This window comes from Lithobates pipiens, unplaced genomic scaffold (assembly GCF_037356315.1).
Source record: "Lithobates pipiens isolate NorthernLeopardFrog02 unplaced genomic scaffold, aLitPip1_a1.2 Scaffold_8, whole genome shotgun sequence".
NCBI lineage: Eukaryota > Metazoa > Chordata > Amphibia > Anura > Ranidae > Lithobates > Lithobates pipiens.
In genome coordinates, this window is record NW_027507903.1 from 621,001,818 (window position 1) to 621,145,996 (window position 144,179).

The following is a 144,179-nucleotide window of genomic DNA, read 5'->3' on the forward strand; positions in this document are numbered from 1 at the left end:
ATTTTAAGGGTGGGCACTTTAGCGGGTGTGTCAGACATGAACCAGAGGTGGGTGATCTACACAATTGATCAGAGACTCACCGCTCCTACGAAGAGGATGTCGTCGATTCAGGAGCCACCAAGAAGTCTCACAAAAGTTCGGGAGTGCAGGCCGGAAGCCACGGCTGTAGTCTCGATGTCTGCAATATACATGTGAAGAAAGAAGAAGGAAAGAGATGAACATGAAGAGAGATGAAGAATCATAGAGAGAAAGGACAGAACCATAAGAAGAACCATGTCGCATTACCATTATGTGGCCAAACAAGTACATACAGGGGACCCCAGACCACTTCCACCGCCCAGAGTGGTCAGAACCCCTCCAACCGACCCTCATCCGATAAGAGTCGGGGTAACCTTAGGTAAGGGTACCCTGTATGTGGCTCAGAAGCGCCGCAAGTGCCTCTGAACCCGGGGGAGCACACTGAAACCACCACCGCCCCGCCACCTTTGACTATATAAACTATTGAGCCGGCAAGGGCCCATATCAAACTGCTAACCGAGCGCCCATAACAAACTGTAACAGGGGGACTGTAATTTTAGACCTGTAGCAAAGGGGACAACCCCAGTAGCCCGCTCCAGTCCCACCACCCCCTGCCCCCCCCAAAATAGGGAAGGTGGTGGAAGGACCTATCCCCTACCGAACCACTACCTATAACCCGTACTGAATACTGTAAGAAAAAATAATTAAAAAAAAAACCCAGGTCCCCTGGAGCCCCCCTTTCTGCCGCTGGCAGTAGTCCCAATATTATCACCGACAAGAGAGTCATGTGTCTGGCCTTCCCGCGGTGGATTTATTCCATTGTGCTTACTGCTTAAGTCATGAGAAACAAGGCCTGACACCTTGGTCCGAATTCGAATGAAGCCAACCAGGACCAATGGCAAAAAACAAAAAGAGTTGTTGCAAATAGAAAAATAAAGAGCATACAAACAGTCCAAAAAAAAAGGAGAAAAAGAGACAACCCTCTGCAGGGAGAACAATGGGCCAAACTTGACTGGCACACTGTGACCAGACTGAAGCTGAGCAAGAAAAAAAAAAAAAAACAAGTGAGGGCCCAACCATACAGCTCAGGATGCAGGGATTCCTTCCTCTCGCTTCCCCCTATAAGAAAGAGGGGGCAAGGGGAGCCCCTAGAGTCCCCTGTATTCCGGAACCTGAGGGACAATCAGGGGATTTAAAAAAGAGAGAAGGTTCATCCCTATAAGGGGAAACAAAAGCAGTCTCATGGTGGTAGATTTTCTTTTGAGCGTTTGGAGCTTTGTGTCATCCAGATCTGTTGCAGCTGGCTCGCTGGGGATGGTCTCTTGGCCGACGCAGGGGTACCCCTGTTAGAGTGTTCCATTGTGGGTTCCAACTGTATCAGCCCAATTTTAGTTAAACGTTTTTCGCCTTCCGGGAACGAGGAGAAACCAAAGCTTTTGTTCTTTTATGAAAAGTTAAGCCGCAAAGGGAACGACCATCTGTAAGCGATTTCCTTGTCCAATAAAACTTGTAGCAAAGGTTTGAACGATCGTCTCTTCTGTACAGTATATGGGGAGAGGTCAGCGAATATTTGGATCTTGTGACCCTGAAACGAGAGATTCTCCGCATATCTGGATTTACGCATGACCTCTTCCTTCACCGAGTAATAATGGGGTTTGACAATAATGTCCCTGAGTAAACCGTCAGAACGGGGAGCCTGGAGTGCCCTATGGGCTCTATCCAATTCCAAATGGCGATCCGGAATGTCCGGGATTAAATTCTTTATGAGAGATCTCACCACCTTATGGACCTCCTTTTCAGATTCTGGGATCCCCCGAACCCTGAAATTGTATCTTCTCGACCTATTTTCGAGGTCATCGATTTTTGCAAACGCAGTCTCTAATTGGTCCTGAACCTCCTCTAATCTAGCAGAATTTTGATTGATCCCGGATACTGCCTGGTCAGTTTTCGTTCCACAGTGTCCAACCTCAGACCTATTTGCTGTAGATCTGCTTGTAAAGAAGTAGTGATCTGTGTTGCCTGTAAAGCTAGGCTTTTGGATAACGTGTGAGAAAGCAGTCATCATGGAAGGAAAGTCCGTGGGGGGAGGGAAATCTTCTTGTGCCTCACTGACTGTCAGCAGCAGGCCTGTATGGGGATCCCTCATAGGGGTGGAGGGATATCCTGTGCTCAATCCGCCCAGTAGAGACTCAGTGGAAGAGGGAGAGTTAACTGTCTGTAAAGGAGCACAGTCTGTACTTTGAAATGGCAGCTGATCTTGGTCCTGGTCCGCAATGGATGTGACCTGTGGCGCTGTGACCGGGAGGCCTCGTGAAGCCGCCGCCATCTTGGCATAGCTGACTGGCCCATTTTCAGCCTTCATACGGCCAGATAGATCTCTCCTGGCGTTCGGGGACGCAATCCGCCGGGTCCCGGTGTGTTCCCCTGCTCGAATCTGCAGGTAAGCTGCGTGTTAGGGCGCTCTATGTGCTCCGGTGGTCACTGCAGGGCTGTGGTGGAGCGGAGCTCTAGAAGCCGGCGGCCATCTTGGGAGACTCCGCGCATGCGCCACAATAAAGCATTTTTTAATGTCGGATCTTTCGGTTTTCGGATTCTGCACATTCGTTATCGTTTGTTAAAACGATAACAAAAATACCCGAAATTCAGATGAAAATGCATGCGGACGAAAACTAATGCACATGTCTAATCTTCTCTTTGTGTGCCTTGCTGACAACGAGTGTCAGAGGAGAGAGTTAAGGAAGGTGGGGTCGCAGTGACCATTTTTCAAGCACAGATACCAAAACGCATTTTTTGATTGGCAGTAGTGACTTTTTTCTCCTGGGTCATACAGTGCCTTGAAAAAGTATTCATACCCCTTGAAATTTTCCACATTTTGTCATGTTACAACCACAAATGTAAATGTATTTTTTGGGGATTTTATGTGATAGACCAGCATAAAATGGCACATAACTGTAAAGTGGAAGGAAAATGATAAATGGTTTTCAATTTTTTTTACAAATAAATATCTTAAAAGTGTGGTGTGCTTTTGTATTCAGCCCCCTTTGCTCTGATACCCCTAACTAAAATCTAGTGGAAACAATTGCCTTCAGAAGTCACCTAATTAGTAAATAAAGTCCACCTGTATGTAATTTAATCTCAGTATAAATACAGCTATTCTGTGAAGTCCTTGTAGGTTTGTTAGAGAGCCTTAGTGAACAAACAGCATCATGAAGGCCAAGGAACACACCAGACAGGTCAGGGATAAAGTTGTGGAGAAGTTTAAAGCAGGGTTAGGTTATAAAAAAAATATCCCAAGCTTTGAACATCTCACGGAGCACTGTTCAATCCATCATCCAAAAATGCAAAGAGTATGGCACAACTGCAAACCTACCAAGCCATGGCCATCCACCTAAACTGACAGGGCAAGGAGAGCTTTAATCAGAGAAGCAGCCAAGAGGCCCATGGTAATTCTGGAGGAGCTGCAGAGATCCACAGCTCAGGTGGGAGAATCTGTCCACAGGACAACTATTAGTTGTACACTCCACAAATCTGGTCTTTATGAAAGAGTAGCAAGAAGAAAGCCATAAGAAACCCCATTTACAGTTTGCGAGGAGCCATGTGGGGTACACGGGAAACACGTAGAAGAAGGTACTCTGGTCAGATGAGACCAAAACTAAACTTTTTGGCCTAAAAGAAAAATGCTATGTGTGGCAAAAAACTTACACTACACATCACCCTGAACTCACCATCCCCACCGTGAAACATGGTGGTGGCAGCATCATGAAGTGGGGATGTTTTCCTTCAGCAATGACAGGGAAGCTGGTCAGAGTTGATGGGAAGATGGATGGAGCCAAATACAGGGCAATCTTAGAAGAAAACCTGTTATGCCGCGTACACATGATCAGACTATCCGGCGGACTTTCCGAAGGAGTGGACCTGCCCACACATGCCCGGACTTTTCCGGCGGACTATGGCGGGACTTTTGAAATGAACGGACTTATCCACACACGGAGTAAAGTCCATTTATTTTAAACATGACTCCAGGTAGACGGAACTAGCGAAGGAAGTCAATGTCGCCGCCTCCATCGGCGAGATTGACACCTCGCTAGCCCCGTCACCTGGTAGGCACTTAAAGGGGAACCCCTACGCCATAAAAAGGCATGGGGTCCCCCCAAAGTCCATAGCAGACCCTTATCCGAGCATGTAGCCCGGCCGGTCAGGAAAGGGGGTGGGGACGAGCGAGCGCCCCCCCCCCCTTCCTGTCCGTTCATTTCAAAAGTCTGGCACACAAACAGGCGGATTGTCCACTGGACAATTTTGAGTCAATTTTGAATACATATGATATACAATAAAACTTTAGAAAGGAAGAACAGATATACAGGTTACAACAAGATAAACAGGTTACATATGAAAAATACATTAAAGTCATAAACCTACTGGGCAGTGGCGGTGCATCCATAAGGGTGTACGGGCACCTCCCCCTCTCTCCTGCCACCCCCCTCTAGCACCAATAGATAGATTCATGCATTCCATGAGTCTATCTATGGCAGCCGCTGCCACCCCTATTTAGGCGCCAGGCCCCTTTTTGCCATAGACTCTAATAGGTGTCAAAAAAGGAAACCAGCATGGCGCTCGCAGGTCACTCAGCTGTGTTAGAAAAGCGAATGAATATTCACTTTCCTAACACTAAAACACCTTTCCATCAGTCAGGTGCTCGAATCTGCTACCTGTCACCTGGCTGAAACGACAGGTGCTGTGATTGGACCCCAGGTGTCCAATCATAGCAGAGGACGGGAAGAGAGGACAGGAGAAGACATTGAGGAGCTGTCCCACCGAGACAGGTAAATGCAGAGGGTAAGCCGGCAGGGGTGCACACTGGCAGCATTTGATATGGCACAGTGGCTGCCTTTGATGGGGCACAGTGGGAGCAATTGATGGGCAAGGGGGCGACAATTGATGGGCACAGTCTCAGCAATTGATGGCCACAGTGGGAGCAATTGACGTTGATGTGACTTCAGACAACTAGTTCCAGCCTCCATTATTTGCATTGCTTTTTCCAGACCCCTTTTCCGTGTTTGGCACCATCCCACAGGAACATTCTTTCGCACATTTGGGTTAATTTGGACTATTTTCAATATAGGATACATTGGAGTCAACTCCTTTAGTGTGAACTACATTCACTAAGTTTTTTATTGTCCATTTTTTCGCTTTGCACTTCCATGTAAATCTTACTATATCGTGCATTGGTTTTTTATGTGTTTCATCACACTTGTTTGTATATAATATTTAGCGCTACACTAATTTTTTTATCACTTTGTTTAGCTTTGTTTGCTTGAGTGTTAGCTGCTTATTACCTTTGTTATAATGTAGCGCAGTGTTTTCCTTTTTCAGTTGATGGGCACAGTGGCGGCAATTGATGGGCACAGTGGCTGCCTTTGATGGCACAGTGGCTGCGTTTGATGGCACAGTGGCTGCATTTGATGGGGCATAGTGGGAGCAATTGATGGGCACAGTGGTGACAATTGATGGGCACAGTGGCGCAATTGATGGACACAGTGGCGCAATTGATGGGCACAGTGGCGGTAATTGATGGGCACAGTGGCGGTAATTGATGGGCACAGTGGATGCATTTGATGGCACAGTGGCTGCGTTTGATGGTACAGTGAGGCTGCAATTGATGGGTTTGTTTGCGCCCCCCCCCCCCCCCCCCCAAAAAAAATTTTTTGAGCACCAGCCGCCACTGCTACTGGGGAACATTTATCAACCAAAAAAGCAATACAATAACATGCAAATCAGACTGCCTTTTGTTTATCCATTGCTTTTTTTTTGCATATCTGTAACCCCTGCACCTGTATTGCCAACTGAGACAGATTTTTAAAGGTCTGAGACAGATTTTTCACTGAAGATGAGACAGATTTTTTATTTTAAACAGATGTAAAATGAATAATGAATTAAGGTCAGGTTTGATTCTGCCTCAGTACTAGGGCAGCAGAGGGAGGAATTTATAAATCAAGCTGCCTCCTTGTAGAAATTCTGTAGCTTAATCTGTCTCACTGCTCCTGTTTAGCATTGCTTTGCTATGCATAAGAATTGATAAATGTCAAATATGTTTTAGATAATAAAGCATAGAAAGTGTAGTGTTATTTTGAGTGACCTCTTAGCCTTTGTACACACGGTCGGACATTCCGACAACCAAATCCGTCGGATTTTGTCCAATGGATTTTGTCCGAAACTGTTGCATACACACAGTCGGACAAAGTTGTCAGAAAATCCGATGGTACTTAACGTGATGACATTATTTCGTTAGGACGGGGCTACGTTCAGGCTAGTAGCTAATAGCTTTGGTCTAGGAATTTGATCTGAGCATGCGTGGCACTTTGTCCGATCGGAATTCTCTACACATGATTGGACAAAGTCCGATCAGATCATGTTGTCGGAAAATTTTATAGCCCAGCTGGAAAACTTGGTCCGTCGGATACTCCGGCGGAAACAGTCCAATGGAGCCCACACACTGTCGGATTATCCGACAATATGGTCCTATCGGACATTGTCCATCGGAATGTCCGACCGTGTGTACAAGGGCTTACAGAAAGATAATGTAACATTGCAATCTAGTATCATGCTTAATACTTGAATTGAGATCTCTCATCCACCCTCGTCCTTCTCCTGCAATCTAGTATCATGTTAAACCCTTTCACTTCCACTGACATAAAGACTACAGCAGAACAGAACTGCCTGCAGCTGGCCTGTATTATCATCTATGATCCTTTATAACTCGTGATGCTCCATTGGCTACTTCACCAGCCACAGTGGCTGGAGAAAGAGACAACCAAACCCAGAAGTGATGTAACCCACGTTGCTTCTGGTTTCCTACTAGGTAGAGAAGATCAGCAAACCAATGTTTACTAGTCTCTCTCCCCTCTAGCCAGTGGCACTGACTATTTCCAGTGAAGTTAAGGAACCTGGGAAACATGACATTGGCGTGCATGCGGGCAAATGCTCAGGGGGTCCGTGGAAAACATTGGTGTCACCCTTTCTCCACCAACTATAGTCCCCCCTCAGTACAGAGCCCCCCACTAAGTACAGACCCCCTCCCTCAGTACAGACCCCCCTCCCACAGTATAGATCCCCCTCACTAAGAACAGACCCCCCTGAATGGGGAAAAATTGTACTATTTGTACCATTTTTACCATTATATTAAAAGGTGTGATTTTAACTGGATTTTCTGTCTCTGTCTGATTCATGCTTCCTGACACAGTGCCTGACCTCACAAATGCGCTTCTGGAAGATTGGTGAAACATTCCCATAGACACCCTCCTAAACCTTGTGGACGGCCTTCTCAGAAGAGTTGAAGCTGTTATAGCTGCAAAGGTTGGGCCAACTCAATATTGAACCCTATGGACTAAGACTGGGATGCAAAAAGTTCATATGCGTTTAAAGGCAGGCGTCTCAATACTTATGGTAATATAGGGTATGTTGAATTAATTTACATATTTTTGTATTTGGGTAAAAATATTTTTACATTTTGGCACATTAACTTTTTTATGTTAATCCTATATTATTTACTATAGCGCTGCACTTTTTGCACTATTATGACATATGTTGTTGGCAAGGGAAAGAATTTCTGTATATTGTGATGCAATAATTTTATTGAAAATCAAAGGAAACACAATGCAAGGGTCACCTATGCAGGGGGGGCAGGTATGATGACAAGTGAATGAGAATCATTTACACCTTCAAACAGTGATTATCAAGAAAAGGGTGGGTGCATGCATGACAGTATAATGAACAATGTTTTAACCACTTCCCGCCCAAGGTACGTCATATGACGTCCTTGACCTTGAGCGTCAAGGAGCTACAGGCATCATTCAGATATCATCTTTTAGTGCCGGCGATTCTCTACACCAGTGATTCTCAACCAGGGTTCCTCCAGAGGTTGCTAGGGTTTCTTTCAGCATTGGGCCATTTCTGCTTCTCGGATAAGTTCCCACCGACTCCATTGATCTTTTCAGCTATCTCTAAGGAGGTAATTCTTCCCTTACAAGTGTAAGGACCATTCTTCCCACTGACCATCACACTAATATATCATGAGTTGTAGATTTCTAATTTTTAGCAGGGGTTCCCCGAGACTGGAGAACTATTTCAAGGGATCCTCTGTGTTGAAAAGGTTGAGAAAGGCTGATCTACACCATAAGCCCTTGTACACACGGTCGGACATTCCGACAACCAAATCCGTCGGATTTTGTCCAACGGATTTTGTCTGAAACTGTTGCATACACACGGTCGGACAAAGTTGTCAGAAAATCCGATCGTTCAGAACGTGATGACGTTATTTCGTTACGACGGGACTATGTTCAGGCTAGTAACCAATAGCTTTGGTGTAGGAATTTGATCTGAGCATACGTGGCACTTTGTCCGATGGGAATTCTCTACACATGATCGGAGTATGTCCGATCGGAGCATTTTGTCTGAAAATTTTACCAATAAGTTGGAAAACTTGGTCCGTCGGATACTCCGACGGAAACAGTCCATTGGAGACCACACACAGTCGGAATATCCGACAAAACGGTCCGATCGGACACATTCCGTCGGAATCTCCGACTGTGTGTACAAGGGCTAAGAATAATCATAGGGGTTGATTTACTGAAGGCAAAAAGACTGTGCACTTTGCAACGTGCAGTTGCGTGCTGCAAGTGCAGTTGTTCCAGAGCTTGGTAAATGAGGTAACATTTCACTTTGCAAAGAGTACCCAATCAGGTGCAAGGAAAATAAAAGAAAAACAGCATTTCTGCTTGCACATGATTGGATCAGAACTTCTGCTCATTTACTAATCTGTGGAGCAACTGCTTTTGTAGAGTACAACTGCACTTTGCAACGTGCACAGTCTATTTGCCTTTAGTAAATCAACACCATAGTGTCTGTTCCGCTTGATAGTTCTTATGGGTGGCGAGAGGGGACGCCCTCCTCCCCCCACCCTCCGGTGCTTCTACCGACTCACTGCTTCCATTGGTGAGTTGGAGAATGGATCCGCCGGCCCCAGGGGGTGACCATAGAGATTTCCGGGGATCAGATGGTCGCTGGAGTCTCTATGATCGTCTGGAGGCCGGGCGTGATGTTATGGCGTCACACCCAGCCTCTGCATACAAACAAATGGCGCCGCCTCGACTGGTGATCATTTTTTTTATTTTTTTTATTTCAGGCTTCCCAGCCTAGGGCTGAGATGTGGGGTCTTATTGACCCCATATATCACTGTAAAGAGGACCGATCATGCCATATTCCTATTAAAAGGGATGTTTACATTCCTTGTAATAGGCATAAAAGGGATTAAAATGTTTAAATCTTCCTTAACAGTAGCCCCTTACATCTCATTTGCATGATACAGATCTACAAGTACACAATTTAAAGACCTGCTGAACACCAAATATATCATTGTTTAATAAAAACGTTATTGTTCATGAGACACAGACATCAAACCCCTGCCTCATGGAAGGGTGAGAGCCAGAAAAGAAGGAAAGAAGAAAAGGAAAGGGAGGGAAGAGGAAGGAAAGGGTACTTCTATTGTTAAAATTGTCAAACTAAAAAAGGAAAAGTAAAATTAACAATAAAAAAAAAAATTAAAGCAACCCTGTCCCCGTGTGCCTGCACGCAGAAGCAAACGCATACCTAAGTCCCGCCCACATATGAAAACGGTGTTCAAACCACACATGTGATGTATCACTGCAAACGTTAGAGTGAGAGCAATAATTCTAGTCCAAGACCTCCTCTGTAACTCAAAACATGTAACCAGTAAAAAAAAAATGTACAGAATCGCCTGTGGGGATGTAGCAGATGACATTTTGGATAATATGTCCCATGCATGTAAATTTAGTTTTTGCCTCAGAACAATAGGGGTTCTGAGGGTTAATTGTGTAGGTGGGCCTTAACACCAGTCTGGCCAGGTTGTGTTTGGAAGTTCTGCCTGGTCATGTGGGCAGTGAGGTGCACATGACAGGCCAGGACCAGGTCTGGTTGGATATTTAGGTATCAGCCTTCTCGGAGCCAATCAGTGGGAGTGCCGGGGCCCGCTGAGGAGTCTGGGAAGGGGTGCTTAAGGGGTGTGGGTCACGTGTTAGGGGAGAGGAGTTCGTGAGACCCGTGTGGTCTGTTCTGGTTCCAGGACTGGGGTAGCCCCGTGAGGGGTCCCAGCCATGGGGTGTTTGACATCCCGCAACATGTTCCTGTTGCTGGCCCCTGATAGACCTGCCTGGTCTGGGGTAGGGATCCATCTGCTCCCGAGTCTTGGACCTGACTGGTCCGAGGCACAGTAACTGATGGAGGATTCAAGGTGTCTGGGTGTGCTCTTGGCTTGGAGGGACACCACAGCTCATGGAAGTGACTATGGGGAGGACTCTTTGGAGGAGGGCCGGCAAGTGGCATCCTGGGAAGTGCCTGGTTACTGAGTTGGGAAGGACATTGACGAATTCACACTTTTCCAGTACCATTGAGGAGACGGGAAACATTCCAGGTACGGAGGAAAAAGGTTCCTGTTCACCCTTAGTTGATTGTTCAAGTTTTGAGTCAACGTGCTGACTGACATGATCTCTGGCTAGGGATCTGTTCAGCCTTGAAGTGCCGAGCTGCGAGTGGCTACTCTCTGGGTGGAAATAGAGATTTTGCTAGACCTGCAGTTCAAGGTGCCTGAGTTCTTCACCCGTGCCCTCTGTTCCCTAAGAGACTGTGTTATTGAAGCTGTTCCTGAAAAATAAAACCTTTTAAAGATGACTTCATCTGTGTCAGTGTTCAAGTCGTTGGGTATCAACCCTGGGAACCCCTAGACGTGGAAGAGCAGGCCGAGAGAAGGTAACTGGTAAGCCCAATAAGTCAAGGCCGCACAGCAAAGGTTCTGGCCGCTACAGGGATTTTTACGTACTGAAGTTTGGCGCCATTTCACGAGAGTGTTCAATTTTCAAGCGTGACATGTTAGGTATATATTTATTCGGTGCAACTTCATCTTTCACATTATGCAAAAAAATTGGGCTAGCTTTAATGAAATAGTTTTTTTTCAACAAAAAGAGTTCAAAAAATTGCTGCGCAATTACCATGTGAGATAAAAAGCTGCAACAACACCATTGTATTCTCTAGTGTCTTGCTAAAAAACATATATAATGTTTGGGGGTTCTATATAATTTTCTAGCAAAAAAAATGATGAATTTTACATGTAGGAGAGAAATGTCAGAATTGGCCTGGATGGGAAGTGGTTAAAGACTGCACAATACAACCGTTTGTCAGAACAACTGGCTGGGTCAAGAGACCCAGGCATAAGAGTGTATGAGGCTATTGTTAGGAAGGAGCCATAGAGGGAGATAGGAAAGAGAGATCAGAGTAAGAAAAGGAGTAGTGATGGACGAACTTCCGACGGGACGTTTCGCGAACGCGGACCGCAAACGCGGCCGATAGTTTGCGAACCGGAACGTTCGCGGTGGTCCCCATTGACTTCAATGGGAGGCGAACTTCGCAAACCTACAGGTCAAATTTGCAGCCACAAAATAATTAATATCTGTGCAAACATAGTCCCACCACATGGCCAATGACATAACACATGTATGAGGTGAATCTGGGATCGACAACTACAAGCATTCTTTTTTTATATGGGAAATTGTTGTGACAATTCAGGACTGTGGAGCGCATGAAGGCAATGGAGGAGAGAGAAGGTCAGGGACCAGGGTAGGCAAAGAAGAGGGTGCAGGAGATGATCACCAGCAGCGTGACATACAGCAATGACACCTGCACCGTGATAGAGTCATCTGACAGCAGCACCGTGATAGAGAGCACTGACATCAGCAGCGTGACATAAAGCAATGACACCTGCACCGTGATAGAGTGATCTGACAACAGCACCGTAATAGAGAGCACTGACATCAGCAGTGTGACATAAAGCACTAACACCAGCACCGTGATATACAACACGGACAGCAGCACCGTGATAGAGAGCACTGACATCAGCAGCGTAAAATAAAGCACTAACACCAGCACCGTGATATACAGCACTGACAGCAGCACCGTGATAGAGAGCACTGACATCAGCAGCGTGACGTAGAGCAATGACACCTGCACCGTGATAGAGTCATCTGACAACAGCACCGTGATAGAGAGCACTGGCATCAGTAGCATGACATAAAGCACTAACACCAGCACCGTGATATACAGCACTGACAGCAGCACCGTGATAGAGAGTACTGACATCAGCACCGCGATATACATCACTGACAGCTGCACCGTAAGCAGCCCCAGGAGGAAGTCAGCATAGCACAGGGATGGTGGGAGCACCTCATAAGGAGCATAGCACAGGGATGGTGGGAGCCCCTCATAATGAGCATAGCACAGGGATGGTGGGAGCCCTTCATAATGAGCATAGCACAGGGATGGTGTAAGCCCCTCATAATAAGCAGCCCCAGGAGGATGTCAGCATAGCACAGCGATTGTGTGAGCCCCTCATAATAAGCAGCCCCAGGAGGATGTCAGCATAGCACAGGGATGGTGGGAGCCCCTCATAATAAGCAGGCCCAGGTGGAAGTCAGCACAGCACAGGGATGGTGGGAGCCCCTCATAATAAGCAGCCCCAGTAGAAATATGACCCACCCCTGTATACCACCCCTGCGGAAGAGCCTGCCTCTTCCTCTGCCTTTCATTTTTTAAATGACCCTGTGACAAAACTCTCAGTCCCTATACCGATGAAGGACTGCTGCAGTATAGGGCAGCGGTCAGCAGTAGTGCACCTCAACCCTATGTATTGTGGACCTATACCAGTCCTTATAGAATGGCAGACTGTACCTCACACAACCCTATGTATTGTAGAACCCTAGACAGACCAAGTTACCAGTCCTTATAAGGACCTTTGTGGAACAAGTAGGTTGTGACTGATTAGCAGACTGTACGTCAGTCCCTATACCGATGAAGGACTGCTGCAGTATAGAACTCTAGACAGACCAAGTTAACAAGTAGGTAGTGACTGATTAGCAGACTGTACGTTAGTCCCTATACCGATGAAGGACTGCTGCAGTATAGGGCAGCGGTCAGCAGTAGTGCACCTCAACCCTATGTATTGTGGACCTATACCAGTCCTTATAGAATAGCAGACTGTACCTCACTCAACCCTATGTACTATAGCATCCTACACCAGGTTATTACCAGTCCTTATAAAGGACCTTTGTGGAACAAGTAGGTTGTGAATGATTAGCAGACTGCAGCAGAAGGGCAGCAGTCAAGTATAATATTCTTTCTATATTTGGAAGAAAGAATATTATACGTGTACAAGCCTATTACCATACCAGTGATACCAGTCCTGAAAAGAACCTTTGTGGACCTAATATAGTAACAGCTACTGATTAAACTGACCCTCACTGCCTCACACACTGCTTCCTGCCTGTCCCTATATAAACTGACAAAACAGAGGCTACTGGAACAATAACTGGAATAGCACTTTTGTGGACCTGATAGTAATAGCTAATGACTAAACTGACTGTCCCTACAGCAGACACACCGTCCTGTCCCTTTCTCTAAACTGACAAAAGACGCTCAGGCTGCTGCAACAATCAGTAGCACAGCAAACCTATATACACCTAACACCTATACCAGTCCTGAAAAGAACTTTTGTGTACCAAATAGCTAGCGATTTGGGTCACTGCAATCTCTCCCTGCTCCACACAGCAACCTCTCCCTATAATGACAGAAGAAAGAATGTAAAATGGCCGCCGGATCGGGTGTATTTATAAGTTAGGGGGAATGTCCAAGTGTCCGTGTGCTGTAATGTCTCAATTGGCTGTCCTGTACCCCATGATGGATGTGTCATCATAGGTCAAAGTTCTTTTACACAGTAAAAACACGGAAGTCTGCCGTGCGAACGGCGGCAATAGTCCGCCAATCGGGCGAATCGCGAACAGCCAAAATTCGCCGCGAAACGACCGCCAGGCGAACCGTTCAGCCATCACTAAAAAGGAGAAAGAAGATGAATAAAAAAAATGGGGGTGCTGGAGGGAAGGGGGAGATCCCTTAGGCAATGGTATTAGTCCGCTAGTGGGTTACAAGTAGGGATGAGCTTCGTGTTCGAGTCGAACGTACGTTCGACTCGAACATTGGCTGTTCGTCCGTTCGGCGAAATCCGAACATTTTGGTCCGTTCGCGTCAAATTCGTGTGCGATGGCGCAGTGCATTGCTGGCTCATGATTGGCCAAGCATGCACTGTGACCCCGCATGCTTGGCCAATCGCAGCGAGGAGAGCCATGATTGGCCACAGGCAGGATGCCTGTGGCCAATCATAGCTCAGGCTGTGTAGTGCACGCCCCACACTATATAAGGCCGCCATCGCGGCGGCCTCGTATAGTGTGTTGGCGTCTGAAGCAGTGGGTGTTCTGTGTACCTTCAACACAGTACACACCGATCGTTTTCGGACGATTTTCTATCTTGCTGTTGTGTAGTGGTTATTGTCTGTGCCCTGACCGCAGTATACACCGCTATATTCACCTCGCCTATATAGCTAGTGATCTATCTTTTATAATAGAGCTTGCAGTCAGTAGTGTTAGGAGATATTGCAAAATCCTACTCTAACTCAGCACGTACTATCAATCAATTGGATCGCTCTGCAAATGCTGTCTCATGTACCCCAAAGCCTACTTGATCTTTATGCGCAGCCACTGTGCCTATCAAGCGCAGCCACTGTGCCCATCAAACGCAAGTACTGTGCTCATTAAACGCAGCTACTGGTGCCACTAGCGGCTGGTGCTCAAAATTTTTGGGGAGGCACAAACAAACTGAAAAAAGAAAATCAATTGCGGCCATTGTGCCATCAAACTAAGCCACTGTGCCCATCAAGCCCAACCACTGTGTCTATCAAACGCAGCCACTGTGCCCATCAAGCGTAGCCCCTGTGCCCAGCAAGTTCAGCCACTGTGCCCATCAAATGCAACCACTGTGCCCATCAACCACAGCCACTGTGCCCATCAATTGCCACCACCGTGCCCATCAAATGCAACCACTGTGTCTATCAAACGCAGCCACTGTGCTCATCAAGCGCAGCCACTGTGCCCATCAAATGCAACCACTGTGCCCATCAAACGCCGCCACTGTGCCCATCAAATGCAGCCACTGTGCCATCAAACGCAAGCCACTGTGCCATCAAACGCAAGCCACTGTGCCCATCAAATGCTGCCATTATGCCCATGAAACGCAGCCACTGTGCCCATCAAAGGCAGCTACTGTGCCCATAAAGAGCAGCCATTGTGCCAACTACCATACCTATCAATTGCTGCCAGTATGCCCATCAATTTCTGCCAGTGTACCCATCAATTGCCGCTCCTGTGCCCCATCAAATGCTGCCAGTGTGCCCATCATTTGCCGCTGCAACTGTGCCCCATCAAATGCTGGCAGTGTGTATCACCCCGGCACTTGCCTGTCTCGCAGCGGGTCAGTGGCGGTGTCCTGCGTGCTCCTTGATGTCTTCTTCCGTCCTCTCTATCAGGCGTCCATTCACAGCGTCTGATGTTTCAGCCAATCAGGTGACAGATAACAGACCCGAGCACCTGATTGGCTGAGAGGTGGTTCAGTGTTAGCAAAGTGAATTCCTTCGCTTTGCTAACAAACAATTGAGTGAGCAGCAAACGCACAGCATTGCACCCGCTGTTCACCTTTTTGGGTGCCTATTAGAGTCTACGGCTCTAATCAGGTGCTTCAAAAAAAAAAAAAAACATCACTATAATTCAGGTGCCCAGCGCCAGAAAAGGGGCCAGACACCTGAATAGGGGGTGTCAGCGGGGACTATAAATAGATTCATGCAAGGCATGAATCTATCTATGGTGATAGAGCGGTGACAGAAGAGAGGGGGCAGCGCTCCTGTGCCCTTTACGGACGCACTGCCACTGTATGTTATACTTTTCATTTAAAGCCCCTCTCAGAGATAAAATCCACACCCCTGCCTGTTGTAGCCACTTCCTATTGGATGGGCTATGGTAAAGAAAAGGTGGACGTCAGCAGAGAGGATTGGAGGAGACTGGTGGTCCCCTGGGTCGGTGGTACTCCTAACAGTGGGGATGTGGGATCTAGTTTGGGGATTTACATGGGTATATCTGGCTTCACACAGTAAGGGGGAAAAGGCCTAATAGAAAAAGATAGTGGGTATTTAAGTCAAATAATGAAGAGGTAGAGAAAACATTTTGGGAGCCCAATGGATCCAGCAAATTATGCATTCTAATTATTTTCCTATTGCATTCTTCTTTCTTTTCTCCAGTACCACTACATTAAACTCCCACTTAAATTAATATTTTATTGCTTCATAGGCAGAACAAATGTCATTTGTAATTATATGGCAGAGGTTGCAGTGTGGTGGCAAGAGCACCAGTGCCTAAGGCCCAATTTTTCTGCCCCTGTTTAACAGGGGCGTTTAAGTACAATTTTTGATGCAATGCTTTGCAGCAGGGCTAATTCCTGCAATAAAACTAGAGTATATGGAAGAGGTTGCAGTGTGGTGGCACCAGCAGCAGTGCCTAAGGCCAAATTTTTCTGCCCCTGTTTAACAGGAGCATGTAATTACAATTCTTGATATAATATTTCACAGGAGGGCCCCTTCCTGTGCCCACCCAGAGTAACGGTGAGGACTTATAGTGTTGTGGCACCAGCACCACAACCACCAAAGGTCAATTTTTCTACCACTGTTCAACAATGGCATGTAATTACAATTCTTGATATAATCGTTCACAGCAGGGCACTCCAGCGCCCACCAAGAGTCACTTTGAGGGCTTACAATGTTGTGGCAAAACCAACACCTTCTTCCGCCATTTCTGCAGAGCATATAGGGCAGGCCCCTACTTTCAAACATCCAATTTACAAACATCTCCTACTTGCAAACGGAAGGAGACAACAGCAAGTGAGATGAAAAAAGATGGACGACAAAACAAATTATACAGGGGTGATAACCCTTCCCTATGTTTTCCAAAAAGCTTAAAAATAGTTTTTTTGACTGGAGCTACACTTTAAAAATGTACCAGTTGAAAATTACAAACAGATTCAACTTAACACAACAAACCTACACAGTCCCTGTCTTGTTTGCACCGCCTGTATACTGCTGTTCTGAGTATATAGGGCCTGGGGGCCACACGCATTTCCTTTTTTTAATATGGGTACAGGGTTCCCCTTAATATGCGTACAAGACCCAAATAGGCTGGTAATGGGCAGGGAGGGCTACCCATGGCATTTTTCTCAATGATTTTCAACCATATTGCAGGAACCAGATATAACATTAAAACCGCAAGCAGTTTTAAATCGTGTTATTTCCGTTTAATGTCATTTTGTGCAGGGACTGTTCTAAACACGGGAAACACGTGGCACTTCACAGGCATACTACAGACACCCCCCAGGCACGATATTTAAAAGAATATTTCACTTTTTTTTTTCACTTTAATCGTCATTAAAATCAGTGCTCCCGCCAAAACGGCCATTTTTAAAACTTTTTTTTGCATTGACCCATGTCCCCTGGGGCAGGTGTCAGGTCCCCAAACCCTTTTTAGGACAGTATCTTGCATATTAGCCGTTAAAATTAGCACTTTTCATTTCAAACGTTCGAGTCCCATAGACTTCAATGGGGTTCTAACGTTCGTTCGAATTTGGGGTCCGTTCGAAAGTTCTGGTGCGAACCGAACTGGGGGGTGTTCGGCTCATCCCTAGTTACAAGGTGCCATAACTGGCTGGATTTAGTGTGGAAAAAAAGTAAGATAGCCAGGGTTCCCAGAATTTCCGTATTTCCAATGTTGTATTAAAAGCCACATGACAAGCCCTCTCCCCGCTGTACATAACTTCCATGACAGTGCCCAGATTCTCATGCCTTGTTCACCTATTATGCCCCGTACACATGGTCGGAAATTCCGACGGGAAAAGTCAGATCGGATTATGTTGTCGGAAAATCCGATCGACAGAAAAAATTTGAGAGCAGGACCTATAATTTTCTGATAACAAAATCCGACTTTTTCCAATCGTGTGTATAGAATTCCGACACACAGAGTGCCACGCATGCTCAGAATAAATTTGTGGACGAAAGCTATTGGCTACTGGCCTCTACTTAGTCCCGCCGTACACGTTGTACGTCACCTCGTTCCAAACGATTGGATTTTCCGACAACTTTGTGCGACCGTGTGTATGCAAGACTAGTTTCGGCCAAAATGCGTCGGAAAAAATCCGATGGATTTTGTGGTCGGAATGTCCGACCATGTGTACAGGGCATAAGACCCAAAATTGCTAGAACTTACCAACAAAATCCACCTCCAATAGACTTCAAGTTTCGTAGAATTCATTTTTTTTGTTGAAAATGTATACTTTATTTTGCATTAAAATATACAAAAAACGAATACATCAACGGGGTACATTCCACCCTGTACTGCTACGCAGCGCATAAATACACTACATGACAATACCGTTTCAAGCATACAATAAATTACATTCATCCTGCAGTATGATGCCTAATGTGTTGTGCAGAGTAATAATACCTCGAAAAAAATCACATCATGCATGACGCCGCTTTACCCCGAAGGCATTTTACTAAAAACATGTTACTAAATACATATTACTTAAGCGAGCCATGCAAAGTTTCAAACAAATTACATTTCAACAAGCAATGAATATGATGGGGATAGGGGAGAGGGAAGAGGGATAGGGGAGGGGGAATTCACAGGCCCAAAGCTTTATTGAAAAGACAGAGGCACACAGGGGAGAAAGGGAAATCTGCAGGCTTCCTCCTTCTCCTAAAAGTCCATCAAGTTATAGTCTCTGAGTAGACTGTGAACCAGTCTGCGACAGTCCTCAATGGACATCCTCTCCCGCTGGTGGATGAGGTGCTTTCTGGCACACCATGAAGCGTCCTTAAAGCAACACAGCACCTGGCAGGCGCTGTCAATGTCCTCCTGGGAATAAGTTCCACAAAAGAGTCCATTCAACACACCGATGTGTGTATTGGCCTTAAGTTCAGGTTTCAAGACCCTTAAAAGGCCATGTTCAAAGGGGCACTCCCAGAAAACATGCTAAAACAGTTTCCTCATGGATGATGCAAAATGGGCAGTGCCTGTATCTGCACAGGTTTCTGGCATGTATGAATGTCTTGAGTGGCAACCCCCCTTGGATTGCCATCCATGCCAGATCGTTGTGCCTGTTGGTGAGTCCCTTTGAAGAAACATCCCTTGCAAGTGGCTGAAGGGAGGCATGGAACAGTCTCAACAATGTCCATAGCTCTGATCAACTTGTGGATAGTTTTTGGCTTCCACAAGTCGGGTTTAACTCCATGCAGCTTCAGCTCCTAGATAAACTTAAAAGTATCCAAGTAATGCCAAGGAGTGTCCCAGTTGTAGGGGATGGAACTGTCCCATTTGTCCCATCCATGGGACCTCCAAAGGGACAGGAGGAAAAATCAGGACACCACCAGAGTCCAAAGTTCTGTCTACAAGCAAAGAACACCCTCTGAAGTCAGGCATGCCCTGACCCACCTCGAGAATTTCCTTAAACATAACCACCCACTTTACTCTGTCGATTTTGGAGCCCCAGATTAAGTGAAACACCACCCTGGTGATGGCCTTTCAGGTGTTATCCCGGGGGGGGGGGGGGGGGGTTAGGGGGGGCCAGGCCTGGGCGAGGTACTGCAATACAGAGATAATCTCGCTGTGGAGTACCAGTGTTTTCTCTTCGATAGTGAGTTCTCTGATGCCGCGTACACACGGTCGAATTGTATGACGTACTTAGTCCGTCATACAATCCGGCGGACAATCCGGCCTACTTTCTACCGAACGGACTTGGCCACACACGGATACACAAACAGTCCGCCGAAAGCTTGCGCGATGACGTACAGCACGTACGACGGGACTAGAAATAGGAAGTCCAAGACACAGCAAAGCACCCTTTGGGCTCCTTCTGCTGACTTTGCGTTAGTGGAAGTTTGGTTAGAGACGATTCGCGCTTTTCAGACTTCAGCTTAATTCGTCCGTTTTTATTTTTTTAATTTATTCTCGAATTGGAAAATTAATCATAGGATGAGGATGAATAAAGACATTTGTGATAACTCTGTGTGAATATAAGCAGCAAAGCAACTTCACTTTTCTTGCATTATGAAGAAGAAAAGAATGTGCTATATTAAAAAATCACAAAATTAGCAGCATGACGAATATGCTAGCTTCAATACGAACACTAGTTTTACAAGACAGAGCGCTTCCGCCCTGTAAATCCTTTCTGGGCATGCGCCATTCTTAGTCCGTCAGACTAGCATACTGACGACCGTATTGTCCGCTGAAACCAAAGTACGACGGAAAGATTGGTGTGCAAACCGACCTTCTTAGTACTCCGGACTGCACGCTGAAAAAGTCCGCTGAAGCCCACACACGAGCGGATTGTCAGTTGAAATGTGTTTCAACGGACTAAGTACGTCATACAATTCAACCGTGTGTACGCGGCATGAGGCTCCATAGTCCAAAATTCTGTCTCTTCTTGGCCAGTGTCTCCTCCCAGGATTTCAGGGCTGTGCCCCCAGATCCAAACCAGACCCCAAGAATTTTAATGAAATCTGTTTTGATGCTGAAAGGAATGGGTGCAGAAGAAGCCAGGAACCACTTTCCGAAGAGCATGACCTCTGACTTCCCGCAGTTGACCTTTGTCGCCGAAAGCTTTGCCGAAGTCCTCACAGGTCTGGACGAGTATGTCGATGGAGTGCCGATACAAGACTTGTCAGACTCTTGGTGAACCAAACCCAAGCAGATTGGCTCATTCCTATTGCTAAACCATTTTACTTTGAAAAATGCATTTAGTTTATTGAGATTTTCATGGACATGGGTGCACTCAAAATATATTAGTGTTCTTCAACACCTGCCACCTGTGTTCTTTGGAGGCATCTCCAATTAAGATAAATACATAAATAAGAGACACACAGACACGGCACCATTGGGATTCCTCCTTAGCTTATAAACAACCTCCCTACCCAATTAGAATTCTATTTAATTACATGGGACAGATCTATAAATATGAGCAGAGCTAAGGATATAGCATTTGTATCTCATTGCGGTATTGTAAGATTCATGCATTATCTGAAATTTACTACATTGTTACCGGAAGGTGAGTTATCTTTGGTTAATAAGTGATGTAGACATGGAGAAGACCATTTAATGTGCATCTTTCTACCTGGTCCAAATACTTTCCTCCCGATCTTCCCTTTTCTGAACCCCCTCATATACAAGCAACATAAAGATTTGTAAAGTAATATTATATTTTATTTTGACTGGTATCATTGTAAATGGGAGAGAAAACAATTGACAAAGAGCAAGTTATTAACTTAGAAATATGTTAAATATCGATCTCTCTTCCTCTCCCATTGAATTTATAATTCAGCAGGATGTTGAATATAGACACTTTCATATGTGTGTGATGTGTCTCTTATACTTTTGTTTTTGAGGGTGATATTTGCTTATAATAATGTATTATTGACCAGTTGAGTTGACACATGCCCAAAAATCATCAATGTACACAGTTTTTGTGTAGCACATCAATTCCTTCTGCCCCCCCCCCCCCTCCCCAGCGCAACCATCACCACCACAACCATCACCACCACCACCACAACAACAACCACCACAACCATAACCACCACCACCACAACAACAACCACCACAACCATAACCACCACAACCATCAGCACCACCACCGCAACCATCACCACCACCACCACAACAACAACCACCACAACCATAACCACCACAACCATCAGCACCACCACCGCAACCATCACCACCACAACAATCACCACAAGCATCACCACCACCACCTCAACCATCACCACCACAACAACCACCACAACCATCACCACTGCAACCATCACCACCACAACAACCACCGCAACCATCACCACCACCACCACAACAACAACCACCACAACCATAACCACCACCACCACAACCATCAGCACCACCACCGCAACCATCACCACCACAACAATCACCACAAGCATCACCACCACCACCGCAACCATCACCACCACAACAACCACCACAACCATCACCACCACCACCACAACCATCACCACAAGCATCACCACCGCAACCATCACCACAACCATCACCACTGCAACCATCACCACCACAACAACCACCGCAACCATCACCACCACCACCACAACAACAACCACCACAACCATAACCACCACCACCACAACCATCAGCACCACCACCGCAACCATCACCACCACAACAATCACCACAAGCATCACCACCACCACCGCAACCATCACCACCACAACAACCACCACAACCATCACCACCACCACCACAACCATCACCACAAGCATCACCACCGCAACCATCACCACCACAACAACCACCGCAACCATCACCACCGCCACCACAATAATCACCACAAGCATCACCACCACCACCGCAACCATCACCACCACAACAACCATCACCACCGCAACCATCACCACCACAACAACCACCGCAACCATCACCACCACCACCACCACCACAACAACAACCACCACAACCATAACCACCACTACCACAACCATCAGCACCACCACCGCAACCATCACCACCACCACCACAACAATCACCACAAGCATCACCACCACCACCGCAACCATCACCACCACCACCACAACAACCACCACAACCATCACCACCGCAACCATCACCACCACAACAACCACTGCAACCATCACCACCACCACCACAACAACCACCATAACCATCGCAACCACCACCATCACCATCACAACAACCACCGCAACCATCGCCAACCCCACCACAACAACCACCACAACCACCATCACCACTTGCCGGCATAACTGTGCTCTCTGGAATGAAGCAGAGAGTTGCTGTGTACATACAGCAGCTCTAGGGCCTGCAGCTATCAAATAAAGAACTGTCTGATTCTGTCTTTATCAACGTAGCTCAGGCATGAAATTGAGATAAACCATAATATTGTTAGTTTTCTATCTGCCCTGTTTCATTCATCTGCAGACCAATGGATGAACTTTCATCTACAGACGCTGAAAAAAATCAAAAAACAAAAAAAAACCACACATCAGTCCCAACTATCCCCTTATTCCCCTTCTCCCCTTAAAAATTACTTTTCTGCAGTTTTTTTCTCTCTATTTCATTAACCATTAATATTTAAAAAAATTGCATTATTATTTGTTTTGTTTAGTAATTTTTTGTGTCACATCTAAAAAAGTGCAATATTAAAAAACAAAACAAAAAAAAACTTTTATTTTATTTATAAATAACTTTGCAATGCTTTGCACCACATTCATAATGGTGGTAATGTCTAGCCATTTCATCTAACTGTCCACACTTACTTCAACTATTGCTTTCCTGCTGTTTTTTATTTCTATTTTGTTAACCATTAATATTTAAACTTTTTTTTTTTTTAACTTTTTCTTTATTTGTTTTGTTTGTTATTTTTTTTGTGTCACATCTAAAAAAATAAAAAAAATATATTTTATATGTAGATAACTTTGCAATGCTTTGTACCACATTCATAATGGTGGAGATGTTACTATACATACTCCCTTCAACTATTGCTTTCCAGCTGTTTTTTTATCTCTATTTTTCATGTATTTGTGCCACATCTAAAAAAAAAAAGCACAAATTTAAGATATATAAATATATATATATTTGTAAATAACTTTGCAATGCTTTGTACTATGCTTTGTATGTAATTTTAAACAGGATATATAGACTGTTGTTTTTCTGCTGTTTTTGTGTCACATCTAAAAAGTAAAAAACAAAACAAAAAAACTTTTATTTTATGTGCAAATAACTTTGCAATGCTATTTACCACAATCATAATGGTGGTGATCTCTAGCCATTTAATCTAACTGTCTTCAACTATTGCTTTTCTGCTGTTTTTTATTTCTATTTTATTAACCATTAATATTTAAACTTTTTTTTTATTACTTTTTTATTTGTTTTGTTTGTTCATTGTTTTGTGTCACATCTAAAAAAGTGCAAAAAAAACAAAAAAACTTTTATTTTGTATGTAAATATCTTTGCAATGTTTTGCACAACATTTGTAATGGTGGTGATGTAACTGTCCACACTCCCTTCAACTATTGCTTTCCTGCTGTTTTTTTATTTCTATCTTATTTACCAACAATGTTTAAACTTATTTTTATGCATAAATAATGGTGGTGATATCCAGCCATTTCATATACAGTAACTGCCCGTACTCCCTTCAGCTATTGCTTACCTGCTGTTTTTATTTCTATTTTTTTAACCATTAATATTTTTTTTTTTTTAAATCATTTTATTTGTTTTGTCTATTTTTGTCTATTATTTTTATTTTGTTTATTTTTTGTGTCACATCTAAAAAAAGCGCAAAATTAAAAACAAAAATCACCTTTATTTAATTTGTAAATAACTTTACAATGCTTTGTACCAGATCTATTTTTAACAGGATAAATTATATACTAAAATATATACTTTTATTCTACAGTAACACTATTTTTTTTAAAATGAACACTGGTTAAAAAAGAAAAAAAAAAATTTCTTTCTGTTTTGTCTAAGGATTTCATAAAAAAAGTGATTTTTTACAGGACAATATGACAAAAGGAGAGCCTTGGTTGTATTACTTTGTTGTTTTAAGTAATGGCAAAGTTATTGCAGAATAAACAGGTCTATAGTAGAAATTTAGAAACTGCTCTGGTCCATAGAAGGATGTACGGGGGAGAGAGGGGAAGTGGTTATAATCAAAAGTGCTTCATTATGTCATTGCACAATGCGCCTCTTTGATTTTGATTTTGTATTTATTGAATTATTTATTACAAGTACTTTTATTACACGGTCAATTTGCTCAGCACTTTACATTCAAATAATTTTTAATTTTAATTTAAAGAGTATACACTCTTTGTATTAGTTTATTGCAGCCCCTGTACAACAGAGCTCAGCATATAATAGGGATGAACATTTACATTTCATATATGTTTAGTTATAGGGATTGTTATAGGGATAAGAAATGCTCTATATTTTCAAAAGTATTGGGACGCTCCCCTTTACACACACATTAACTTTAACGGCATCCCAGTCTTAGTCCGTAGGGTTCAATATTGAGTTGGCCCACCCTTTGCAGCTATAACAGCTTCAACTCTTCTGGGAAGGCTGTCCACCAGGTTTAGGAGTGTGTCTATGAGTATTTTTGAAGGCCTGGCTCGCAGTCTCCGCTCTAATTCACCCCAAAGGTGTTCTGTCGGGTTGAGGTCAGGATTCTGTTCAGGCCAGTCAAGTTCCTCCACCCCAAACTCACTCATCCATGTCTTTATGGACCTTGCTTTGTTGTTATAGCTGCAAAGGGTGGGCCATCACAATATTGATATGACACAATGTGCAGCACTAATAAAATAAACAAATACTAAATGCAAATGTATAAAAAACTATGTATAGCATCAATATATACAACGTGACATCCTAATATATACAATGTGACATCCTATATAAAAAATAATAAAATCGAAAGTGTTTGTGCTCCGTGAGTCACACTCAGTCCTTATTGAAGTATAAAATTATTCAGAAAAAGTCCAAATAACATTTGACATGTGATAATAGTGTCTTCACGTGGTGTGCACTCGCCCCCCACCAGATGTACCTTCACCTTAAGGGCTTAAATTATAAGCCTGTATTTTGATAACAATAGCCTGCAGCATCCTATATAAAAAATAATAAAATCTAAAGTGCTTGTGCTCCGTGAGTCACACTCAGTCCTTATTGAAGTATAAAATTATTCAGAAAAAGTCCAAATAACATTTGACATGTGATAATAGTGTCTTCACGTGGTGTGCACTCGCCCCCCACCAGATGTACCTTCACCTTAAGGGCTTAAATTATAAGCCTGTATTTTGATAACAATAGCTTGCAGCAATCCTCCCTTGTTTCCTTTATTCTACACAGATTTATGAAGTATTAGTATGGACCACAAGGCACCTTCTCCTCTTAGTGATAGCCCAGCACAAGAGCCGCTGTTTTCTCCTGGTGTGTTCCGGGACTCTCCTCATATATATATATATATATATATGCAAAAAATGACAGAGGCATGCAATAGCGTGATAACGTTTAAAAAAGATTTAATTCCAAACAAAACTCAACATACATACAGTACAACTCACATTTCCAATAAATAAAAAAGGCCTGGCTGAAGGGTGATAGAGTCACCTGCGGTCCGGTTCTGCAGCCCTGGTTTCATAGTGTTCCCCCTGTTCTGTGCCTGCTCTGTAACACTTCCTAGTGCCTCCTGTGTCAGCCGATCAAGTTCCTCTCGTCTCGTGAGGAAGTCACGAGAGTGACGAAACCGGTAGGAGGAGCTTGATTGGCGAGTCTTTAGATGCAGGCAGTGGGACTCAAGATTGTGCCCGCAAACTCTTTGACGCATGGGCGGGGGGAGGGGCCATGTACCACTGTCTGTGTCTACGGATGAAGGCAGCAGGGCTCGGGAGCAAGCCCTCATGAGTGCTCCCATAAGAAGCAGCTTCCTATGGGGGCAATGGATGAAGAGGAAGAGGAGCCAGAAGTGCCAGTGGGAAACCCGAGAAGAGTATCGGCACTGCTCAGTGCAAACACATTGCACAGAGAAGGCAAGTACGGCATATTTATTTCTTTAGTTTAAAAAAAAAATAAAGATTTACAAACATTTTTTTTTCTACAAACAGAATTGCTCTTTATTGAAAAAAATATATAAAACATAAACAGCAGGTATACAAGGTTATGCTAATCAAGATATAGTAGGAGACATCCCAACAAGTGATATAGAACAATACATTGCTTAGCAACCAAATGAAATCCATAATAAATGATTACCATCCCAAAAAAAAAGGAAAAGGAAAAAATGAAGTCGTCCCCTAGGGCAGTGGTCATCAACCCTCTCCTCAGGGCCAACTAACAGGCCAGGTTTGCAATATAACTGAAATACATCACAGGTGATATAATTTGCTGCTCAGTGATTGCAGCATTCTAGTCTGCATCTCCCCAAGGTAATACGTAAAACCTGGCCTGTTAGTGGGCCCTGAGGACAAGGATGATGACCACTGCCCTAGGAACAAGATTATGTAAAATCCACCCATGGCTGCCATATCCATATTTTGGCATATTTATGGGGGCAGTTTCTATTGATATATGTCAGTTTATGCATTGGTAGAACCCCGTTGATGGTCAATTCCCAGAAGGATAAAGTAGGAGAAGAGGGGGAAGCCCACTTAAAGTATTTATTTTTTAGCATAGTACAGCAGGTATGAGATCAGCAGTTTGGTATACCTAGGTGTCTGCTCATCAACATGTATACCCAGTAGTTCCAATTCAGGTGTACAAGGGAGGGACAGCTGCAGACGGGAATTAATCAAATCAAAAACTTCTGTCCAAAACGGTGCCACCCGTGGACAAGTGCAAAATACATAAAAAATATGAACCTTGACACCTCCTCACTCGCAATGCTCTAGCTCCCCGCCACCCCCCTCTCGCAGGATACGACTGAGAAGGCAGCCTTACCTTAGGAGATTATGAGTATTGAGGACGAGGGGTAGGGCTACTGCTCTTCACTTCAGCCGAGGGAGGAGCCGGGGCTTCTCCTACCGGTTATACAGATGTTGCTTCTCCTGCCGGCCAATCAGGAAGCGGGTCCTGAGACCCGATTGGCCGGGAGTCCTAAGACTCCCGGCAAATTGGGTCTCAGGACCCGCTTCCTGATTGGCAGAGAATTGGAAGACTGGATCAGTGCTCTGCGCACCGAACCCACCCTTTTTTGAAGTCAATTAGAGCCTCAAAAAAAACCATTGAAAAAAAAATACCTAAGATACTGTTCCTTAACGCATGAATAACAATAGCACAGTGCTTGTGCTGTGCATATCTTCTCTTCCTAAACTGTAATAAACCTGGTTGATCCTGCCAGTTGCTGGCCAGCTGACATCACAGGGCAATCCTGGCCCCTCCTGCTTCTCTCCATAGATCAGGGCCGGCCAGCACAGGGGGATCACGTGACCACATGAATGCGGTGTCAGAAAAGGAATTTCGCCTTTTAATTTCTAAAAAACATTTACACTTTTGTTAATGGCTTCATATCTGCATGGGATACATGTAACGTCACAAAAAAGTGACGTTGCAAACACTTTAAACAATTTCTGATTTCTATATTCACATTTCGTTATTTGAAATAGCGCACCATTAATATTTTTTATAGAATTTGTGTGGCCCAGTAATCAGGTACTATTTGATGCAGCAGTCTTGCTTCAGTTGAGGCCAAGTGCGAGCCTTAGAATTTTTGTTTTATAAATATTTATGCAACTTTTTTTTATTTTTTTTACAGAATCCTCTGAGGAACCCCAAACTTCCAATAATATCCCAACAGACGGCTCTGTAAATCCATATTTAATATAGAATGTTTGGTAACAAGACCATCACAGAAATTTCTCTACTTGGTTTTAGAAGTTGTGGACCTTGTAATCCCATATTTTTTGCTTTGTTTCTCATGGCATATTTAATAACTTTAACCGGTGATTTCCTCATTATTACACTTGTCTCTACAAGCCAGCGGCTACAATACCCCATGTTTTACTTTCTCAAACATCTTTCCATCTCTGAAATTTTGTTTACCACTAATATTACCCCAAACATGCTTCATGTCTTATTGAGAAATGGTAACATCATGTCTCTTGCAGGGTGCATTATTCAGTTCTATGTCTATATTGCCTCGGGCAGTGTAGAGTCTGTTCTTCTTACAATAATGTCTTATGATCGGTACATGGCCATCTGTAACCCTTTGAGATATGCAGATATAATGAACCTCCAGTTATGCAGAACTCTTGTTTCTGTCACATGGTTTCTTTGTTTTACAGTTGTCTTAACAACCGTAATTCTTCTATGCCAGCTGGAATTTTGTGGGCCCAACACCATTGACCATTTCTTTTGTGACTTTGATCCTCTTGTGGACCTTTCTTGTTCGGACACCTTCATGGTGAGAACAGAAGTTGTCATACTCTCCGTTCCTGTGGTAGCCTCCTCATTTTCGTTCATCATCTGGACGTACATGTATATTTTTATCACCATCTTCAAGATCTCCTCTTCTGCTGGAAGGCAAAAGGCCTTCTCCACTTGCAGCTCACACTTGGCTTCAGTATGTTCATATTATGGTCCTCTGATTGTAATATATTTGATACCTTACCAAAGAAACTCCATTAATAATAACAAGTTCTTATCAATTCTGTATACTGTACTGACCCCATTGTTTAATCCATTAATTTACAGCTTAAGAAATGAAGAACTTCGCCTTGTCTTATGGAAATGTTTGAGACTGAGCACAACAGTTTAGGTGTCTAGCAGTGCAACACTAAGCCCCTGTACACACTGTCGGAGATTTCGACAACCAAATCCATCAGATTTTGTCCGTCGGATTTTGTCCGTCGGTTCTTGTCCAAAAACTGTTGCATACACACGGTCGGACTAAGTTGTCGAAAAATCCGATCTTTCAGAACGTGATGACGTAATTTTGTTACGATGGGACTACATTCAGGCTATTAGCCAATAGCTTTGATGTAGGAATTTGAATGTGAGCATGCGTGGCACTTGGTCCGATCAAAATTCTCTACACATGATCAGAGTATGTCCGATCGAACCAGTTGGTCGGGAAATATTTCCAACAAGTTGGAAAATTGGGTCCGACGAATATTCAGACGGAATCAGTCCGATGCATACGACACACAGTCAGATTATCCGACAACACGGTCCGATAGGACACATTCTGACGGATTCTCTGACCGTGTATACAAGGGCTAAGGTCATAGGGTTCACATAACATCAGAACCAATGAATTTTTATGCTTTATCCCTATTTTAGGAGGTTTTTCTTGGTGTGCTTTCACAGGCCAAAGACCAACTGGTAGGCTAAGTAGTTTCTGTATGCATTGACCCAAGAGCTCTTGTGCTCAACCTGGGGCCTGGGAGCCCCATTTAGGTGTTTATTGTGCCATTCTCAGGTACATTTTCAAGTACTGGGAGTGGAATCATTGCTATGTAATGGTGGTGAACTCTAGCCACTTCATGTAACTGTCCACAGTCTCTGTTTCTTTCTTTTTTTAGTATGTCCACAGTCTCTGACAGTCTTCTGTATATTATTTGCAGCACAATGGGGATGTCAAAGGCCACAGTTAAACTGGACAATTCTTTTTTTTTTGGATAGCATTGAGAGGGATTAGAACACTTGTCAAGTTTTTTATGGCTATCTATGCCCCTATTAGGGAGACCCCCCCCTCTATTTGTCCTGTTTATTGTTATCACCATCTACTGAACTGCGCTGTGATGTCCCTTACATCCATGGTTGAGAATACAGGTCACACTGACGCATATTCTGGAGGTGTAATCTGCTCACTCAGTGGCAAAACAGTGGATGTGGTCAAACTTTACATTGGGAGAGGCTTAAGGGGCATGGTTAAATAAAATCCAGCTTTTTGATATGTGCTGGGGGTTACTTTGGGATGGGAGAGGACTTGTGCTAGAAGGTGGATTGGGGGGCTTGAATATGTGCAAGGGGGTGCTCGGACAGCACGGTGGTGTAGTGGTTAGCACTTTCACCTAGCAGCAATAGGGTCGCCGGTTCAAATCCTGACCATGACACCATCTGCCTGGAGTTTGCATGTTCTCCCTGTGCCTGCGTGGGTTTCCTCCGGGTACTCCGGTTTCCTCCCACACTCCAAAGACATGCTGGTAGGTTAACCACTTCAATACAGGGCACTTAAACACCTTCCTGCCCAGACCAATTTTGAGCTTTCAGCGCTGTCGCACTTTGAATGACAATTGCGCGGTCATGCTACACTGTACCCAAATGAAATTTTTATCATTTTTTTCCCACAAATAGAGCTTTCTTTTGGTGGTATTTGATCACCTCTACGGTTTTTATTTTTGCGCTACAAATAAAAAAATACCGAAAATGTTGAAAAAAAAAATGTTTTTTTTGTTTCAGTTTCAAAACTTTGTAAATAAGTACGTTTTCTCCTTCACTGATGGGGCTACACTGATGGGCACTGATAAGGCGGCACTGATGGGCACCAATGAAGTGGCACTGATGAGGTGGCATTGATGGACACTGATAGGCGGCACTGATAGGCGGCACGGATGGGCGACACGGATGGGCGACACGGATGGGCGACACGGATGGGCGACACGGATGGACACTGATAGGTGGCACAAATTGGCACTGCTAGCTGGCACGGATTGGCATGGATAGGCGGCACAGATGGGCATGGATAGGTGGCACAGATGGGCATGGATAGGCGGCACAGATGGGCATGGGTGGGCACTGATAGGCGGCACAGGTGGGCACTGATAGGCGGCACAGGTGGGCACTCATAGGCAGCACAGGTGGGCACTCATAACAGGTGGGCACTCATAGGTGGCACGGGTGGGCACTCATAGGTGGCATTGGTTTTATACTGTACTAATGGATGCCAATCAGTGCCAAACAATAATGCATGCCAATCAGTGATGCCCATTGTGGGCACTGATTGGCATCCATTATGGGCACTGATTGGCATCCATTGTGCTGACCATGGGCATCCCTGGTGGTCTAGGGAGGATTACCTTTTCCCTGGTGGTGTCCCTGGTGGTCCAGTGTGGGCATCCTCGGGGGGGCTGTGCTGATAATCGATCAGCACAGACCCCCCCCATCAGAGGAGCAGCCGATCGGCTCTCCTCTACTCGCGTCTGACAGACACGAGTGAGGAAAAGCCGATCACCGGCTCTTCCCATTTACACTGTGATCAGCCGTGATTGGACACGGCTGATCACGTGGTAAAGAGTCTCCGTCGGAGACTCTTTACCGAGATCGTATTTGCCGGGTGTCAGACTGACACCCCGCAACAACGATAGCCGCGATGCGCGCCCCCGGGGGCGCGCAGCGGCTCATAATCCTGAGGATGTCATATGACGTCCGGTCAGGATTATCAAACCACTTTGCCGCCGTCTATTTGTAATAGGGCGGGCGGCAAGTGGTTAATTAGACCTTGTCTAAAAAATTTGGCCTTAATATGTGTATGTGTATGTCAATGTTGTATGTGTTTGTAAGCATGTCAGGTACATTGGTAAAAGGACCACGCAAAGCCGCAGATGGCAAGAAAGCACCCTGAGGCGATTCAGTTCACATACGTAGCGCTATACAAGTCACTCACTCACTGTGGGAGGGGAGAGGGCTTGTGCTAGAAGGTGGCTTGGGGCTGTGGGGTCTCTGGGGGTGCTCTGGGAGGGGAGAGGACTTGTGTTACAAGGTGAGGTGGGGGAGCTGATATTTACTGAGGGGGGGGGTGCTTTGGGAAGTGAAAGGACTTGTAACAGAGGGTGGGTTGGAGGTAGGAGTCAGATATATGCTGGGGAATGCCCTGGGATTAGAGGACTTGTTTTAAAAGGTGGGGTGGTGGGATTTTAAATTCACTCCTTCTTCTAGCACAAGTCCTCTCCCCTCCAAAAGTACCTCTCCAGTTAATATATTCTTACCCTCGACCCCTTAAATCACTCCTCCATGTGTACACCCTTTTTTACCTGCCTCCCCCCTCCACCCGCCTTCCTGGTCACTGTCTCTCTCCCCTGTAGCTCTCCATTCATATTAAACTTACTGCAGTCCTCAGATCAGTGCAGCCCCCGCAGTGGTGTCCCTCATTTCTGTCTCCTCCACCTGTCTGTGTACAATAACTGATTAATAACCGGTTAACCATAGTTCTAAACTAGACTTGCATCTGAAGAGAATGAATGTGGCAACAAACCCACATTCACACAGATTCATTTGTCTGATTTGCATCTGATGTTTGTGTCGAGAATAAAAGTAATGCCTACTTGAAGAAAAAATAATTTGTATTTGATAAACGAATCTACCCTTTATACCAAAAATCGAATTATCCTGTTTGGGATGTTATTGTTACCACTCCAATAGCTTTGAGCGCTGTCACATTTTGAATGCCTATTGCCCGGTCATGCAAGACTGTACCCAAACTAAATTTTTATCATTTTGTTCACACAACTAAAACTTTCTTTTGATGGTATTTAATCAACACTGTTTTTTTTTTTTTTTTCTAAATAAATTTAAAAAAGACTAAACATTTAAAAAAAAAAAGTTTTTCTTTGTTTCTCTTATAAAGTTTTGCAAATAAATAAGCTTTCTTCATAAATTTAGGCAAAAATGTATTCTGCTCCATTTCTTTGGTGAAAATAACCCAATCAGTGTATATTACTTAGTCTGTAGGAAAGTTAGAGTCCACAAACTATGGTATATATGTGAAAATTGATCAGTCCTGATGTACTGACAGCCTATCTCATTTCTTAAAGGCCCTAGAGTGTCAGTACAGTATAAATATCCCCCAAATGACCCTTTTTTTAGAATGTAGACCATCCAAGGTATTTAGTAAGAGGCATCCAAGAAAAACAGGTGTATAGGCGCTGCAAGCTTCCCACATAAAAGCTCTGCCCGGTGCTCAGATCTTGAGGCTGCTGACACCTCCAACGTACAAGAATAAGGAAAGGGATGGTCGGCACTCAGGATGGCCATGACTAAGGACTAACGTCCGAAACGCGTAGGCTGTTTTACAACTTTGTACATGTATTTAATAAAGAAATACCCTTTTGGATGTCATCCTGAGTGCCGACCTTCCCTTTCCTCATTTACTAAGAGGCATGGTGGGTTTTTGAAGTTGTAATTTTTTGTGATAATTTTGGGGAAAATGAAGAAACAAAAAATTTTTTTTTCAAATGTACTGTCACCAGTGCAGTACAGCATCATCATATAACAGGAGTGTCAGGGATCAGAGACACTGACTGGTGACAGTACGAAAAAAAATAAAAATATATTTTTATAGTTTTTATTATATTTTTTCTCTTTTTTAAGATTTTTGTTTAGCACACTTTGACCAGAGCAATATAATGTTACCATAGTAGCATTGTACTACTCTGGGGAAGTGATCAGTATTTTTTTTTTTTACACATTTTGTTTTCTTATAGCAGTGAATTACATTGCTATATGTAAGCATTTTACTGAATGAAATCAATTCATTCAGTTTGTTTTGTTGCGATTATCTGTGATTGGCCACAGCTGATCACATGGCACAGATGGGCTGTGATTGCCCCAGTCTGTACCATGTGATCATAAAGTAGGTACTCCTGCGCTAAAAGGAATCTGTAAGTGCAATATAATATAATGGTGCTGTACACACCGTAAGGGCCAAACTTGTGCCCAAATGTATAAATATTCAAAATAATAAGTGGTGTTGCACTATATGTACCATGTGATCACTGTGGCCAATCACAGCTAGCAACAGAATTGAGCACAACGGATGGCTTTAAAGAAAGCCATCCATTGTTTACAACTGTGATTGGTTACCGCGGTCACATTGGTACTGAAAGCAAGTGGTACAGTGATCCAGTGGACACAGCCAGTGGCAGATGGCGCCACAGTGCAGCCATGAGGGTGCATGCGAGGTGCGTTCTGGATTGACGAGAGTCCCGCACAGCCATCAATTGACTAAAGGCTGGACAAGAAGTGGTTAAACATTAATTAATAACAATAATAATTCTTAGACTTTTATTTAATAATTCTCCCTGATGGGACTTTAAATAGGATGCTTCTTGAAATAATCTTTCTCTATGGAAATATGCTTCTATCACCCTATATAACTAAGCTCAGGTGCTCCACTGGGGGTAACAGAGTTAAAAAGATCTACTTACTGTATACTTATTACATTGATGGTGCATCAAGATGTTTACTTAATTTTAAAAACCTTTTTGAGTAAAATCTGAAAGTTTTTCCTCTGGTTTCCATATTTATTGCCCCGTATAATCCATGACAAGACTTGATAAAACAGCTTTTTAAAAGAGAAGTAAGGACCCTCCCCTCCTCATTTGTACTTACCTAGGTGGATACAGCATCGGTCAGATGCTGCATCTGTCCCCCGCCGCCTCTGAGAACCGAGTGATCAAACACCGCCAATGGCTCTGTTCCCACAGATACCCGAGCGGAGAGCTGCTGACTGTCAATTAGCAGCTCTCCTCTCTGCTCCTCCATGTTCACTGGAGTGCTGAGCTGTGGAGGGGCAGGGAGTGGCTGTCTTAGTGGCTCGCCCTCGAGGCTGAGACGGGCATCAGTCCAGGCACCTGGAGGATCCAGACTTTATTGTCACGATGACGCTGTGTCCGGACTGATTCCAGCGACATCAGAAGAGAGCGGACTTCAGACCACTCCCTGCTGAAAACGGGTCACAGGAGTGCAAAACAAATTGCACTCCTGTGACCCAGAGGAGAAGCCCAGCCAAACGAGCTCAAGCTGGACTTCTCCTTTAAACCTCTTTTCCTCCAGACGTAAAGTGTGCTCCCTTGTCCTCTGTGATGACCTGAAAGTGATTGTAAGGGTTTTTTTTTTTTTTAATAACAAACATGTCATACTTACCTCCACTGGGCAACTCGTTTTGCACAGAGTGGCCCTGATCCTCGTCTTCTGGGGTACCCCGGCAGCTCTCATGGCTCCACCCCACATCAGATAGCCCCCGAGGAGAAGCGCAATCCCGAGGGGGTTACCTTGTGGGTATGCTCCTGAGTACATCATCTGCGTCCATAGACATGAATGCAGGATTTGGCCCGGCCCCCCGGTGCCCGCGTCATTGGATTTAATTTACAGCAGTGGGAGCCAATGGCTGCGCTTCTATCAATCTATCCAATCAAGAGCCGAGAACCCCAGGCAGAGAGACTGTGTCCCTGCCGGGTCAAGTTCTAGGGCTCAGGTAAGTAAAATGGGAGGGGGGGGGGGGGGCTGGGTGGCTGGTCACTGCCAGATGTTTTTTCACCTTAATGCATTGGATGCATTAAGGTGAAAAAATACGAAAATTTACAACCCCTTAAACCACTTGCTGACCAGCCGCCACAGTTTTACAGTGGCAGAATTTTACATCTCTTTGCCCTGTGGTCACTAGAGCCCGCTGCTCACCCCTGGAGCTGATACGAGTGCCCGGCAGTCACAATCACTGCCGGGCTCCCCCGATCGCTGGTGACACACCGAGAACCGGGATATGTGTGTGTACACACAGTTTCCGGTTCTCTGAGGGGAGAAGAGACTGATCGTCTGTTCATACAAAGTATGAACAGCGATCTGTCATCTCCCCAATATAGTCCCATCCCCCCTTCAGTTAGAACACAAACTAGGGAACACAATTAACCCCTTGATCGCCCACAGTAATCAATGTATTTTTATAGCACTGATCGCTGTATAAATAACAATGGTCCCAAAAATGTGTCAAAACTGTCCAATCCAATCAATATACGCTTATTGAGTTTTTTTTTTTTACCAAACATATATAGAAGAATACATGTCAGCCTAAACTGAGGAAAAAAAAAGTTTTTTTATATATTTTTGGGGGATATTTATTATAGTAAAAAGTTAAAAATATTGCTTTTTTTTTAAATTGTCGTTTTTTTTTTGTTTATAGCGCAAAAAATTAATAAAATTTAAATTTAATTTAAATAAATATATGTGGGGAAAAAGAAACGTTAATTTTGTTTGGGTGCAATGTCACACGGCCGCGCAATTGACAGTTAAAGCGACACAGTGCCGAATCACAAAAAGTGTTCTGGTCAGCAGGAAGGTGTTAAATCCTCCCGGGGGGTAAACAGTTAATTAAGTGAATAACTCAACACCAAGTTCACTATATCGACCTCTTATGTATTCATACATGTTGATCATATCCTCCCTCAATCTCCTCTTCTTAAGGGAGAATACATTCAGTTCCTCTAATCTTTCCTCATAGCTGAGCTCCTCCATGCCTCTTATCAGTTTGGTTGCCCTTCTTTGCTCTTTCTCCAGTTCCCCGATATCCTTTTTATGAATTGGTGCCCAAAACAGAACTTCATATTCTAGATGAGGTCTTACTAATGATTTGTACAAGGGCAAAATGATATCTCTCTCTGGAGTCCATACCTCTCTTAACCACTTCAGACCCGGAAGGATTTACCCCCTTAATGACCAGGCCATTTTTGCAAAACGGTACTGCGTCTCTTTAACTGACAATTGCACGGTCATGCAATGTTTTACCCAAACAAAATTGATGTCCTTTTTTCCCCACAAATAGAGCTTTCTTTTGGTGGTATTTGATCACCTCTGCGTTTTTTATTTTTTTGTGCTATATACAAAAAATGAGCAACAAATTTGAAAAAAAAAAACACAATATTTTGTACCTTTTGCTATAATGCAGTTGGGCTTCACACATATCTCTGCAGACTAAAGGGCCTTTAGGAGGAGGGAGAGATTGTGCCTTTATTGTGGCCAGGCAGGTCAATTCCTGAATTCTTGTCCTACCTGTCTGGGAAATGCTTGCACCTGAGGTCCTGTAGGGAACAGACCTTAGGTGGTATGGTTATGTCCCCAGTTATCCAGAAGGATAAGCCTTTAGTTCCTGTTACCATTTCTTGGTCTGAGTGGTACATCGAGATACAGGCTCTAATTAACTCTGGGGCTGAAGGCCTGTTCATTGATAGTGCCTTTGTGTCTAAGCTGCTCCAGCTTCGTGCCACTCCACTTGCCATTGAGGCTATTGATGGGAGACCTCTACAGCCGGCCCATGTGACTCATAAGACTGCTCCATTGACTGTGGTCGTAGGGGCTCATCACCATGAGATAATCCAATTCAAATTCATTTTCTCACCTCATTTCCTGGTGGTTATTTGTTATCTTTGGTTGCAGAGGCACGACCCCTCTTTTTTTTTGTTTCATTCGTTTTTATTGGTTTTCATTGGGACATTAGCAAGAATGTAAATAGTAACTGAAGTATAACAACAGAAGCTTCAGTTGCACAATAACAATGGTAAAGCTTTGAAGCCTACGATAAACTGGGCAGTATTGAAAAAAGCATTACCGGTAACGGTGAGTCTGGCTGTACCTAGCTACTCTGACTGGCTCCCCTCGGGTACCCTACTGGGAACTTACTGTACCCGGGGAGATCCAGCAGCATCATTGTATATTATGAGTTAGCCATGCATCCTAGGGTAGGGACATTATTTCAGTTTCCAAGCACCAGGAGGACCAAGGCGCCTACTTGCATGACCCCTTTTTTTAAATGCTTTGTGCTGAGGTTCTTTCCTGGTCGCCACAATGCAGGAAGACTTGTTTTCAGAATGTGGCTAAGGTCACCGTCACTGTCTTTGACAAAGGGTCAAGCCGGTAGTTTGCCTTCACACCTGCCTTATGATTGGGAAATTGACCTTCAACCTGGTGCCATAACCCCTCATGGCCGGGTTTACCTTATGTCTGTCTTGGAGGACAAACCCATAGAGGAGTATGTTGCTGATACACTTTTTTGAGGATTCATCCATAAATCCTCGTCTTCTGCTGGTGAGATTGTATTTATAACAACTATAAGGCCTCCCTTATCGGAGTTATGAATGACGATGGAGTCATATTCTTCTAGATCTTATAAGGATTTCCTTTCCTCTCTAGTTAGGTTGTCACACCATTCTTTAGTGCCTCCCATTTCCTGCTGGGCTAGTGCCTATCAACAAATGTGGCTAAAAATTTCAATTTTTGCCACAATGGCAATGTTTTAGCCTGCCAACATGCATGTACAGGTCATTGAAAAAGTGAAGGCTCCCAGTAGAGGTGGTGATGTGTTTCGTTTGCTCTGCCAGAGGGAGGTGTTCTGGATTTTCCAGCTTCAGACTCGCATCCAGCAGGGGTTAAACTTCAAGTGGGATGTAAGCCATTTTTATGAGTGTACTTCCTCCCTTTGACAGCAATCGATACACATTAATATGGTGAGTTCTTTATTTGTGCAGAGGATGGTTAACGATACACTACACTCACATATTTATTATTGTCATTTTTATCAATATCCTTCATTCATTATGGTTGTACTAAATACTGTGATGTGTAACATAACCATCCGGTGTTTTCGTGTATGGAAGTTATGTCTAGGCATGCATCTCGATGCACATTCTTCTTCCATTCATTCTTGACCCATTCAGATATTCACCAGCCATTAGGTTGTAAATTAAGGGACAGTATGATGGGCGGTAATTTTGAGGTTTACTGTGTGTTTTACCCAAATTGTGCCACCCATCTCCATTGCCCCTTCTTTTGGCTGTTTATCCTACCCATTTCATTGTGTGTTATATGCAATGGTGCCCGGTCTGTTCCTTACAGATGTGGGCTGCATCTTATATAAATGGGTTTTGCAATATATAGTATACTTGTGTGTCAATTGTCTTTCTGTCTCTTTTTGTCTTTTGCTGTTCCAAGATTAGGAGATTCCCCCATCTATTGATATGTACAGTATTTCACAAAAGTGAGTACACCCCTCACATTTTATATCCTTTCATGTGACAACACTGAAGAAATTGCACTTTGCTACAATGTAAAGTAGTGAGTGTACAGCTTGTATAACAGTGTCAATTTGCTGTCCCCTCAAAATAACACAACACACAGCCATTATTGTCTAAACCGCTGGCAACAAAAGTGAGTACACCCCTAAGTGAAAATGTCCAAATTGGGCCCAATTAGCCATTTTCCCTTCCCGATGTCATGTGACTTGTTAGTGTTACAAGGTGTCAGGTGTGGTGTCAGGCAGGTGTGTTAAATTTGGTGTTATCACTCTCACTACTGGTCACAGGAAGTTCAACATGGCACCACATGGCAAAGAACACTCTAAAGATTAAAAAAATAAATAAATGTTGCTCTACATAAAGATGGCCTAGGCTATAAGAAGACCCTGAAACTGAGCTGCAGCAAAGTGGCCAAGACCATACAGCGTTTTAACAGGACAGGTTCCACTCAGAACAGGCCTTGCCATGGTCGACCAAAAAAGTTGATTGCATGTGCTCAGCGGCATATACAGAGGTTGTCTTTGGGAAATAGATGTATGAGTGCTACCAGCATTGCTGCAGAGGTTGAAAGGGTGGGGGGTCAGCCTGTCAGTGCTCAGACCATATGCCACACACTGCATCACATTGGTCTGCATGACCGTTGTCTCAGAAGGAAGCCTCTTCTAAAGATGATGCAAAAGAAAGCCTGCAAATGGTTTGCTGAAGACAAGCAGACTAAGAACATGGATTACTGGAACCATGTCCTGTGGTCTGATGAGGCCAAGATAAACTTATTTAGTTCAGATGGTGTCAAGCGTGTGCGGCGGCAACCAGGTGAGGAGTACAAAGACAAGTGTGTTTTGCCTACAGTCAAGCATGGTGGTGGGAGTGTCATGGTCTGGGGCTGCATGAGTGCTGCCGGCACAGAGGAGCTAAAGTTCATTGAGGGAACCATGAATGCCAACATGTACTGTGACATACTGAAGCAGAGCATGATCCCCTCCCTTCAGAGACTGGGCCACAGGGCAGTATTCCAACATGATAACAACCCCAAACACACCTCCAAGATGACCACTGCCTTGCTAAAGAAGCTGAGGGTAAAGGTGATGGACTGGCCAAGCATGTCTCCAGACCTAAACCCTATTGAGCATCTGTGGGACATCTTCAAACGGAAGGTGGAGGAGAGCAAGGTCTCTAACATCCACCAGCTCCGTGATGTCATCATGGAGGAGTGGAAGAGGACTCCAGTGCCAACCTGTGAAGTTCTGGTGAACTCCATGCCCAAGTGGGTTAAGGCAGTGCTGGAAAATAATGGTGGTCACACAAAATATTGACACTTTAGGCCCAATTTGGACATTTTCACTTAGGGGTATACTAACTTTTGTTGCCAGCGATTTAGACATTAATGGCTGTGTGTTGAGTTATTTTGAGGGGACACCAAATTTACACTGTTATACAAGCTGCACAATCACTACTTTACATTGTAGCAAAGTATAATTTCTTCAGTGTTGTCACATGAAAACATAGAATAAAATATTGACAAAAATGTGAGGGGTGTACTCACATTTGTGAGATACTGTATTTGTTTATATGTATAGATTTTTGTTTACATCAGGGTGTGGAGGGAAAACTGTTGTTTATTGGCTAATTGTTTTAGAGTAAAAGAATACGGGGTGACACAAGTCTACAAGGTGTTTTTTTTTTTTTTAACATTTCAAGTTTATTCGATCAAATGAAATACAAGCATAGTTGAACAAGTATAGTCAGAGATAATCTTAATATATAAGGTACATTCGAAAGACTGTCAGGATCATGTAAGAAAAATGGATTACAGGTAACAGAGGCATAAACTTCCTGAGAATAAGGTTATCTGACAAATAACTGCAATATTTCAACTTAGGCCTATTGATTTCTTCAAATATTGTTAACTATACATTTGGTAACAGTTTTCAAGTTTTTTTCTCCCCTCCCACCTAGAGAAGAAATAGATGTGGGAAGGTTTTAGAGAGAAGAGGAGAGAAAAGAGAAAGATCCAGAAAAGTGTGATCAGAGGATAGAAAAGTAGAGAAGTAATGTCGTAGTAGTATTATTATCACTATCGTTGTCTCCTAGTGGCTGTATCTTAGCAAACAAGGGAAGTAAATAAATCAGCCCTCAGGCGTTCCAGTGTAATTCCCAGCAAGCAAGTCTCTATAGGTTTGCGTGCTCCGAAAGGCGAACCACGGTGTCCACGTAGCGTGGTATTTCTCCACCGCGTCAGTGGACTGGGCCAATGTCTCCTCCATGTCACACACCTCCCTAATCTGAAAGATCCAGTCCCTGGTCGTGGGGACGCTTGTCGCTTTCCAATAGCGTGGTATCAAAACTTTGGCTGCATTCAATAAATGTCTAGTCAATGACTTCTTATAACGTCGTAAGGAGAAGGTGGTGACATGTAGGAGACAGCATGCCGCATCGAGTCTCATGGAAGTTTCAGTTATAGCTCTAATCATCCCCCGTATGGAATTCCAGAATTGCTTAATGGGGGGGCATTGCCACCATATGTGTAGGAGTGTACCAGTTTCCTTCTGACAGCGCCAGCAAACATCAGAAGTTTGAGGGAACCATTTGTGTAGTCTCGCTGGTGTGGCGTACCACTGGGTAAGCAATTTATAGGATGTTTCCTGTGTTCTGGTGCTCAATGAGCATTTATGTGCCAGGACACAGGCCTTCCCCCACTGACCGTCAGAGAGTTCAATCCCGAGAGCCTCGGACCATTGTTCTCTGAGTCTCTCCACTCGCCCACCCTTTGTATTCCTCAGCCAGGCGTACGAAAGAGATGTAGTGTTCGGAGTTTGCCTACCTTCCCGACACACTCTTTCTATTTCCGTAAGATCTCTCATAAAGTGTCCTCTGCAGGTTGATCTGTTGGTGTAACTCCTAATTTGGAGGTAATTCCAGTATGTCAAGTGAGGTAGTGAGTTTGCTAATTTGAAAGTTGTGAAGTCCATTATCTGAGCATTATGGAAGCAATGTTTCGTGAGGAGAGGAGTGAGGTGGTTGGAGGATCGGTATAGGTGCGCTCCCCTACCTGGTGGAAAGTCGGGGTTATCGCATAAAGGCGTGAGTGGGCTCAATGTGGAAGAAAATTTAGTGTTATGAAGGGCCAGCCGGTGGAAGATTGAAAGAGTGGTGTGAATTAAAGGATGTTGTTTCAATGCTCTCGGATATCCGGATTCTGGCACCCAAGGAAGAAATCTCAATGGAGCAGGGCTCAGCTCATCTTCTAGTGCCACCCAATCTTTAGCTTCACCGTGACAATGCCAATCAATAATTCTCGCTACGTGCGCCGCTTGATAGTATTGTTTGTAGTCAGGCAAACCCATCCCTCCACAATCCTTGGGCAAGGTCAGGAGAGAGTGTTTTATACGGTGTCTTTTATGCGCCCATACAAATTGTGTCTGAATCGTCTGCAATTTTTTGAAGAAATTTGCCGGGATCTTAATTGGAAGTGTTCTGAACAAGTAAAGAATTTTGGGTAAGATGTTCATTTTACATATGGCAGCCCTGCCAAACCAGGAAAAGTTCCTTGGGTGCCAATCCTTCAGGTCCTTCTCAACGACCTTGAGTAATGGTATAAAGTTTTTATCAAAAATCCGGGCAAGTGAAGGGGTCAGCCAAACACCCAAATACTGGAGTGCCTCAGTTACCCATCGAAAGGGGCTGTCGGTCCGAAGCATCTCCACTGAGCGGCTCGGTAAACTAATGTTTAAGGCTTCCGACTTGGTGAGATTGATTTTTAAGTTAGAGAGATAACCATAAATTGAGAATTCTCTCAATAAGTTGGGAATGGAGATACGGGGATTCGTTAAAAAAAACAGAAGGTCGTCCGCATATGCGGCAATCTTGTATTCCTTCCTGGCTGTTCGAAAGCCAGAGACATCAGGGTTCAACTTCAATAGTCTAATGAATGGTTCTAGGGAAATAATAAATAAGATGGGTGACAGGGGGCACCCCTGCCTCGTGCCATTGGATATGTGGACCGTGCCGGAGAAGGAGCCATTAATGCGGAGTTTGGCAGAAGGATTTCTGTATAAAGCAGATATCCAGGACATCATTTGTGGGCCCAGACCAATAAATTCGCAGGTATTCAGCATGAAATCCCAGGCTACTCTATCGAAGGCCTTCTCCGCGTCGGTAGAGAGGAGAAGGCCCTCGACATTTCGCTCATGGGCCATCTGTATAAGGTTAAGTGCCTTTGTCACATTGTCTTTGGCCTCCCTCCCCGGCATAAATCCGGCCTGTTCCGGTCCAATTATGGTGTGGAGCAGGGGTAGTAGTCTAGTTGCCATAATTTTAGCCAGAAGCTTGACGTCTAGGTTCAAAAGGGAAATTGGTCTATAATTGGCGCATAGTGTCGGGTCTTTATTCGGTTTGGGTAGAACAGTAATATGTGCCTCCAAGAACCCTGGCGGTATTTCTCTGGGAGATGAGAGGGAGTTCAGTGCTTTTGTTAGTGGCTTCGACAGAGTATTAATAAAAGTTTTGTAGTAAATTGCGGTATAGCCATCAGGCCCGGGGCTTTTCCCTGATTTCAAATCTTTTATGGCCCTGTGAACCTCAGTCTCATCCACCGGGGCCTCCAGAAGTGCGGAGTCCTCCGTGGATATCCGAGGCAGTTTGGATTTAACTAAATAGTCCTGTATGGCTTGGGTCCTGGATCCTGTCAGGTCTTTGGGTCTATGTTGGGGTGGTAGATTGTATAGTTTGGTGTAATAGGTCTGAAAATGCCTAGCTATCTGATCATCCGTCACTTCGAGTTTGTCCTCCTGATTAGCTATTCCTGATATGCTATTCCTGTACCGCGGTCCTTTCATCGCCCTTGCCAAAAATTTGCCCGATTTATCTCCGTGCTCATAGTAAATTTTCTGCCGAAAAAATAAAAATCTCTTCGACGTAGCGTCTAAAATTTGGTGCAACTGTTTTCTGGCAGCTAGAAGGTCCGTCGCCGTCCGTGTTGATAAAGATTGTTTGTGCAAAGTCTCGAGTTTCGCGATTTTGTTCGCTATGGCGGTAATTTCCTTTTCCCTGTCCTTCTTGCGTTGAGAGCCCATCTTCATCAGAACCCCCCTAAGTGTGCATTTGTGGGCCTCCCATACCACCAAAGGGTCCATATCCTGCGTAGAGTTAAGTGTAAAAAACTCCTGTAGTTGGGAGGATATTTCTGGTAGAAGTGCAGGGTCTGTCAGGAGTGATGAGTTCAACCTCCAAGTGAAGGGTTTCGGCAGGTATTGTTGCCTGAGTGTAAGGGAGATCGGAGCATGGTCAGATAAGCCTTGAATGCCTATTGCTGCCTCGGTCAATAGGTGTACATCTCTGCGAGAGACAAATAAATAATCTATCCTAGAATATTTAGCGTGTGGGGCCGAAAAGTAAGTGTAGTCCCTCCCCTCTGGATGAAGGACTCGCCAGGAGTCCAGTAGGTGCAGGGAGTGTAGAAGTCCCTTTATCTGTTTCAAGATCTTATATGAGACGTGTGATTTACCGGTGGAGGTGTCCGTCAGGGGGTTAAGGGGAAGGTTGAAGTCACCCCCCAAGATTATACAACCAGTGGCAAACCCCTCCAAGTCCCTCACTATTCTCTTACAAAAGGATAAATGAAATTTGTTGGGGAAGTAAACATTAGCCAAAGTGACAGGGTTCCCCTTGTAGTGGCCTTTGAGAAATAGGAATCTGCCTTCCGTATCTGACATTTTGTCTAGCAGTGTGAAGGGAGCATCTTTACTAATAAGAATCGACACCCCCTTCGTTTTTGCTTGCGCATTCGTGGCGTGGTGGGCTTCAACAAAAAAGGCGTCGGTAAGTCTGGGTATGTTATTCGTCCGGAAGTGAGTCTCCTGCAAAAAGGCGAAGTGTGGCCTACCTTTCTTGAGTTCCCGAAGAAGAGATGATCTCAGGCCCTGCACGTTATGAGAGATCACCATAGGGTTACGACCCAGTGTTGAGTACGCCATGGCTTTGGAATCTGTACCCTCATATAAGTAAAACCTGGATATAAAGGCAATGCAAAATGTAATTAACAGTTTGAAGACGTTGATGATCATAACCTGAACCACCAGACACTACCTTCAGCTACTGGAATTAAACAAAGAAAAAGAAAAAAAAAGAAAAAACACACAAACCCTACACCAATAGAGATAAAGTAGGAGGAGAAGGAAGAGAAAGAGAAAGAAGGAAGCTGTAGGGTGAAAGAAGAAAAAAAAAACAAGACAAGATAAGACAAGATATCAGTGTACAACCTATACAGTAAATATACTGCGCAAAGGTATCAAGTCGTGGGACCGACAGAATCCAAACAATTCCGTCTGCCTCACTTGTAGAGAGCTAAGGGAGGCGGGCAGCAGAACCAACCGTTGAACTGCACACCTGTCAGGCCGGTGTCACCAAATACTAAAATAGTATATAAAAAAAAATAAAAATAAAGGAAAACACCTGGCATGAGAGGGTGGAGAGCCTCGGCCTTAAATCACTCATTTGGAAATATGCTCAAGGTAGCTCTCCCGCACCAATGCCCATTAACAGCTGGGTGGCCGAACAGTAGCAAACAATCTCTGATGTAGCAGGATGACAAACACGTAACTAAAAGAACCGAACATGGGTCCCCCGCAACGAGGGCTGTTGATTGAATACCCACCCTCACACCACACCATGGCGCCCATCATCCACTATCAAAACATAAAAAAAAAAAAAAAAAACAAGTTAACACTCGTGGATCCCACCCCTTATGCATGGTCTTACTCTTGTCCAGCGAGTACATGTTGAAAAGACCTTTCCCCAAAGTTCACCCAGTCCAGAACTCCCATCATGTTGCTGTTGTAAGGCAAACTGGACATGGAGCCGTGTGCATGCCAGGCAGGATCAAAGGGTAGTAGCCGTGGGAAGGAGGGGAAAGCGGGTTTGGGATGGGTGGGCATGAAGCTTGGTAAACAGTGCATACGGTGCTAAGGCAAACTCAGGTGGATTCAATATGCATCATCCCGCACTCTGGAGGTGTGTGCTCTGCCGGTATTCGGAGTGCCCGCTGCAGCACCCCCATGATGATTGGGCCTAGCCTTTTTAGGCAGTCTTTTCTCCGGGGAGGACAAAGGTGAGTCCGGGGGGCTCCTTTCAGGCGGAGGTATGCGGAACTCCTGGTACCATTCTGGGAGGTCAACCTGACCTAGGTGTAGGGCATGGCAAAACTCGGGCAAGTCCTCTGGGGAGCGTAAGGTGTACTGTCTGCCATTATGCGTCACCAGCAGGGCGAACGGGAAGCGCCAGGTATACCTCATCTCCTTAGCGCGGAGCTTGTCCAGCAAGGGGCGAAACGCCCTTCGGTTTTTTAGGGTGATTTGCGAGAGATCCTGGAATAACATTATGGTTTCCCCATTGAACACAATCTGATCATTCCTGCGTGCCTTCTGCATAATCTCTTCCTTCAGGGTAAAGCTTTGCAGGCAGCAAATAACATCACGAGGGGGCATGTTGTCTGGTCCCCTGGCCCTCAGGGCTCGGTGTGCTCTGACAAATTCTATGTCAGTGTCCTCCGGTCTTTCTAACAGGCTGTTAAACACCCTCCTCAGTGCAGGTACAATCTGGTCAGTCTCCACTGTTTCAGGGACCCCCCTCACTCTGATGTTGCACCTTCTGCCCCTGTTATCGAGGTCCTCGAGGTGTCTATTCATATCAATAAAGTGATTGGAGTGTGTGAGAGTAACCTTATCCAAACGGTGAATGGCCTTCTCCCTCATTTTCCCCGCCGCCTCAGCCGCCACCATGCGATCATTCAAAACCACCAGGCTAGATTTTAAGTCCGTGATGGCCACGGAGAAAGAGGATTTTATGTCTGCCGCTATAATGGCCATGTCAGCATAGGTTAGTGGGAGGTTGGGATGTGCAGGTCCCCTACCGTTATCCTCAGGCGCTGACTGTGAGTCCTCACTAAAATCCTCCGACGCACGTGGCGGCGCCATCTTGGGGCCTGAAGCCTCCGGCTGCGTCCTGGGCTGACTGCGGTAGATTTCCGATATATTCCGGCCCCGAAATGCTTCAGATGTCCGGCGGGATCTAGTGCACGGTGTTCGGCCACCAAGTTTGCTCATGATCCGGGTGGAAGTGCGCGGGAGGCAGCTAAACAGCCGAGGTCTCTCCGGAGCTCTGCACTCAAGCTGCCATGTCCGCCGCGCGCCAAGCCACGCCCCCGTCTACAAGGTGTTTTATGACAATGTTTTTATTTTTTATATTTAGTCTTTATAGAACAATACTTTTGTAGCACTAACCCCCGAAGGAGCTGCTGGTTAGAATGGGCTTACCGTTACCTTCTTTTCTCCTCACTTCACGTCTAGGGGTGTCCCATGGTAGATGGCCCAGTAACTCGAGAGACTGGCAACAGATCCACTTGAATGGATTTTATTTGCAAAAAGGTAGACAATGAACAGTCTCTTTAAAATGGGATCAGAGGGTTGGAAAGGAAGTTCCGGTACTCTTATTGTCAAAGTCAATGTTGAAACGTTTGCTTACTTTGACTGCATCCAGAGAATAGCCATTCGCAACTGGATGATCACTCAAGTTGGACAGTCCCTCTCTCACAAGGCCTAGCAGCCAACAAGGTGCTTACTCAGGAACAAGTCTCTGCCACAGACGTTGTTGTAAAACATGTAGGAAAACTAAACTTGAAGAACACTCGTGGGATACCTGAATCTTTCAGCCAGCTTGGCGATATCCACAAGACCGGATTCTCTTGGGTACTTCAGCTCCTCCAGGCTCTTACTAAGAAACCATTCCGTACGTGGCCTTCTTCTGAAGAGTCCTCCCCTGGATAGCATGAAGTCACTGGGTCTCTCCCGAACTGGAGACGGCACCCAAACACCTCAGAATCCTCCTTTAGTTTCCTTGCCTTGGGCTAGCCAGCCCAGAGACAACAAGATCGGGTGGATCAGCACCACAGGCCATAGCCTTCCTGGGGCCTAGTCAGGAAGACCAGGACCATGAAGTCAGCACATCCTTCTGGACCGGAACCCCGAACCACGTGACGTCCGCATCTTAAATACCCTCTCTCAGAAAGCACAGCAAGAGCGCCACTCCCACTGGGCGGGCTCCGAGAGAGAGTAACTTAAGCACCTGACCAGACCATAGTTCCATGCCTGCCAGAAGAGACAGTGCCCCCTGTGGCCAGGCTGAACATCTCGTAGCCCAGTCAGACTGATGCTGAAGTCCAAATTTAGACAATTATACCCAAACCATCCGGATATGTCTCAGTCTTAGGCCTTGTGTACATTGCTGCTGGTAAACGGACGTTCAGAGACAGTTGGCTGCTTTTTTAAGCTTATCTTATCAGTACATGTACACAGATTTGTTTAATGTCCTTTTAAGACAGTTGAGTTTAGAGACCTTTTTTGGAAAGCAAAAAAATGAGTTCAGACGCTGAGTTTGGGGGCATTTCAAGCGCTAAACGCTTCGAAACATGGCTAAACGCGGTAACTCACATTTAGCCGCATTTCGTTCTAAACGCAAATGTGGCTAAAGCCATCTAAATGCGGCATGTAACCGTGGCTGTAAAGGCTGTAAAAATGTCCTATGTACATTAAGCCTTAATCATGGTTCCTGACAAATCCTCAAAGGCTATAAGCACATAGGCAAGTTGGAATTCCTATAGCAGGATCTCCTGGACCACCAGGACCTGACTTGCCTGCTGTATTACTTGTCATTTAATGTTCTGAACTCCCTAATGTCGGTGGTTGAACTTCGGTAAGATCTCCAGGATGCTTGGGGGAACTTACCATGTAAGTACCTTCAGAAACTGCATGCAAATATAGCTAAGGTAGTCACTCCAAATCATGTTTTTGTTTTAGTTGGTAGGTACACAGCTGCGTGGGTCATGCCACCATAGGTCACTTTACTTTTCCTTAAAACCTTTAATAAACAGATATTAAAAAAATATATAAGATTATATATATATTTTTTATTTTATTTACTGATTTTTCAATTTATAAAACTATTAAAATATAAATTATTCATGACATTCTTTATGAAAACATTGCTGCTTTAGGACACTTTTTCATGAATGGGAAAAAAAAAAGCAGTTCTGAATATTTTATTACATCTGTGAAACCAAAGGAATTATTATTAGGTTTCCATTTTTTATGATTAAAACATTTTTCTAATTATTTATTTACCTTTTTTTTATTTTTTGCAAGTTTAAAAATAATTTGTGCTATATTATTATTCACAAGAGTGCTTTCCAATCGGGAAAATGTAAGCCTATCAACATTTAAACCTCAAAGCCTCTGAAAGTCACAATAATTACGACCGGTGGGAAAAAAATAGACATTTAATTATTTTTATCAAATGTATATATATCAAGACTATATAAATATAGGAATAGTAAAACTGATAGCCTCAATGTAGAAACACTGCTTCTCTCTACATTTTATTCTATAAAGATTTTTTTGGGACTATTCAGATGTATTATAATAACATGTGTTTGAGTTCCCTGTCTCTTGGCTTGTGTTAAATTGGATCTAGTGCGAGATATATTTTGCTTATCGCATGCAGGCTAACAAAAGTGTAACAATTTCTGGTATGTATTCTGATCACAAGACTTCCCCGGACATTGCCTTTACCTGCTTTTCTTTCCAAAAGGATGGCACCATCTATGTTCAGGTATCACCCAGGGTCACCATGTACTTCCACTGACACCAACAATGGAATATTTATTCCTTTCACTGACACCAAAATGGAACATTAATTCCTTGCACTGGCACCAACAATGTAACATTAATTCCTTGCACTGACACCAACAATGGAACATTAATTTGTTGCACTGACATCAACAATGAGGCACTGTTCCTTCTACTGTCACCAACAGGCCCGGACTGGCCATAGAGCTCACCGGGCATATACCCGGTGGGCCGGGGCTGCCAGGCTGCATGATAATTCTGGGCTTGACTCTGACTTCCTGGGCAGCCCCACTCACCTGCTACTGGCCTCTCCATGGCCAACTTCGCAGAGAGGGCTGCATCCATGTTCTTCTGGCCCGGTCCCCAGTCCTCACTGCCCACTCCCAAGGCAGCTGGGCTGCTCCGTGGGCCGGCGTCAGCTCCACGGCCATCCAGCAGACTATTCAGCTCAGGGGGTGGAAATTAATGGATCAGGTGATCTTGAAGGGGGAGGAGCTGCCTGGAGAAGTCCCCTTCTGCCTGATGTCGGAAAAGTGTCTCCAGGGCCTGGACAGGACAGCTAAAAAAGTAAGTGATGCCAGCCTGCCTGTTTGCCCAAAATCATGTTTTACACTTACATTTACACAAAGCATGATGACAGCATGATTTGGTCTGGTCAGTGGTCTCTTTTAAACAGTGAAGAGTGATGCTGAACAAAGGTAGAAGGAAGGTAAATCGATGGCATCAATGGCGTCAGAGATTGTGTGAGAGGGACAGTTCTTGGGTCCAAATGGTGTCCTGGCTGGCAGGTAGGGATGAGTCGATCACCCCCCGGTTCAGTTCGCAGCAGAACATACTGGACAGGCAAAAAATTTGGCGGAACACACGAACACCGTTAATGTCTATGGGACACGAACATGAAAAATCAAAAGTGCTCATTTTAAAGGCTTATATTCAAGATATAGTCATAAAACGTTTTTGGGTACCCGGGTCCTGCCCCAGGGGACATGTATCAATGCAATTTATTTTTTTCAAAAACTGCCATTTTTTCGGGAGCAGTGATTTCTTTTAATGCTTAAAGTGAAACAATAAAAATGAAATATTTCTTTAAATATCATGCCTGGGGGGTGTCTATAGTATGACTACAAAGTGGAACAGTTTTCCCATGTTTAGAACAGTACCACAGCAAAATGAAATTTCTAAAGGAAAAATTGTCATTTAAAACTGATCGCGGCTGTAATGAATTGTCAGGTGTCGGCAATATAGATAAAACTCATTGAAAAAAAAAGAAAAAGAGCATGCCCCCTCCCCCCCAGTCCATTGCCAGGCCCTTTTGGTCTGATATGAATATTAAGGGGAACCCCAAACCAAAATTAAAAAAAAAATTGCTTGGGGGTTCCCCTAAAATCCATACCAGGCCCTTCAGGTCTGATATGGAAATTAAGGCGAACCCTGCGCCAAACTAAACATGGTCAAAATTGCTGGCAAGATGAATGCAGTATGTTATCAAAAAATACTGGAGGAAAATGTGTATTCATCAGCTAGGAAGCTGCGCATGGGACGTACTTGGGCATTCAAACATAACAATGATCCAAAACACAAGGCCAAGCCGACCTGTCATTGGCTACAGTAGAATAAAGTGAAGGTTCTGGAGTGGCCATCTCAGTCTCCTGACCTCAATATCATTGAGCCACTCTGGGGAGAACTCAAACGTGCCATTCATGCAAGACAGCCCAAGAATTTACAGAAACTGGAGGCTTTTTGCCAAGAGGAATGGGCAGATCTACCATCTGAGAAGGTAAAGAGCCTCATCCACAAATACCACAAAAGGCTTCAAGCTGTCATTGATGTTAAAGGGGGCAAAACACGGTATTGAGAACTGAAAAATGGCCAAGAAATCATCATTTCTGGCAGGGTATGTAAACTTATGAGCACAACTGTATATGTCCTGTCAGTAATTGGTGATACCAAGCTCATGGCTGCAGGTGCAGCGAAGAACTTGGTGTTATTTCTTACAGCCGATGAGTGGCTATTTATTAAATGTGAGCTTGGTAGCTCCGTGAGTTGCTGGAGAAAGAATTGGCTGCACACCATGACTGATCCTGAGTCCTTTTACTGCAACATCACAAAGTAACACACACAGGACAATGACAGGCTACAGATGGTTGACGCATTTCACACAAGGAAGCTGTGCTTAATCAGAGATTAAGATAAGATATTTAGACAGGATGCACATTTTGAAAAGTTTGCATCTGGCAAACCATGAGTGTAAACCTCTGTGCCAAGTTTCCAGAAGAGTATGAGTTTTGGTTAAGATCGGGGGAAAGTTAAATTCAAAGGTAGGAGATAATTTGGATGGGATATATGTTCCCAGGTATTTCAAAGCCAAATCTGTCCATTGGAATCTGAAACTCAACCTCAGGGTCTGAAGAAGGACAGATGGAACTCTCATAGCTTCCAATTTACTGAAATACATTTTTTGGTGCGACAGCTTTCCATAAGTCTCAAAATTACGGAGGAGATTTGGAAGAGAGATAGCTGGATTTGCTAAGGAAAAGAGCGAGTCACCCGCATAGGCAGATATTTTATGTTGCATTTCCCCAACCCTCACTTCTGTGAGGCCGCGTACACACGGACGGACTGTTCGCCCAACTTTGTCCGCTGAACAGTGTTTCAGCGGACAGTCCGCTCGTGTGTGGGCTTCAGCGGACAGTTTCAGAGGACAGTCTGACGAACAAAGTTTTTCGGAATTTCCGTAAAACTGTCCGCTGAAACTTGGTTTGAGCGGACAGTCCGCTCGTGTGTAGGCTTGTTCGTCAAACTAAGTCTCGCGCATGTTCAGAAAGAATTTACAGGGCGGACAGGGCGGAAGCGCTCGGTCTTGTAAAAATAGTGTTCGTATTGAAGCTAGCATATTCGTCATGCTGCTAATTTTGTGGTTTTTTAATATAGCCCGTTCTTTTCTTCTTTGTAATGCAAGAAAAGTGAAGTAGCTTTGCTGCTTATATTCACACAGAGTTATACCACATGTTTTTAATTCATCCTCATCCTATGATTAATCTTCCAATTATAGAAAAAATATATTCAAAATTAAAAATAAAATAAAAAAACCCTTAAAAAAAAAAAATTATATATATATATATAAAATAAAACCCCCCCCAAAAATTTATATATATATATATATATATTTATTTATTTCTTAAAAAAAAAAAATAGAATTTATCTATTACTATATATTTTTGGAACTACTATTGTCATATTTTTTTTGTTTTTTTTGTGGGGGGGGGGGGGGGTTGAAACAAGATGGACTTGCATTTTTTTTGGCCAAGCAGGACTATGCAAGTAGAGATAGATAGATAGATAGATAGATAGATAGATAGATAGATAGATAGATAGATAGATAGATAGATAGATACCCAAACCAGCATTTTAGCTTAAACATGATTGCATGTTCAAAATCAGCAGAGCTTCCCCTCATTTCAAATGTTAAGCCTCAAATATACAGCGACTGCACTTCCAAGTGCACTTGCAGTGCTTTAAAAATTGCACTTGAAGTTAGCATATTTACATGAACGTGTGTTTTGTAAATAACCCCCAGAGTCTTTTGACATGTATCTGCCTACTCACAAATAAACTTTGTTTTTTAAGCCCAAATTAAAAAAAAATATGAAAAAAAAAACATACAAGATTTTTTGGAAATAATAAATTTTTATTTTTCCTCAGAACAAAAATAAATCAAGAGGGAGGCAACACTGGAGACAATTTTGACGTTTGTGAAGCCTTTTGTCCCCCAGGCACACATCAAGTGAGTGGCCACCAAAATTCCGAACCTGCGTAGCATGTAAATAGGGAGCACAACATGGTCCTAGAATCCCAAAGACCAGGAACAGCAGCAGATGAGATCTATGTCCCCAGACTGTGGTACTACAACAGCCTGCGTCTTCTTTCAGAGCAGACTGAAGCCAGGCAGTCACTTGCGACTCTTCCGTCTAGCCTTCCCTCCACGCTTCGCTGGAGGCTGTGCCTCTGGTGGTGGAGTTGTGGTAGGAGGAGGAGGAGGAGGAGGAGGAGGAGGAGGAGGAGCAGTAGGGTCTGCGTTGTAAAGCTTGGTGGTGGGTGTGAGCTCACCCTTCAGACCCCGTTGGATGGCATCAAAAAAGATTGCTTCACACAAGTTTCGCTGGGGTTTGTCCATTTCAAGTAGCTTACTAGCCAGATAAGTGGCATAGGCCTCCTCCGGATTGGGGGGTTTGGACAAAATCTGTGTGGCTTGCCGTATCAGCGCCAAGGACTCCTCCTCTGTCTGCGTCATCCTCCTGGGCCTTTTGCTGGCTAGGCGGAGGGGAGGGACCTGACTTTCAGTCCGACTCCTGCTGGGCCCAGCTAGCTCTTGTGTGTGGCTGGTCCCGGCCTCCTCCTCCATACCACTGGTCCCGGCCTCCTCCTGGGTGAGCTCATCCTGTGTAAAAAACAAAGAAATCAATAAATAAAATATGTCTATATTTTGAAATCATCAATCACTAACAATTTTACAGTTCTCACTTGCAAATACATTTGTCTTGAAATACAAAAGGCTATCATTTTGACACCATCATTTTTCCATCAGTTCATTAAGATTTGAGCCACATTTGTGTAAACTACTGTATCCTTCTATCTAATTTAATTTGTGATGAAATCCTAGATTTGGAAGCAATTCAAACATTGAACTTGACATCATTAATATTTGAGCAATCCAAACGTTAGAAACTAAAATATACCTGGCTCCAGCTGGGCGCATCAACCTCGTCCAGCAAGGAAGGGTCTGGATCTTCCAGGGATGGCTCACCTGAGGCGGAGGGAAGGGTGGAGGGAAGGGTAGACGGAAGAGTAGAAAGTGACTGCCTGGCTTCTGACGTGTCATCCAGAAAACGCAGCCTGTCATAATACCACAGCCTAGGTACATAGACCTGACCTGCTGCTGCTCCTGATGTTTGGGACTCTAGGATCTTTCTTTGCTCCCGCCTATACACGCTACGCAGGTTCTGAATTTTGGCGTTCACAAAGTCAGTGTCTGCCTGGGGGAGTCGGGTTTTCACAAACGCCAAAACTGTCTCCAGTGTCTTCTTCCGGGCAGCACGGCTTGAATATTGGGGGTGTTTTGAATCCCAAAGATTACTGTGCGACTCCACTAAATCTAGAAATGTTGAGAGGAAGGCCTCCTCCTTAAAGGGGTCTGGGGTATACCTTTGCATTTTCTTAAAAAAAAAAAAAAAAAAAAAGTCAGACCAAATGCACACTATATTGTGACAATGTAGGCGAGACACACACTACCACACACGCTACCCCCCCACACACACACTACCCCCCACACACATACTACCCCTCCCACACACACAAACACTACCCCCCCCCCCCACACACACACACACACACACACACACACACACACACACACTACACACACTACTGCCCCATACACATACACACACACACACACACACACTACCCCTCCCACACACACAAACACTACCCCCCCCCCCACACACACACACACACACACACTACACACACTACTGCCCCATACACATACACACACACACACACACACTACCCCTCCCACACACACACAAACACTACCCCCCCACACACACACACACTACACACACTACTGCCCCATACACATACACACACACACACACACACACACACACTACCCCTCCCACACACACAAACACTACCCCCCCCCCCACACACACACACACACACACACACTACACACACTACTGCCCCATACACACACACACACACACACACACACACACACACACACACACTACCCCTCCCACACACACAAACACTACCCCCCCACACACACACACACACACACACACTACACACACTACTGCCCCATACACATACACACACACACACACACTACCCCTCCCACACACACAAACACTACCCCCCCCACACACACACACACACTACCCCCCCCCACACACACACACACACACACACATGCTACCCCCACCCCCCTATACACCCACCTCCACCCCCACACTACCACACAAAACACCAACCCCACTCAACCACCAACCCACATAAAAATCAATTAAACATCAATAAGATTAAATTTCAATATGCACATTCCTAACGCAGGCTTTACATTAAACGAAAATAAAACGATAACTATCTTACCGTCGCGTATAGCACTCGCTGCTTCCGTTCGGACAAGCGTACGGCCTCGCGGTAACGCTTTATATGCAGCGCATGCGCTCAGGCTCCGCCTGCGTCCGCCTGCGTCGCCCGCCCCTGACGTTCCTTGTGACCATGTTTCCCCGCCCCTTTTACCCTCGTTCCGCTGTGGGTGAATGATAGGAGAAAATGGCGGACGCAAATTCAATGAGCAGCGTGAGCAGCGCGGAGGAAAGCCATGGACCCCATGCTTCCGGAGCAAGGAGGAGATATAAGGCCACCAATATGGCCTTTGAAGAGATGGTGGAGATGGTGGCTATATTAAGAAGGGAGGACTATGATGGGGAACATGGCCCGTACCCCAAACCTAATGTCAGGAAAAGCGCCATCTTAGATGAGGTCGTCACAACCTTGGAGAACAAATTTGGGGTACGAAGAGGCAAGGACCAGCTCCGGAAACGATGGTCCGACATCAAGTCCAGGGAGCCGGACCAATATTACCGCATCAAAAAGGCCCTGAAAAAAAGTGAGTAAACTCCGCGTTTCTCGTGACTGTCGGACATAATCGTTCGTATAGGTCGTGTATGTAGATCTGGCGGATTTGTTCGTAATCGTTCGTGTAGGCATTGTATGAAAATCTGGCGTATTTGTTCGTAATCGTTCGTGTAGGTAGTGTATGTAAATCTGGCGGATTTGATCGCTCGTGTAGTTAATAGTTCATGTAATGAGCGCATATGGTTGTTCGTATATGTGGGCGTAAATAGCATGAATTTGTGTATGGTGTAAATTTATCTGGTGTTGGATTAGATTTTAATTAGTTATTAATTTTTTTGTATTGTTCATGATAAACTGAATTGTCACGCTCAGTTTATAGGATATAAATTTTTACTAAAGTTTCATACATTTATTCAGTGCAATGTAGACTCAATTAAAAAAATGAGATAGATAGATAAAACGCTGGTTCAACATCTGGACTGGGAAACATTTAGTGTAGTTTGGGACATCATAGAACATTTTTTGACATAATCACACACAGGTACTCCAGGGGATGATTCGAGTGTGTCCGTCTGTGAAACTTGGACAAAAGATATAAAGTATCACAGTTTGGTTAAAGGCTAGGTTCACATTGCTGCAATGTACGAGATCAAATGTGATTTGCACCACACTGCAGTGCAAATCACATGTGATCTCTGTGTGATGCGATTTCAGCCATACATATAGTATGGCTGAATTTGCATCGCATCCGGCCCAAACTTGTACATGGCCCTTTTTTTAGTCCACAGCCAAATCGGATCACATGGGTGTTCACACCATGTGGTCCGATTCCTGTCTGAGTTTAAAGATTGCACTGTGAAATGAGAACTAATTTGGAGGTGTCAATAGAACTTTACACTGATACTCCCAGCAGGTCACATAGGGCAGTGCGAACTGCGCATGCGATGCGTGAAACCACAGTAGATTTGCAGCGTTCGCACATCGCAGCAGTCTGAACACAGCCTAACTAAAAAAAAGTCATTTTAAGGATGTATTAAACTAGGATCTTGTAATAACCAGCTAATAATTGTACACCACTTCAAACCAATGTTTCATATTCAAATTTCTGAACTCAAATATCACTATACTTAAAAGTATTTTTTTTTTTTTTTTCATTCTCATAGGGGAACAACGACTCAGACAAGAGGCGGAGCAGCCCAGGACCCCCCGACCTCGCCAGCCTGATTGGGCAATTAGCCCCAGCCCCAGCCCCGGGACGAACAAGATCTAAAAAAGAGGCACTGTTTGGAATGTGCACTATTAAAAAATCACAAAAAAGATGTGTGTGTGTGTGTGTGTCTACTTCTTTCAATACTCAATACCAGTTTGGGAAGTCATTTTGTGTTTTTTGTCACAAAGGGCCTTATTTCCTATTGTCAAAAACCACTTTGCTATACAAATGCACTAGGACAGGAATATGCAATTAGTGGAAATCTAGCTGTTGCAGAACTACAAGTCCCATGAAGCATAGCAAGACTGACAGCCACAAGCATGAGACCCAGAGGCATGATTGACTTGTAGTTTTGCACCAGCCGGAGGTTGGCCAATTGCATATCCCTGAATTAGGACAATGTAGGAGACAAGCAACGTGAAAAGCAAACAAGAACCAAACTTAAAAATTTGAACAGACAAGACATATTTCAAGAAAAATACATTTTTATTGCTCAGCTGGCATTGGAATAGCCCCCCTACCATTAAAATAGCTGACATAGCGGTCACGCACCTCACGTGCTGTTTGGGGGGCTAAGCCAGGAAGGGCATGATCCAGCCCTGTCAGTTCTGGAAATATGAGTCCGGCCTCAGGCCCAATAGGCTCTAGGTACTGGTTACCTGAATATATACGTAGAAAATTGTGCAGAATGCAGCAGCACAGAATAACATAGTTCAGTTTATATTCTGCAAGGTTGATGGCTGTCAGTAACAGACGGAACCGGCTGGCCATAATGCCAAAGGCACTCTCCACAACCCTTCTTGCTCTGGCCAGCCGGTAATTAAAAACCCCCTCTCCGGGGTGAGGGTCCTTTGGGGGAAGGGTCTCATAAGATGTTCACTCAGACCGAACGCTTCATCAGCCAGAAAAACAAACGGTAGCCCCTCCACATTCTCGGCATCTGGTGGCAAGTCCAGGCCACCAGTGATAAGACGGTGGCAGAACTCGGTCTGCCTAAAGACTCCTCCGTCAGACATCCGGCCGTTCTTCCCCACATCCACATAAAGAAAGTCACATTGTGCCGACACCACCGCCATTAGCACCACACTATGGAACCCCTTATAATTCCAATAGTAGGACCCCGAATGGGGTGGGGGCACAATCCTCACATGTTTCCTGTCGATCGCCCCTCCGCAGTTGGGGAAGTCCCAACGGGCAGCGAACTGGGAAGCCACAGTCTGCCATTCCTGTGGCATGGAAGGACACTGGGGAGTCAAACACAGGAAGAAAAAAAAATTAGTCATTAAATAAAAACAATTCATAACAAATAAAACTCCAAAACATTTTGGAACAACAGTTAAACAGAAATATTGCAAATTTGTTTTCTGCCAAAAACAAAAAAAAAAGTAGGCGGACCAATTCACAGATTAATCAGCCCTCTGATGGACCAGGGGACATAAATTAGGTGGGTAAGTGGGGTGGGGGGGACTAATTAATGAGTATCCAACACCTGCAAGCAATTTGAGTGGGGGGACTAATTAATGAGTTGACAATCCATATATATTTATATCTATCTATCTATCTATCTATCTATCTATCTATCTATCTATCTATCTATCTATCTATCTATCTACACACACACACACAGGGTGTATACAAAGAGTATACAAAGGGTGGGGGGGCAAGTAAAATAGTACAATGGAGCTGACAATATGAATTATAGAGAAAAACAGTCTCGGCTGTGGGTGTATATGGGGCCCAGGATTGAATGCTGAGGACGTTAATGAAAGCAAATATGCACGTGGGACACAAAAAGGTAAAAAGCTCCAAAAAAATGACACACAAAAAAAAAAAAATAATAATAATAATTTAAACAATAAAACAAAAAAATAAAATAAAAAATGGTTGGCCCAATTCACAGATTAATCAGCCCTCTGATGGACCAGGGGACACAAATTAGGTGGGTAAGTGGGGTGGGGGGACTAATTAATGAGTATCCAACACCTGCAAGCAATTTGAGTGGGGTGGGGGGACTAATTAATAAGTATCCAACACCTGCAAGCAATTTGAGTGGGGTGGGGGGACTAATTAATAAGTATCCAACACCTGCAAGCAATTTGAGTGGGGTGGGGGGGACTAATTAATAAGTATCCAACACCTGCAAGCAATTTGAGTGGGGTGGGGGGACTAATTAATAAGTATCCAACACCTGCAAGCAATTTGAGTGGGGGGAATAATTAATGAGTTGACAATCCATATCTATATATCTATATCTCTATATCTCTATATCTCTCTCTCTCTATATATATATATATATATATATATATATATATATATATATATATATATATATATATATATATATATATATATATATATATATATCTCTATATATCTCTATATCTCTATATATATCTATATCTCTATATATATATCTATATCTCTATATCTCTATATATATATATATATATATATCTATATCTATATCTCTATATATATCTATATCTCTATATATATATCTATATCTCTATATATATCTATATCTCTATATATCTATGTATCTATATCTCTATCTCTCTATATCTCTATCTCTCTATATCTCTATCTCTCTCTCTCTCTACACACTCTCTCTTTATTCTCACGGATCTCACGGAGTAAAGGCATATGCGAGAATTGGTCACGCTGGCGCAACCAATTCTTTGTCCATGAACTCCTCCTCACCCTGTTCACAGACTGGGCTCGGGTCAAAGTATTAACCCCAACACCAAGCCCCAATATAGCACGAACTCGTTCCCGAGTACGTCCACACTCCATGGCTTTGAAACGGTCGGCTGGACAGACAAGCTCAACTGAACGCACTGAAGAACAGCCAGACCTATGAAGAACGACCTGAAACCCAGAAACGAGCGGACCAGAAGCGCCTAATAACAGGTACAACTGATCCACGCGTACCGAAAGACAGATACAAACCTCACAGGTAGACTGCGCCGCAGTGAACGGACAAATTAAGCTGAAGTCTGAAAAGCGCGAATCGTCTCTAACCAAACTTCTACTAACGCAAAGTCAGCAGAAGGAGCCCAAAGGGTGCTTTGCTGTGTCTTGGACTTCCTATTTCTAGTCCCGTCGTACGTGACGTACGTCATCGTGCACGGTTTCAGCGGACTGTTCGTTCATCGTGTGTGGTCAAGTCCGTTCATGCTAATTTTGAGCGGACTGTTTGTCAAACTGTTTGACGAACAAAGTTGGGCGAACAGTCCGCCCGTGTGTACGCGGCCTAATGTCTAGGATTTAGGTGAACCCTACAGAGAAAAGGCAAAAAAGTAGTGGGGAGAGTGGGCATCCTTGTCTTATCCCGTTCGCAATGGAGAAGGAGTCTGAAAGAATTCTGTTGGCTTTGACTTGAGCTGTTGGATTAGAATATATATTGGTGATCCAATTTAACATATGTTCTCCCATTTGGCGTAAGACCGAAAACATAAAACCTCAGTTTACTTGGTCAAACATTTTCTCGACATCTGTGCCTACCATTACACACAGAGTTTTTGCCTCCTGTGCTGCATGTATGAGACTCAACACTTTAAGAGTGTTATCACGAGCCCTCTCTAGATGGGATAAATCCCACCTGATCGAGGTGGACCAATTGTTGTAGATGCTGTGCAATCTGAGAGGCTATAATCTTAGTGAACAGTTTAAGGTCACAGTTCAAAAGAGAGATAGGCCTAAAGCTGCCACAACAAGTTGAGTCTTTACCCTCTTTAGGTATAACGGTGGCATGAGCTTTTAAAGTTTCTCTAGGTAAAATTGTCTCAGACCCAAGTTTGTTGAATAGTCTCATCATATAGGGGCCTAACGTTGGGAGGAAAAGTTTATAATATTGGAGTGGAAAACCTTGCCTGGTTTTGATAGACTAATTGCCCGTTGAAGTTCCTCCATAGTCATTGGAGTTTCCAGTTCCTCACGATCTCAAATTAGCTGGCATTCTCACCCGATGCCCGCAGTGGTTCCCAGCCTCTCCCATTTTTCAGAAGAGCCTGGAACCACGGTAAACAGCTGGGATCTCTAAACACAGATGAGATGGAGGAGAGTTTTCCCCCCATTTTTTAACTTTTACCTACAGGAAAGCCTATAATAAGGCTTACCTGTAGGTAAAAAAAATATCTCCTAAACCTGTACGGTTTAGGAGATATTCCCCTCGGTATGCGCCGCTGACTGCAGCGGCGCATGCGCACAAGGGGATTCTCGGCCTGAAAATCCGGCAGTGGCCGGCCGGAATGAAATCTCCCACGCGCATGCGCGGGAGTGACGATATCGCGGCTCCGGCCACTCACAGCGCCGGAGCCGCGATACCCGGAAGAAACGCCGAGGGAGCATGTCAGCTCCCTCGGCGTGGATCGGGCCAGATGTCGGGGCCTCGTTCTAAGGTAAGTATTTCATAATGAGCTAGTATGCGGTGCATACTAGCTCATTATGCCTTTTGCTTTGCAGGTTTAAAAAAATAAAATAAAAATGTGCGGGTTTACTACCGCTTTAAGTCATTTTCAGTTGCATTGCTTTCATTCCCTGGCTGCTACAGTCAGGGCAGCAGCTAATCAAGCATGATCTATGCTTGATTAGCTGCTTTGGAGGGCAGGGTAGACATTGGGAATCTAAAAAAACCCTGAAATCTCCATAAATAGTATCTGTCCCCTGATTGGTAGTTCCCATCTGATAGCAATAAAGGTAAAAGAAAAACATTTAAAAAAGCATAACAAAATTTTAACAAAATAAAATGTTTTAGGTACCATGTTATTTATTGATATATATATATATATATATATATATATATATATATATATATATATATATATATTCAAAAGCATTGGGACACCTGCCTTTACACACATGAACTTTAATGACATCCCAGTCTTAGTCCGTAGGGTTCAATATTGAGTCGGCAGCTATAACAGCTTCAACTCTTCTGGGAAGGCTGTCCACAAGGTTTAGGAGTGTGTCTATGGGAATGTTTGACCATTCTTTCAGAAGCACATTTTTTTGGGTCAGGCACTAATGTTGGACGTGAAAGCCTGGCTCACAGTCTCCATTCTAATTCATCCCAAAGGTGTTCTATCGGGTTGAGGTCAGGACTCTGTGCAAGCCAGTCAAATTCCTCCTCCCCAAACTCGCTCATCCATGTCTTTATGGACCTTGCTTTGTGCACTGATGCACAGCCATGTTGGAACAGAAAGGGGCCATCCCCACAATGTTGGGAGCATGAAATTGTCCAAAATGTCTTGGCATGCTGACATGGGTGAGTGAGTTTGGGGTGGAGGAACTTGACTGGCCTGTACAGAGTCCTGACCTCAACCCAATAGAACACCGTTGGGTTGAATTTGAGCGGAGACTTAGAGCCAGGCCTTCTCTATCAACCTCAGTGCCTGACTTCAACAAATGCGCTTCTGGAAGAATGGTCCTTGTGGACAGCCTTCCCAGAATAGTTGAAGCTGTTATAGCTGCAAAGGGTGGGCCAACTTAATATTGAACCCTACGGACTGTAACTGAGACTGGGATGTCATTAAAGTTCATGTACAGTATTTACATGTATTATTTATTATTATAATTATACGTTATTTAGGATTATTATGATGACCTCTTTGCCCCTGATCTTGACCCTTGACCATAAATCTAATGCCGAGACACTCCACCCAATTGAAAGGTGGAGCTGTAGGGTATCTGGTGCATTTATTAGGAGGCAAACATTAGTTGGCTTGAGCTCTGAGGAAGGGGATGCATCCCCGAAACGCATCAGCTTGCCAACATCGCCATAATCTGGTCATTCATTGTCACGCTGGTTTACCATCAAAGTCTGCTGTTATGCATGTTATTTCTGTCCTTCGTAAGTATTTTATTGGCTATTTGGTTTCCTCAAGATAATCTTGGGTAATGCACTAGGCCAGTGAGGGTGAACCTTGGCACCCCAGATGTTTTGAAACGACATTTCCCATGATGCTCATGCACTATGCAGTATAGTTGAGCATCATGGGAGATGGCGCTCCAAAACATCTGGGGTGCCATCACTGCACTAGGCGTTTGCTCCCCCTGTGAGCTCTTTTGCAGTATATGGTTGGATACCCCCGCCTGAGGAGGGCTACACCATTGAAGCATTGCTCTGGAGGAAACACAGACCCTACACACTATCTTTGTCTGGTGACTGTCCTTTGAGCATTGGAGTGGTTGTTTGTTTTTGCTTTTTCTATAATGTTTGGGAGTTCAGAGAAATTTTCTAGCAAAAAAAAAAAATGCTGTTTTTAATATATGTGCGAAAAATTAAAACAAACAGCAAGTGATTAATAATGTAAAACTATATACATTTTTGTTTTTCAGGAAACTAAACATGAGCGAAAAAAATGAAACGGTCGCAATGAACCTTTTCCTCCTGGGATTCCAAAGTGTTGGTGAATTTAACACTGTTCTATTTATTTTAATACTTGCGTCTTATACCATGACAATTATCCTTGATGCCTTTATAATCCAACTAGTGTCAACTAGAAAATGTTTTAGCTCTCCCATGTACTTTTTCCTGAAAAACTTCTTGTATTCAGAAATTTTGGTTGTGACCCTCATTGTGCCCAACATGTTACGGGTCATATGACTAAATGGGGCCACCATTCCTATCTCTGACTGCATTGCTCAGAGTTACCTCTATTGTGCTTCCGCCAGTACAGAGTGCTATCTTCTTGCAGTGATGGCTTACGACCGGTACTTGGCCATATGTAAGCCTTTGCTCTACAACAGAATTATGGGCCGGAATTTTCAGCATAATCTGACTGTCTTTTGCTGGGTGTTTGGGTTTTTATCACAGCTGATCACATTGTATCTTCTGAGTAAACTTGAATTCTGTGGACCCAACACCATCAACCATTACTTCTGTGATCTTGCACCACTTGTGGATCTTGCTTGCTCAGACACCTCGGTTCTTCAGAGAGAAATAGTAATCCTAGCCATCCCTATAATAGTGACACCTTTTATTTCGGTTGTAACAAGCTACATCTATGTTTTGATAGCTATTCTTAGTATGTCGTCTATTACTAGTAGGAAAAAAGCCTTCTCAACATGCAGCTCACACCTCTCTGTGGTAGGTATGTTTTATGGAACCCTAGTGATGATTTATGTGGTCCCATCAAAAGGACACTTACAATCGGTTAACAAGGTCATGTCAATTATGTATACCGTGGTAACACCCTTGTTCAATCCCTTCATATACAGTATAAGAAATAAGGAAATTCGAGATGCCATGAGTATGCTAATAATTATAAGGTGGATGCAAAATAAGAACTAGAAAAACAAAAAAATAATAGACAAACACATGGTGATATTTAATGTTATGCCGCATACACACAATCGGACATGGTCCCATGTTTTTTTCCGACGGATGTTGGCTCAAACGTCTCTTGCATACACACGGTCACACAAAGTTGGTCGGAAATTCCGAACCTCAAGAATGTGTTGACGTAAAACATGTATGACGAGCCGAGAAAAATTAATCCAGTGCTGCTCTTCTGCTTGATTCCGAGCATGCGTGGCACTTTGTGTGTCGGAATTGTCTACACACGATTGGAATTTGGAATCTGGAATCTGGAACAGATTTTGTTGTTGAAAAATTTGAGAACCAGATCTCAAATTTTGTGCGACGAAAATTCAGATGGAAACTGTCGAATGGAGCCTACACACGGTCGGAATTTCCAACAACAAGCTCCGATCACACATTTGCCGTCGGAAAAGTCAGACCGTGTGTACACGGCATTATAATTACTAAAGCAGATTATAGTAAAACTTCTGCTGCCCCTGTTAAGCCAGGAAAGTTGTACCTTTTCCTTACTTCTTTCTTTTCTTTTGTTTTACTTTATTTAATCCAACCAGATACAGGGTAAATAATACATTTTATGGCAATCAGGTATTTAGTCCAGCTCCCCTTAGGTCACTAGACAATTACTATAATTTGAAACCAAAAACATATAATCTGCAAGAAAAAAGAATTTATTGGACATGTAATCGTGTATATACTGACTAGGGATGAGCCGAACACCCCCCTGGTTTGGTTCTCAACAGAACATGCAAACAGGCAAAAAATTTGTGCGGACACCGTTAAAGTCTATGGGACACGAATGTGAAAAATCAAAAGTGTTCATTTTAAAGGCTTATATGAAACTTATTGCCATAAAAACAGTTTGGGGACCCGCTCCTCTCCCAAGGGACATGTATTAATGCAAATAAAAAGTTTTAAAAATGGCCATTTTTTCTGGAGCAGCGATTTTAATAATGTGAAACAATAAAAATGAACTATTCCTTTGAATATTGTGCCTGGGGGTCTCCTTAGTCTGCCTGTAAAGTAGTGCATCTTTCCCATGTTCATAACAGTCCCGCGGTAAAATTCAATATCTAAAGGAAACATTTTCATTTAAAGTTGCTTGCAAATGTAATGTATTGCCGAATCCCGGCAATATAGGTAAAAGTCATTGAAAAAAAAAGCGTGGGTTCCCCCCAGTCCATTACCAGGCCATTATCAGTCAAAATGTAAAAAAAAAATGGCGTGGGGGCCCCCCAAAACCTATACCAGGCCCTTAAGGTCAGGTATGGATTTTTAATGGGAACTCCATGCCAAAATAAAAAAAAATGGCATGGACCCAAAATCCATACTAGACCTTTATCTGAGCACGCAACCTGGCAGGTCACAGGAAAAGGGGGATTGAGAGAGTGCCCCCCCTCCTAAACCGTACCAGGCCACATGCCCTCAACATGGGGGGTGCTTTGGGGTCCTCCCCAAAACACCTGGTCCCCATGTTGATTGGGACAAGGGCCTCTTCCCCACAACCCTTGTAGGGGTCTGCGGGTAGGGTGTCCCTCAATGTAAATCCATCTTCATTCACAGCTTTGACGACCAAAAAAACCCAGAAAAAATAAAAACTCTGCCTCCCATGGGAGGCGTCCTACAACTGCAGCCTGTTCGAAATGACAGCTGTTATAAAGCTGAAGGTGGGGCCACCCGATGATGTAACCAGGTGACCCCACCTCCTTCTGACATCATGTGACGTCACATGACCCCAAAGCACCCTCCTTATGTTGAGGGCATGTGGCCTGGTATGGTTCAGGAGGGGGGGGGCTCTATCGCCCCCTCCTTTTCCTGTGGCCTGCCAGGTTATGTGCTCGGATAATGGTCTGGTATGGATTTTTGGGGGGACCCCCATGCCATTGTTTTTATTTTGGCGGGGGGTTCCCCTTTAAATACATACCAGACCTGAAGGGCCAGGTAATTGATTGGTGGGGAAGGGAAACTTGTTTCAGTCATTTTTATGTATATTGCCGGGATACAGCAATACATTATAGCCGCAAACTGTTTTAATTGAAATTTTTTTCCTTTAGAAATGTAATTTTGCTGCTCTCATTCATTACACTATATACCGCCGCTATGTTAGCAGCTTTACATAGTGTGGGGCATGCACTTAGCCCCCTGAGCCACGATTGGCCAAAGGCACCCTGTGATTGGCCAAAGCATGCTTTGGCCAATCAGCAGCCGTCAATGCACTGCAATCTCGCAGTGCATTATAGGGGGTTCCGTGGGTGCTCGAATTTCCTTGCGAATGCCCCATAATGTTCGGAATTCGATGAACGGCAAACACCCAATGTTCAAGTTTGACTTGAACCATGGGCTCATCTCTAATACAGGCTTGCCATAGTATTAGGGTCTTCACCCTGTTGAGATCTTTTTTTTTAACAATAAGCCAGTAAAGGTCTACAAAAGAAAATTAAGAAACAGAAGAGAAAGGGGAGAAGGGAAAACAAAATGGAGTAAAAAAAAAGAATAGAAAGGGAATGGGGGGTGGGGAGAAGAATGAAAGTATGAGAAAGAGGGGAATTAATTGGGAGAAGGGAAAGGCAGGGAGGTTCAGCTCTTCCCTCCAATGTTAACATCCTTCCTGGCTTTCTTTCTTCTTTTTTTTTTCTTCCTGCCTATCTCTCACCTGCTGTTCATATCACTCTTTCACAAAACAAGGGGGGCTGGTCACCATAGTAAAAAGCTTATTTATTGAAAGATCTGAAGTATAGTTACACCACCATAGGACTACACAACCTATAATAAATTTTGCCTAAGAGAGCCTTATGATCCTATTAATAATTTCCTTGTGGGAGGGAAACGTGTAGCGCTATGATAGTGATGCAATAGCGTTGTGTAGCCCTATGGTGGAGTAAATATGTTTCAGATCTTCCAGAAAACTTACAATCTCATAATTTTTCCTCCCCTACATGCCCCTGCCCCTGATCTCTCTGTCCAGATTGATGGCACAACTATAAGCCCATCCCCGCATGCCAAGGTTCTAGGTGTAATGCTGGACTCTGGTCTATCCTTTTAGCCTCACATCCAATCACTGTCCAAATCTCTGCAACACCTCCAAAATACACCCCTTTGTAACCAATGACACCACAAAGGTTCTAATTCACTCCCTAGTCATTTCCCGCCTTGACTGCTGCAATTCCCTTCTCATTGGCTTACCTTTATATAGGAAATCTCCCTTCAGTCCATCATGAACGCTGCTGCCAGACTCATCCACCATACAAACTGCTCAATGACTGCTACCCCTCTCTGCCAACCCCTCCAATGGCTTCAACTCACCCAACAAATTAAGTTCAGATTACTAACAATAACAATGGTAATTGTAATCGTTCTCTTTGTTCCTCCCAAGACCTCCTGCTCTCTAGCTCTATTGCCCCCTCCTCCCACTTTTCCCTTGCCTCTCCCATCTGAAAAAGAGAATTGTTACTCTACATAAAGATGGCCTAGGCCAGTGATGGCGAGCCTTGGCACCCCAGATGTTTTGGAACTACATTTCCCATAATGCTCATGCACTCTGCTGTCTATTTGAGCATCATGGGAAATGCAGTTCCAAAACATCTAGGGTGCCAAGGTTCGCCATCACTGGCCTAGGCTATAAGAAGATTGCCAAGACCCTGAAACTGTAGCACAGTGGCCAAGACCATACAACGGTTTAACAGGACAGGTTCCACTCAGAAAAGGCCTCGCCATTGGCGACCTAAGAAGTTGAGTGCACGTGCTCAGCGTCATATCCAGAGGTTGTCTTTGGGAAATAGATGTATAAGTTCTGGCAGCATTACTGCAGAGATTGAAGGGGTGGGGTGTCAGCCTGTCAGTGCTCAGACTATATGTTGCACACTGCATCAAAATTGGTCTGCATGGCTGTCATCCCTGAAGGAAGCCGAAGATGATGCACAAGAAAGCCCGCAAGCAGTTTGCCGAAGACAAGCAGACTAAGGACATGGATTACTGGAACCATGTCCTGTGGTCTGACGAGACCAAGATAAAATTATAAACTTATTTGGTTCAGATTGTGTCAATTGTTTGTGGGGGCAGCCAGATGATGAGTACAAAGACAATTATGTCTTGGCTACAGTCAAGCATGGTGGTGGGAGTGTCATGGTCTGCGGCTGCATGAGTGCTCCTGGCACTGGGGAGCTACAGTTCACTGAGGGAACCATAAATGCCAGCATGTGCTGTGACATACTGAAGCAGAGCATGATCTCCTTTGTTCGGAGACTGGGCCACAGGACAGTATTCCAACATGATAATGACCCCAAATATACCTCCAAGATGACCACTGCCTTGGTAAAGAAGCTGAGGGTAAAGGTGATGAACTGACCAAGCATGTCTCCAGACCTAAACCCTATTGAGCATCTGTGGGGCATCCTCAAACGGAAGGTGGAGGAGCGCAAGGTCTCTAATATCCACCAGCTCCATGAAGCCATCATGGAGAAGTGGAAAAGGACTCCAATGGCAACCTGTAAAGCGCTGGTGAACTCCATGCCCAAGACAGTTAAAGCAGTGCTGGAAAAGAATGGTGGCCACACAAAATCTTTGGACCAAATTTGGACATTTTCACTTAGGGGTGTATTCACTTTTGTAGCCAGTGGTTTAGACATTAATGGCTGTGTGTTGAGTTATTTTGAGGGAACATATACAAGCTGTACAGTCACTACTTTACATTGTAGCAAAGTGTAATTTCTTCAGTGTTGTCACATGAAAACATATAATAAAATATTTACAAAAATGTGAGTGGTGTAATCACTTTTGTCAGATACTGTATATATATATATATATATATATATATATATATATATCCAAAAGAATGTAAATTTTTCAATTTAAAAAATAGCTTTGGTCCATGTGGGTTATGCTGGTATTAGAGCGGAAGTAGTTAAAGTCAATCTAAAACTTTTTGGGAGAAGGAAAGGGTTCTTTGCAGTCTCTGTATCCACTAGGAAGATTGCAACATACAAAGCCATCCACAACTCTGCCCTGAGCTACATCACCAATCCTGTCTCCAAATATCACCCACTCCAGTCACGTCACTCCCGCACACGTGTGCAGGAGCCAATGGCATGGGCCCTATAGGAATGGTATGATCATGGCCTTTTTGCAGTGCACATGTACGGATGACATCGGTGCAAGTGTATATATGGTAAATATCTCCTAAACCAGTGATGGCGAACCTTGGCACCCCAGATGTTTTGGAACTACATTTCCCATGATGCTCATGCACTCTGCAGTGTAGTTGAGCATCATGGGAAATGTAGTTCCAAAGCATCTGGAGTGCCAAGGTTCGCCATCACTGTCCTAAACCATGCAGGTTTAGGAGATATTTCCAGTACCTACAGGTAAGCCTTATTATAGCATGGGTGGGCGAAACAACATTACCTTACGGTGGCCGCGATGATTGGATTAGTTTCAGAACCGATCAGTCTCCAGGCCTGGACCAATGATTTCTTGCCTGGATTTGCTGATTGGTTCTGACGAATGAAATGCTTCGTCATCCGTGATGTCATCTCCCTCTCTGGAATCCTTTTCCGTTCCAGAGAGAGGAGAGAGGACATGCAAATGTGAGTTGCACCAACACTAACCTGACACAGTACACACAGGCACACATTTCACCCCCAGATCACCCCCCAGTTAACCCCTTCACTCCCCGTCACTGTGTCACCCAGTGCAGTGTTCATATTTTTCTTTGATCACTGTACTGGTGTCATTTGTGACACTAATCAGCATTAGGGTACTTAGTAGTAGGCCCAGATAGATCTAGGGACCCCCCTATAGTCTACTAATAAAGGTATTAGTGTCCCAGGTGACCCTGGTTAGTTAGTTATTTTTTTATAGCATCAGGGCACCCGCGGTACATTACCTAATAAAAGGTTTAACCCCCTGATCACCCGGCGGGTGATATCAGTTAGGTTTTAGCATCAGTTAGGGTCTGCATCGCCCCAGGCAACGTCAGATTAGTGGCAGTAGCGCTATTACCCAGGAATGCACCATACACCTCCATTAGTAGTATAGTGTCTGAACGGATCAAAATCTTTGCTCTATTCAGAACTATATTAGCGTCCCCAATAGTTTAGGGTTCCCAAAAATGTAGCGTTAGCGGGATCAGCCCAAATACCTGCTAGCACCTGCGTTTAGCCCCTCCGCCCAGCACAGCCCACCCTAGTGCAGTATTAATCGATCACTGTCACTTACAAAACACTAAACACATAACTGCAGCATTTGCAGAGTCAGGCCTGATCCCTGTGAACCCTAACAGTTTTTTTGGTAGCATTTGAAGCAGTTGCTGTCAGTCAAGTGTTCTTTTTTCCTGTGAGTCTCACTAGTTGTACCAGTAAATTTAGAGGCCAAAATGTTAAATCGAAGGTACACTAGTGAAGAGGCCTACATGTTTCTGAGCATGACAGATGAGAGAGAAGAGGAACTCACCCATCTGTCAGATTCAGGCTCAGAATACGAACCTGTAGACAGCAGCGGCACCCTGACAGATAGCTCTGATGACGGAGTAGTGGTCCCTGCCAAGGTCAGGTGTACCTGACCCTATTCTTCAGCTGTTGTTGAGGTGCAAGAGCCGTAGGGCTCTCGTATAGAGCAGAGAGGCAGTACTAGTGCTGCTCATCTTTCTGGTGAACTGGCAAGCACCAGAGTCTTAGTACATCTTGGTCGTACATCCAGCACTGCAGTAACACTTGGTGACGTGGCGAGTTCCATAAGTGTAGTTCAAGCTGGTGAGGTGGCTAGCACAACTAGTGTCCCGCAGCCACCAAGAAGGCGAAGACAAGTCTGTCAAACCCATAGTGCCCTTCCTGCTGCATTTGCCAATCCGAATTGGGAGCCCACCACTTCTGCAGCACCCGCACTTCCCCTATTCACTGGCCAACCCAGAATTCAGGTGGAAACAGTTGATTTTACGTCACTTGATTTTTATTCGCTGTTTTTCACGGAAGATCTCTATAGATCTATTGTGGAACAAAGCAATTTGTATGCTGGTCAATTCATCACCGCTAATCCCCAGTTGACCCTTTCCAGACATTGGAGACCTATTACAGTCTCAAAATGTAAGAATTTCCTAGGCCTATCCCTCCTCATGGGCATAACTAAAAAAAGTGAGTCGTGTTAATATTGGGCCGCTGACCCAATTCACCATATGCAGATCTTGCGGTTCATGTATTTCAATGACAATGAACTCTGTCATCCTCGGGGTGACCCTGAATACAAAATTCGGTCCCTCGTAAACCACTTGAACCAGCAGTTTGCAGCCTTGTTTACTCCAGCCTTGTTTACTCAAGTTGTCTGCGTTGATGAGTCCCTGCTTAAGTTTTCTGGCCATTTGTCATTCAAATAGTATCTTCCCAGCAAGCGTGCCAGATACGGGGTCAAGATGTATAAACTCTGTGACAGAGCAACAGGCTATACATATAGTTTTGTGGTTTACGAGGGAAGAGATAGTTACATAGGGCCGGAGAACTGCCCAGACTACATAGGAAGCGCTGGTAAGATTGTGTGGGACTTGATGTCACCCTTATTTGGACCACTTGTATGTGGACAATTATTACACAAGAGTGCCACTTTTTAGTCACTTGTTTGATCATGGAATTGACGCATGTGGCACCGTGTGATATAATCGATGGTGCTTACCCCAGCGGCTTGTAGATTCCCATCTTAGGCTGGAGGAGAGAGCCTGCTTGAGATGTAATAATTTGCTTGCTGTGAAGTGGAGGGATGATAAGAATGTTTTTGTTCTGTCCTCCCTTCCAGACATGATGGTCCAAATTCAAACGGCAACTGGTGTTGTGGCGAAACCCCTCTGTGTCCACAAATACAACCTTAACATGGAAGGGGTGGCCCTCAACCACCAGTTGTTGGCGCCGTACCTAATTGCCCGTAAGGCCAGGCGCTGGTATAAAAAAGTGTCTGTATATTTATTCCAATTGGCTCTGCTGAATGCTTATGTGGTATACAAAGCTTCAGGACAAACTGGATCCTTCCTTAAATTTCAGGAAGAGATCATCACAGACCTTCTGTTTCCAGACGGTGCTGTGGCCCGACTTCCCAATCCAAATGAAGTGAGCCGGCTGCATTTTCTAAATGTCCTCCCTGGTACCCCTACCCCTACCCAAAGAAAATCCAAAAGAAGATGTCGTGTCTGAAGAAATAGCACATATAGGCATGACACCCACTTTTATTGTCTCTTCTGTCCTGACCAACCTGGTCTTTGCATTGGTGAATGTTTTGAATGCTACCACACACTAGTGGAGTATTAGCATAGGGTACAGCACTACACAGTCCTAGGGCACACTAACACAGGATCTCGAAATATCAGATGGCCATCATATTTTGAGAGACCCTAGTGCAAAAAAGGAAAACACACAGAAAAAATTTAAAAAGTCAAAAATAGTTGTGGTTTTATTTTTCTTCTCTCTCTCTTATGTTCGCTCTCTATTGTCCGCTCTTATGTTTGCTCTCTATTGTTCTATATCTATTGTTCTCTCTCTATTGTTACTGTATTTTTCACTTGTGACAAAAAATAAAATATTCATTGGGCTCAACATGCCTCTCAGCAATGTCTACTTTCCAAAATGGGGTCATTTGGGGGGAGGGGGGGGTTGTGCTGCCATTTTAGCACCTCCAGAAATGAGATAGGCAGTCATAAACGAAAGGCTGCATAAATTCCAGAAAATGTACCCTAGTTTGTAGACTCTATAACTTTAGCGCAAACCAATAAATATACACTTATTGCAATTTTTTGTACCATTTTTTACCTAAATGTATGACTAAAATTGAGGTTGGATTTGGATTTGGATTTTTTTTTCCAACAGTTTTGGCGTTTATATCGCAAAAAAAAAAAAATCACAGAGACAATCAAATACCATCAAAAGAAAGCTCTATTTGTGGGAAAAAAGGACGCAAATTTAGTTTGGGTACAGAATTGTATGACCGTGCAATTACTAGACATGTGCAGAGTAAAATATTTCGTTTCGGAATTTCGTTTTCGTCTGAAAACTTAATTTATTTAGTTACTCCCGAAATTCGTTTTTATTTATTTCGTTTTTCGTTCAAAAATTGCATTCGTCCGAAAATCCACATGAATTACGGTCGAATCTGTCTTGGAAGGCTTATGGTGTCTGTCGAATGTATAAAGAAGATTCGACGGAGCTAACTATATAGCATACTTTAGAACCCTATTAAAGTCTATGGGACTCCAACGTTCAAAATCTAAAGTGCTAATTTTAAAGGCTAATTTGCAAGTTACTGTCCTAAAAAGTGTTTGGGGACCCGGGTCCTGCCCCAGGGGACATGTATCAATGCAAAAAAAAGTTTTAAAAACGGCCGTTTTTTCGGGAGCAGTGATTTTAATAATGATTAAAGTGAAACAATAAAAGTGTAATATTCCTTTAAATTTCGTAGGGGGGGGTTGTCTATAGTATGCCTGTGAAGGGGCGCATGTTTCCCGTGCTTAGAATTGTCCCTGCACAAAGTGTCATTTATGCAGGAAAAAAAGTCCTTTAAAATCACTCGCAGCTATAATGAATTGTCGGCTCCCGTAATACAGAGAACACTCATTGAAAGTCATTGATAAAAAAATAAATAAATAAATAAAAAAAAAAAAAAGCGTGGGGGTCCCCCAAATTCAATTACCAGGCCCTTCAGGTCTGGTATGGATATTAAGGAGAACCCTGCCTCAAATTTAAGAAAAAATTTGACGTGGGGTTCCCCCTAAATATCCATAACCAGACCCTTCAGGTCTGGTATGGATATTAAGGGGAACCCCGCGTCAAATTAAAAAAAAAATTGACGTGGGGTTCCCCCTAAAAATCCATACCAGACCCTTTATCCGAGCACGCAACCTGGCAGGCCGCAGGAAAAGAGGGGGGGACGAGAAAGCGCCCCCCCCTCCCTCCTGAACCGTACCAGGCCACATGCCCTCAACATTGGAGGATGCTTTGGGGGTCCGTGACCCCTCAAAGCACCTTGTCCCCATGTTGATGAGGACAAGGGCCTCATCCCCACAACCCTGGCCGGTGGTTGTGGAGGTCTGCGGGCGGGGGGCTTATCAGAATCTGGAAGCCCCCTTTAACAAGGGGACCCCCAGATCCCGGCCCCCCCCCTGTTTGAAATGGTAAGGGGGTACAAAAGTACCCCTACCATTTCACAAAGAAAGTGTAAAAAATGTTTAAATAAAACAAACACACTTTTTAAAAATTCCTTTATTAAAAATAAAAAAAGATTCCAGCGGCGGTAATCCACTCTTGCTATCCAGCGACGGACGGTCAGCTCTCCATCGATGTCTAATGTCATCCAGCGCAGCGCAGCATCCTTCTTCTGTCTCCTCCACGGAGACACTGGAGGCATTCCGGCGCTGACGTTTCTTATATACGGAGGGCGGGGCCACCCGTCACCTGACCCCGCCCCCCTCTGACGCAAGGGGAAACCCGGGGTTCCCCGTGACGTATGGGTGACCCCGCCCCCCTCTGATGTAACGGAAACCTGCCTGTGTTACATCAGAGGGGTGCGGGTCACCCCTACGTCACAGGGAACCCCGGGTTTCCCCTTGCGTCAGAGGGGGGCGGGGTCAGGTGACGGGTGGCCCCGCCCACCCTATATAAGAAACGTCAAGCCGCCGGAATGTCTGTAGTGTCTCCTCCACGGAGACAGAAGAAGGATGCTGCGCTGCGCTGGATGACATTAGACATCGATGGAGAGCTGACCGTCCGTCGCTGGATAGCAAGAGTGGATTACCGCCGCTGGAATCTTTTTTTTATTTTTAATAAAGGAATTTTTCAAAAGTGTGTTTGTTTTATTTAACCATTTTTTACACTTTCTTTGTGAAATGGTAGGGGTACTTTTGTACCCCCTTACCATTTCAAACAGGGGGGGGGGCGGGATCTGGGGGTCCCCTTGTTAAAGGGGGCTTCCAGATTCTGATAAGCCCCCCGCCCGCAGACCTCCACAACCACCGGCCAGGGTTGTGGGGATGAGGCCCTTGTCCTCATCAACATGGGGACAAGGTGCTTTGAGGGGTCACGGACCCCCAAAGCATCCTCCCAATGTTGAGGGCATGTGGCCTGGTACGGTTCAGGAGGGAGGGGGGGCCGCTCTCTCGTCCCCCCCTCTTTTCCTGCGGCCTGCCAGGTTGCGTGCTCGGATAAAGGGTCTGGTATGGATTTTTAGGGGGAACCCCATGTCAAATTTTTTTTAAATTTGATGCGGGGTTCCCCTTAATATCCATACCAGACCTGAAGGGTCTGGTTATGGATATTTAGGGGGAACCCCACGTCAAATTTTTTCTTAAATTTGAGGCAGGGTTCCCCTTAATATCCATACCAGACCTGAAGGGCCTGGAAATTGAATTTGGGGGACCCCCACGCTTTTTTTTTTATTTATTTATTTATTTTTTTATCAATGACTTTCAATGAGTGTTCTCTGTATTACGGAGCCGACAATTCATAATAGCTGCGAGTGATTTTAAAGGACTTTTTTTCCTGCATAAATGACACTTTGTGCAGGGACAGTTCTAAGCACGGGAAACATGCGCCCCTTCACAGGCATACTATAGACAACCCCCCCCTACGAAATTTAAAGGAATATTACACTTTTATTGTTTCACTTTAATCATTATTAAAATCACTGCTCCCGAAAAAACGGCCGTTTTTAAAACTTTTTTTTGCATTGATACATGTCCCCTGGGGCAGGACCCGGGTCCCCAAACACTTTTTAGGACAGTAACTTGCAGAATCTTTTCTCTCTGTCAAATCTTTTTTCTCTGTCGAATATTTTCTCTATATAATCTTGGACTAATAGAGGTAAGGTTAAGCACATTCGACCACAGGTTCTATAGACAGATTGTTATCGTCAGAGTCATGTCGAATCTCCTATTCTATATCGAACTGTTGTAACAATGAAAACGAAAATAAAGCATTTATTTATGTCGGATCTTTCGTTTTTCGGATTTTGTGCTTTCGTTATCGTTTGTCAAAACGAAAACGAAAATAGCTGAAATTCGGACGAAAATGCATTCGGACGAAAACGAATGCACATGTCTAGCAATTACCAGTTAAAGCAGCGCAGTGCTAAATTGTAAAAAGCTCTCTGGTCAGTGAGCAGCCAAATCTTCCGGGGCTGAAGTGGTTAAATGGAGTTAGTGGCGGAGTCTGTGACACATGCTGGGGTGGAAAGCATTGCAGTGAAACTGGGGGGTCCCACAGGACCCCACATTATATTGACATATTGCTGTCCAACTGACAGTACAGTGTAGTTATTTTTGTTCCCCTTTTTGCTATGGTATTAACTGGATCTTATACTGCTATACCACGTTACTTACTGTGGCTGTGGCCTCTGGCCTACGCAGTGCAGTGCTCCCCAGAATCTGCCATTACTGTTATAGTACCTACCTGAAGCTCCTGAAGAAACGCGTTCAGCGTGAAACATGTAGAGCATTGAGCTTTCAAGCTCCTCTACCCACGACACCAATCCACACCAGGCCTATTATATATACATCACCCTTTCTATTTAAGTCGAGGTACAATATGTTGAAGATGTCTATATATGGGAGTTTGTCTAGCTTATCTTGCTAGCAATTTTAATTGCACTGTTGTGTTGTTGTTTTTTAAAAACTTTGTATCAATAAATTATTTTATTTAAATAGTTTTGTATACTGTGGTGCCTAAAAAGTCCATCTTGAGTTCAATCATTCTTGTATACTTCCAATTCAGGACATGGCACTGTTGATTACTTTTTCTCATCCAAAGTGCCACCTTGTGGTGATGCTCCTCTTTGAAATTTAATCTATGTCTGTTGGTGCCACATTCTGCATCATTACTCTGTAAGTGAACAAGGGTAGGTCCACAACATCCTGATGTCCTAAGTCTTCTGGGATCCAGGTATGTAAACACAAAACACTAAGCCCTTGTACACACGGTCAGAGATTCCGGCGGAATGTATCCGATCGGAGCGTTTTGTCGGATATTCCGACTGTGTGTGGTCTGTATCGGACGGTTTCTGCCGGAATATCCGTCAGACCAACTTTTCCAACTTGCCGGAAATATTTTCCGTCAAAATGCTCCGATTGGACATACTCCGATCATGTGTAGCCTACTCTGACGGACAAAGTGCCACTCATGCTCAGATCAAATTCTTAGACCAAAGCTATTGGCTACTAGCCTGAACGTAGTCCCGTTGTAACGAAATAACGTCATCACGTTATGTACAATCGGATTTTCCGACAACTTAGTCCGACCGTGTGTATGCAACATCACTTCCGGACCTCTTCTGGAATTAATCCGTCGGAATTACTCCGACGGATTTGGTAGTCGCAATCTCCGACTGTGTGTACAAGGGCTAAGAACATCTAGTGGTAGAAAGGATTTATTGTGGGGAACAGTAGTGAATAGAAGGTGAATGCTGCAGCCATAGCCGTTTTATATTATAAACATCTGATGGTCAGATTTGGGTTCTAGGTCATCTTGTTTCATTTTTTTTTTTTTTTTGATATCCTAGTCCACTGTTTTATGTTTATTGGCTTGACAAAGGAAAATAAAGAGAAAGCTGTGGTAAAACCAACAGGAATACATCCCTAAAGAAATTACACAAATGTAATCCCATTGGAATAAAAGTTTCACAGCCTCTAATCTACACAATTATGACCATTGGGAAAATAATTCCTGGTGTTTTTTTTTTTTTTAATCCAGTTTCCACATAAAGACTGAATAAATATCTGAGATTCCTTGCAGCTAGAAGCTAGAAGTCTTGATACTTATAAACAATGTTCTGTTTTTTCAGTTTTAGATTTGTAAGGACTTTTTATAGTCACTATTGTCCACTGTATTATGGCACATTTCCTAATCCTCCTTCTATTGGCCTGTATTTTCAAATTAAAGGATTTGAGAATTTAAATTTTTCCCACACATATGGAATTCATGTGCTACGATGAACAGGGATGCACCAGGCCCCTGCTGTGAGCCGCATCGTGCAACAGTTTGAACCCAGCCTAGAGTCCTGTAGGTTGTGAGGTGGTGCCTCCATGGATTGGATTTGTTTTTTCAGCAAATGCCACCAAATCTTCATTGAATTGAGATCTAGAAAATTTGGAGTCAACACCTCAAACTCATTGTTGTGTTCCTCACACCATTCTTTGACCATTTTGGGTCCCTGCCATCAGGGAAGACCGTTTCCACGAAGGGAACAATGTTTAGGTAGGTAGTATGTATCAAGGAGTATTCACATAAATGGCAGGACCCAAGATTTCCCAGCAGAACTTTGCCCAACCCATCATACTGTTGGCTTGCCTTCTTCCAAAATTGCATTCTGATACCATTTCTTTCCCAGATAAATGACTCACACACACCCAGCCATTTACATGATGTGATTCATCAGACCACCCTCTTCCATTGTTCCATGGGCACGTTCCAATGCTCACATATCTATTGTAGGCACTTTTGGCTTAGGACACTGGTCAGCGTGGGCACCCTGCAGCTATGCAGTCCCATACTGTATACAACAAATTTCAACACATCAACTTCAGGGACAACATATTTATTTGCTGCCTAAGATCTCAAACGTAATACAATAATTATGAACAGATGTTAGTAAAGAAATAAATTAACCAAAAAAAAAGAATGGTTAGCTTTTAAAGAAGGCAAACATTTTCACTGCAAATTGTATCTAGCAGACATGTGTTTTTTGGGCCACATATGGCCTTCTTGTTCCTTTTTTCTTGCCTGCTGTAATTGAAGAATTTCAATTACATAAAGCCCCTGCTGCCTTCCAATTGATAAAATTTAAAACCAGTTTACCATTTCTTTGAGATAAAATTTATTTCAATTATCAAATTGTTTTTTTTTTTTTTATTGGAATGAATTAGGTATGAATCTCTGTATACAAAACCCAGCCCTTTTTACATTTTATTCTGCTCAGTTTGGCCCACTGATTCATTTGAGCTCGGTCAATAGTTTTCCAATTGTACCTTAGCAACATTTTTAATAATACAATAAACAAAATGAAAATGTATTCTAAAACATGATTTCTGATTCTGTATTCACAGAAAGTCAATAATGAGTGAACAGAATGGGACAGAAATTACAGAATTTCTCCTGTTGGGTTTTCAAGACTTGGGTAGATCAATGATTGTTATCTTCATTTTTATACTTGTAGCTTATACTTCTGCACTTTTTATTGATGTTTTGATTATCGTATTGCTCTCAACCAGACCAATTCTTACCTCCCCCATGTATTTTTTTCTCAAACATTTCTTGTTTTCAGAAATGTTGATGGTAACTCTTATTGTGCCCAATATGCTAAAGATCATATGGCTGAAAGGAGCCTTCATATCCATTCCTGGTTGTATTGCTCAGAGTTATCTCTACTGTGCATCAGGTAGTCAGAATGCTATCTTCTTGCAGCGATGGCCTATGACCGGTACTTGGCCATATGTAAGCCTTTGCTCTATAACAAAATTATGAGCCAGAAATTTCAGTATTCCCTGGTAATCTTTTGCTGGATGCTTGGCTTTACATCAACATTGATAACAATGAGTCTTTTAACTCAGCTTAAATTCTGTGGACCCAACATCATTGACCATTACTTCTGTGATCTTGCTCCCTTTGTTGACCTTGCTTGCTCAGACACTTCAGTTCTTGAAATGGAAATATTCATCTTCTCGTTCCCTATCATGGTCATACCATTTATTTTGATCTTAGTGAGCTACAGTTGTGTTGTCATAGCCATTCTACGTATGTCCTCTATTACTGGGAGTAAGAAAGCTTTCTCAACCTGTAGCTCTCACCTCTCCATAGTGATTATGTTTTATGGGTCCTTAATAATAATTTATCTGGTTCCCAGCTCACAAACCCTTAACAAGATGATATCAGTAGTTTACACAGTGGTGACCCCATTGTTTAATCCCTTTATTTATAGCATAAGAAATCAAGATATTCGAGCAGTCATATGCACATTAATTCCTCTGCAACCAATACATAACAAGAATTAAAAAAACAAAAAGATTGATAACACCATCTGCCTTGGATTTCCTTTTTTTAATTTTTTTTTTTAATTTTTATTTTTTTTACCAGAGCATAAAATGATTTTGACTTTTGATAAAGTATTCCATTAACATTTAGTTTATGCTATTTATGTTGATTTTAACACATGGAACTTTTAAAAACATGAAATTACTTCTTTTCTGGGGATTTTTAATAAATTTTTTATCAAAAATGGTGTTTACTTTAAATGTATCTGTATGGAGAGACCATTTTTAAATTCTTGACAGTGTCCCTTCTATGAATTAAAAACCTCAACATTAAAGGTCAGGTGAACTAATCACTTAATAAGCTATGCCTATATATTTTGTGACATCAGAGCCTTACATATTTTAAAATTAAATAATACTTTTATTATCTTAAGCTATTTTGAAACTGTCTCAATTTATTAGTATTTTATAATGTTCTGTCAATAAAAATAATTCAGGAATTCATTGTGAAAATGTACATTATGTCAGGTCACACTTGATATGAGTATGAGGATTTTTAAAAAAATATTTGGAGTAAAGAGGGGCATGGTAACATATAGCTACCATAGTTGGTAAGGTTGAATAAAGACACCAGTCCATCCAGTTCAACCTGTGTAGGTGTGCGTGTTCATAATAATTTCCCGTATACTGTGTTCACTGACATGCACATCCAAGCGTTTTTTTTTTAAATTATTAATACTTCTTGCTGACACCACCGATTGTGGAAGTGAATTCCACATTCTTACCGCCTTGACAGTGAAAACACCCCTATGTAGTTTAAGGTAAAACTGTTTCTCCTACAGTTTCATTGCATGGCTCGTGTCTTCTTACATTCCCTAAGACTGAATAAGTTATTCCCTTTGTCAGAATCACCATTGAGGTCATTTTTATATTGCTATTGTATCTCCTCTCTAGCGTCTCTTCTCCATAGAGAATACATTTAGTGCTTCTAGTCGTTTCTTCATATTTGAGGTCTTCCAGCCCCCTTATTAACTTTAAGAAAAATACATGGGGTAGTGGTGCAACCTATTGGATGTTTTGGATATAATACAAGTCCATTAAAAGTCCTTTAAGCTAACCAGCTCTATATTAGAGGACAGTCCCTTGCGTCAGGGCCTTGCAGGGAAAGTGGAAGCAAACTCCAAGACTTGGTGTTACCCTTATTTGGAAAGGGGTACCACTTGTATGTGTACAATTATTACACAAGCGTGACACTTTTTAGTAACTTGTTTGATCAAGGAATTGGTGCATGTGGCACCGTGTGATATAATCACTGGGGCTTACCCCAGAGGCTTGTAGATTCCAGTCTTAGGCTGGGGGAGAGAGCCTGCTTGAGATGTAATTATTTGCTCATTGTGAAGTGGAGGGATGATAAGAATGTTTTTGTTCTGTCCTCCCTTCACACAGACACGACGGTCCAAATTCAAACGGCGACTGGTGTTGTGGAGAAACCCCTCTGTGTCCACGAATACAACCTTAACATGGGGGGGTGAACCTCAACCACCAGTTGTTGGCACTGTACCTAATTACCCATAAGGCCAGACGCTGGTATAAAAAAGTGTCTGTATATTTATTCCAATTGGCTCTGCTGAATGCTTATGTGCTATACAAAGCTTCAGGAAGAATTGAATCCTTCCTTAAATTTCAGGAAGAGATCATCACAGACCTTCTGTTTCCAGATGGTGCTGTGGCCTGACTTCCCAATCCAAATGCAGTGAGCCGGCTGCATGAGAGACATTTTCTGCATGTCCTGCCTGGTACCCCTACCCAAAGAAATCCCCAAAGAAGATGTTGTGTCTGAAGAAATAGCAGATATAGGCATGACACCCACTTTTATTGTCCCTTTTGTCCTGACTAACCTGGTCTTTGCATTGGTGAATGTTTTGAACGCTACCACTCACTAGTGGAGTATTAGCGTAGGGTACAGCACTACACAGTCCTAGGGCACACTAACAAAGGGCCTCGAAAGATGAGATGGCCATCATATTTTGAGAGACCCTAATCTGGAACGTTTACAGTTTACAGTTTATTTCAAAATGCAAGATAAAAAAAAAACACAGAAAAAATGTAAAAAGCCAAAAATAGTTGCGGTTTTATTTTCCTTCTCTCTCTATTGTTCTCTCTCTTAAGTTCGCTCTCTATTGTCCGCTCTTATGTTTGCTCTCTATTGTTCTATATCTATTGTTCTCACTCTATTGTTACTGTATTTGAGAACTTTAATGTTTTATTTATACTATGTTTTATTGTATTTGCTTTCCAGGTATGGTATGTCTTACTGTTATACTGTAATGTTACTTTGTTTTATTGGTAACCATCATTTGTTTAGCAGGTACACCATACAGCTGTAGCACAGGTTTATTTATTCTGACAGCATTTGCTTCCGTGATACATAAAGCGGTGACTCCACCGCTGTAGGAGAGGATTTCACCAACACAGTTAAAAAAAGAGCATAGATGCTGAAACATGGGGGCAGGGTTGGAGGAGCAATTCGCTCCTAACATTAGGGGCGGATTGCCCCCATGCTTTGGCATATATTTTTTAGGCACATATTGCGTTAAAAAATCAGGCACGAAAATTCAGCTGCAACACTGATTTATTTACCTTGACAGCAACAGCATTTGCTCTCACGATAATCAGTAACTCCAGCGCTGTAGGAGGTGATTTCACCACCACAGTTAAAAAAAAATACCACATGTGTGAGACTTTTTGGGAGCCTAGCAGAGTACAGGACCCAAAAACAAAACATCGCTTTCAGCATTTCTAAAGGCGTAAAATGGTGATTTCACTTCCTCACTACCTATCACAGTTTCGGAGGCCATGAAATGTCAAGAAAGTACATCCCCCCCCCCCCCCCAAATGACCCAATTTTGTAAAGTAGACACTTCAAGCTATTTGCTGAAAAGCATGTTGTGTCCATGGAATATTTGATATTTTGCCACAAGTTTCGGGAAAATTATTATTATTTTATTTTTAAAGAATGTTGTCACTAAATGATATATTGTTCAAACATGGTATGGTTATATGTGAAATTACACCCCAAAATACATTCTGCTGCTTCTCCTGAGTATGGGGATACCACATGTGGGGGACTTTTTGGGAGCCAGGACCCCAAAAACCAATCATCGCCTTCAGGCTTTCTAAAGGCGTAAAATTGTGATTTTACTCCTCACTACCTATCACAGTTACAGAGGCCCTGAAATGTCCAGATAGCACAACCCCTGCCCCAAAATGACCCTATTTTGGAAAGTAAATGGGAACCCTTTAATGAGTGAAAAATTATTATATATATATTTTTTTTTTCATTTTGTTTTTCATTTTTTATCCTTACTATTTTTATTTTATTTCATTCCATCTTATTTCCATCCTTTTTTTTTTTTTATTTTACCCCTGGGCTTCTGGCAGTGTCCAATGGATCTGTTTCGCTGCTGTGACCCCTGACGCTGTCCTCACTCAACGCACAGGAAGCAGCTTGCCTATTGGGTGTGGCTGCCTCCTATGATCATTCGGTCATGTGATCTGGCTCGCTGGGTCGCATGCCCGGGTGTGTTTGTGCCGCGGGACGGTAATTGTCCAACGCATGCTGCTGTTGCCCGCTCCTCGCCAAGTTTTGGCGTTGTCTGGGCTCCAGGAGGCGGCCGCCTATCATTGTAGCGGTGGGCGTGCCATTGGACATGGCCGCCCCGAGGGACAATCCATCTAGTTGTGCGGTGGTTTGAACAATGGCGCGCATTTCACCATGGCGACAGCGGGCTTGCATGCCACACCGCGCGCATCACTATGACAACGTCTGGCATTTGCAATGGTTCCAGTGATGCCACGTACGTTACTATAACGACGGCGGGCCTGGCTTCGCCTCTTCGTGCCATTACGTCTATGACCGCCCTTCTACCTATCTCATTGGCTGTTCCCTTGACATGGGACCATCCCTAAGACCCGCCCCACCTCAATTACTGGCTGTATTTAGTCTGGGCTCAGTCCTGGAAGTTTCAGGACGTGAGCCCGGTGCAACTATCTGACATATGTCCTGTAAGTCTTATTATATTCTTTATGAAGTATCTATACAATAGTTTGTGCACGTTTATGAAGCTTATCCATCTATATATGTATTTTTGGATTAACATGCTCTATATATTCAATCATTTTGAACGTCAGCATTTGCATATGTCTTTTCTATTCAGGGCTTGGCTGCTTTATATATCCAACCCGCTGGTATAGATGTGTCCATTCTGGGCTGTGGACTGTTTGATGTAGAACAAATTTGGGCTCCCCTCATATAATTGGTGAATACTGAAGACCAGGTATTTTTTTCGATGGTTGGAGCTATTCACTCTCTTGGTCTGGGCAAGCTTGCATACTCGATACACATTTATCCTTCAATCACTGGGTTTGATATATAATTATTTCTTGGTTTAATGGTGGATTTAGCATTTGCTAATCTCTACCTGGATGAGTTATCATTTTCATTTATATGATTATGTTTACCTTCCCACTGGAGTCGGGTTATATGTATACTATTGTATAATTTTTGGTATATTGCAATATTCATTTGCAATGTACTAATATACCCCCTCTCTCTACAGTGTCTTGTTCATCCTATAGGGTCATACTAATTGATGTCCCTTGTGAGTACTCCGTCATACGGGTCTTTTGAGTGACGTTTGCTGATTCCACTGGTTCACATTTCCCAGTGTGTGGATAGAGGGTTCCTTTTTTCACTATCCTGCATCCCCTATACTGTCCAGAGTATTGACTCTGGTTACTATAGTGGTGAGTGATGCCTTTTGTTGTAAAATAAATAAAAATGTTTTTTTTCCTTGCTCCTTGTTCCTATAACTTCTTCTTTATTTATCTACATACCATCTAATTGTTTTCTACTGACATAGATAGTAAATGTTGTGTTGTTCTGCTTTTAGATTTCTTGTTTTCTGTTTGATGCAATTTATCTATACCCCTGATGAAGAGAGTTTATCTAAGATCTTGAAACACGTTGGGTTGTTGCATTCCGCCTACCTTAGGGTTTTGTTATACAGTCGGATTGAGGAAGTATACAGTGTAACAGGATATATATTTTGTATATTTGTCGTTTTATGTTTGTAAACACATGAAATTTGTATTGTATTTAATATTGTTAATTTTTTTAATTCTTATTATTAAATCACGAATTATTATTTTGATGTAATTTTGTATACTTTGTATGGCCACCTGCCCATGTTAAAGTCCTCTCCCTAGAGGAGCAAATGTTTTTCCATATTATCTTGTCCATTAGGATGGGGTTTTGGTGGGCCTCTTTAGACTTGTGATCTATGGCACCTTGTTCAATTTGTCCCATTTTGGAAAGTACACACCCCAAGGTATTTGCTAAGAAGCATAGTGAGTATTTTGCAGCTCTCATTTGTATTTGAAAATGAAGAAAGAAAATACATTTGTTTTATTTTTTTATTTTTTACATTTTCAAAACTTTGTGACAAAAAACGAGATCTGCAAAATACTCAACATGCCTCTCAGAAAATAGCTTGGGGTGTCTACTTTCCAAAATGGGGTCATTTGGGGGAAGGGGTTGTGCTATCTGGATGTTTCAGGGCCTCTGTAACTGTGACAGGTAGTGAGGAGTAAAATCACAATTTTACGCCTTTAGAAAGCCTGAAGGCGACGATTGGTTTTCGGGGTCCTGTTCGCGAATAGACTGCCAAAAAGTCCCACACATCCCCGTACTCAGGAGAAGCAGCAGAATGTATTTTGGGGTGTAATTCCACATATAACCATGCCATGTTTGAACAATATATCATTTAGTGACAACTTTGTGTAAAAAAAAATATATATATTTTCCATAAACTTGTGGCAAAATATAAAATATTCCATGGACTCAACATGCCTCTCAGCAAATAGCTTGAAGTGTCTTCTTTCCAAAATTGGGTCATTTTTGGGGATTTTGTGCTATCTTGACATTTCATGGCCTCCTAAACTGTGATAGGTAGTGAGGAAGTGAAATCACCATTTACACCCTACAAATTCTGAAGGCGGTAATTTGTTTTTCGGGGTCCTGTACGCGGCTAGGCTCCCAAAAAGTCTCACACATGTGGTATCCCCATACTCAGGAGGAAAAGTAGCAGAATGTATTGGGGGGGGGGGTGTAATTCTACATATAACCATGACACGTGTGAGCAATATATCATTTAGTGACAACTTTGTGTAATTTTATTTTTTGGTCATTTTTCAATCACTTGTGACAAAAAAAATAAAATTCAATGGGCTCAACATGCCTCTCAGCAATTTCCTTGGGGTTTCTACTTTCCAAAATGGGGTCATTGAGGGGGGGTTGTACTGCCCTGCCATTTTAGCACCTCCAGAAATGAGATAGGCAGTCATAAACGAAAGGCTGCGTAAATTCCAGAAAATGCACCCTAGTTTGTAGACGCTATAACTTTAGTGCAAACCAATAAAGCTATAGTAGTATTCTAATGTATGACACTAGTAATAATTATATTTATTAATCAGTCAACCAACATTGGAATTCTTCTATAGCCTATGGTCGGAGCATTTGACCATGAATGTCCACTCCCAGTAACTGCTTAGTCGAATCTTCATGTCGAATCTTCATGTCGAATCTTTTCTCTCTATGTCGAATGATCTTGGACTAATAGAGTTAGGTTAGGCACATTCAACCACCTTTTTTGCTATTGTCTCTTTAATGTGGAATCGTTTCTCTCTATGTCGAATCTTTTCTCTCTATGTAGAATAATCTTGGACTAATAGAGCTAAGGTTAGGCACATTCGACCACAGGTTCGATGGACATAGATTGCTATTGTCAGCGTCATGTCGAATCTCCTATCTATATCAAACTATTGTCACAACAAAAACGAAAATAAAGCATTTGTTTATTTTGGATCTTTTGGTTTTCAGATTCTGCACATTCGTTATCATTTGTTAAAACGATAACGAAAATACTCGAAATTCAGACGAAAATGCATTTGGATGAAAACGATTGCACGTGTCTATTATCTATACATCACCCTTTCTATTTAGGTCAAGGTACAATATGGCCCTAGGGTAGTGGTGAGGATGTCGTGGTGATGTAGTAGTGAGAATTTGTACGAATTTCCGGAAATTCGTACATTCGTACGAATCCAAAATACTAATTTTTATGCATACGAATTCCGTATGAAATACAAAATTTCGTGTATGAATTTCAGATCCAAATTCATAACAAAAATTCGTAATTAACAAAAAGTTAACAAACCTAAAAGTTAAAAATCCAAGGAATTCAGCACAGCACAGGGATGGTGGGAACCCCTCATAATGATAAATTCATCATAACGAAAATTCGTAATTGTTACAAAAAGTTCATGAACCTAAAAGTTAAAACCCCAGGAAGTCAGCACAGTGATGGTGGGAACCCTATGGGAATTTCTATGCTTACGAATTTCATACGAAATACGAAATTTCGTTAATAAATTTCAGAATTTCGGATCCAAATTAACAGAAACATGACTGGTGTTTTGTTCACCAATCAGAGGAAGTCAGCACAGCACAGGGATGATGGTAACCCCTCATAATGGGCACAGCGGGTGTACACTCAGCCCCGGAAACTCAGCACAGGGATGGTGAGAACCCCTCATATTGGACACACAGCAGGTGTACAGACCTGGGAACTCAGCACAGGGATGGTGGAAACCCTATGGGAATGTCTATGCTTACGAATTTCATACAAAATACGAAATTTTGTTAACTAAATTTGGGTCCAAATAAACAGAAACATGACTGGTGTTTTGTTCACCAATCAGAGGAAGTAAGCACATCACAGGGATGGTGGGAACCCCTCATAATGATAAATTCATCATAACGAACTTTTGGTAATTTTTACGAAAAGTTAACGAAACTAAAGGTTAAAAAAACAGGAAGTCAGCACAGCACAGGGATGGTGGGAGCCCATCATAATGATAAATTCATCATAACAAACTTTTGTTATTTTAACGAAAAGTTTCCGAATCTAACGAAAATTCGTATTTTGTACGAATCCGAATTGAATTTCTTACACAAATTCCGAAACACAATTTTTTTTTTCGTAGGGAACAAAATGGAACGAAACAAAACAAATTTTTTGACGGCACCCATGTCTAGCTTATCTTGTTAGCAATTTTAATGGCACTGTTGTGTTGTTGTTTTTTTAAAAAAACTTTGTATCAATAAGTTATTGTATTTCAATTTTTTTGTATACTGTGGTGACTAAAAAGTCCATCTTGAGTTCACTCCTTCTTGTATACTTTCAATTCATGACATGGCGCTGTTGATTATTTTTTTGCATTCACAGTGCCACTCTGTGGTGATGCTCCTCTTTGAAATTTAACCTGTGTCTATTGGTGCCACACTCTGCATCATTACTCATCATTACTCTGTAAGTGAACAAGGGTAGGTCCACAGCATCCTGATGTCCTAAAGCCTCATACACACGATAAGACTTTGTACAAACTTGCCCTTGGATTTTTGTACAAAGGGTGTCGGCCCTGAACTTGCATTGCATACACACAGCAGGACTTTTTCAGCCAACTTTCACCAAATCACGTGGTTTTTCTGCTCTTTACCGCCACCTTTGGTCAACTTCTGTATTGTTGTCTGATCTTTTGCATTGGTTCTGAGCATGCCTGTTTGTACTTTGTACAAAAGTCCTATGGTTTTCTGTACACATGATCAGACTTTGCTCCATCGGACTTTTGTTGCCAGAAAGTTTGTCCTTTCGCACAGCCAACAAAAGTCCAATGAAAACCAAAAAAGTTTGTCCGATGGAGCGTACACACGCTAATTTGCATGTTTGTTGTCAAAAAGTCTGATCGTGTGTATGGGCCTTAAGTCTTCCGGGATCCAGGTATGTAAACACAAAACACTAAGAACATCTAATGGTAGAAAGGATTTATTGTGGGGAACGGTAGTGAATAGAAGGTGAGTGCTGCAGCCATAGTTTTTTTATATTATAAACACCTGATGGTGAGATTTGGGTTCTAGGTCATCTTGTTTCATTTTTTATTTTTTTGATATCCTAGTCCACTGTTTTATGTTTATTGGCTTGACAAAGGAAAATAAAGAGAAAGCTGTGGTAAAACCTACAGGAATACATCCCTAAAGAAATTACACAAATGTAATTCTATCGGAATAAAAATTTCACAGCCTCTAATCTACACAATTATGACCATTGGGAAAATAATTCCTTGTGTTTTTTTTTTTTTTTTTTAAATCCAGTTTCCACATAAAGACTGAATAAATATCTGAGATTCCTTGCAGCTAGAAGATAGAAGGCTTGATACTTATAAACAATGTTCCGTTTTCAGTTTTAGATTTGTAAGGACTTTTTATAGTCACTATTGTCCACTGTATTATGGCACATTTCCTAATCCTCCTTCTATTGGCCTGTATTTTCAAATTAAAGGATTTGAGAATTTAAATTTTTCCCACACATATGGAATTCATGTGCTACGATGAACAGGGATGCACCAGACCCCTGCTGTGAGCCACACCGTGTGGCAGTGTGAACCCAGCCTAGAGTCCTGTAAATTGTGAGGTGGTGCCTCCATGGATTGGATTTGTTTTTCCAGCACATGCCACCAAATCTTCATTGGATTGAGATCTAGAGAATTTGGAATCAACACCTCAAAATAATTGTTGTGTTCCTCTCACCATTCTTTGACCATTTTGGGTCCCTGCCATCAGGGAAGACCGTTTCCATGAAGAGAACAATGTTTAGGTAGGTAGTATGTATTAAGGAGTATTCACATAAATGGCAGGACCCAAGATTTCCCAGCAGAACTTTGCCCAACCCATCATACTGTTGGCTTGCCTTCTTCCAAAATTGCATTCTGATTCCATTTCTTTCCCAGATAAATGACTCACACACACCCAGCCATTTACATGATGTGATTCATCAGACCACCCTCTTCCATTGTTCCATGGGCACGTTCCAATGCTCACATATCTCTTGTAGGCACTTTTGGCTTAGGACACAGGTCAGCGTGGGCACCCTGCAGCTATGCGGTCCCATACTGTATACAACAAATTTCCTATTTTTTCTGCTTTCAACACATCAACTTCAGGGACAACATGTTTATTTGCTGCCTAAGATCTTAAACGTAATACAATAATTATGAACAGATGTTAGTAAAGAAATAAATTAACCAAAAAAAAGAATGGTTATCTTTTAAAGAAGGCAAACATTTTCACTGCAAATTGTATCTAGCAGACATGTTTTTTGGGCCATATACGACCTTCTTGTCCCTTTTTTCTGGCCTGCTGTAATTGAGGAATTTCAATTACATGAAGCTACTGCTGCCTTCCAATTGATAAAATTTAAAACCAGTTTACCATTTCTCTGAGATAAAATTAATTTCAATTATCAAATTGTTGTAAGTTTTTTTTTTTTTATTATTGCAATTAATTAGGTATGAATCTCTGTAGCAACATTTTTAATAATACAATAAACAAAATGAAAATGTATTCTAAAACGTGATTTCTGATTCTGTATTCACAGAAAGTCAATAATGAGTGAACAGAATGGGACAGAAATAACAGAATTTCTCCTGTTGGGTTTTCAAGACTTGGGTAGATTAATGATTGTTATCTTCATTTTTATACTTGTAGCTTATACTTCTGCACTTTTTATTGATGTTTTGATTATCGTATTGCTCTCAACCAGACCAATTCTTACCTCCCCCATGTACTTTTTTCTCAAACATTTCTTGTTTTCAGAAATGTTGGTGGGAACTCTTATTATACCCAATATGCTAAAGATCATATGGCTGAAAGGAGCCTTCATATCCATTCCTGGTTGTATTGCTCAGAGTTATCTCTACTGTGCATCAGGTAGTACAGAATGCTATCTTCTTGCAGCAATGGCCTATGACCGGTACTTGGCCATATGTAAGCCTTTGCTCTATAACAAAATTATGAGCAAGAAACTTCAGTATTCCCTGGTAATCTTTTGCTGGATGCTTGGCTTTACATCAACATTGATAACAATGAGTCTTCTAACTCAGCTTAAATTCTGTGGACCCAACATCATTGACCATTACTTCTGTGATCTTGCTCCCTTTGTTGACCTTGCTTGCTCAGACACTTCAGTTCTTGAGATAGAAATATTCATCCTCTCATTCCCTATCATGGTCATACCATTTATTTTGATTTTAGTGAGCTACAGTTGTGTTGTCATAGCCATTCTACGTATGTCCTCTATTACTGGGAGTAAGAAAGCTTTCTCAACCTGTAGCTCTCACCTCTCTGTAGTGATTATGTATTATGGGTCCTTAATAATAATTTATCTGGTTCCCAGCTCACAAACCCTTAACAAGATGATATCAGTAGTTTACACAGTGGTGATCCCCTTGCTTAATCCCTTTATATATAGCATAAGAAATCAGGATATTCGAGTAGTCATATGTACATTAATTCCTCTGCAACCAATACATAAGAGGAATTAAAAAACAAAAAGATTGAGAACACCATATGCTTTGGATTCCCTTTTTTTTTTTTTTTTTTACCAGAGCATAAAATTATTTTGACTTTTGATAAAGTATTCCATTAGCATTGATTTTATGCTATTTATGTTGATTTTAATACATGAAACATTTAAAAACATGAAATTACATCTTTTCCTGGGATTTTTAATAAAATGTTTATCAAAAATGGTGTTTACTTTAAATGTATCTGTTTTATTTTATACACTTTTATGGTTGGAATCTTAAGCAGACGTGGAGAGACCATTTTAAAATTCTTAACAATGTCCCTTCTATGAATTAAAAAGCTCAACATTAAAGGTCATGTGAACTAATCACTTAATGAGCTATGCCCATATATCATGTGACATATGGAATAATTTTTGTGACATCAGAGCCTTACAACACCTTAGACTTTTAAAGTATGCAAACATGGATTATTATTTTTAAATTAAAGAATCATTTTATTATCTAAAGCCATTTTGAAACTTTCTCTATTTATTATTATTTTATAATGTTCTGTCAATAAAAATAATTCAGGAATTCATTGTGAAAATTGACATTATGTCAGGTCACACTTGATATGAGTATGATGATTTTTTAAAAATTTTTGGAGTAAAGAATGATATGGTAACATATAGTTACCATAGTTGGTAAGGTTGATTAAAGACACCATTTCCCGTATACTGTGCTCACTAAGATGCACATAACTATAAACACTTCCTGCTGACACACTACCGATTGTGGAAGTGAATTCCACATCCTTACTGCCCTGAAAACACCCCTATGTAGTTTAAGGTAAAACAGTTTCTCCTTCAGTTTCATTGAGTGGCCAGTGTCTTCTTTCATTCACTGAGACTGAATAGTTTATTCCCTTTGCCAGAATTACCATTGAGGTCATTTTTATATTGCTATTGTATCTCCTCTCAAGCGCCTCTTCTCCATGAAGAATATGTTTAGTGCTTCTAGTCATTTCTTCATATTTGAGGTCCTCCAGCCCCCTTATTAACTTTAAGAAAAATACATGGGGTAATGGCACAGCCTATTGGATGTTTTGGATATAACACAAGTCCATCTACAAGTCCTTTGAGCTAACCAGCTCTGTATTAGAGGACAGTACATTACATCAGGGCAAGCCTTCCAGGGAAAGTGGAAGCAAACTCCAAACATGCAGAGAGAGAGAGAAAACACGGGTGCCTCTGAGTATGTATACGCTAAAGAATCTGTGCTGCCACTTAATATTCAATAAATATGCAAATGAGGTGAAACAAGTGTAAAAAAGAGAGAGAGACAAATAATTTCACAGTAGCGCACTAAATTAATTAACTCCTAAATATTAACATTGTGAAATGATCAACATAAAACACTCATACATAATGAAAAGTGTCCATATGGCATATCCAAAAAATATATATGCTCCAACATATGCAAATCAATATGGTAATTAGGGATGAGCCGAATAGCCCCGGGTTTGGTTCGCACCAAAACCTGCGAACGGACCGAAAATTTGTGTGAACTTTAGAACCCCGTTAAAGTCTATGGGACTCGAATGTTAAAAATCAAAAGTGCTAATTTTAAAGGCTAATATGCAAGTTATTGTCCTAAAAAGGGTTTGGGGACCCGGGTCCTGCCCCAGGGGACATGTATTAATGCAAAAAAAGTTTTAAAAATTGCAGTTTTTTTGGAAGCACAGATTTTAATGATGCTTAAAGTGAAAGAAAAGTGAAATATTGCTTTAAATATCATACCTGGTGGATGTCTATAGTATGCCTGTAAAGTGGCGCGTGTTTCCCGTGCTTAGAACAGTCCCTGCACAAAATTACATTTTTCAAGGAATAAAAGTCATTTAAAACTGTTTGCGGCTTTAATGTAATGTCTGGTCCCGGCAATATGGATGAAAATCAGTGAGACAAACGGCATGGGTACCCCCCCAGTCTATTACCAGGCCCTTTGGGTCTTGTATGGATATTAAGGGGAACTCCGCACCCAATTTAAAAAAAGGAAAGGCGTGGGTCCCCCAGGCCCTATATACTCTGAACAGCAGTATACAGGTGGTGCAAACAAGACAGGGACTGTAGGTTTGTTGTTAAGTAGAATCTGTTTGTAATTTTGAACTGGTACAGTGTAGCTCCAGTCAACAAAATCTATTTTTACTTTTTTGGATAACATAGGGAAGGGTTATCACCCCTGTTATGCCGTGTACACACATCAGACTGTCCGGCTGACTTTACCATGGCGGACAAACCGCCGGACTTTGAAGCGGAGGTCCGCCAGACTTTCCGAACAAGTGGACCTGCCCACTCACAAACTGACTTTTCCGGCAGACTAGGTCTGCCAGACTTTTGGCAGGAGTCCGCCGTACTTTTGAAAATAAACGGACTTGCCCACTTGCCCCTTTGGTAAAATATTTTTTTTTAGAGGATGCTGGGACTGTGACATCATAAGAGGCGGGGACATCACCCGGTGACCCCGCCCATTGTCCCTATATAAGTCGCCGCGCAACACGTCCCCCTCATTATGGCCGGAGACAGCGTTGAGTCAACATCTCAAGGAAGAAGAAGAAGGAGAGAAGAGAAGGCGGCGACAGAAGACCAGGCCACCGCCAGTAAAATAGCTGGAAGAAGGAGCGGAGGCCCGGCAAGAAGAACCGAAGAGGGGGGGCAAGGTGGAAGAAGAGGCGGCGGCGGCGACAGAAGACCGGGCCACCGCTAGTAAAAGAGCTAAAGGAAGAAAGCGGAGGAGTCTGGCGAGAAGACCTTCCCCAAAGCACCCCCAATGTTGATGGCACGCAGCCTGGTACGGCTCAGGAGGGGGGGCGCTCACTCGTTCCCACCCCTTTCCTGTCCGGCCGGGTTGCGTGCTCGGATGAGGGTCTTATATGGACCTTGGTGGGGACCTCCAAGCCGTTTTTTTAGCGTAGGGCTTCCCCTTTAAGTCCATAACAGGTGACGGGGCTAGCAACGTGTCAATCTCACCGCCAAAGGCGGCAACATTGATTTCCTTCGCTAGTCCCGGCTACCTGGAGCCGTGTTCAAAATGAACAGACTTTTCTCCGTGTGCGGGAAAGTCCGTTAATTTCAAAAGTCCGGCGGATTAGCACACAGACTCGCAGTCGGCGGAAATTTTTTGAGTCAAAACTACTTTTGGGGAAAAAAAGTCCGCCGGAGCCCACACACGGCCGGCTTTTCCGGCGGACTCTTGTCCGCTGGACTGTTGTCCGCCGGACCAAGTCCGCCAGATAGTTTGATCATGTGTACACGGTATAACATTTTTTTGCTATCTGTGCACCTCTTCAGAAGATTTCAGCTCAATTTCTTGCCCTAATGACAAATATTTTTTGAAAATGTAGGGTTTTTAGTGAAACAAGGATTGGTGATAAAGCATCAGTGGAGAGGAGACACATTTTTCCCATATCAACTCTTACAGGAGAGAATTTTCCTTCCTAGGTGTAGATTTCAGCTCACTTCCTGTTGTCTGCTTCCGTTTGCAAGTAGGAGACGTTTGTAAGTTGGATGTTTGAAAGTAGGGGCCTGCCCTATATGCTCTTCAGAAATTTGGGCCTAAGGTGTTGGTGTTGCCACAACACTGTAAGCCCTCAGTTACTCTTGGTCGGCGCTGGAACACCCTGCTGTGAACTAGTATATCAAGAATTGTAATTATATGCCATTGTTGAATAGTGGTAGAAAAACTGGGCCTTTGGTGTTGGTGGTGGTGCTGGTGCCACAACACTGTAATTCCTCACAGTTGGGCGCTGTAACGGCCCTGCTGTGAAATATTATATCAAGAATTGTGACTACATGCACCTGTTTAACAGGGGCAGAAAAATTGGGCCTTTGGTGGTGGTGGTGTTGCCACAACACTGTAAGCCCTCACAGTTACTCTTGGTGGGCGCAGGAATGGGCCTTGCTGTGAAATATTAGATCAAGAATTGTAATTACATGTCCCTGTTGAACAGGGGCAGAAAAATTGGGAATTAGGCACTGGTGCCACAACACTGCAACACCTCACAGAAACTCTAGTTGGAGCGCAGGAATGAGCCCTGCTGCAAAGTATTGCATCAAAAATTTTAATTACATGCCCCTGTTAAACAGGGGCTGAAAAATTGGCCCGTAGGTACTGGTGCTGGTGCCACAACACTGCAACCCCTCACAGATACTCTAGTTGGAGCGCAGGAATGAGCCCTGCTGCAAAGTATTGCATCAAAAATTGTAATTACATGCCCCTGTTAAACAGAGGCTGAAAAATTGGGTCTTAGGCACTGGTGCTGGTGCCACAACACTGCAACCCCTCACAGATACTCTAGTTGGAGCGCAGGAATGAGCCCTGCTGCAAAGTATTGCATCAAACATTATAATTACATGCCCCTGTTGAACAGGGGCTGAAAAATTGGACCTTAGGCACTGGTCCTGTTGCCACAACACTGCAACCACTCACAGATATTGTAGTTAAGCGCAGCAACGAACCCTCCTGCAAAATATTGCATCAAAAACAGGGGCTGAAAAATTGGGCCTTAGCCACTGGTGGCGGCACCCACAACCAAAAATGTTCTTACAAGCTATCAGTATGATCATTGAGGAGGAAGAGGATAGTCACTCAGCATAACAGGATAGTCACTCAGCATCAGCATAGGCAGTCTTGAAGGGATCTGACATTTAAAAAAAAAAATATTCGGTTACATCAGCATCAGGTGCTTGGTAGCTGGTGGTGATCCAAGACTGATTCGTTTTTATGAAGATCAGTCGATCGACCGAGTCGGTGGACAGGCGTTCCGAAAGAACGCTTAATGCAGGACAGGCCAGTAGCTCAATTGCATACTGTGCAAGCTCTGGCCAGTGATCCATCCTCAAGGCCCAGTAACCCAGAGGATTTTTGGTGGGAAAAGTGTCCAAGTCTGATCTTGCCCCTAGGTATTCCTGCACCATGTAAATCAGATTCTGGAAATGGTTGCTGGAACCGATCATACCTTCGGGCTGCGGAATAAAAAATTGTCTGAACGCATCGGTGAGACGACCACCTTCTCCACCGTTCCTTCTGTGACTGACCGAACCCTCAGCAACACGTTGTCCAGGACCAAGAATTTGTAACCTCCCAGTCTCTGGGAACGCATGGCACAGACCTTTCTGCAAGGCCTCCCGAAGATGTTTCATCCTCTGCTCCCTTTGCGACGGCAAGATAAGGTCTGCAACCTTACCCTTGTAACGTGAATCAAGGAGGGTTGCCAGCCATTGATGATGTCTCTCCTTGATCTGACGAATACGAGGATCCTTCCACAGGCTTTGCAGGATCAGGGAGGCCATGCAGCATAGGTTAGCTGAGGCATTCGGTCCGGAGTCCTCTTGGTCACTAAGGACGACATGATCCGCAGCCACCTCCTCCCAGCCACGTACAAGTCCATGTGCTTCTTGGGACTGTAAATGATCCCTTAAAGACTGCTGCTGAGTGCCAGGCTCAACCTCCATGCTGACACAATCCTCCTCCTCCACCTCTTCCTGTGTGATTGGCGGGCCAGCAGGAACACTGTCTGGATAATGGGGGCCTTGAGAGGTAAGGAAGTCCTCCTCTTCCTGCCTCTGTTCTGCCTCAAGTGCCATGTCCATTATTCCACACAGCATGTGCTCCAACCAGTGGACAAGAGGGACAGTGCCAATGATGCATGCACTGTCACTACTCACCATCCTTGTGGCCTCCTCAAATGGTGACAGGACAGTGCATGCATTCCTGATCATGGCCCACTGGCGTGGGGAAAAAAAACAAGCTCCCCTGACCCTGTCCTGGTGCCATAGTCGCACAGGAACTCATTGATGGCCCTCTGCTGCATGTGCAGATGCTGCAGCATGGCCAACCTTGAGTTCCACCTGGTGGGCATGTCACAGATTAGGCAGTTCTTGGGCAGGTTAAATTCCTTTTGGAGGTCAGCCAGCCGAGTACTGGCATTATATGACCGGTGGAAAGGCACACAGACTTTCCTGGCCTGCCTCAGAACATCCTGTAAGACTGGGTACCTGCCCAAGTACAGCTGCACCACCGAGTTAAGGACATGAGCCAAACAGGGCACATGGGTCAGTTGTCCCTGTCAGAGGGCAGAGAGGAGGTTGGTGCCATTATCACAAACCACCATTCCTGGCTTAAGCTAGCGTGGCATCAACCACCTCTCAGCCTGCCCCTGCAGAGCTGACATAGTATCTGCCCCAGTGTGGCTTCTGTCCCCCAAGCACACCAGCGCAAGCACCGCATGGCATCTTTTTGCCTTTGTACTTGCATAGCCCCTTGAATGCCTACGGAGCACCACTGGTTCTGAGGACAAAGCACAGAAAGAGGCCATGGAAGAAGAAGAAGAGGAGGGGTGGAGGAGAGAGGTGTGTCAGAATTACCAGTAGTAGCATTTTGGAGGCGTGGTGGCAGAACAAGCTCCAACACTACTGCACCTTGTCCTGCATCCTTCCCAGCTGCCAGAAGAGTGACCCAATGGGCCCTGAAAGACAGGTAACGTCCCTGTTCATGCCTGCTGGACCATGAGTCAGCGGTAATATGCACCTTACCACTGACCGCCCTGTCCAGCGAGGCAAGGACATTGCCTTCCACATGCCGGTAGAGAGCCGGAATTGCCTTCCCTGAGAAAAAGTGGCGTTTGGGGTCCTGCCACTGAGGAACCGCACATTGTACAAACTCACGGAAGAGGGCCAAGTCTACCAACTGAAAAGGCAGCAGTTGAAGTGCTAGCAATTTAGCCAAGCTAGCATTCAACCGCTGGGCATGTGGATGGCTGGGAGTGAACTTCTTTCGCCGGTCCAGCAGCTGGGGCAGGGACATTTGCCTGCTATAATTGGACATGGGTGTACTGCTAGCAGAGTGCCCGGAAGCACTTGGCTGTGACACACCTAATTCTACACCTTCATTCCTCTCAGAGCAGGTTTCAGAGAGGACTGAAGGTCTAGTGGGGTTGGAGATGCCAGCTGATGAGGAGCAAGGAGAGGTCCGCTTTGTTCTTTGGTGTGGGTCTTTGAGGTACGCTTGCCAACGAGCTGCATGGCAGGTCAACATATGTCTGGTCAAGCATGTGGTGCCCAAGTGGCTGATGTTTTGGTCACACGAGATACGCTTGAGACATATGTTGCAAATAGCAGCGGTGCGATCTGATGCACTCGTCTCAAAAAAGGCCCACACCAAAGAACTTTTAGAATAACGGGCAGAGGCAGCGCCCTGCACAGGCGGAGCTCTGCGGTGTGATTCAGTCGGTGTGCTGCCCCTAAGCTGGCCCCCAGAGGGCATCCTGCCTCGTTGGACATGTGCCTCCTCCTCCTCCTCTCTCCTACCAGGCACCCACGTGGAGTCAGGGCCCTCATCATCCCCTCCCTCTTCATCGCTGTAGCAAACCTGGCAGTATGCTGCAGCTTGTGGAACATGACTGCCAGATTGCTGTCCTTCTTGAGCATCCCCTCTCTCTGCATTCACGCTACTGCCTTCCTCTAGCTGAGTATCATCATCAGAGCCTACAAAACACTGGGCATCCTCCTGGAGCATGTACCCAACACTGTGCTCAAAGAGTTCAGGAGACTCCTCAGGAGGACGTGGTGGGTCTAGGGAAGGAGTCACTGATGATGACATTGAGACGAGGGAAGACGATGCGTTGGCAGCTGCTTTGATAGTACCCTGAGACTGGGTGAGAGAGGATGAGGAGGATGAAGAGGGCTTGGTCATCCACTCTACCAAGTCGTTGGCATGTTGCGGCTCAACATGTCTAGCTGCCGAAAAGAAGGACAAGCGTGTCCCATGGCCACGTGCTGATGATGACGATGCACCGCGTCCACGACCAGCACTGTTGTTTCTAGACACAGAGCCTGCTTGCCCTCTTTTATCGGCTCGCGTCTGTCTGCCTCTCCTTGCTGGCCTTCCAGACATGGTAATGGCCTGAAGGGAGTTGGGTAAAACAGCAATTGGGTAGTGTATATTGTGCTGGAGGCACACAACACCCACTAACTCCTGCAGATGCCTTTATTATAGATCACCAGCAATAAAGGGTAGATAAAGGGGTACTGTACTGGAGGCACACAACCCCCACTAAGCCCTGCAGATGGCTCTATTAGAGAACAGCAATAAAGGGTAGATACAGGTGTATATTGTGCTGGAGGCACACAACACCCACTAACTCCAGCAGATGCCTTTATTATAGAACACCAGCAATAAAGGGTAAATACAGATATATACTGTGCTGTGCTGGAGGCACATGCAACTTCCAATAACTCCTGCAGATGGCAGATGGCTCAAATAGAGAAGAGATATGTAGGTGGATATAGCGGTGTGTACTGGGTACAGAGCACGCAGACAGCACGCACAAGCTCCTAACACTGACTGCAAGCTCTATTATAAAAGATAGATATATCGCTAGCTATATAGGTGAGGTGAATATAGCGGTGTATACTGCGGTCAGGGCACGCAGACAAAAACCACTACAGAAGAGCAAGATCGAAAAATCGTCCGATAACGATCGGTGTATACTGTGTATAAGGTACACAGAACACCCACTAACTGCTTCAGACGCCAAAACACACTACACAAGGCCGCCGCGTTGGCGGCCTTATATAGTGGGGGGCGTTTACTACACAGCCAGAGCTATGATTGGCCACAGGCATCTTGCCTGTGGCCAATCATGGCTCCCCTCGCTGCCGGCGCTGTGATTGGCCAAGTATACGGGGTCACAGTGCATGCTTGGCCAATCATGAGCCAGCAATGCACTGCGCCATCGCAGTGCATTGTGGGCCATGAGCGCCACACGAATTTGGCGCGAGCGGCCCATAACGTTCGGAATTCGCCAAACGGGCGAACAGCCGATTTTCGAGTCGAACGTATGTTCGATTCGAACACGAAGCTCATCCCTAGTGACCACTGCCTGCTTCCTTTCCCATTGGTGTGGTTCAGGCAAAACAGCTGAAAATGTCCTTTGTTTGTTGCCAGACCTATAGCCCAAACCTTATGCAGGGTCTGGGGTCTGCAGTATGATGCATGCAGAGGCTTATAGGTGGTGGCAGCTTAAAAGGTTCTGCTGACCCATTTGGGTGCATTAGATGGGCTGCTGCGGTTCCCATGAAATAGAAGGGTCTGTGTGGAGGTATACAATCTTTATTGCCAGGTCATGGACCTCCCCTCACTATAGGTACTAGACATGTGCATTCATTTTCGTCCGAATGCATTTTCGTCCGAATTTCAGGTATTTTCGTTTTCATTTTGAGAAACGATAATGAAAGCACAGAATCCGAAAAACGAAAGATCCGACATAAATAAATGCTTTATTTTTGTTTTCGTTGTTACAACAGTTCGATATAGAATAGGAGATTCGATGTGACTTTGACAATAACAATCTGTGTCTATAGAACCTGTGGTCGAATGTGCCTAACCTTACCTCTATTAGTCCAAGATTATATATTCGACAGAGAAAAAAGATTTGACAGAGAGAAAAGATTCTGCAAGTTACTGTCCTACAAAGTGTTTGGGGACCTGGGTCCTGCCCCAGGGGACATGGATCAATGCAAAAAAACGTTTTAAAAACGGCAGTTTTTTTCGGGAGCAGTGATTTTAATAATGATTAAAGTAAAACAATAAAAGTGTAATATTCCTTTAAATTTCGTACCTGGGGGGTGTCTATAGTATGTCTGTGAAGGGGCGCATGTTTCCCGTGCTTAGAACTGTCCCTGTACAAAGTGTCATTTATGCAGGAAAAAAAGTCCTTTAAAATCACTCGCAGCTATTATGAATTGTCGGCTCCGTAATACAGAGAACACTCATTGAAAGTCATTGATAAAAAAAATAAAAAAAAATAAAAAGCGTGGGGGTCCCCCAAATTCAATTACCAGGCCCTTCAGGTCTAGTATGGATATTAAGGGGAACCCTGCATCAAAAAAAATTGACGTGGGGTTCCCCCTAAATATCCATGCCAGACCCTTTAGGTCTGGTATGGATATTAAGGAGAACCCCGCGTCAAATTTAAAAAAAAATTGACGTGGGGGTCCCCTAAAAATCCATACCAGACCCTTTATCCGAGCACACAACCTGGCAGGCCGCAGGAAAAGAGGGGGGGTGAGAGAGTGGCCTCCCTCCCTCCTGAACCGTACCAGGCCACATGCCCTCAACATTGGGAGGATGCTTCGGGGGTCTGTGACCCTTCAAAGCACCTTGTCCCCATGTTGATGAGGACAAGGGCCTCATCCCCACAACCCTGGCCGGTGGTTGTGGGGGTATGCGGGCGGGGGGCTTATCAGAATCTGGAAGCCCCCTTTAACAAGGGGACCCCCAGATCCCGCCCCCCCTGTTTGAAATGGTAAGGGGTAGAAAAGTACCCCTACCATTTCACAAAGAAAGTGTAAAAAATAGTTAAATAAGACAAACACACTTTTGAAAAATTCCTATATTAAAAATATTAAATATAAAAATAAAAAAAAGATTCCAGCGGTGGTAATCCACTCTTGCTATCCAGCGATGGCTGATCTGATCCAGCGCAGCAAATCCATCCATCTTCTGTCTCCACGGAGGAGACACTGCGGGGATCCCGGCGGCCTGACGTTTGTTATATGCGGAGGGCGGGGGTCACCCGTCACCTGACCCCGCCCCCCTCTGACGCAAAGGGAAACCCGGGCTTCCCCGTGACTGGTGGGTGACCCCGCCCCCTCTGATGTAACACAGGCAGGTTTCCGTTAAATCAGAGGGGGGCGGGGTCACCCACCGAAGTGATTTTAAAGGACTTTTTTTCCTGCATAAATGACACTTTGTGCAGGGATAGTTCTAAGCACCAGAAACATGCGCCCCTTCACAGGCATACACCCCCCAGGTACGAAATTTAAAGGAATATTACACTTTTATTGTTTCACTTTAATCATTATTAAAATCTCTGCTCCTGAAAAAACTGCAGTTTTTAAAACTTTTTTTTGCATTGATACATGTCCACTGGGGCAGGACCCAGGCCCCTAAACACTTTTTAGGACAGTAACTTGCATATTAGCCTTTAAAATTAGCACTTTAGATTTTGAACCTTGGAGTCCCATAGACTTTAATAGGGTTCTAAAGTTCACACGAAGTATGCTATATACTAGCTCCGTCTAATCTTCTTTATACATTTGACAGACACCATAAGCCTTCAAAGACAGATTCGACCGTAATTCATGTGGATTTTCGGACTAATGCAATTTTTGAACGAAAAACTAAATAAATAAAAACTAATTTCGGGAGTAACTAAATAAATAAATTTTTCCGACGAAAACGAAATTCCGAAACGAAATATTTTACCCTGCACATGTCTAATAGGTACAGGATCACATATGTTCTGTGTTGTGGTCACAGGAGAAGGTAAGTGTGATATCACAACTGTATGAATTGAGAGGTTATCTCTGCTAAGCAACTGGGTTGCCATGAAATGGGGTAACATAATATCAAACAGCTAAATATGAAAGAACGTTACATAACATGATACTTGTGATTGTGTAGTTCTATGGTTCCTAAGCAATAAACCCCAGTGGAAGCTGGATCTGATCTAGAGCAATAGTTTTCAACTTCAGTTCTCAAGTACCTCCAAAGACCATGTTTTCAGGTTTTCCTTTACTTTGCATGGCTGCTTTAAATCAATATCAATGATAATGTATTGATACAAGATATTTTATCTAAGGGAAGTTTCCAAAACATGGCCCGTTGGGGATACTTGAGGACCAAGGTTGAGAACTACTGGTCTAGAGCAGGGGTCTGCAAACTATGGCCCTCCATTTGTTCAGGAACTACAATTCCCATCTTGCCTAGTCTTGTCTGTGAATGTCAGAGTTTTACAATGGCTCATGGGACGTGTAGTTCCTCAACAGCTGGAGGGCCATAGTTTGGAGATCCCTGGTCTAGAGGACTCCCAGGAAGTAAACTGCTGACAGAAGCACTGATTCCTCTGTGCTCAAGGCTGTAGAGAATGGGGGCCATACTGGTCATTTAGAAAGTCCAGCAAGGTTGGGGCAGGAATTGCATGGGCTTGAAGTTATCAGAACAAGGCAGGAAGTAGTTTTGGTGAATGGAGATGAAAGGTGCTATTCTGCTTGAAAATCTATAGGTGAAAAGGCTATTTGTACGTGGATTCTGTATATTGAATAACTTTGAGCAGTGATTTCAGCAGACCCTGCATGTGACTGATTTGGCTGGAGATGTCTGGGAGCACATGAATCCAGCCCCCCCTAGCCAAGGCCTGTCAAATAATATGTTCCCTTATCATAAACAAATGTACTCAGCAGAGCATATATCTAGGAAAGACAGTATCAGAGCAATGTTGCTTCTACACCCCGTGTACCCAACCTAGCTCCAGTGCAGCAGTCAAAGGTTTGCCCAAAGCTGGTTTAGAATGAAAATTTTTCCTTTTTGATTAGCATTACTTTCCGTTTCTTTTTCTTTTTTTCAATAGCTTTAAGCGCAAGACTTTATTTTTATTTTTTTTACATATTTTGTTTTCACTAAAACCAATCCTTTAAAAAATCCAAATTAACAGTTGACATATAAAAAAGTTAAGAATAACTCTTAATGCCTTCAACAAAATATACGCCTTCAAATATTCTTGACGTTATTCCCTGCCTACCCAGGCAAATAGACATGTGCATGATGAAAAAAATGTGTTTTGTTTAGATTACTGTGTTTATTGGTGTATAACACTCACTTTTTCAACATGAAAATCTGGTGCAAATAGCATGTGCGTGTTATACGCCAATACTTCAATTTTAGGGGACAGGGAGGGGGCGGGATGAGCGCCGTCAGATTACATAAAGTGAGAATCTCCTGTTTACTTGGCGCCCTCTGTAATAGGGGCTGCCATTGGACCACTGTTCTGTCTATCATAGGAGATTCTGACTGTATGTAATCTGTCGGTGCTCGTCCTGCCCCCCTCCCTGTCCCCTCTAGGCTGCAGATGGGCATCAATCAGGCTGCACTGATGGCAATGGTAAAGCTGTTGCATTGATGGCAAAGGGGAGGCTGCTGCATTGATGGCAATGGAGAGGCTGATGCATTGATGGCGATGGCGATGCTGCTGCATTGATGGCAATGGTGAGGCTGCATTAATGTGGACTGATGAGGCTGCATTGATGGCAATGGTGAGGCTGCAGATGGGCACTGATCCTTATTTTGCTTCAAAGTTCCTTATTTAAAAAATTTTTTTTTTCCTGAAACTTCCCTCTTAAAATTAATGTGCGTGTTATAGGCCTGTGCGTGTTATAGGCCTGTGCGTGCTATACACCGATAAATACTGTAGTTAATCTAGTTATTTTGTTTCATTAAATTTGGTTGATCCGTTCAATTTATGTTCAGAATTTGTTTGGTCTTTTTCAGAATTTCCTTAAAATGTATAATTAATTTTTTCTATTTGAAATGTTTGAATCGATAAATTTCGAATCGGCCGAATCAAAAATATTAGATTTTTTCGATTCGAATGTGGCAAAGTGAACAAACAAAAGAAAAAATTTCATCAGATGATTACAATGACTCTTTAAATCACCTTTTGCATAACAAAAACAGCAATTATTTCGAAACGATACTTATAACACACAAATTTCGTCTTTGATTTCGGAAATACGCTTAAGCCCCGTACACACGAGCGGACTTTTCAACATCCAAAGTCCGTCAGACCGAGTCCGTCAGACTATCCGATCGTGTGTGGGCTGCAACGGACTTTAGCTTCGCAAAAGTCTGACGGACTTTAGAAATGAAGCATGCTTCAAATTTTCCCGACGGAACTCCGCCGGACCCGGTCCCCTTCGAAAAATTTGCTCGTGTGTGTGCTACTCCGACGGACTAAAACCGACGCTAGGGCAGCTATTGGCTACTGTCTATGAACTTCCTACGTCGAATCCAGTCGTACGTCATCACGTTCGACTCCGTCGGAGTTTGGTGTGATGGTGTGTGGTCAAGTCCGTTCGGTCGAAAAGTCCGCCAGAACTCCGTCGGAACTCCGTTGGAACTCCTTTGGAGGTCTGTCAGACTTAATCCCTCTCGTGTGTACGGGGCATTACAGTTTGAATTTGAATGGAATTCGATGTAAAATTAGATTTAAATTTCAATTCAAAATTTGCAAATTTGGACATTTCTTTTCGTTCTTCAGAGCATTTATACTGTAATTTGTGTATTCGGATGTATCCGAATCTCCCAATAAAGAAAAATAAAGAAATTAAGAAATAATATTTATTCGGAAGTAAACAAACCGCACATGTCTACAGGCAAACATGCTTAGCAAATATACCCACAAACCCAAGTCAGACTTATGATTTTTTATCAATTTTACTTCCCCACTAAGCTGTAGCTTATAACTTTAACACAAATATACAGATCTCTTTTGAGATCTGATTGGAGAGAGAGCCCCTTTGGTCCCTACCCTTCCTCTGATACGGGCCACCGGTGTGGTCACGCCATCTCCCTTGTTATTGTCTCCATCCTGTCATCAGCCATCTTCTTGGAGGGGCTCCAGCCTTACTACACACCACACTCATGTGTGTCTCTCCTGCGGGACACCTACAGCTGATCCCATTGAGCCTTCTGGCTAGTATGTGAACCTTGAGCCTGTTTCCATCACAAGTGCTGGGCCCTCCATTTAGTGTTTAGGGTTGATTGAGACTTGGGCTTTTACCTTTTAAATTAGACTGTATTCTTCACACATGACTGTGTGTTTATCTGGACTTTGTACTTTATCTATGGCTATACAATACATTTTACTCCATGGTTTATGCGGAAGTAAGTTTTATTAGCTTATTCCTTATTCTCAAATTTTGTTTCTCGTGAATACCTTGACTTTACCAGTGCACAGCATATACACTAGATGACACCTCCTGCTTTAGCTGAGTGCTTCCTCTCTTGTCTCAAAGCCTAATCTGTATTGACTGCTGCCTTACAGACAGAGTATTCCAGCTCTCTGACCCTCTCTGCACTCTGCATTGCACCACTACACAGACTCATTAAGGGATCTTACCTCGGGATCCATCCATGGGCTTGCGCTCTATGCTCCCTCCCACAGTGGTACTATAAGAAGTAACACCTCCCCCCTCAGCTTCCGCCTGTGCCCTGCTCCCGGTGCCTCCCTCTGAGTTCACAGAAGCCTGAATTACAGAGGAGCCATCGGTTTCAATACACAGTACTGACTGGCGGTACACATCCGCTACAATGTTGATTTGCAGTGGAACCCCTGGAGACTTCTTGCGGAACCCTGGTTGAGAAATATTGAGTTAGACATTCTTTTCAATTGTCCAAGCAGTTTTACAGTATGACATAGTATGACAGTATACATATCAATTTAGTCTTTTGTTCTACGCTATCTTTCAGAATTTAAAAAAAAATTAAGGTATTGAAAAACTATTACAAATAAAAATGTTGACAATGAATTTAATTTGCTATCATTTAAAAATATGTTGGACTTTATTTCAAAAACTTTGAACTATTATAATTATGTAAAACCCGATTAATCAAATTTTACTATTTTTATTCTGATAATATTTGTAAGCACTGTTATGTTTATTTCCATCAGTAAATATAACTACATATGACAGCATTCATATCCTGATTTCTCAGGCTGTATATTATTGGATTGAACAATGGCGTCACCACAGTAAATATAACAGATAATATTTTGTTGATGGTCACAGAGTTTTCTCCAACTGGCGTCAAATAATCTATTAACACGGCTCCATAAAACATACCCACCACCAAGAGATGAGTGCTACAGGTAGAGAAAGCTTTTTTCCTGCTGTTGATAGATGTCATCCTAAGGATGACTACAAAGATAGATACATAGCTTACAATGATTAAAATAAATGGTACAACAACCATAGGGATGGTTAGTATAAATATACCAATTTGAAGACCAGAAGTATCTGAACATGCAACATCCACGAAAGGCGCGAGATCACAAAAGTAATGGTCAATGACATTCTGACCACAGAACCTAAGTGTAACCAGAAGACCCAGGGTGATCGTTGTCAGAAGAAAACCTAGGATCCAACAAAAGGTAACCAAGAAATACTGAAGGGTGTGGTCCATTATTGTGTTATAGTGCAAAGGTTTACATATGGCCAAGTATCGGTCATATGACATTGCGGTGAGGAAATAAATTTCAGAAGTACCTGAAGACACAAATAAGTAGCTCTGAGTGATGCATCCAATGACCGACATGGTGGCTCCATCCATCCATATGATGCGTAGCATATTGGGGACTACTACAGTCACAAAGCATACCTCTGACAATAAGAAATTCCTGAGGAACACAAACATGGGGGACTGTAGACTTTGTCTGGTTGACACTAACACTATAATCATAATATCAAGGAAAACTGTCACAGTATATGAGGAAAATATAAGAGTGAAGAAAAGAAACCTAAACACACCAAGTCCAGGGAATCCCAGAAGAAAAAAATCAGTTGCTGTTGTCACATTTTCATTATTCAGGATCATTTCAATGGTAACATTAGGACATGGAGGTTGAAGGAAGGGTAAGGGACGTGGAAAGTGAGAAGGGGGAAAGTTCCTTGTACGTGTGATTAAAAGGATATCATTTCTGGGTGTAGACCAGGAGTATTACAGTTGACTCTGCTTAAGATATGAGTGTTTATCTTTTGTTAAGAGTAGTTCATATGTGTGATCAGATTGAACCACTTTTATGACATCGAACAGGACTGGGGTTCTGGGTTTCTCCAGAGTTTAGTTACGTTATGTCTTGCAACGAGTAGGATGTGCGTAATCACTTTAAGGTGGGATTTTGGTAGGGATTCAATGGATAAGTTGAGTAACGCTAAGTTAGGGGAAGGGGTATATAGTTAGTTCAGAAACTTGCAATATTGTTCACTGTTTTTCAATGAATGTTGATATTTTTTGAAAGTGTTGAATGGGAAGCATACTTCATGGAATAGATCTGCACAAATGCCCTTTTCAGTCATATATAAGTGTATTAAATTCAAACACCAGTAATAAACACATGATATTTAAGTGTACGGCTTGTTAGTCATTATATAACTTGATTGACTGCAACATAAGAATAAAGCTAAAATTATTAGGATTCCTTAGATAAGGTAAGCATTCCATAACAAAAAATTCACAAATTCTCAGTTCAGATGATGTTGGCCTTGGTCAAACTGGGTAAATATCACCTAATTCTAAAGCATGACCCAGAGAACCCAATCACAATATATCTTGTATGGATCTGACCTCCACAAAGTAAAGCGATTATGAGTTACCACACTTAAAGCAGATGTAAACTAATATAAATATTACAAATGAATAAAGATAAAAACAGTTGGTCTACCACAGCGAAAACATATGTTATATACAGTGGAATAAACAGATATACTGTGCTGGTTGCGCCTACCCTCACTAAATTGTGACATTCCTAAACAACAACTCATCAAATGTACCACACTTTATTCCTAATTAAACAAATATACAGATATAGCAACATAAATTTGTATATATAAATATATATATATATATATATATATATATATATATATATATATATATATAAAATTGTGCATATTTCCCACAGTAACAATAGTGTTCTTCCACATTGCTACTGCACAGTGCATATATACTATATACAAATCCACCCTTGTGAATCAGCTCTTCTTTTTTTCCATACACCTTTGGGTATCAATTCTTATTAGCCCATTCATCCACGTGTATACATACGCACAATAACTCCGACCACCTTTGCCTGCTGTGCTCTCCTCCATTTTTGATATGTTCCCAAGTCCAGACTCACTTCCCCTGCTGAAGTATACAATCAGGCTCCTACCCCAAGTACCTTCTTGTTAACTCTGTATTTTTCTACTATAAAGCACTTCTTCAGATAAAGTGTGTGTGGCCCTTCAAATCCACAAATCTTTCTTCTGTCGTTAACCTATTCAAGGCAAAGAAGCTCCCATAGTGTAGTATATTAAAATTCCAAATGTATTTATAAAAGTTTGCACTTACATTTTAAAAGACATCAAAGTGTTTTGTATTAAAAACCAGTGTGTCCACAGCTTCCACGTGGCTTGCCATCCTCTGCTCAGAATCACCACCCAACATGTGTCGTTACCGTCATGGGACCCCTGAGGAAGTCATGTGACTGTAACCCAGGTTTCCTCAACCAAGACTTCATGGACATTAACCACTTGCTTCAGAGGCATGACTAGAACTTTCAGGGCCTCGATGCAAGTAACCATGATGGGCCCCCCTGACCCACCCTTCCATCCGAGCCCCGGGCTTCCATCAGTGGGAGGGCATCCATGGACATCCTCCCAGAACCCTGCTTACCGCATGCATCCAGCGCAATCACAGTGATCCTTTACCATGTGATCAGCTGATCACATGTAAATAGACTTGCTGGTTATCATATAGCCTTTCCTTCCACGCTGTGTCTGTGTGAAGAAAGGAGAGTTGTTATCTGACAAGGAATGTCAGTAATTTGTTTACACTGATCATCAGTGCACCCTATCAGTGCCACGTATCAGTACTCATCGATTTTAGTGCTCATCAATGCCACCATTCAGTGCTGCATTTCAGTGTGGCCTATCAGCAGTGTTGGTCATCTTACTTTAAAAAAGTAATTAGTTAAGTCACAAATTACTTCTCCCAAAAAGTAATTGCGTTAGTAACTCGGTTACTACATTGGAAAAGTAATTAGTTACTCAGCAAAGTAACTGTGACTTTTTTTTATATTCTATAGACGGGACTAGCGAAGGAAGCGAATGTCGCCACCTCCATCAGTGAGACTGACACTTCGCGAGACCCCGTTGCCTGGTATGGATTTAAAGGGGAGCCCCTACACCGAAAAAAATGGCGTGGGGATCCCCCCAAAGTCCATAGCAGACCTTTATCCAAGCACGCAGCCCGGCCGGTCATGAAAAGGGGGTGGGGCGAGTGAGCACCCCCACTTCCTGAGCCGTACCAGGCCACGTGCCCTCAACATGGGGGCCTGCAGCCCCCCACCCCAAAGCACCTTGTCCCCATGTTGATGAGGACAAGGGCCTCTTCCGACAACCCTGGCCATCGGAGTATGCGGGCGGGGGGCTTATTAGAATCCGGGAGCCCCCTTTAATAAGGGGGCCTCCAGATTCCGGCCCCCCACCCTATATGAATGGCTATGGGGTATGAGGTACCCCTACCCATTCCACTGGGGAAAAAAGTGTTAATAAAAAAAAACAACACAGGTTTTTAAAGTAATTTATTAATCAGCTCCGGGGATCTGCTGCCGACTTCGGGGGTCTTCTTCCGACTTCTCTGCTCTGTTCTGCCTCTTCTCCCGGTGTCTGGCCTCTTCTCCCTCTCTCCAGCATCTTCTCCCACACTCTCTCCAGTTCTTCTTCTGGGCTCCTCTGCTATCTTTTTTCAGCTTTTTTACTAGCGGAGGAGCCCGGTCTCCTCCGTCCTTCTTCCCTCTTCTCTCTTCTTTCTTCTTTCTTCTTCCGATGTTGACACAACGCTCTCTCCCACTGTAATGCCACGTGAGCGCTGCGCGATCACTTATATAGGAATGGGGCGTGGTCATCGGGTGATGTCACACGGTGACCCCGTCCCTTATGATGGCAGGTCCCGAGGCATGCTGAGATTGTCACTGTCTATTAGTGCCACCTATCAGTGCTGCCTATCAGTGCCGCCTATCAGTGCCACCTATCATTGCTCATTAATGCCGCCTATCAGTGCAGCCTATAAATGTCCATCAATGTTGCTTATCAGTGCACATCAGAGCAGACTATAAGTGTTTATCAATCCCACTTATCAGTGCCCATTAGTGTCTCCTATCAGTGCCACCTATCAGTGCTCATGCATCAATGCTGCCTGCCTCCTCAGCAGGACTCTCAGCTGAGAGCGTCTCTCTCATACAGTTCAGAGCCATCATTGACAGTTCCCCCTCTCTCCTCTCTCGCACAAGGTGGGAGAGGAGACAGCCAATCTGCTTCGCCCCCCTCTTCTATGTGTGCACTGCAGGAAGTCAAGTGTTAAGCTAACACATGGGATGAGAGAGGAGACAGCCAATCTGCTCTGTCTCCACCCCCCTCTCCTGTGTGTGCACTGTGGGATGTCAAGTGTGAAGCTAACAAGCTCACACTCACACTTCCTGCAGTGCACACACAGGAGGGGGTGGGGGGATGGGAAGGAATCAGTTGTCTCCTCTTTCATCCCATGCGAGAGAGAAGAGAGGGCGAACTGTCAATGATGTCTCTGAGCTGCATGAGAGAGACGCTTTTAGCTCAGAGCACTGCGATTAGCAACCCCACTGGGGCCCCCTGACAGTGGCAGAATGCCGCGGCCTGGTCGCAAGTGCAAGTGTTGCAACCCTGTTAGTTCTGCCACTGACTTGCTTACTTTCTTACTTACTGGCTTGCCATTTTTTTCAATTTTGGTGCAGGATTCCCCTTAAAATCCATACCAGACCTAAAGGGCCTGGTATGGATTTTGGGGGGACCCCCACACAATATATTTTTTACATTTTTGGTTCGGGTTCCCCTTAATATTCATACCAGACCCAAAGGGCCTGGTAATGGACTGGGCCATTTTTTTCAATGAGTTTTATCTATATTGCTGTGACCCGACAATTCATTATAGCCACAGTCAGTTTAAATGACATTTTTTCCTTCAGAAATGCAATTTTGCTGTGGTACTGTTCTAAACATGGTAAAAATGCACCACTTTACAGGCATACTATAGACACCCCCCAGGCACGATATTTAAAGGAATATTTAATTTTTATTGTTTCACTTTAAGCATTAAAAAAAATCACTGCTCCCAAAAAAAGTACGCTTTTTAAAAAGATTTTTGGGAATTGATACATGTCCTCTGGGACAGGACCCAGGTCCCCAAACACTTTTTATGACAATAACTTGCATATAAGCCTTTAAAAATTTGCACTTTTGATTTTTCATGTTTGTGTCCCATAGACTTTAACAGCGTTCGCGTGTTCGTCTGCTGCAAACCGAACCGGGGGGGGGGGGGGGGCTGTTCGGGTCATACTTAATGATCACCAATGTGAAGGGGCACTTCTCCACTGACCACCAATGTAAGGAGACATTTCTCCATTTCTCCACTTTCCTACTGAACAGAACATAAAGAACCCTTTTTACAGTCTGTTTCTTTTTTGGGCCATTATTATTGTGTTCATTTATTGTAATGATTATTATTTACAGTACATATAGAGAAGGGGGTCTCCAAACTGCGGCCCAAGAGCCAGATGTGGCCCTTTGCTGGCCTTTATCCGGCCCTTGGGGCACTATTCCTCCCACTGACACCAACAATGGGCCACCATTTCTTCCAATGATGGGATACTATTCCTCCTACTAATAGCACTACTCCTCCACCTATTGACATATGGACCATATTTATTCTCAATGATGCCAGGCCCAGGACATTTTCTGCCCCTGCTGGCCACAATCTGGCCCTCCTGAAGTCTGAAGGACAATAAACTGGCCCTTTGTTTGAAAAGTTGGGGACCACTGATATAGAGCATAGGAGTGTTGTAAAATAATAAGCTTTTTTTTGAGGTCGGGGGCGTGGCCGGACCTCACAGGAAGATGGACACATAACAGGTTAGCTCCCGCTGTGTTAACTGCCACTTTGCTGCTGAGAGACTTTTCTTTGCTTACCCGGTCCAGCTGACATGGGGACAGCATCGCGGACATCCTCCACCTCTCGTTCCCGCTCACCAAGAAGTAATCAAAGCGGCACAAACAGCAATTTTCTTGACCCTTTCTGGACACAGGGCTCTAACATGGCAGCTTCCCGCCAAATTTCCACACAGAACTCCCAGTTACCTCAGCAGAGAATACCTGGAATGCAGCCAGATTATCACCCCGCTGACTCAGATATTTCAGTGGCCTCTGCTTCTGCCCTAGCTGCTACACACCCAAGTCTTTTAGACCTCAGAACAGTAGCAGCAGATATAAAGGATACTCTGTCAGCTGCCATTGCAAACCTGCGTCTAGACATCTGTGCCATTGCTGACAGGGTTCTGGTGGTAGAAAACACAGCTGCCCAGCATCATATAATTCTGCGCAGAATGTCCCATAAAATAGATGCTCACACACTACAGCTTAGAGACATACAAAGACACACAGAAGATTTGGATAACAGAGGAAGAAGACATAATCTGCGTGTCAGAGGTTTACCAGAGGCTGTGGATTCTGATCATTTACTGTCTGCCATTACTACTATATTCAATGACCTGCTAGACAGACCAGTGCACACAAACATAGCAATGGAAAGAATTCACAGGGCCCTCAAACCTAAAGGCAGAGAGAATGATCCCCCCAGGGATGTGGTGTGCTGTTTGGTTGATTATAAACTTAAAGAAGACATTCTTCACAAAGCGAGAAACAGGATTCACATTATGTTTGAGGGAGCTGAGATTCATATATACCAAGACCTTTCTGGCATTACTCTGAAGAACCGAAGAGACCTAAAACCCCTATTAGACACACTGCGTGCCAAAAATATTCCGTACAGGTGGAAATTCCCCTTTGGGCTCTCAGCTACATTTCAAGGTCGCACGGCTCTTCTGAGAGTGCCCGAGGACCTACCATCCTTTTGCAACACCATGGGCATTCCTCTAGCAGAAGTCCCAAATTGGTACGCTGAATTCCGACAATCTGCGACTAAAAAAGAACAACAACATGAAGAGCCTATGGAGGCACAGGAGACCCGACACCGTCGTCGCAGATCTCCATCAGACGACAGGTCTTCAATGTCTACAAGAAGACAGCACAACGGTACAAGCTCACCTGAATCACCGCGACCTAGAAGGGCCAGAAGGGACCACGGGTCACAGCGCAACCGTGTTTACCAACGCTAACAATCAAGCCTGGAGAGTATACTGGTTTAATCCATGGTTGTTTATAATCTCCTAGTTCAATGGGTTTATTGCATAGTACAAGATGCCTTTTCTAGCCTCTTTACACCGACTTTACTCATCTGCTTTGGTTAAACTGATTAGAGACTGTCAACATCATATAAATTCTGGGGTTAAGTTACTGTTATAGATTGGATATGATAAATTCTCTTACACAATTCAAATCTCATGTTCCCACTAGAAGAGTACATAGGAAAGTACTATTGCACAGTTTTTAAACATCCTCATCCTCATTTATAGTGCTTTGATATTAGTTACTGCTCAGTCTGTTTCGTTCAATTTCCAGCAGTTAATTAGTCCTATATAAGGTTTTCCAATGCAGAACTCCCCTCCCCCCTCATCACACCCGTAGGACTACGGTTATTAGGATTTGTTTTCGGTTATCCTGCTCTGAGGAGACCAATGAACTAGTATCATCCTCTGTATGATACCTAGAAACAGTCAAGCTAGGCTATGTTTAAATGAGATGTAAGGCATAAAGGTGGTCCAACAAGGCCCAAGGAAAAATCTGAAGCATTATTAATATTTTTTTTTTTTTTGCATTTTTTATTTATTTATTTATTTATTTATTTATTTATTTATTTTTGCATTTTTTAAGCCATCATAGGTAAAATTGGCCTTTAATTTTAATTTTAATTTCAGTATTAGTGTTATAGTATACCACTTTAGTGGAATCATCATAATGGTTATGTCTCGTTCTTATGGATGAAATACTAGAAAACGTTATTGAATTACATTACGGTCAAGACATTAAGTGAGACTCGCATTTTATAATTGTTAGTTTTGCATTATTACTTGTGCTGTTGTCCTAGTTAGTGGTTAGGTATGGCTATTTTACTTCCAGCACTTGATAAGTCCATCCCAGGATTCTACCTTAAACTATCCCCACCTATCCTCACGCCCACTGGAATATGGCTGTGAGAGATTGTTATATTTCTTCCACCGTTGTGGATATACTAAGGAACGTGTATGGGTTTATACATAGGTATAGTACCAATAAAATTAAACACTACACAAGTAGTTGGGAGATACTAGTTTGGTTCAAGAAAGCCCAAAATACTCCGACTGCACTAGAATTATTTTATTACATTATTTTTATTTTATTTTTTATTTTATTTTGTAATTTTATTTTTTTATTTATTTATTTTATTTATTTATTTTTCTTTTTTTTCCTGTTCCGTACTTGTCTTCTTAGGTTAAGATAATCTTTAATATTAAGGTTAAAGTACACCAAAGACACCTTATTAATGGTATATTGGTAAGGACATTCTGGTGTGGCAAATATTTCAAATTTTACACTGTCTATTCCATACACCCACTAATATTTCCTGTTAGTTGTTCTATAGGATTCAGAGCTGGGGTTTCTAGTTCTTTCCAAAGAAGTATAAGTTTATATAGGCGTGATACTGCTATGCTTTATAAATTTACAATTTATTTATTTATTTATTTATTTTTATGTGAGAACATCTCAGTATTTTTATTTGCAGATTCCACAAAACAAGTCTCTACTCGCATACACCATGTCCTGATTTGCGTCACTCTTGTAGTTGTTTGGGTTTATTATCATAATTAGATATTTAGTACTTCCACACCCATGCCAAATACATGACCGATATCAACACAAATTTTCCTTAGTTTCTCATATTTACACCTTTATAGGCATTTGGCATTGATAACAGCGGATTACCATGTCACTCATTCTCCTATTCTCTGTGAGGTTTTATCCAACCCCCACACAGTAGCTTGGACCAGAGTTGGCCTGTGTTATGTAGGCTTTCTCTGGCCTTGCTCTGTACTTCTCCAATTTTACACAGGTCTTGGGTAGATCCCATAACCTGCTCGGTTATTGCTTCAGACCTTTCCCCACATTACACCATCTTAGCCTTATCACATAACCTGGTCTATTCCCCTTCCCCCTTTCCCCTATTGCCAAAGTTAATCCAAAAAGAAAGCTACTAATCAAAACATACAATGTCTCTTGCAGGAAGGCACTGCCCTCCTCCCCAGGTCAAGCTATATTCTTTAAACATAAGGGGTCTTAACACTCCAGAAAAAAGATCTCAGTTGTTTATGTTACTAAGAAAAGCTAAAGCGGACATTGTATACCTCCAAGAAACACATTTTAGATCAGATAATATCCCCAAACTTTTCAATCCAGAGTATCCAACAGTATTTCATGCCACTAATCCAGACTCCAAATCAAAGGGAGTATCTATTCTGATATCTAAAAAATGCCCATTGCAGATCCAAGATACTTTGATTGATACTAATGCAAGATATATTTTTTTAAAAGGCAAATTGCATAACAAACTCGTTACTTTGGCCAATTTGTACGCCCCTAACAAACAACACGTTCCTTATTTCCGCGATGCCTTACAAAACCTTAGTACATTTCGCGCAGGCATGCTCATTGTCGGGGGTGATTTCAATTTGGCCTTGAACCCCTCACTTGATACGTCCTCAGGTGCCTCCTCTATCACACATAGGGCTCTTCGGGCAATACAAACACAGCTATCTAACCTGGAGTTACACGATACTTGGCGCACATTGAACACAAACTGTAAAGATTTCACTTTCTATTCCCCTCCGCATCGTAGATACACAAGAATAGACTACTTCTTCTTATCACAACCGGATTTGGATCTACTTCATCAAGCTACAATTGACCCAATGGTAATTTCAGATCATCACCCTATTTCTGTCACAATCACATTTTTTACATTCAACACTAGACAATCAATCTGGCGAATGAATAGCTCTATTTTAACGGATCCAGTAAATGTAAAGCGTATAAATGATCGCTTGTTGCAGTATTTTCAGGAGAATGATTCCTCCGAAATTACCCCGGTTACCCTTTGGGCGGCACATAAGTGTGTCATACGGGGAGAACTAATTTCTATAAACGCTCAATGTCAAAAAGCTAGACAAGCTCTGATATCCAAATTATCGGATAAAATTAATTCCCTGGAAAGACAGCATAAACAATCATTGGCTGATCAAACTTTTCAAGAGTTATTAAAAACTAGGGAAGAACTTCTAGAAGAACTAGGGAAATCCATACGTCACAAATATGCCCTATCACAAAAAACCTTCTATGAGTTTGGGAATAAATCCAGCAAATTTCTAGCTAAAGCCCTGCAATCTAAAAAAGCAAATACTACCATTCATTACATAACGGACCCCAAAGGGAATAAAATAGAATCATCCAGTGGAATTGCAAATCAATTTAAACAATTTTTTTCTAAACTTTACAACATACAATCCCATTCGCAGACAGGCTCAAACAAGGACAGAATAAGATTAATACAAGATTTCCTTACACAATATGGTCCACACCCTATCACTGAAGAGGAGGCAGATGATTTAGATAAACCTCTTACCAAGGAAGAAACGCTGGAAGCCCTCAAAATTATGAAGCCAAACAAAAGCCCTGGCCCAGATGGCCTTCCAGTTAGTTACTATAAAACATTCACTGAAGTTCTCATACCAAGGTTCTTAGAGACCTTTAATTCCCTAGATACCCTCTCAGATAAAAATAAAGATCTTTTAGAAGCCCATATAGTTATGATACCAAAACCAAATAAAGATTCATCTATAGTTTCTAACTACAGGCCCATTTCTTTAATAAATGTTGATGTGAAACTTTATGCAAAAATTTTAGCTAATCGTATACTTCCTCTACTGTCCTCTTTGATTTCTCTGGACCAAGTGGGATTTGTCCCAGGCAGAGAAGCTAGGGACAATACCTTGAAGGCACTCAATATTCATCATTGGCTGACATCTTCCAACAGCCCTGCGTTTTTCCTTTCCCTCGATGCAGAGAAAGCATTCGACAGAGTGGCCTGGGACTATATGACGGAAGTCTTGCGCAAAATAGGTTTCAAGGAACGCATGATGAACTATATCTTAACCTTATATTCATCCCCAACAGCAAAAATCAGAGTTAATGGTCTTCTTTCGGATGCTTTCTCCGTGTCGAATGGAACTAGACAGGGTTGTCCCTTATCCCCCCTTATATTTATACTAACCATGGAACCTATTCTAAGCAAAATTAGAGCCAACAGAGATATTAAAGGAGTTGAAATAGCAAATACTCATTACAAATTAGCGGCTTACGCAGATGATATTCTTCTTTTTCTTACTGATCCCATCATAACAATTCCGAACTTATTGAAGGATTTTGACCTTTTCAAAAAAATCTCCAACCTCCAAATAAATTTATCCAAATCAAAAGCACTCAACATTTCTCTGTCAGATTCCATTGTATCGCAATGTCAGTCCAATTTCCCGTTTGGCTGGGATGCATCAGCCATAACCTACCTAGGGATACAATTACCATCAAAACTACCTGATCTTTACAATAAGAATTTCGCCCCCATTTTAAAAACCATACAGAAGAACCTTCAAGACTGGAACAAAGGCAATTTTTCCTGGTTTGGTAGGGCAGCAATTATAAAAATGAATGTACTCCCTAGACTCTTATATTTACTCCAAACAATTCCTATAAAACTACCGCCAGCTTTCTTCTCCACATACAAAAGATTATGTTTAAAATTTATCTGGGCAGAGAAACCATCACGGGTCAAATGGGGTAAGCTAGTGTCCCCAAAATTGAAGGGGGGAATAGGTCTTCCAGATATTCAAAAGTATTACTGGGCTTGTCATCTGACTAGAATATTAGATTGGCATTTACATCACAAGACAAAGGCCTGGATAGGTATGGAAGAAGCTGTCCTCCATTTACCAATGTCTTATTTACCATGGATCAATCCACAAAAATTAACACATGAGGTCAGATCACATCCTCTAATAGCTCCCACGTTACAAATCTTCCATTCAGTTCGCAAGAAGCTACACATTGCCTCAGTTCCGGGCCCACTAACCCCAATTGACCAGAATCCGGACTTCCCTCCTGGTATTTTGCCTAAATCCGATGCTGACATATCTGCAGTGGAACCCATGAGAGCTAAATCCTTCTATCACAATGGTCAGATATTATCTTTTCAAGAAATTTTAGCTTGTTTCCCTGGAATGAAGATTCCTTTCTTTAAATACCTTCAAATAAGACATTTTTTGCAAAGCTCTAATTTCCAATCTCTGTGGTATAGAGACCATACGCCGTTTGAAAACTTATGCTCCAAAACAGACCCTCAAAGACACCTCATTTCATTTCCCTATTCTTTAATGTTCCCAGATGCTTCTTTCTCAAATGACACCACATGTAAGAAATGGGTTAAAGAACTGTCCTTGGATTTAACACATGAGGACTGGCAAAACATATACACACACATACATTCAGGCTCCCTAAATGTTACCGCTCAAGAAAATGGATACAAATTATACTCTAGATGGTATAGAACGCCTGACCGAATTCACAAATTCCATTCTACTATCCCTCCCACATGTTGGAGATGTAATCTAGCGCACGGTTCTCTTCTCCACATATGGTGGGATTGTCCTTTAATCCAACCATATTGGAAGGAAGTCCATAAGCTCATCACTAAAATCACAACCTATTCCCCAGACTACACGCCAGCTCAATACCTCCTGCATCATACATCTATTCCGCAATCCACTTATAAAAGATCCCTCACATTACATCTTATAAATGCAGCAAAGCTTTGCGTCCCCGTTCATTGGCGTTCTACCTCTCCCCCCACTATTTCTGAATGGCTCCGCAGAATAGAGAAAATAGCTGAAATGGAGGGCTTGATCTCTCAAGCGAAAGATACTCATACTAAATTTTATAAAACGTGGTCATTTTGGTCACATTTTAAGTGCTCGACTACATATAACACCCTAATATCTGTCCCTGTTTAGCTTGACCTGGGGACCCCAACATAATATAATAGAATAAATTACATTTCACTGCTTTTATATAGCAGCTTGTACTCAATTCTGGATACTAATCCCTTATAAGGTAGACAACCATGTTGGTTGTAGCTCAGATTAAAGCCATACAGACCACTACCTTATATATAGTCAGATGTTAAGACTCTAATTATTTTCGCGCACAGTTTGATCCCATTAGGGGTGCGTGAGATAATATGGAATTTACAGATTCATTGTTACTCTAGTTTGTTACACCTTTTTTTTGGTTTCTTATGAGATGTAGGTATGCGACTAATATGACTCCATATATACGCATGTGTTGTTTAAATCAATTTTATCCAGCTTGGAGTAATTTCATCTATATGATAGATATTTACAAGTGTGTTTTTTTTTTTTTTTATTTTTTTTTTTTTTTTTTTTTATTGATCTATGCATGTCTATCTTATGCCAAATATCAATTCATATTGTTGCTTTATTTTCAAATTCTGTATTTCATAATTACAATGATATTCAGATTTATGTTTTACTATGTGTATGTAACATGCAATATTTGTTTTATCAATAATAATCAATAAAAACATTGAAACAAAAAAAAAAAATTTATAAGCTTTAGGTGTTGAATATTCTAGATATGCCAATTTCCTGATTATTTTATTTATTGGTTCATGCTTTCATACCATAAATTTACAAAGGGTTCTGCAAGACCTCAAAAATATTTGAAGGGGTTTTTCCAGTGTAAAAAGGTTGAGAAAGGCTGCCTTATCCTAATACTCTGCTTTACAGGTAGATAGGAATTATTCCTTACCTGGCCATGTAGTCAGAAAGAGAATCCTGCATTAGGGATAAAATCGTATACAATAAGAAATGGTTGGGAATCAAGCAAGCCTCACTACTGTCATGATAAAGCCAACAACATAGACAATGGCTTTTTATTTTAGAACATAACAAAAATGCTCCGTCGTTAGAACAATGCTCAATCATAGATAGTATTTTGTTTTCTTTTAAGACTCCATCCTGAGAATACTGTGCAGTAAATACAATTAGTTTAACTATTGGACATCAGCCAAAGAATTGTAGTACATATTAATATATCTGTAAACCAAACACATCTCAATTATTAATTCTGAATAGAGGGGATCAAACATGTCTGAACTACAATTATAAAAATTGGTGTGGACCTTGATAAAGGAAATAGGTCAATTAAACAAAAACATTAAGCTTCAGTTGTGATATTAATGCCCATAATTCTGAAGATAGCAAAGCTCACTGATCTTTTATACTTTTACTGTGTCATCATCATTAATGAATACATATCCTGTGCGTACAATTATTATACTTTTGGGATTTTGTAATTATACATGTGTAAATCCTTGGTATTTTGAAATTGGTTTATGTTTTTAACACTTGGATATACCCCTGATTACCTGTAAGGCCGCGTACACACGGGCGGACTGTTCGCCCAACTTTGTCCGCTGAACAGTGTTTGGGCGGACAGTGCGCTCGTGTGTGGGCTTTCAGCGGACAGTTTCAGCGGACAGTTGGACGGACAAGGTTTTTCGGAATTTCCGAAAAACTGTCCGCTGAAACCTTGTTTCAGCGAACAGCCCGCTCGTGTGTAGGCTTGTTCGTCAAACAAAGTTGCGCGCATGCTCAGAAAGGATTTTCACGCCGAAAGCTATAATGCAGTGTATAGGACGTCGTATTTTCCGTCCCGTCGTACGTGCTGTTCACGTCATCGCGCACGGTTTCAGCAAACTGTTCGTTCGCCGTGTGTGGGCAAAGTTGGGCGAACAGTCCGCGCGTGTGTACGCGGCCTTACACTTAACATTCGGTGTATTGGAACAATTCATGCAGTAGAAATTTTGGCCTAAAAGAAAAAAAAGCTATGTGTGGCGGAATACTAACACTGCACATCACCCTGAACACACAATCCACACCATGAATCATGGTGGTGGTAGCATCATGTTGTGGGGATGCTTCTCTTCAGCAGGGACAGGGAAGCTGGTCAGAGTTGATGGGAAGATGGATGGAGCCAAATACAGGGCAATCTAAAGAAGAAAACCTGTAATGCCACGTACACACGATCGGAATTTTGGTTGGAAAAAGCTCTGATGGTTTTCCTGATGGAATTCCGATGGGATTTCGCTCAAGCTGTCTTGCCTATCAAATTCCGACCACCAAGAACACGGTGACTTACAACGCGTATGATGGGACTAGAAAAAGGAAGTTCAAGACCCAGTAGCCAATAGCTTCCATCTCGTAGTTAAATCTGAGCATGCGTGCGTTTTTGCGCATCGGAATTGCATACACACAAACGCATTTTCAGATAGGAACTTTTTCCGACCGAAAAATTAAGAACATGCTCTCAATCTTTTGCTGCCCAAAAATTGGCCAGCAAAAGTCCAATGGAACATACACACGATCGCATTTTCCGACCAAAAGCTCTCATCTGTCTTTTGCTAGCCGAATTTCCGATCGTGTGTGCAAGGCATTAGAGTCTACAAAAGACTTAAAACTGGGGTGGAGGTTCATCTTCCAGCATATTACAGTATTAGAGTAAAGTGGTATTAGGGTATTAGAGTAAAGTGGCCTGAATACAAATGCACACCACACTTTTCAAATATTAATTTGTAAAAACTGTTGAAAAACATTTATCATTTTCCTTCCACTTCACAATTATGTTCCACTTTGTGTTGGTCTATCACATAAAATCCCAATAAAATACATTTACATTTTTGGTTGTGTCATGACAAAATGTGGAAAATTTCAAGGGGTATGAATGCTTTTTCAAGGCACTGTATACCAGGCAATAGGCTGTTCAACTTGCAAGGAAAATTGCACTTTTCAAGGGAGTATTCATGAGGTAGTGGTCCTCAGGGGACCATAAGGTGGATCCAAAAGGGCAAGGAGAGGGCCCACAGAATAATCCAGGGTGAAAAAAACAAGGGAAAGAGGAGACAGGAGAACCCATAGTATAATAAGTATATAGAGGGAAAATATTTGTTCCCAGAAAAGTTGGACAGCAACATCTGACAAGGTTACAGTAACCCATCCCTGTAGAATACACAACCTTCTGTGGATGTGAGTGGAGAATATTCAGGGTAGAGTTGGTCACTCTCAATGCTCTGGGAGTCTACATTTTTGATCTTTAGGGATACATCAGGGGTGTGATATCCTTGAAGTAAGTTGGAAAAACCCATTGATAACTATATGTAAATGTAACTGTACAGTATCTCCAGACATCTGTGTATCACCTTCACACTGTGGCACGTTTGACCCATGAAATTCGTCTATTTGGTGAAATTAAAGAACCTGATGTTTGTCTATTGCAATGACTCCGACCCATCTTTAGACCAGTTTTTTCATCAACATCTTTGTCAGCAGATTTTTTACAGTGATGAAAACAAAACGAAAAGTACACCACATTTATGTCTGCTGACAAAAACTATGACCAAAATGTGAGGAAGATACGCTTACCCACGTGAACTTTGGTTTTTCCTGGAGCTCAGCCTGTGTAACAGATTTATTGAAAGTCACTGTATGCAGCAAAAATCCAAATGCATGAATGCCCATGACATCTCCACACGTGGAACTGGGATATATATGGAGAAGCATGCAGGATTCCACCTAACTTTTTAACTATGTGAACAAGGACCCCTTGGCAAGAAGCAGCAGAAACAGCCCCTACCCTTAAAAAATGGGATGAATAAGCTTTGGGGTCCAACCTAGGTTTGGCATTAGGGTGCAGCAATGTTTCAGGAACTGTGCCATGGAGAGGGGAGTACTAGGGAAAGGTAAAATTGGACTATCCCTAGATTAATCCACAGTGATCACCATGAGCTGATCTGAAACTGTGACTGGGCCCAGGTATTGCTGGTCTTGAAAAATCTGACGTTGGTACAGGCTCCTGACTGCTGCATCTTGCAAGCGACCAGATGCAACTGGAAATGATCTGGGTATCTAACTAACTGGTAGATCAAGAGTATGTGGGACCTCATCCCCGTACAAGTGAATTCACCTGGCCAGAGGAAACCATAGAAAACCAGATACATGACCACCTTTTCGGGACCAAGCTGGGTATCAGCCCAAAAGGAGACCTGGAGAGTAAATCGGACATGCTCCGGAAACTATGCCCTGTAATGGGGATTATGCTAACTGTGGTAGGGGGGCTACTCTTCCGAATCTCCTTGAAAATGGCCTTGATGGGATGTGCTGCAAAAATGGATGCCCTTTTAGGGTCCTGCAAGGGCAACAATGCTGGATACCTGCCAGATATGTCTTGATAGTGCTGTAGGACAGCTTGAGTTGTGAGTGGCAGAAAGCAAGTAGATATAGAATGTTGTGGCAATCACTCCTAGGATACTTAGACTGGAAAGCCTGGAAGTTATCCCAGGACGTTCCATAAGCATTGGCTCAGTGGGGTTCTAGTCCATTGTTAGTAGCAAGAAAAGCGGGGACAGTGTGACACAGATGTTTGAGTCTGGGACCTGTTGGGAAAATAGCAGGTGGTTTAAAATGATATAGATTATATTTTGCTGTTTACTCTACACTACAGATGAACCAACAGTATATGTGGAAATGGAACTGAAGGGACAGCCAAATCAGCCTAAAAGACCTGGATCTACCTTTTTAAACAATTCTGAGGTAGCCCGATTGTCCGTGGAGAAAAAACACTGTTTCACCTATCCAGAAAGCGACCCCACGCCTGTGGTGTGAATCTCAAACAAAGTTGATATCTCTGCAAACCCTGGAATATCCAAGATCTCGCCTGGCCGTGGCCCAGCTTCCAGTGAGTGCCAAAAATAGCCGCATAGCCCTTAGTGGCTGCTGCTGCATCACTCAACCTTGAGGAGAAAACTGACACCGCAAGGATGAACATGGCGACCCCATTCCAGTGTTGAAGGAACTCGCCCCACATGCAAGTCAAATAGTGCCGCAGAATCTAACTTGACCCGAGAGTCTGAGCCAGGGGCTAAGGGTAACAAGGGAAAGAAGAGATCCGTCACTGTGATACCGCCAGTTATTCAGGAGAGAGGCGGGAGCGAAGCCGGCAATATTACACTATGGCAGTTCTCTATTTCTGGATTTACTGCTGAGTGGGTTGCTGTATTAATGGTCCTGGATTGAACGGTGTCATCTGTGTTTGGATATATCTATGCAACCATCCATCCAGAGTTTATCTCTATGATCTTCTGTGCAAGCCATGGCCTTGGCTGGGCTATAGCAACATGCCTGGTTTTGCTCGCCTTTTTGTAAGGGAGTTTTTCTTACGGTGGTGGCACACTTATTGAACGAGCTCACTGTGGTGTCAATATTATAAGAATTTGATTATTATTCCACAATTTTTCTTGCCATATGCTAAGCTGTGCACTGTGACCCCTGCCAACCAACCCGTGAGTGAGATGCCTGATACGACTAGCCGTTGCCCTTACTAGCTATTTTCAAGTGACATGGCAGGATGCGAGCCGTGCCGTCAAAAGGAACAAGGTGGTAAGAAGTGCTGCCCCAAAATCCGACATATGCTAAGAACTGAGGCTCAAACAACCTACCAATAACTGCAGCAACGAGCCATACACTGAGGACCTGATAAAGTATAAAATGCTGCATCACCCCCACCTCAATCTGTGAAACACAGACTGTTTCTGATTGAATACATGTCGCTCACTAAGCTCACTAACTGAACACTGATTGGCTGATCACATACACACTCCAACCAGAATCCTGAAAACAGATATGTGTGAGATGCAGTGTTGGTAAGATGGTGAAACATGCTTAGAACCATAAAGAGCAGTGAACTGCGATGAGAGTACCCAAGACGGGGAGATCGATGAAGATAATTGCATGACTTCCCACATAATACCAAATCATTGGTTGCTGACAGACACACTGCTCCCTGCCCCAACCACCCCAGCCCAAGAGGAACCCCAAGAGCCTCTCTAACCCCCCACCAGACATCATGTGGAGCGGGCCCCCCTAAAAACTGCAGCATGAAAATGCCCGAAGTGGGTGGTCACTACTCTGCACATGGACCCCCTCTAGATAGATACCTGTGTCTACCCATGAGAATGGGGAGGAACGATCCCAACTGCAGTTGTACGTCCACTTCCCTGAAAAGAGAGACATCCAGGGACCCCGTGACACCTAATATGGCTCTGGCAGCCATGATCCAATTCCTACAGCAACCTCCAACTGCCCATGTACCCTCTACCTAGTGTCCTTTATCCATCTATCCATGTAGTTACCATGGAGAAAGCGTGCCCTGATTACACTGTCCCCCCTGGACAAGGGAAAGTGGTCCAGATGCAAGTGACATACTCCCCCCGCCCCCACCTTCACAAAGTGAAAAGAACCCTCAAGCAGTCCCTCCCCCTCCTCTGGATACCATACAGAGCGGGCCCCCTGCCCCCCAAATGCCAACACTATGGCCATGAGACAGTCCCTGACCAATACCTGTGTCCGCGCATGAAGCAGAGAAATGAACTCAGCTGCAGCCGCACATCCACCTTGCTGCAAGGAAACTGGAAATGATGCGTAATGTGAAAAGCAGCACCCACACAAGAGAAACGTCGACAGGAAATGGAGGCTAGAGGGTGGGCTTAAATGCAACCCAACTCCTCCTACAAAATCTGGCTGACCTGCGGTCAGCCTTCCCACTAAACCCGTTTGATTTATTTGACTAAAATAATTTTAGTTGACTAAAATATTTTGGAGATTGTAGTTGGCTAAATACGACTAAAACTAAAACAATTGCAAATGACTAAAAAGGGACTAAAACTACAAAAGGCATTTTAGTCAAAAGGCTATGACTAAAAAGAAATTTAAATTTGATGCCAAAATTAACACTGCTTTAGACATACTACATTTTATACCCCAATGGGCCTACATTTTATATTAATTAACAGTGCTGTGGAAACATTTCTCAAAAAATGGTTGTGTATAAATAAATCAAAAAGGAAAATGAAAAAATACATAAAATAATAATTAACTTTTTTTAACCACAAAGTGTCTGTGTGTTTCCTATAAATGAAATGTGATGTGTCCAATACCTTTACTAGGAACAAAATGGTGAAATCATTATCCAAAGGGAAGATACTTCTCCAATGTTAAATCAATCTTTTCTGTGAAAAACGCCAAATATCAAAGTGCTCTCACTCGTGTTTATGCCAAACATCCCCTGCACCCCATGCACTCACCAGAACCTGTGGATCCCAGAATGAACAGGGTCATACTTACTCATATAATGAATCACAGCCTCTGCCAACCTTCCTCCAAAAAAGTACCAGCCTTCTTGAATCCACTCCAATCTCCAGATCCAAAGGTCTGCAATAGTATATGCAATGGAACCACAACAAAGTCATTTTCAGCCAAACCTTATTAAAATGAATTGTCCCCTTTATAACTTACCTCTAACATACATGCGCTAACATGTGTTTGGGCCTTCAGTCAGCACTCATTATTTGCAGCACACAAGTTTCTGCTCCCCCAGGAACCAGCATGCATTACACTAACTAAAAAGTGACACCACCGGATGTGACGTCAGCATCCACATACCCGCCTCAATGCGTTTCACCCAATGGGGTGTATTCAGGAAGCTGAGGAGATGCCAACTTTTTGGTGGTTATGTACAATGCACAATTAATCCCTTGGTAACAGGCCTATTGATATACTACTGTCAGAAATACTGTTATAAACAATTGGCTGGTTACCATTGATAGTAAGAAGCTGTCATAGCAGTCGTAATATTGTTATTATACATGCTGTTTGTATTACTCAGTCCACCCTAGTAAAGCCTCTCAAGCTGCTTTCTGAAAATAATGATTTATATAGTTTTTAATTACAATCACCAAAGAAATAGACTGCATCATTAGCAGTGAAACTAAAGATATCAGGAAGTTATTAATGACCTCCAATATAGCAACTTGATTGTAAAGATCACTATAAAGATCACTGTGAAAAGACCACCACCCACACCTTAGGGTGAAAACTCACCAGATTGAAGGACCTCGATCCATAAAAGAGGTCAAAATAAGCATTTATATGATTTTGAGTGGCTGGCTTCCAAAACCTCTTCCCTCTCAAACAGCACACGTAGTCCAAAACCAGGTGAACCATACAACAAAAAGGAAGCTCTACTAGTGCATTAACCTTATTTTATTAAATGGAATCTTAAAATATCAATGCTTATTTGTGTGAGTTGATGCCGGTACTTTTATAATGCAGCCTTTGTTTTTTTGTTTTTGTTTTTTTTACTAACTTTTTTTGTCTTTTATTTTATTTTTTACTTTATTTGAGATCAGTGCAGTCACTTTTAGCTGCTGTGTGGCCCATAGCAAACTTTTTAGGAGTTGGCATTTCAGGTTTTCATTTATTTTAGCAGTATATTTTATATTATGAGGTATATCTTATGTTGAAAAAGTCCTTATTTTAGGTAAAACATTTTTTTTATTTGGCTGCAAGGTTTCCATTTATTTTAGGGGTGGAATTTGGGGTTTTCATTTCTCTCTTGTTTTTTTTTTCTTTTTAATAATATTATTATTATTATTTTTACAATTTATGTTCATATGAGCTTTTTTAAGTTTGGGGTGCTCAAATCAGAACATTCATTTGTGACTGTAAGAACAGTATGCACCCCTATCCCCATAGATAAACAAAAGTTAGCCATACACCAGTTAGGCATATTATCTCTAATAAAACTGCACTGCTGCTAGCCAATTTATACTGCTGTATTCTCTGCAGTATCTTAATTCTTAATTGCTACAATACATTTTTTTGTAAATGGGATTATGCTATGGGCATCTCTCTTTCCCATGCTTAAACCCTGTAAACCGAGACTCCTAATGAAGGGTTTTGGACAATAGGTATCCCCAAGATTGGATGGAAGCATGCGAGCTTGGCGCTCGTGGATTGTTGCCTATTATTACATTCAAAAAGCGAGTGTAACAATTTTTGTCTGCCACACCTAATTCCCCCATTTTAATGGGATTACGCTATGGGCACTTTTTTCTTTTATGTTTAAACCCTGCATATTGAGACTACTAGAGAAGGATTCATTCATTAAATCAAGAGGGAACATCTGAAGACTGTCACCTGTGACAGGTACCATCACAGAAGTTTGGCTAGACACTGTCTATTTGCCATTTCACGGTGGAGGGATTTACTTTCTATGTGAAAAATTGCTTAGACTGTCACAGTACTTTTTTTCAGGATCACATTATTTGACTTTCTACTATTTGGTCTTTGTTTTTTACTACTTGTTTGGCTGTGCACAATGGATTTTGTCACTGTGTTTTATTCATTTAATATTTGGATGATTTATGCTATATGCTTCACAATTAGTCAGTGTTTCAATCATTTTTTTTTCCATAAAGTTTTTATTGAATATAGTAGAGAACATATATGTGTAGAGCTACACAGAAAAGCATAAAATAAGACAAATAACAATGGTCAAGATTAAGGATGAGCCGAACACCCCCCTAGCCTAATTTTAAAGGCTAATATGCAAGTTACTGTCCTAAAAAGTGTTTGGGGACCTGGGTCCTGCCCCAGGGGACATGGGTCAATGCAAAAAAAAGTTTAAAAACGTCAGTTTTTTCAGGCGCAGTGATTTTAATAATGATTAAATTGAAACAATAAAAGTGTAATATTCCTTTAAATTTCGTACCTGGGGGGTGTCTATAGTATGCCTGTGAAGGGGCGCATGTTTCCCGTGCTTAGAACTGTCCCTGCACAAAGTGTAATTTCTGCAGGAAAAAAAGTCTTTTAAAATCACTTTCCATTGTCGGCTCCCGTAATACAGAGAACACTCAATGAGTGTTCTCTGTATTAGCCGACAATTCATTCACTGATAAAAATAAAAAAATAAAAAAATAAAAAGCGTTGGGGTTCCCGTAAATTCAATTACCAGGCCCTTCAGCTCTGGTATGGGGTGACCCTCTGACGCTGGTGAGGAAAGCCATGGGGTTCCCCAGTGACGTATGGGTGACCCCCGCCCCCTCTGATGTAACGCAGGTTTCCGTTACATCAAAGGGGGCGGGGTCACCCATACGTCATTAGGGAATCCCTAGCTCCCCTCACCAGCGTCAGATGGGGCGGGATCAGGTGACAGGTGGCCCTGCCCTCCTAATATAAGGAACGTCAGCGATGGGATCCCCACAGTGTCTCCGTAGTGGAGACAGAAGACGGTTGCATGTATGGACAGCTCTGGACTGTGAGATCCCCCGTCGCTGGATCAGATCAGCCATCACTGGACCCCGGAGAGATGATCATCTGCCGCTGGATAGCAAGAGTGGATTAGCACCGCTGGAATATTTTTTTAAATTTTTTTATTTTTAATAAAGGAATTTTTCAAAAGTGTGTTTGTCTTATTTAACCATTTTTACACTTTCTTTGTGAACATTTGTACCCCCTTACCATTTCAAACAGGGGGGCGGGATCTGGGGGTCCCCTTGTTAAAGGGGGCTTCCAGATTCTGATAAGCCCCCCGCCCGCAGACCCCCACAACCACCGCTCAGGGTTGTGGGGATGAGGCCCTTCTCCACATCAACATGGGGACATGGTGCTTTGAGGCCGCGTACACACGCGGGGACTGTCTGCCGAAACTAAGTTCGTCAAACAGTCCGCTCAAACTTTTGAATGAACGAACACGCCCACACACGGCACTTTTTGAGCGGACAAATACGGCAAACTTTGTTCGTCGTACTAAGTCCGCGCAACTTTTGAAATGAACGGACTCGCCCACACACGAGGCAACAGTCCGCTCATTTCGAGCGCGTGTGCAGGTAGGCGGGGCCCGCGACGGAGACGTCGCGGGCTCCGCCGCCTGGAATGCACTTAAAGGGGAACCCCAACGCCGAAAAAAAACGGCGTGGGGGTCCCCCCAAAGTCCACAACAGACCCTTGTCCGAGCACGCTACCCGGCCGGCCAGGAAAGGGGGGCGAGCGAGCGCGCCCCCCCTCCCGAGCCGTACCAGGTCGCGTGCCCTCAACATGGGGGGTGCCTTGGGGAAGGGGGGGCCGCGCGGCCCCCCCACCCCAAAGCACCTTGTCCCCATGTTGATGAGGACAAGGGCCTCTTCCCGACAACCCTGGCCGTTGGTTGTCGGGGTCTGCGGGCGGGGGGCTTATCGGAATCCGGGAGCCCCCTTTAATAAGGGGGCCCCCGGATACCGGCCCCCCCACCCTATGTGAATGAGTATGGGGTACAATGTACCCCTACCCATTCACCTGTAAAATAAAAGTACCCAAAAAAAAACACAACACACGAGATAAAATATTTTATTGCACAGCTCCGGGGGTCTTCCATCTTCGGGGGTCTTCTCGCCGGACTCCTCCGCTATCTTCTTGTAGCTCTTTTGCTAGCGGAGGAGTCCGGCTTTCTTCCTCCCCGCCGCCGGCCTCTTCTCCCGACTTCGGGGGTCTTGTCCCCCTCTTCGGTTCTTCTGCCGGGCCACCGCGCCTTCTTATAGCTCTTTTACAGGCGGTGGCCCGGTCTTCTGTCGCCACCGCCTTCCGTTCTTCTGCCGGGCCACCGCGCCTTCTTATAGCTCTTTTAGAGGCGGTGGCCCGGTCTTCTGTCGCCGCTGTCGCCTTCCGGTCGCCTTCCGTTCTTCTTCTTCTTCTTCTCCAGGAGATGTTGACACGTCGCTCTCTCCGGCCGGAATGCCAGAGCCGCGCTGTGCGGCCACTTATATAGTGACAATGGGGCGGTGTCACATGGTATATGTCACATGGGTTGGTCACATGGTGACCCCGCCCCCTTACGATGTCATAGTCCCCTTGTGACATCAACCCATGTGACCAACCCATGTGACATATACCATGTGACACCGCCCCATTGTCACTATATAAGTGGCCGCGCAGCGCGGCTCTGGCATTCCGGCCGGAGAGAGCGACGTGTCAACATCTCCTGGAGAAGAAGAAGAAGAACAAGAAGAAGAACGGAAGGCGACCGGAAGGCGACAGCGGCGACAGAAGACCGGGCCACCGCCTCTAAAAGAGCTATAAGAAGGCACGGTGGCCCGGCAGAAGAACGGAAAGCGGCGGCGACAGAAGACCGGGCCACCGCCTGTAAAAGAGCTATAAGAAGGCGCGGTGGCCCGGCAGAAGAACCGAAGAGGGGGACAAGACCCCCGAAGTCGGGAGAAGAGGCCGGCGGCGGGGAGGAAGAAAGCCGGACTCCTCCGCTAGCAAAAGAGCTACAAGAAGATAGCGGAGGAGTCCGGCGAGAAGACCCCCGAAGACGGAAGACCCCCGGAGCTGTGCAATAAAATATTTTATCTCGTGTGTTGTGTTTTTTTTTGGGGTACTTTTATTTTACAGGTGAATGGGTAGGGGTACATTGTACCCCATACTCATTCACATAGGGTGGGGGGGCCGGTATCCGGGGGCCCCCTTATTAAAGGGGGCTCCCGGATTCCGATAAGCCCCCCGCCCGCAGACCCCGACAACCAACGGCCAGGGTTGTCGGGAAGAGGCCCTTGTCCTCATCAAAATGGGGACAAGGTGCTTTGGGGTGGGGGGGGCACGCGGCCCCCCCTTCTCCAAGGCACCCCCCATGTTGAGGGCACGCGGCCTGGTACGGCTCGGGAGGGGGGGCGCGCTCGCTCGCCCCCCTTTCCTGGCCGGCCGGGTAGCGTGCTCGGACAAGGGTCTGTTGTGGACTTTGGGGGGACCCCCACGCCGATTTTTTTTCGGCGTTGGGGTTCCCCTTTAAGTCCATACCAGGCGGCGGGGCCCGCGACGTCTCCTTCGCGGGCCCCGCCTACCTGGAGACGCGCTCGAAATGAGAAGACTTTCCTCCGAGCGGGAACAGTTTGCTCATTTCGAAAGTGGCCTACACACGGGCGGACTGTCCGCTCAAACCAAGTTTCAGCGGACAGTTTTTCGGAATTTCCGAAAAACTTTGTTCGTCAAACTGTCCGCTGAAACTGTCCGCTGAAGCCCCACACACGAGCGGACTGTCCGCTGAAACACTGTTCAGCGGACAAAGTTGAGCGAACAGTCCGCCCGTGTGTACGCGGCCTGAGGGGTCACAGATAGTGATGGCCGAACGGTTCGCCCGGCGGTCGTTTCGCGGCGAATTTCCGACATTCGCGGTCCGCACGTTCGAACGCCTTTTTCCGTCGTTCGCCGCGGCGGACTTACGTGTTTAATGTATACAAGAACTTTAACCTTTGGTGACACGTTTATCATGTGATACAGGACAGCCAATTGAGACATGACAGCACATGGACACTTGTACATTCCCCCTAACCTATAAATACACCCGATCCGGTGGCCATTTTACATTCTTTCTTCTGTTAAGATAGGGACAGGTTCCTGTGTGGAGTAGGGAGAGATAAACCACTAGCTATTTGGTACACAAAAGTTCTTTTCAGGACTGGTATAGGTGTTAGGTGTTGATAGGTTTGCTGTGCTGCTGATTCTTGCAGCAGCCTGAGTGTCTTTTGTTAGTTTAGAGAAAGGGAAAGGACGGTGTATGCTACAGGGACAGCCAGATTAGTCTTTCATCATCATCATCATCATCATCATCATTAGCTGTTACTATCAAGGTCCACAAAAGAGCTGTTCCAGTAACCACTAATCGTTCTCTTTTTTTGCCAATTTGTATAGGGACAGGAAGGAAGCAGTGTTGTCAGGCAGTGAGGGTAATTTTAAAGACTTGCTGTTATTATTAGTTCCACAAAGGTTCTTTTCAGGACTGGTATCAGTGGTACAGTAATAGGCTTGTACATGTATAATATTCTTTCTTCCAAATATAGAAAGGATATTATACTTGACTGCTGCCCTTCTGCTGCAGTCTGCTAAACATTCACAACTCACTTGTTCCACAAAAGTTCTTATAAGGACTGGTAACTTGGTATAGGGTGCTACGGTACATAGGCTTGAGTGCGGTACAGTCTGCTGTTCTGTAAGGACCGCTATCGGTCCACAATAGATAGGGTTGACGTGCACCACTGCTGACCGCTGCCCTATACTGCAGCAGTCCTTCAGCGGTATAGGGACTGACGTACAGTCTGCTAATCACTAACACACAACCTGCTTGTTCCACAAAAGTTCTTATAAGGACTGGTAACTTGGTATAGGGTGCTACGGTACATAGGCTTGAGTGCGGTACAGTCTGCTGTTCTGTAAGGACCGCTATCGGTCCACAATAGATAGGGTTGACGTGCACCACTGCTGACCGCTGCCCTATACTGCAGCAGTCCTTCAGCGGTATAGGGACTGACGTACAGTCTGCTAAACACTAATACACAACCTGCTTGGTCCACAAAAGTTCTTATAAGGACTGGTAACTTGGTATAGGGTGCTACGGTACATAGGCTTGAGTGCGGTACAGTCTGCTGTTCTGTAAGGACCGCTATCGGTCCACAATAGATAGGGTTGACGTGCACCACTGCTGACCGCTGCCCTATACTGCAGCAGTCCTTCAGCGGTATAGGGACTGACGTACAGTCTGCTAAACACTAATACACAACCTGCTTGGTCCACAAAAGTTCTTATAAGGACTGGTAACTTGGTATAGGGTGCTACGGTACATAGGCTTGAGTGCGGTACAGTCTGCTGTTCTGTAAGGACCGCTATCGGTCCACAATAGATAGGGTTGACGTGCACCACTGCTGACCGCTCACCTATACTGCAGCAGTCCTTCAGCGGTATAGGGACTGACGTACAGTCTGCTAATCACTAACACACAACCTGCTTGTTCCACAAAAGTTCTTATAAGGACTGGTAACTTGGTATAGGGTGCTACGGTACATAGGCTTGAGTGCGGTACAGTCTGCTGTTCTGTAAGGACCGCTATCGGTCCACAATAGATAGGGTTGACGTGCACCACTGCTGACCGCTGCCCTATACTGCAGCAGTCCTTCAGCGGTATAGGGACTGACGTACAGTCTGCTAATCACTAACACACAACCTGCTTGTTCCACAAAAGTTCTTATAAGGACTGGTAACTTGGTATAGGGTGCTACGGTACATAGGCTTGAGTGCGGTACAGTCTGCTGTTCTGTAAGGACCGCTATCGGTCCACAATAGATAGGGTTGACGTGCACCACTGCTGACCGCTGCCCTATACTGCAGCAGTCCTTCAGCGGTATAGGGACTGACGTACAGTCTGCTAAACACTAATACACAACCTGCTTGGTCCACAAAAGTTCTTATAAGGACTGGTAACTTGGTATAGGGTGCTACGGTACATAGGCTTGAGTGCGGTACAGTCTGCTGTTCTGTAAGGACCGCTATCGGTCCACAATAGATAGGGTTGACGTGCACCACTGCTGACCGCTGCCCTATACTGCAGCAGTCCTTCAGCGGTATAGGGACTGACGTACAGTCTGCTAAACACTAATACACAACCTGCTTGGTCCACAAAAGTTCTTATAAGGACTGGTAACTTGGTATAGGGTGCTACGGTACATAGGCTTGAGTGCGGTACAGTCTGCTGTTCTGTAAGGACCGCTATCGGTCCACAATAGATAGGGTTGACGTGCACCACTGCTGACCGCTGCCCTATACTGCAGCAGTCCTTCAGCGGTATAGGGACTGACGTACAGTCTGCTAAACACTAATACACAACCTGCTTGGTCCACAAAAGTTCTTATAAGGACTGGTAACTTGGTATAGGGTGCTACGGTACATAGGCTTGAGTGCGGTACAGTCTGCTGTTCTGTAAGGACCGCTATCGGTCCACAATAGATAGGGTTGACGTGCACCACTGCTGACCGCTCACCTATACTGCAGCAGTCCTTCAGCGGTATAGGGACTGACGTACAGTCTGCTAATCACTAACACACAACCTGCTTGTTCCACAAAAGTTCTTATAAGGACTGGTAACTTGGTATAGGGTGCTACGGTACATAGGCTTGAGTGCGGTACAGTCTGCTGTTCTGTAAGGACCGCTATCGGTCCACAATAGATAGGGTTGACGTGCACCACTGCTGACCGCTGCCCTATACTGCAGCAGTCCTTCAGCGGTATAGGGACTGACGTACAGTCTGCTAATCACTAACACACAACCTGCTTGTTCCACAAAAGTTCTTATAAGGACTGGTAACTTGGTATAGGGTGCTACGGTACATAGGCTTGAGTGCGGTACAGTCTGCTGTTCTGTAAGGACCGCTATCGGTCCACAATAGATAGGGTTGACGTGCACCACTGCTGACCGCTGCCCTATACTGCAGCAGTCCTTCAGCGGTATAGGGACTGACGTACAGTCTGCTAAACACTAATACACAACCTGCTTGGTCCACAAAAGTTCTTATAAGGACTGGTAACTTGGTATAGGGTGCTACGGTACATAGGCTTGAGTGCGGTACAGTCTGCTGTTCTGTAAGGACCGCTATCGGTCCACAATAGATAGGGTTGACGTGCACCACTGCTGACCGCTCACCTATACTGCAGCAGTCCTTCAGCGGTATAGGGACTGACGTACAGTCTGCTAATCACTAACACACAACCTGCTTGTTCCACAAAAGTTCTTATAAGGACTGGTAACTTGGTATAGGGTGCTACGGTACATAGGCTTGAGTGCGGTACAGTCTGCTGTTCTGTAAGGACCGCTATCGGTCCACAATAGATAGGGTTGACGTGCACCACTGCTGACCGCTGCCCTATACTGCAGCAGTCCTTCAGCGGTATAGGGACTGACGTACAGTCTGCTAATCACTAACACACAACCTGCTTGTTCCACAAAAGTTCTTATAAGGACTGGTAACTTGGTATAGGGTGCTACGGTACATAGGCTTGAGTGCGGTACAGTCTGCTGTTCTGTAAGGACCGCTATCGGTCCACAATAGATAGGGTTGACGTGCACCACTGCTGACCGCTGCCCTATACTGCAGCAGTCCTTCAGCGGTATAGGGACTGACGTACAGTCTGCTAAACACTAATACACAACCTGCTTGGTCCACAAAAGTTCTTATAAGGACTGGTAACTTGGTATAGGGTGCTACGGTACATAGGCTTGAGTGCGGTACAGTCTGCTGTTCTGTAAGGACCGCTATCGGTCCACAATAGATAGGGTTGACGTGCACCACTGCTGACCGCTCACCTATACTGCAGCAGTCCTTCAGCGGTATAGGGACTGACGTACAGTCTGCTAATCACTAACACACAACCTGCTTGTTCCACAAAAGTTCTTATAAGGACTGGTAACTTGGTATAGGGTGCTACGGTACATAGGCTTGAGTGCGGTACAGTCTGCTGTTCTGTAAGGACCGCTATCGGTCCACAATAGATAGGGTTGACGTGCACCACTGCTGACCGCTCACCTATACTGCAGCAGTCCTTCAGCGGTATAGGGACTGACGTACAGTCTGCTAATCACTAACACACAACCTGCTTGTTCCACAAAAGTTCTTATAAGGACTGGTAACTTGGTATAGGGTGCTACGGTACATAGGCTTGAGTGCGGTACAGTCTGCTGTTCTGTAAGGACCGCTATCGGTCCACAATAGATAGGGTTGACGTGCACCACTGCTGACCGCTGCCCTATACTGCAGCAGTCCTTCAGCGGTATAGGGACTGACGTACAGTCTGCTAAACACTAATACACAACCTGCTTGGTCCACAAAAGTTCTTATAAGGACTGGTAACTTGGTATAGGGTGCTACGGTACATAGGCTTGAGTGCGGTACAGTCTGCTGTTCTGTAAGGACCGCTATCGGTCCACAATAGATAGGGTTGACGTGCACCACTGCTGACCGCTGCCCTATACTGCAGCAGTCCTTCAGCGGTATAGGGACTGACGTACAGTCTGCTAAACACTAATACACAACCTGCTTGGTCCACAAAAGTTCTTATAAGGACTGGTAACTTGGTATAGGGTGCTACGGTACATAGGCTTGAGTGCGGTACAGTCTGCTGTTCTGTAAGGACCGCTATAGGTCCACAATAGATAGGGTTGACGTGCACCACTGCTGACCGCTCACCTATACTGCAGCAGTCCTTCAGCGGTATAGGGACTAAGAGTTTTGTCACAGGGTCATTTAAAAAATGACATGCAGAGGAAGAGGCAGGCCCTTCCGCAGGGGTGGTAGGGGTAGGGCAGGAGCAACAGGCTTGAGCCAAAGTGGGAAGTTGCAGAAGGTGCGTTCAATTACTTTAAAGGATGCACCAGACTTGGTTGAGTGGCTCGCTCAGCCTTACTCTTCTGCACCCTCCTCATCCTCTCGATCTGCACCCTCTTCTTCACTCTCTGCTATGTGCACCCCCAAAGACACTACCACCAACAACACGACCACCACCACCACCACCACATACCTTCCGCTTGAGTCACTGGAATTATTTTCCGATCCATATCAAGAGGACATTTCTGATGCGCAGCCACTCTTGGTATTGGATCAGGAAGAGGAGGTAGCAACAAGCGCTACTCAGCAGTCTGACGCCAGTACCCAGATCAGCCCAAGGAGGAGGTTGGTCCCCGGTGTTGCTGCCTACTCTACTTATAGCGGTGGGGAAGGTGACGTTGATGATGACGTGTCTAGTGATGTCACGTGGGTGCCCACAAGAGAGGAAGAGGAGGGGAGTTCAGAGGGAGATATGGACCAGCAGATAGGGAGGAGAAGCAGCAATGACTTACATTGCACAGCAGGGACAAAGCAGACTGCAAATGTATCAGGAGCGAGTCATCGACCATGTACGGTCACATCTGGCGCTCCCAGGACACCGGCACATGGCTCCGCAGTGTGGGCTTTTTTTAACGTGTCCGCTGCTGACAATAGCGTTGCCATCTGCAATCTTTGCAGTCAACGCGTTAGTCGCGGTAAGCCCAATACTCACCTAGGGACGACCGCCTTAAGAAGGCACATGAGCAGCCATCACCGAGCCCAGTGGGAGCAACGGAACACACAAAGCCACACTGCAGGCTCTCACCGTCCAGCCTCGTCTTCTACTTCTCCTTCTCCTCTCTCCTCACAATTGTCCTCCACTCCACCTTCCATCACGCCAAGCTCACATTTTTCTGCAAAAAGGCAGGCTTCCGTGGGCCTAATGTTTGAGCGTAAAAAAATGATGACGCCGGATAACCCTCTTGCCCAACGGTTGGCGGCTGGCTTGTCAGAACTCATAGCCCGCCAACTACTGCCATATAAACTGGTGGACTCGGAGGCCTTTCGCAAATTTGTGGCCATTGGAACACCACAATGGAAGGTCCCAGGAAGGAAGTATTTCTCAGAGAAGGGCATCCCAGAGCTATATGGCCATGTTCAGCGGCAAGTGAATGTATCTCTGGCACACAGTGTCGGTGCCAAGATACATCTGACCACAGACACGTGGTCTAGCAAACACGGGCAGGGAAGGTATATCAGTTTTACTGCCCACTGGGTGAACCTTCTGACGGCCGTCAAGCATGTAACCCGTGGCACCCGTGTAGATTTGGTTTTACCGCCACGGATTGCATGCAGGCCTGACTCTTCTTCTCCTCCTCCTACTCCATCCTCCTCCCTCTCCTCCTCAGCTGCCTCCTCCTTTTCCGCTGCTAGCGTCTCTTCCACTGCACCGCCCAAGCTCCCCAGAACCTATTCCACATGCCAGGTGAGACGTTGCCATGCCGTGCTGCGTCTGTTGTGCCTGGAAGCAAAGAGCCACACTGGCCCGGCACTCCTTTCAGCTTTGCGTTCACAGGCAGATGAGTGGCTAACACCGCTCAATTTGACAGTTGGTAAAGTGGTGTGTGACAACGGTGCCAATCTGCTTAGCGCATTGAAACAGGGCAAAATCACGCACGTGCCGTGCATGGCACACGTCTTAAACTTGGTCGTGCAGCGATTCCTTGTCAAATACCCTGGGGTCCAGGACATCTTGCGGCAGGCAAGGAAAATCTCGGCCCATTTCAGAAGATCTTACACGGCCATGGCTCGCCTTGCTGACATTCAGCGGCGACACCATCTGCCGGTCAGACGTCTTATTTGCGATTGCCCGACGCGATGGAACTCAACCTTCTATATGCTTGATAGGCTGCTCCAGCAGAAACGTGCAGTTAACGTCTACCTGTATGAACTCTGCGAAAGAAACGGTTCTGGGGAGCTGGGTTTTTTTTCACCGCGCCAGTGGCTGCTCATGCGCGACACATGCAGACTTCTGCGGCCATTTGAGGAGATCACCAAACTGGTCAGTCGCAGCCATGGCGCCATCAGTGACATGGTACCTTATGCCTTCTTTCTGGAGCGTGCATTGCGTCGTGTCATTGATCAGGCTGTGGAGGAGCAGGAGCGGGAAGATGAGGAAGTCGCAATGCTGGATGAATTCCCAGGGGGGGCTACTCTATCTGAGACAAGTCAACAACAGGAGTCTGATGAGGAGTCAGAGGAGGATGGTGCCGGGGCGGATGAGCAGGAGCAAGAAGAGCATGCTTTAAACCTTTCTGGGATCCCTGTTGTGCGAGGATGGGGAGAGGAGAATGAAGAGGACGACATTATCCTGGATGATGAGCAGGAGCCAGGCCACCACACCGCTTCCACTTTAGTGCAAATGGGGGCCTTCATGCTCCAGTGTTTTAATAGGGACCCCCGTATAAAAAGCATGAGGGTCAAGGACCAGTACTGGGTGGCAACGTACTTAGACCCCCGGTACAAACACAAAATGGCGGAAATGTTACCGCCGTCGCAGAGGGCTGTCAGAATGCAGCACTTCCAGGCCTTGCTTCGAGAAATGCTGCATTCTGCTTTTGCGTGCGCTGGCAGAGGAGCAATTCCCACTCCCAGAGAAGGATTTGCGGGTACCAATCCAACAGCGCCTGCAAGAAGAGGCCGGTTTGAAGATGTGTTGGTGACTTCGGATATGAGGTCATTCTTTCAGCCGACCCATCGACAGGTGTCATCCGGATCCAGCATCAGGGAACGCCTAGACCGTCAGGTGTCCGACTACATTGGGTTAACGGCCGATGTGGACGCTCTGAGGAGTGATGAACCCCTAGACTACTGGGTGGGCAGGCTTGACCTCTGGCCAGAGCTTGCCCAATTTGCAATCGAACTGTTGGCTTGCCCCTCATCCAGTGTCCTGTCCGAAAGGACGTTCAGCGCAGCAGGGGGGATTGTGACCGATAAGCGTACTCGCCTAGCTCACCACAGTGTTAACTACCTCACATTTCTAAAAATGAATGAGGCATGGATCTCGGAGGAATTCAACACATGTGATCAGTAGACCATGTATATGTCTATAAACAATTTTTGGAATCAAGCACACAGACCTTCTTAATTCATTTGGCTCACTTCCCTGACCCAAAAAAGCACACCGTACTATATGCCCCTACCCTCCTCTTTGAAGAGGTTGAGCGGTGTCATATTTCTACTGGGGCTGCTTATTATGAGGGGTTCCCACCATCCCTGTGCTGTGCTGACTTCCTCCTGGGTGTTCTTATTATGAGGGGCTCCCACCATCCCTGTGCTGTGCTGACTTCCTCCTGGGGGTTCTTATTATGAGGGGATCACACCATCCCTGTGCTGTGCTGACTTCCTCCTGGGGCTGCTTACGGTGCTGCTGTCAGCGCTGTATGTCACGGAGCTGCTGTCAGCGCTGTATGTCACGGAGCTGCTGTCAGCGCTGTATGTCACGGAGCTGCTGTCAGCGCTGTATGTCACGGAGCTGCTGTCAGCGCTGTATGTCACGGAGCTGCTGTCAGCGCTGTATGTCACGGAGCTGCTGTCAGCGCTGTATGTCACGGAGCTGCTGTCAGCGCTGTATGTCACGGAGCTGCTGTCAGCGCTGTATGTCACGGAGCTGCTGTCAGCGCTGTATGTCACGGAGCTGCTGTCAGCGCTGTATGTCACGGAGCTGCTGTCAGCGCTGTATGTCACGGTGCTGCTGTCAGCGCTGTATGTCACGGAGCTGCTGTCAGCGCTGTATGTCACGGAGCTGCTGTCAGTGCTGTATGTCACGGAGCTGCTGTCAGCGCTGTATGTCACGGAGCTGCTGTCAGCGCTGTATGTCACGGAGCTGCTGTCAGCGCTGTATGTCACGGTGCTGCTGTCAGCGCTGTATGTCACGGAGCTGCTGTCAGCGCTGTATGTCACGGAGCTGCTGTCAGCGCTGTATGTCACGGAGCTGCTGTCAGCGCTGTATGTCACGGAGCTGCTGTCAGCGCTGTATGTCACGGAGCTGCTGTCAGCGCTGTATGTCACGGTGCTGATGTCAGTGCTCTGTATTACGGTGCTGCTGTCAGTGCTCTGTATCTCCTGCACCCTCTTGTTTGCCTACCCTGGTCCCTGACCTTCCCTCTCCTCCATTGCCTTCATTAGCTCCATAGTCCTGAATTGTCAGAACAATTTCCCAAATAAAAAAAAAATGCTTGTAGTTATCGATCCCAAATTCACCTCATACATGTATTATGCTATTGTCCAGGTGGTGGGACTACGTGCTACCCCCTAATAATTACCCCGTGGCCGCAAATTCGACCTAAAGGTTTGCGAAATTCGCCTCCCATTGAAGTCAATGGAGCCCGCGGCGAACGGTCGTTTTCGCGAACGTTTGTGTCCGTTCGCGTTTCGCGTTCGCGAAACGTCCCGTCGGAAGTTCGTCCATCACTAGTCACAGACCCCCAAAGCATCCTCCCAATGTTGAGGGCATGTGGCCTGGTACGGTTCTTGTCCCCCCTCTTTTCCTGTGGCCTGCCAGGTTGCGTGCTCGGATAAAGGGTCTGGTATGGATTTTTAGGGGGACCCCACATCAAAAAAAAAATTAATTTGATGCGGAGTTCCCCTTAACCACTTTCAGACCGGACCATTTTGCTGGTCAAAGACCAGACCACTTTTTGCGATTCGGCACTGCGTCGCTTTAACTG

At 43.8% G+C, this 144,179-nt stretch overlaps 3 protein-coding genes across 3 annotated transcripts; all 3 read left to right on the plus strand.

Moving 5' to 3' along the window:
- Positions 1-21,050: 21,050 nt before the first annotated feature.
- On the plus strand, positions 21,051-29,512 carry LOC143963870 (olfactory receptor 11A1-like). Its single transcript, XM_077473608.1, has 2 exons — positions 21,051-21,105; positions 28,327-29,512. The coding sequence occupies exon 2, from the start codon at positions 28,399-28,401 to the stop codon at positions 29,326-29,328; it is 930 nt and encodes a 309-aa protein (XP_077329734.1). The 5' UTR covers positions 21,051-21,105; positions 28,327-28,398; the 3' UTR covers positions 29,329-29,512.
- Positions 29,513-49,076: 19,564 nt separating this feature from the next.
- LOC143962364 (olfactory receptor 5G26-like) lies at positions 49,077-81,581 on the plus strand. The gene is made up of 3 exons (XM_077471658.1): positions 49,077-49,096; positions 80,266-80,413; positions 80,602-81,581. The coding sequence occupies exons 1-3, from the start codon at positions 49,077-49,079 to the stop codon at positions 81,208-81,210; spliced, it is 777 nt and encodes a 258-aa protein (XP_077327784.1). The 3' UTR covers positions 81,211-81,581.
- An 8,881-nt stretch (positions 81,582-90,462) lies between these two features.
- Positions 90,463-92,740, plus strand: LOC143963871 (olfactory receptor 10AG1-like). Its single transcript, XM_077473609.1, has 2 exons — positions 90,463-90,962; positions 91,743-92,740. The coding sequence occupies exons 1-2, from the start codon at positions 90,943-90,945 to the stop codon at positions 92,686-92,688; spliced, it is 966 nt and encodes a 321-aa protein (XP_077329735.1). The 5' UTR covers positions 90,463-90,942; the 3' UTR covers positions 92,689-92,740.
- Positions 92,741-144,179: the final 51,439 nt, after the last annotated feature.

Excerpts from the sequence above, each read along its gene's own strand:
- LOC143963871 (XM_077473609.1), top strand. The coding sequence starts at position 90,943 with ATGAAGAGAACAATGTTTAG. Across the intron at positions 90,963-91,742 it reads ATGAAGAGAACAATGTTTAG|AAAGTCAATAATGAGTGAAC; the intron begins GTAGGTAGTATG and ends CTGTATTCACAG.
- LOC143963870 (XM_077473608.1), top strand. The coding sequence starts at position 28,399 with ATGTTTGGTAACAAGACCATCACAGAAATTTCTCTACTTGGTTTTAGA.
- LOC143962364 (XM_077471658.1), top strand. The coding sequence starts at position 49,077 with ATGTCGGTGGTTGAACTTCG. Across the intron at positions 49,097-80,265 it reads ATGTCGGTGGTTGAACTTCG|AAAGTCAATAATGAGTGAAC; the intron begins GTAAGATCTCCA and ends CTGTATTCACAG. Across the intron at positions 80,414-80,601 it reads TTATTGATGTTTTGATTATC|TCAGAATGCTATCTTCTTGC; the intron begins GTATTGCTCTCA and ends TGCATCAGGTAG.